The 144179-nt window shown below is 45.3% G+C and overlaps 1 protein-coding gene across 2 annotated transcripts; it reads left to right on the top strand.

Moving 5' to 3' along the window:
• Positions 1-8651: 8651 nt before the first annotated feature.
• BAZ1B (bromodomain adjacent to zinc finger domain 1B) lies at positions 8652-84439 on the top strand. Of its 2 annotated transcripts, XM_040338330.1 has the most exons (20): positions 8652-9190; positions 27086-27202; positions 31154-31298; positions 33284-33479; positions 34488-34609; positions 40356-40553; positions 41901-43397; positions 43470-43638; positions 44393-44531; positions 46653-46771; positions 47328-47439; positions 47647-47745; positions 50202-50379; positions 50457-50642; positions 68050-68197; positions 68335-68482; positions 68575-68693; positions 78973-79112; positions 81389-81492; positions 83147-84439. In XM_040338330.1, the coding sequence occupies exons 1-20, from the start codon at positions 9072-9074 to the stop codon at positions 83487-83489; spliced, it is 4398 nt and encodes a 1465-aa protein (XP_040194264.1). In that variant the 5' UTR covers positions 8652-9071; the 3' UTR covers positions 83490-84439. The 2 variants fall into 2 exon arrangements, with proteins under 2 accessions (XP_040194264.1, XP_040194262.1); XM_040338328.1 differs by having other exon boundaries at positions 41901-43638.
• The last annotated feature ends 59740 nt before the right edge of the window (positions 84440-144179 follow it).

Genomic DNA, 144179 nt, shown 5'->3' on the forward strand with positions numbered 1-144179 from the left:
GGGGACCGGTGGGAACTGCACAGAGTGACTCGCTCATGCGCAGTAGGGAACCGGGCAGTGAAGCTACCGCTCGGCTTCGGCTGCCGACATCACCGGCGACTTGGACAGGTAAGTGTTAATTTTTTAAAAGTCAGCAGCTGCTGTATTTGTAGCTGGTGGCTTTTAAAAAAAAAATAAAAAATCAGGTGAACCACCGCTTTAAAGGGGTTGTAAAGGTACAATTTTTGTTTCCCCTCAATAGCTTCCTTTACCTTAGTGCAGTCCTCCTTCACTTACCTCATCCTTTGATTTTGCTTTTAAATGTCCTTATTTCTTCTGAGAAATCCTCACTTCCTGTTCTTCTGTCTGTAACTCCACACAGTAATGCGAGGAACATCACTTGGTTGTGGAAGACTGTTTTGAACCAATCATGGTCTAAGATGACATTCAACTAAATGTTCTAAAACTATAAAAGTCACTCTTAGCCACAGCACTTCTGTGTTAATGATCTATGAGAAGTCACCACACACAGCTGCACTAAAATGGTTTCTACATTCTCTGAGTGCCCGTCTTTAAATGATCGTGATCCATAACTAGTCTGTCTGTTAAAGCGGAGTTCTGGTGACATTTTTTTTTTTTTTAAGTCAGCAGCTACAAATACTGCAGCTGCTGACTTTTAAAAGACGTCCAGGGCGCCCGCGATGTAGTCATTCAAAGCTGATCTGTCCCTTGCTTTTGGGTGCTGCCACCGCCATCTTCGGTAAGGGAATCAGGAAGTGAAGCCTTGCGGCTTCACTTCCTGGTTCCCTAATGCGCATGCACGAGTCACGCTGCACGATCTGAATGGTCCCTGCTGTCTTCTGGTCCCTGTGTGTCTCCCAGAAGACAGCGGGGGGAGGAGGGAGGCGCCAGACATGGCGTAGATATGCGCGTGTATATATATTCCCGGAAATGGGTATAGATGGGTATCTGCTCCCCCCTCCCTCCTGAAAGCTACCAAATGTGACACCAGAGGGGGGAGGATTTCGAAAAGCGCAAGTTGCCTTTTTGGGTGGAACTCCGCTTTAATGTACCGTGCCTCGCTTAAGCTGGCTTTAGATGGTTTGAATCTTAGCTGGTTCAGCAGGGACTAGTTGAGATTCTAACCATTCACGGGCAGGGTAATTGTACTCAAGTTGATCCATCAAACGACTTGGGTACAACCAGCATGTTGGATTTTTACATGTGACCAATAATCGCTGTGCTCTCCCACAATCTGCTCTCCTGCGCCCCCCACTTTATTTAATTTTTTTCCTTTGTTTTTTTTTCGTTTCACCAGGAAAAATAAAGATAACATTTCCCTAACAAGGACACATAAGTCAAATAAATCCTAATAGAACTAAGGGGCTGTCACAGGCTCTCAACAAGAGAGCCCATCTATGCTCACCCTTTTGCTTCATTCATAGAAGACATACTACAGCTTCTATGAATGAAACTTTATCTATGAATGAAGGGGTGGGGGGCAAATGATTGGTCAACCCCCTCCATTCATAGAGTATGGCTTTTATTAATTTATTTGATGAGAGCCTGTGGCAGCCCCTTAGTAGTATTAACCCCCGCCAAGGAAACATCCTACTGATTGTCGACTATATCCCTTGGCTTTAACATGACAAAATAGCTCTGTACCTAGGTGTATTTTAAAATGTTGCTAAGAGATGATAGTGATTCAGTTTATTGTTATTTTGGAAAATCTCTATGCAACAGGCCAATCTTTTAGGCTCCCTTCACACCTCAGCATACTGGTGTGTTGCATTAACGTGTACGTTGTGTCAGGCATTAACGTGTATTGCACCCTATTCATTTCGAATGGACTGGCAACACACCCCAACACAAGAAGCAACAAACCTGCAGCACATTTTAAATCTCCTGCAAAACAGGATACTGTTTCTGTGCTTTGGGATTCCATTTGGAATAAACAGCAGTGCAATGCATTTTGCAGTTACACAAATCTAAAGCCTCAAACACGAGAATATCAGACGAATGATCATCCATTTTTTCTTGCATGCTAGTCTCATATTACCCATTGAGTTGGGTAATAATGGCAACCATTATCAGCGCTTGGACACAGCGGCATCGCTGTAATTGGCGCTATATAAGTGTAAACATTATTATTATTGTTATTATTATTAAAAAACAAATAGGTTACTAAAGTTATGAAAATTCTCGTAAAACAGAATACAAGTTCTGAAGTGATGTAATGTATTCTTTCATTTCCAAGCATATGCAGTCTTGTTCACTCCTAATTTTTTTGTACAAATAACACGCTAATTACACGAAAATTGTTTGTTCTGTTATCTTATGAGAACATTTTTCGTGCTTGTTCCTTGGCGTGAAGGGGGCTTGGGAAAGAGAAACTAAGGTGTAAACACTTCTACCTGTTGGGTGAGCCGCATCATAAACATTAGTCAGTCTGAGTGCTACAAAAGAAATCGGATGTCTCCATGTCTGTTTCAATCGAGAAGATTCCCTGACTATATCTATTGAGCCCCCGGTTCACACTGATGCGAGAAACGCACAGCAATTGCTGCATTACCCACAATGCACTGCAGTCATGCGTTCTGCTGCGGGTGTTAACGACACCTCAAAAGCGGCTCGCAGAATGCAGTGCGTTTTGCCTGAAGCAGATTGCATGAGTATGAGCACCCATACGGTCCGGTTCCAATGCGGGGAAAAAAATAAAGCTGCCTGCATCTTATTCATGTGAATGTTGTGGGATTAGAGACATGCAAAATTAAAGAGTAACTAAACACTCTAAAACATTTCTTTAAAAAAAAAAAAAACCTGCAAGAGAAAGGCATAATGAGCTAGTATGCATAGCATACTAGTTCATTATGAACTACTTACCTGAGATCGAAGCCCCCGAAGTGACTCTCGTTCCTCTCCTCCGCCGCTGCCATAATACCCGAGTGACTTCCGGGTATCGCGGCTCTGGCGCTGTGATTGGCCGCAGCCGCGGTGACGTCACTCACGCGCATGCGTGTGGGAGCCGTCAGTGACTGCACAATCACCATCACTAACGGCACACACAGTGCGCCCGCACCGTTGTCTGCGGTGCGCATGCGCCGTAGACATTGGTGCAGTCTTTTCTGCAAATATCTCCTAAACCGTGTAGGTTTAGGAGATATTTGTTGCACCTACAGGTAAGCCTTAATCTAGGCTTATCTGTAGGTTAAAGTGGTCTTTAATGGGCTCAAATTGTACCACACAGGAATTCATTGTGATTCCTGTGAGAATCGCATGCGATGTGACAGTGGGGTTGATTTATTAAAACTGGAGAGTGCCAAAGCTGATGCAGCTGTGCATGGTAGCCATTCAGCGTCTAACTTCAGTTTGTTAAATTTGACAAAAAATAAATAAGTCTGGAAGCTGATTGGTTTCACTGCAGAGCTGCACCCGATTTTGCACACTCCAGTGTTAGTAAATTTCTCCCACCGTGAACCCGAGCTGAATCATTTCTATATCCTGGTAACCAATATCTGTGTCACAATCAAACCTTAAGCTTAACTGTAGCTAATTATAGCCATTTACCTAACAACTACTTGGGTGTGTCTTTCCAACAAGTGCAAAGTCACTGTCAGATAACAGGTTTGACATGCGGACAGCAGGAACAAACAATTGAATGGACATCACTGGATAGAATGCTTGTAAAACATGCATGTCTACAGAAAGTAAGGAAAGCGAAATGTAGCGGCAAGTAAAGCCTGTTATGCACTATACGTTTTTATTCATTTTTTTCCTTCAACCCAGCGGGCTGAACGAAAAGAAACAGATTGCTGTACTAACACAAGTGATATTAGTATAGGGATCTCCACTGCTGTGCTCTGTTGTATTGTGTTCTGAAAGGGGGACCACCACACCCCCACCCCACTTGGGACAAAAGTCGGCTGGTTCCTGGCAATCTGATTGTGTTCGGCCCATGTGTACCTGGCATAAGGCTGGCCAGGACGAGTCTTTTTTATTTTATTTTTTTGATCAGACACTGGGCTAATCAGAAAGAATAAAAACGAACACATTTCCCCATCCACACATGCAGCAGGTGGATGTAGCAATCCTCTCCACTGTGCCATTGTATTCTGACAGTGAGACTCCTCCACTGTCAGAATACACTGATCAGCAGCTGCAGCTAATTGGCTGCAAGTCGCTGATCGATACGTTTTGCAACAGTCCCATCTGACAAAAGTCAATCATTGGATTAACTTATGTTGAGCGGGAATAACCACAAGCGGATTGAATTCCGATCCATCTTTGGCAATGGTCTCCAAACTTCAGGCACAAAGAGCCGGCTCAGGAGCGAGCACACAGTGTAAAAGGCTTGCTATGGGGCACTCGGCAGGGGTGAGAGGCAGAGTGCGTTGGTGGGGGTCCCCAGAAGAGGTGGAGGACCCCAGAAGAGGTGGAGGGTTGCTCTGTGCAAAACAATTGGACACAGCAGATGAGTACAACATGTTTGTTATTTAAAAAAAAAGATATCCTTTAGATTTACTCTCCTGCGCAGAATCGTGTACCTGTACGTGATCCTGCACTTCCAGGTCTGAGGTGCACATCTGGAGCGGCGGTTCCTTCTTTCTAGTGCACACGCACCTAGCTGGCAACCCACTCTTGTTGTGATTGGACACAGCAAGAGCCAATCAGCAGGTCTGGCGGACTCGCCGATCGTTCAGGAGAGAAGCAGAGCAGTGGTCTGCCTATGTAAACAAGGCAGACTGCTGTTCTGTCAGGAGGGAAGGTAGCGATCCTGTGTTTCTGCAAAGCAATAACACGGATCTCTGCCTTCCCATAGTACAAGCACCTCATCCACAGTTAGTAAGCACCCCCTAGGCACACATGTAACCCTTTGATCGCCCCTGATGTTAACCCCCAGTGTCGGTACATATTTTTGGCACTAATCGGTGTCACTGGTTCCCCAAAAAAGTGTCACTTGGTGTCTGATTTATGTGTCGAAATCCCGCTATAAGTCGCTGATCGCCCCAATACTAGTAAAAAAAATACATAAAAATATCTCATAGGTTGTAGACGCTATAACTTTTGTGTATCCGAATACATATTGGGCAAAATTGATGAAGAAATTACAATTTTTGTTGGCTTTGTTTTACAGCAGAAAGTAAAAAATATTGTAGCAATACCCCTGGAGGAGCTGCTGGTTTGTTTTGGGTGGCACATTGCCTCTATTTTCTCGCCGTCTAGGGTATCAGATGAGAGTTGAGCAAAAGTTCAATGTCCACACTTTAGACTTCTTTTTTGATTTTTTTTTTTCTTTGATTTATTTGCTTGGTAAAGGAATAAAAGAAGTACCGTATTTATCGGCGTACACCGCGCACTTTTTTGCCCTGAAAATCAGGGCAAAATCGTGGGTGCGCGGTATACGCCGATACCGCTTTCCCGCGCAGAGTTTGAATACTGCTCCGACATATACCGAGCGCAGTACACTCGGGTATAGTCGGCCAGTCTCGGCTCCTTCCACGCTCACGTCTTGGACGTACAGGACGTCAGCGCGAGAGTTGCCGAGCCTGCCCGACAATACACGAGTGTACTGCGCTTTGTATATGTCGGTGCGGGAAACGAGCGGGGAGGACGCCACAGAAGGACGCCGGACCCGACGAAGAGGACACCCGAAACCGCAGAAGGACCCCGGACCCGACGAAGAGGACACCCGAAGCTGCAGAAGGACGCCGGACCCGACGAAGAGGACACCCGAAGCCGCAGACGGACGCCGGACCCGACGAGGCCGCCGATGGACGCCGCACAAGACACCAAAACTGTAAGTACAAAAAAAAAAATTTCCACAGGATTCGGGCAACTTTAGGGGTGCACGGTATACGCGGGAGCGCGTTATGCCGCGATAAATACGGTAGTTGAAGAGGTGGAAGGGTAACAGGTAATAGGTTCAGGTGCACAACTTCTGTCGGTAAAAACACGCCTGCTTTCAGCAACATAGCTTTCGTCGCCACTCTAGCCAGAGTACGTATTGCGCACCCGGATAGGCCTCTATCACTAGCCTAGCAGCTGGGATGGCGCACGGAAATTGGTAAAGTCTCTGCCACAGACCTTCCCACAAATGGAGGTATGTTCGGTCCAAAATTCTCTCAACACAGGATTCAGCACCAGGATCTCTCCCTATCAACTTCTTGTAAACTTAGAACTGACAGGCGACCATCATTCAGCCTTTCAGTAATAGTGCGTTCTTCGATGAAGTTCAAGGCCTCTCCTGAGATACCAGCCTTGTGCTCGGTGCTCTCCAAGATAGGTTCTTCATCGAGTGGCTTCCTCCCTCCAGGACGGACAGCACAGGACCACTCTGCAAACGTAGACACAGTCTGACTACCAGGCCTACTTAGTAGATCACAACCCCGGACCAACGTGGTCCCAGAGCCAGGAACACATGAACATGCACCCCCGGCCAGGGGGTGCCGTCACTGAGGGGGGTGGTGGGATGACAGACCAGCGATCGACGACCCCGGTCCAATGGTGTCTGTCTCTTAAATACTCCTCCCCAGCATGCACAGCGGGACGATCAACCCCCACTGATTGGCTGCCGAAGGGGAGCACCCAAATCACCTTGACCTGACTGCTGCCACCCTTGGCCTGGGGTGGTAACGGCACCCCAGACAACAATAGTGGTCACTCACAGTACAGCCATGGCTGGAACAGAGGCCCAAAATTTGGAAAAAACATACGGTCTGAGACTACCCTCTAAATTTAAAGCAGCGCTGGCTAGAAAGTAGCAGGCCGCTACAATATGGGCCAGATTCACGTATATGGGCGTTTTTTTGTGCGGGCGTAGCGTATCCTATTTACGCTACGCCTCCGCAACTTGGACAGGCAAGTGCAGAATTCACAAAGCACTTGCTCCGTAAGTTGCGGCGGCGTAGCGTAAATTGGCCGGCGTAAGCCCGCCTAATTCAAAATAGGCTGGTTGTATGTAAATGAATCGTGACCCCACGTAAATGACGCGCCTAACGAACGGCGCATGCACGCGCATGCTCAGTATCACGTTGAATTTACTCCATAAGATACGCCAGGCCCAATGCCTGTGACGTGAACGTAACCTACGCACAGCCCCATTCACGTACGACTTACGTAAACGACGTAAAAAGATACGCTTGCCGACGTCCATACTTTGCATTGGCTGCGCCTCATATAGCAGGGGTAACTTTATGCCGGACGTAAGCCTAACGTAAACGGCGTAGCGGGCACAAGTACGTTTGTGAATCGGCGTATCTAACCAATTTACATATTCGACGCGTAAATCTACGGAAGCGTCCAGCGTAAATATGCACCCAAGATACGACGGCGTACGAAGACTTACGTCAGTCGGCTGAAGCCAGATTTCAGGCGTATCTATGTTCAAGAATACCGCGCATAGATACGACGGCGCATCTTGTAACTTACGCGGCGTATCAATAGATACGCTGGCGTAACCTGTACGTGAATCTGGCCCTATATATATATATATATTTTTTTTTTTTTTAATTGTTTGTTTTTTAATGCAAAAAAATTAAAACTGCAGCGGTGATCATTAAATACCACCAAAGGAAAGCTCTAAATGTGGTGAAAAAAGGGACATCAATTTTATTTGGGTACAATGTCGCACAACCTCGCAATTGTCAGTTAAAATAGTGCCGTATTTGTTTAAAAAATGGCCTGGTCATGAAGGGGGTAAAACCATCTGGTGCAGAAGTGGTTAAAATGCACCAGTGTATGGCCAGACTGCATACAAAGAGGGAGGCAGGTGATCAATGCCCTCCGCTATATTATTTTCTAGGGACAGATAACCACGGATATGGGACATACAATCGGAATCTGAAATCTTTACCACCTGTCAGTACTTCATCATCAGTGCTGCCTATCAGTGCCCATCAATTCTACATATCAGGTGCCAACTTATCAGTGCCTGTCGGTGAAGGCGAAAACAACAATTTATGATGGGAGATTTTTATTTTTTAATTCAATTTTTTTAGCAAAAAAAACAAGAGGTGATCAAATACCACCAAAAGAAAGCTCTATTTGTGGGAACAAAATGATAACAATTTAGTTTGGGTACAGTGTAGCATGACAGCGCAATTGACATTCAAAGTATGACAGCTGAATATTGTCCTGGGCAGGAAGGGGAGAAAGTGTCCTGTATTGAAGTTGTTAATAAAGATTTCAGATTCCAATTGTAGAATTACTGGATCTGCATTGCATTGCTTGCCCCTGGTTATCTATCCCTAGAAATGAATATAGCAGAGGGTATTGACCACCTGCCTCCCTCTTTGTATGTAAGTCCGGCCATACACTGCTAGTATTGGCCCATGGCGCACTTCTGCTCTACTTATGAAAGGGAAAGAGACGAGCCAATGAGATTAGAGCAGCAGCCCGGCCGGCCCCGCCCCTCCTCCTACCAGTCTCAGAAGCCTGGCTGGCCCCGCCCCTCCCCCCTGCCAATCTCAGCAGGCTGTCATTGTTCCTGACACCGGGGCCCGTCTTCACTAATAGGCCGCTTTGGTGTGCGGGAAAGGCTTGGGAACGTCATCATGGTGGGTTTGGTTACCCCGGAAAAGAAATCAGAATTCAACAGATAAGAGCGGCAGAAGGTCCGTATCGCCTTCCTATTTGTTTATCGCAATAAAGTTCCTCCATTAAAAAAAAAAACGTCAATATTAGTGACATCTGCGACCCCGTTGCGCGCGCTACAACCAACCTTGCTAAAGAAGGGTAAAAAAAAAAGGAAAGGGGCGTGTTCACGGGAAGCAACAGCCAATCGGAACTGCGAACGGCAAAACCCGGCTTCTCTAAACACCAATAGCGGAGTTGGCTGGGACGACGGAAGGCGTGGCCGGGCGCTCGGCGTATTCATGGTTGTGTGCGGTACGGTGAGGAGGAGGAGGGAGCCGGCGGCGGAAGGGAATCTCCCGCCATTTTTCAATCCCTTCTTTTCTTGTGTGTGTACGGGGCCAGGGCGGGAAACCGGAGGGGGCTGTCCGTGGTAGGCACGCGTCTTCCTTTACAGCTACGTCATCGGCAGCTGCGGACGAGGGCCGTCGTTTTCTCTGTCCCTTCGAGCTGCGTTCGGGATGGCGCCGCTGCTGGGCCGCAAGCCTTTCTCGCTGGTCAAGCCGCTGAGCGATCCGCCCGCCGAGGGAGAGGACGTGTTCGTCATAGAGCACACCAAGGAGGCGTTCAAGAACCAAGAGTATCCTTACTGACCGCTATGGGGACTCCCGCATCACCGGTGGAGGGGGATGGGGGGTACCGATCACATCTAGCCGGCCTTGTCCTGTCATTGTTTTGGTGATCGCTGTGACGTCTTTATCCTTATAGGACAAGTCCTCATCATCCGCAGCAATTCGCCGATCTGTATTGTAAGTGTAAGTTTGTCTTGGGATCAGCCTCTTGCAGAGTTTGAGAGTTCCAGAACCATGCTGATAGGAGGAGGCGGCAGAGTGACAGGAGAGATCATCGGTCTGCTGCTGCTCTGTTTACTACTCGGCAAACATTTATTTTTATTTTGCGGCTTACAAATTCTTAGGTGTGATGCCTGCATTCATTTTCTTTTCACCTGGTGATCCAGCCAGTAAAGCAGGCCATACATGGGTCCAATACTGCGCCCTGTGAGATTGCACGTGATTTCAGGTATACAGATAGTATGGCTGGTATTGCATTTGGCCAAAACTTGCACTAGACTTTTTTTTTTGTTCTGCACCAGAATCGGATCTCAATGTCTGAACTGTCAGGTCACATTGTGAGCTGAAATGGGGGTGTCATTAACGACGTATTGACACTTGCGCAGATCGTATAAGACAGTGTGAACCGCTGTATGATGCGGGAACCCACAGTGGATCCGCAAGGTTCCCGCATCATACCCGGTACACACGTTCTGATTTTTCGACGACTGATTGCCTTTTTTTTTATGCTAATCTCATGTCGAATTTGATGAGTTTACTAAAGTCACAAAGTTCTCGTACGACAGAATAAAAATTTGGAAGTGATGTCACGTGTTGTAATGTATTTCTATTGCATTTTTGAACGACGGCTGTACTGATTAAACAAAACTTGTACGATCTAGCGTCGTAAGCAAAAAAATTCTGTGCATGTCCGATAGAATAAAATTGGACGAACTGTACTGATCGGCTCTGTACTAAAAATCAGATTATCGTGCGATCGATTGGAAAGCGCCATTTTTCGGATCATGTATGGAGCTTTAGTGGGCTGCAGCAACAGGCGATTTTTCATGTGCCCATCGAATTTGAGTAATCGGGCATGTTGGAAATATTTTGGGAAAATCAAGCTGCTAATCAATAGGAGAATCGTGTGAGAAATTATAATTTATAAAAAGTGCATGAGTTCTGACCTGGAAATTAAAGATTCCTATAGCAGCATGAGGTGGAATTGGCCAAATTGTGAAATGGATGGAAGCCTCTGATCACAAAGTGTACAATTTTGATTTTCGGTAAAGAAAGGAAAATGTGTTCGAAATTTGACCCCCATGTATGGCTGGATTCGCACTTTTGTCAATTGGATGCAGATTTTCTCCGCATCCAATTTGCAGGAGATTGTGACGGCTCTCTATGGAGCCGTTGCGAATTGCACAGGAGCCCTGTGTGTCATTTGGTCAGTTTCAGGTCTGAGTTCAGACAAAATTTTGGGCTGAACTCGCACCTGAAGCGGTGAGAGCGGACGCACCGGGCCCCCTGCTGGGAGCAGCGTTGGTGTGCACCCAGCCTAGAGTTACTGAACCCAGGAGCCTGCGTTCACTATAGCTGGGCTCCCACAGAACATGAAAATGCAATAGTTTTAGTAAACTGCTAAATACCTTTTCTCGTTCGCGGTCTTGTGACATCTTATCAGTGTCTGGGTAAAGCTTGGAAGAGTTTTCATTCTGATCTGTCCTATGAGGCTGCAGGATCACGGACCTTCTGTCTGGAGAGTGCTTATTGGCCCTGTGCTGATCACATGCACCCTCCCTAGAAAAAAAGAACCTCTAGCAATACTGAGCATGTGCAGAGTACTCCCATGGTTCTCCATCAGGAGATGGATTGGGGACAGTGGAAGAAGGGGATTATCACAGCCTTATTTCGCAATAGAGGATTAACCCCTTGCATTCCAGTGAGTATAACAAGCATACTTTACTGCATGTACAGACTGATTTTACTGCTGTGGGTTTAGTAACGGTTTTAGTCTGTTTTTAAATGGAGCAAGCTGTTCTGATGTAGCAGTTACAGGATAAGACAATTCTTTTACCACCGACAGGTGCTTCATCCCAAAAGGAAAAAATTGTTGGTGAAATGGATTATAAACTGAGCAGGAGGTTGGCGTCCGTCTGTAACTCTGCAAGTACTTCTAAGGCCCCTTTCACACGTGAGGACCGTATGTCCGCTTTTTCATCCATCTGTTTGCGGATGAAAGAGGGACATACATTGGTCCCTATGTGATTGCAGGTGTCAGCGGATGAACATCTGCTGACACCCGTAATCGTCCGCCTCCGCAAACATCCGATTTTGCAGACGGAAGAAGATCCTATTTTTTTTTTTTTCTTCCATCATCGGATGAACACGGACACACGGTCCGTGTTCATCCGCTCCCCCCCCCATAGGGGAGTGCGGTTGAGGGTTTTTTTTTTGCTGTGTCTCTTTAGCTGATAATTGCACGTTCATGTGACATTGTACCCAAACAAAATAAGTGTGTGTTGTGTGTTTTTTTTTTTTTTTTTCTCCTCCCCTAGAGCCAGTATTTGATCACCCCTGTGGTTTTTTTATTTTTTGCGCTATAAACAACATTTTTTACTATTTTTTGAGGGGAAAAAGCAATAAATATCCCATAAAATATACAAACAAATTTTATTTTAGACCAATTTATATTCTACATATTTTTGGTAAAAAAAAAATCTCAATCATATTGATTTGCGCAAAAGTTTATAGCGTCCACAAATTAGGGGATACATTTTATGGCATTTTTATTTATTTTATATTTTACTAGTATAAATGGTGTCTGTGTGTGTGTGTGTGTGTGTGTGTGGGGGTTTAATTTTTTTCCCAGGACTGCAACATTACGGCAGACAGATTGGACACTTTTGGGAACATTGACATTTAAACAGCGATACGAGCTATAAATAGCCACTGATTACTGTATTAATGTCATTGGCTGAGAAGGGGTTAACACTAGGTGGCGATCAAGGGATTAATTGTGATCCCAACTGGTGGTGGGACTATCTGGGTGAGCAGACCGATCGTTGTTCCTAAGCATTAGGATCATATCGCTCTCCTCACCCCTGACAGAACGGAGATTCAATGTATACAGACAGATCTCCGTTCTTTCCTTCTCTGGAGCAATGGCGAGTAGCCGGCGGCCACGAGCTCCTACATCATGCCGCGGGTGCCCTATACTACTCGTAGCGACCGCCGTACAGCCATGGTGTTTTGCAGAAGAGTGCCATCAATGGGCGGTTTGCATGCAGTTAAGATGCATTAATTTTAGTTTATTCAGCATAAAATGGAGCTTGGTTATGACGCTCATGAGGCTGTATATTCTGCAATATTTCCAAGAATAAGTCCTTATATTTTAAAGAGCACTTGTCATTTCAGATCCATCATGACGGCGCCAATTGGTTTTGCACTCCTGTGACCCGTGTGGCTCTTTTCTTTTTTTGTGAAGAGCAGTCTGAAGTCTGCTCCCTGATGATGTCGCTGTAATTGGTCGAGGCAGTGCGTCATTCTGACTTGAAGTCTGGATCCGCCAGCTGCCTGAACTGATGGCAGCAGCTCCCCGCCTCTCCACAGCTCAGCCCGCGCCATCAATCAATGATGGAGATGTGCAAGATGGAAGGTCCAGGGAGCGCAGTTTCTTAAAGAGAAAATACTCTTCTGCTCACGCACCCCATAGCCGCAGACCCTCTCGGCATTCAGCTAAAAGACCTCCCTCTTCGCATTGTGCGCCCGCCCAAAACCCTGCTGGGCCCGTGGATGGAAACCTCTTCCAAAAAAGGGGAATGTAGTAGAAAAAGCCAGGAAAAGGAGCAAAGAATCCCTAGGTACTATTAACATTTTTTTAATAAGGGGCTCAAGTCATGGCTTAACTTAATTTCAAGATCCGTTTCTCCTTCGTCAGGCGTGGTTCCATGAAAGCCCCAGCTTAGCCAACAGGCTGCAGATTGCTTTGTGAGAAGTCAATGGCGCAATGGAAGAACGATACTCTTCCTTATTTGAATTTTGGCGTTTAGGCATATAGCTGCAGTAAAAAAAAAAGGGGGGGGGGCGCTCACCTATGACCAATCCCATGAGTTTTATCCTCTAGCTGGCATAGTGGCACCTATTTTGTTTCCTCTCCATCGGTGGACATTTCTACCAATAAGGTAGCAGGGGATACGACACTGCCCGCAGAAAGGCAGCTTCATTCAGAAGTTCCTGGATCAAGATTGAGGTTGACCTCAAAAAGTGTGGTCAAGCAGATAATGATGCATGTATTCCGGCATCTACCGTGACTTTGTTTCCGATACGGCAAAGACGTGGTCTAATGATTTCAGCCCGGAAACAGGGCGTCGAGTCAGACAAAGTTGTCAACACCCTGAAGGAACTGAAATTGAATTCGGGCTTTATGCCTGATACAGTAAGTTATTCCGCACAGGCACTACTGCATGCAGTAACTACCAGGGAATGTTAAAAAAAAAAAAAAAAACAGGGGACTTCAAATTTGCCCTTCTAAACACGGGGAAACAGAAGGCTACATCTACAAGTTAGTCCTTTTAGCGTATCGCCCACCCAAAATGGTCCAGGAGAGGGCCCATCTACTGGGTGGTACCTATAGCGGGGCTTTCACTCTAGTCTGGGTGAGAATCCTAGGAAGTTCAATGGATCACTTCTATGATCGTCCGCAGCCACACCAGGGGATTCAAGCACAGCTCATCCTATGCCTTATTTCTACTCTCCAAAATCCAGAGGAGATACAAGAATTTCTTTTCTGATTTATTCAAGAATTGGGACAAAGTATCAACTGCTCCAGAATCAAAGGGTTTTGGTGGGTCTTGTTGCCCAATCCCTTAGAGTACCCTTTTAAAGTAATCAGGTAGCTGAATCGGGAGTTAAGTACGGTCGATTCTGGATCTAAGTCAATGCATATTCCTCAGGTTGCAACATTGCAAGATGTAATTCCTAAATACGGTAATCCTACCAGTTCGACCAGAGGATTAGGTGGTCTTTGTAGACCTCAAAAACACCTACCTACTCATCGTTTTCCTCCTCGTCCCCAAAAAAATTGGGGACCCTCATCCACAGCCTACCTTTCGGCACCTCGTCAGCGCCAGAACCTTTTCAAAGTGGCTAGTGACAATAGTGACTCTCTTCAGGAGAAGAGGTTACGTATCCTACGCTAACAAGGCGGTACACTATTCCCGCCTCATCACAATGAAGCATGCCAAACTTATCTATAGAAGGTGGTGTACACTTTAACTTTACGGTTGGTCAATAAACTACCGCCATAAAAAAAGGGGGGGGGAAGGGGGTCAGTTTTGCCAGCGCGGAAAAAGTTTTTTTCTCAGAACCTTGTTCAGTACCCTTGGGGTGACGTCTCCCTCTGTAGAGAAAATTCCTCTAATCATGGCCTAAATACGGTGACAAGCAGAATCAAGTCAGCAAACAATGTCCGAATCTCCTGGGGTTATTCTCCTCCTACATTTCAATAGTGCAGTGGGCACGTTGGCATCTCTGCATTTTTCAGCAGGAGACTTTCTATAAGAAAGAAAAGAAGTTCTTATCTCAGAAGTCTCTGATTATGATGAAAGACGAACCCTCGCAACCTGTGCAGTCACTACAAGCTTGGTTGCACCTTTTCTCTTTTTTTTTTTTTTTTTTATCTTGCGTCAGAACAAGATTGAGGTATCCACTTGAGGAAGTTGGTGGTTCCAGGACAAATTGCAGTTTAATACGCAGAGCGAAAATTTTCTAACATTCTGCAGTCAGGTGCAGCTTGCATACCAATGTCTAGGCTTTTTCTCTGAGAGGCGAATTAATCCCGCTACAATTGGTCAACAAACCAGCCTTAACCTGTATACAGAGCCAAGAAAAGGACACGCATAACGGATCATCATCCAAGGAGTTAACTCCGATAATACTCAGAGGCAGAAGGAGTTGTTCCAGCCTCAGAGCCTCTTATAGTCCAATTCTCCAGAATTACCCGTCGGATCACTCTTCAAGGAAATTTGCCAGTACCAGAAATTGGTCCTTATTACAAGTAGACCTTCCAATGGGTCTACCCCCAATGAGGTAGTCCTCAGAATTTCAATCCAAATATCAAGGCACCTCGCTTCGTCACAAGGTACTCCAGTCCAGCCATCGGCGGGGTTGGGTGCCCCTTGTCCAGCTGGGCACCATCACCTAAGAGTTAAGTATCCATCTGAACAGTAGGTCCTTATTGGTCAAGTAGGCCCCAGTTCTCTATACTGTTCAAATTGTCCCTTGGCAATCCTTTCAGCACGCATAAACGTAGGTCCTGGGAAGACCTCTTCCATCCACTTCCAGAGATCCTGGAGTTGGGCATCCGGAAGTTAGGCAAAGAAAAGCTAGTATAATTAGGTTGCTCCCATGGAGTCTTGCAAAGGTTACTTCAAGCCGATAAAACTTCCACCATTATTACCTAAGGCAGGTTTTTAAATTTGCTGGAACTAGCTCGGTTCTGGGCATCCCGGTTCGATTTAACTCGGGGACTTGGCTCCCTGGAGGTTCAGGCCTCAGCCTTTTTAGCCTTGCCAGTCATCAGATGGGTTTGAAATCCACTGGTAGAGCGTTTTTTTCTCTCAAACAGTTCTTGGCTTAAGATCTCCGAGTGAATCACTACGTCCGAAAAAGAGAATTTTTATTTTTGCCGTGGGTATTTGGTGCGGCTACAGCTCCACCGCTCGCATAAGCAAAAGATTGCTCTCTAGAAGACATTGCTTTCAAAGCAAATTCCTTTTTTTTTTTTTTTAGTCATCGCTGACTGAAGAGTCTCAGGTACCCAGAGCCTAAGGGAGATGGACTCCGGTATTAAATTCTTCCAAGCAGGGTGCTCCTCGGATAGATTTCAGTCGTTTGTGTCTAGAATTCCCTCTACAAACCACCTTGACCAGGAATGGGTGCTTTTAGGGAAAGATTCAGCATCCCCGAAATTACACAAGCTGGATATGTCAAGAACTCTAAGGAACTCGACGTGCCAAACACATCGAGTTCCTCGTCGAGTTCTGTGTTGAAGCCGCCGAGGATCTCGGCGGGCCAACTTTCCTCATTGAACAACGAGGAAATAGAGAACATGTTCTCTATTTGGCCCGACGAGTTTCTCGTCGGCTTCCTCGGTGAAAAGTGTACAGACGACCGAGTTTCTCGGCAGAATCCAGCTCCGATCGAGTTTCTGGCTGAATTCTGCCGAGAAACTCGGTCGTGTGTACGGGGCCTCAGACATTGCAGTAGTCTGACACAAGACTTATGAGATCATCAGGCTTCCTCTTGGATCCCTAAATGATCTAGAAATATATAAATGCGAAGGACAACTTTGGCAGGTTGGAACAGTTATCTCATTCGGTGGACACGTCAAGCTAGTGGTCCTCCGGTTCCAGAAATCAATGAGTATTCACTCTACACAGTGGCTTTTTCCTGGGTAACTGTAGCGCTTTTTTTCCCCAGAAACTGTCAGGCGACCAAATGGTCGTCTTTACCTCATTCATGACCTACTATGGTCTGATCCTGGTTGCACTTGCTTCCCACGACTTAAAAAAAAAAAGATAATATAAAAAATATAACTAGGAGAAGCAGAGGGGCTTCTTGAGCTGTCTGATCTATAGTCGAAAGTTAAAAATATATTTTGGCAGCTACCCTCCCTGTAAGCGAGTTAACCATATGTATGCTGACATGGCAGGCACCAGGAAAACGGAAAATTGAATACTTTTCCGTAATTTTCCTTTCCTGTGCCTGTCCATGGCAGCATACGCCCTCCCTTGCCACAATCCCTGAGCCCTGGTTCACACTGGGTACGATTTGGAACGATTTGAGATGCGATTTGACATGTCAAACCGCATCTCAAATCGGCGGCAATTGTCGGCAATGGCACTGTCCTAATCAGTGCGACACCACATCTGCGATTTCAAAAAGTAGTTCCTGTACTACTTTTTGCGATTTTACATTAAATTGCGGCCGAAATCGCTGCAAAATCGCAGCCGTAAAATCGCGCATTTTACCGCAATTTTGAATTCGCAGCAGTGTGAACCTAGGCTGAATGTTTGAGTCTAGTTACAAGAATGGTGTATGGGAGAGGCTGACACTCTTTTAAAGAGTTATAATTGGTCCTGTGGGTTGGTTGAGGGCGGGGTTACCAACCATATGTATGCTGCCATGGACAGGCACCAGGAAAGAAAAATTTAAGGAAAGGTAAGTATTTAATTTTCTGTTATTCTTGGGTCCATCTTCAGCACTCCTGGCCCCTCCCTGTTGAGTGCCCTCATAGCAAGCCACCTGCTGTGGGTGCACTCAAGCCACAGCTCCCTGTGTCCATTCAGACACTGAGCCACGCCCTAGCCCCATCCCCTTTCTCTACTCTGGCTGACTGACTTTAACTGCAGTGGAAACTTATGGCACTGCTGTCTCAGCCAACGAGGGGAGTCCCGGGCAGCTGAGGCACTCCTGCAACATTGCTGTATCAAGATGGGGTTTAGGTAAGTATTAGGGAGGTGGTGCTGTACACAATTTTTTTTATATATCTATCTCATCAAGATAAAAAAAAACTGCCTTTTTAACACAAGTATGTTTAAACTACAATCTGATATGCCTCTTAAAGGGACATCATTTTTAAACACGGTTGGGCATATGCTAAGTGGTTGTCTGTATAGCCCTGGCCTGCTTTTCTAGTCTATATGGGTTTAGTCTAGGGATGCACCGAAATTTCAGCGGCCGACGCAATTCACCTCCTGTGATGGACAGCACACTTATCCAATGGCGGGACATTGAATCAGTGTGGCGTGATCACAAGAGGCAGGACTGTGCAATTGTAATTCAGCTACGTGACATGCGGAGATCTCCGATCTGATGCAGGCTGCATCCACAGGCACTGGTGAGGCTGCATAATAGGCACAGGCAGCCTGCTGCATCTGATTAGAGCACCGGCAGGCTGCATTTGACTGGTAGGTTGCATCTGACAGGCACTGGTGAGACTGCATTGATCTCTTGTATCATGTGCAGTCTGTCTCTGTATCATGTCTGCTAGAGGTGCACCGAATGAAAATTTTGCTAATCCTATTAGCAATGTGTTTTTCAAGTAGGGTAAGTTTGCAGACATGATACAAGATGGTTAGAGGCTGCAGCGTTTTTCTTGAGCTTTTCTTGCTTAAAAATGGCCAACAATAAAATCATATGAATTTTATATTAAAAAGTTGAATATCATTTTTATATAAAAATATTTTAACTGTCCCTTTTAGGTTTTTGGCCTAGTGCATCCTTCATTTTTGATTTCGATACAAATTTCCATTCGGTGGACCCCTAGTTGAGTCATATTTTCAGGTTCATGGCATCAAGCTGCTTTTGAAGTGTTGCTCAAGACTGACAACAAAGCGGACACTTCCTGCCTATTGCCACACCGCACAAATAAGTTTAGGTTGGGAAGTGAGTCAGGATTTCATGCTAGTGGAATAACCATGATTTACATTTTCTATTGTGGTTCAGTTACCTATGTTTCCAAGTTATAAAAAAAAAAAACCTCTGAGGTGCTCCAATTCCTTCCTTGTGCATAAAAATAAACGTACGATGTATATTAAAAAAAATCATAAATCCAATGTACCCCTTATATAAAGTACTGTGGCTAATGCATAAAAATTCGCTATCAAGAATAAAAAATGTGTGTGTGTATACACAAAATGCAATGTTTCATCAATTATGTAAATGTGCTAACGCATTGGAGTACCTCAGTGTGTGTTTTTTTTTTTTAAGAGGGATGGTACTGATTTTAATTATTGGTATTGGCGCAGATTTTTTTTATATAGTTCTATTTACAAGTTAATGTGACTGCTGTGTGAAACCTATTAAAGGGGGTATTAAAAGTGGCGCTAAAGGTTGGGGGGCGCGGGCAAGTCCAAGATGGCTCCAGAAGCAGATGTGTGTTAGTGAAGCTCCTGATTCTGCCTCTTATCCTGCCTGCCATCCTGGTGTGGGATTACCGTGACTTGGCTCCCTTCTCCTTTCCTGCTTCCCCGGCAATGACCAGAGGTAGAAGCAGCGGCGACTTAAAGACCTAGTATCAATGGCAGATGATGCAAAAATCCGCAACCGCCAAAAAAATCCTGTGGATCATTGGGTTGCCCGAGGGAGAGTAAGATTCTTGCCCTCATTGCCTTGCCGAATGTCTCCTGAAAAACCCTGCTACCCTGGGCCCAGTTCTCGCCCTACTTTTCGACTGAAAGGGCCCATCGCATGCCAGAAGCCTACAGGGAGTGCTGTCGCGCACGTTAATCTTTAAGCTCCTATACTTCAGTAATTGCGATGTGGTGTTCAGATGCTCACTACCAAGGTGAGCTATGGAACCAGAATGCTAAACTACTACGGCTTACTCTGTGGAAACTGACAACAGCAATCCTTTGACATTGGGCCAAACTGCAGGAGGAAGGCTTCAAGTACAGCATGCTCTTCCCCCGCCAAGCTGCGTGTCCAAAATGGTGGCCGTGTACACTTCTTCCTTGCCGAGGTAGGCAGCCACCTGGGTGGAATCGGTTTGCAAATAACCTGCAGGCCTAGGATATCTCCTGCTGCCTACCGGTTTGCCCACTGTGCACAGTTGTGCATGTTTATACCGTGCGCGAGGCCTTGGGGGTGCTGTGGCGCTCGGCGATGGCTGTTGGTCTACTTCATGTGTTCACTTTAAAGATGGGCTCTTCTATCACCCCAGAAATGTTTCCAGAAAATCAAGTATTTCTCACAGAAATGTATTGCAGTAACGCATGTTTTTCTATACACATGTTTTTTCCCTTTGTCTGTATTGGAACGAAACAAAAAAGGGGGGAAAAAAGCAAATTGGACGTAATTTCGCACAACTCCAAAAATGGGCTGGTCAAAATTCTTGGCACACTTTCAAAATTGTGGATAAATAAGATTGTTTCAAGCATGTGATGCTCCTTTAAACTCACCTGGGGCAAATAATTGTGGACAATGTAAAAATCACACCTGAAAGCAGATAAAAGGGAGAGAAGTTCCCTAAGTCTTTGCATTGTGTGTGCCACACTAAGCATGGACAACATAAAGAGAAGAGAACTGTCTAAGAACTTCAGAACCAAAATTGTGGAAAAATATCAACAAGGTTAAAAGTCCATCTCCAGAGATCTAGATTTGCCTTTGTCCACAGTGCGCAACATTATCGAAGTTTGCAACCCATGGCATTGTAGCTAATCTCTCTGGACGTGGACAGAAGAGAAATTGATGAAAGGTTGCAACGCAGGATAATCCGGATGCTGGATAAGCAGCCCCAAAGAAATTCAAGCTGTCCTGCAGGCTCAGGGAGCATCGGAGTCAGCGCAAACTATCCGTCATTTAAAATGAAATGCTATGGCAGGAGACCCAGAAGGACCCCACTGCTGACAGACATAAAGCAAAACTACAGTTTGCTTAATGTACTTGAGTAAGCCAAAAGCCTTCTGGGAAAACGTCTTGTGAACAGATGAGACCAAGATGGAGCTTTTTGGTAATGCATTCTACGGTTTACCGAAAACGGAATGAGGCCTACAAAGAAAAGAACACAGTACCTACAGTGAAATTATGGTGGGGGTTCAGTGATGTTTTGGGTTTGTTTTGCTGCCTCTGGGTTCCTTGAATGTGTGCAAGGCATCATGAAATCTGAGGATTACTGAAGGATTTTGGGTCGCACTGTAGAGCAGTGTCAGAAAGCTGGGTTTGCGTCTGATATCTTGGGTCTTTCAGCATGACAATGACCACAAACCTATGTCAAAAAGCACCCAGATATGGATGGAAACAAAGCTCTGGAGAGTTCTAAAGTGGCCAGCAATTGGTCCAGATCTAAATCCCATTGAACACCCGTGAAGAGATCTTAAAATTGCTGTTAGGGGGGAAAAGGCGTCCTTCCAATAAGAGACCTGGAGCAGTTTGCAAAGGACGAGTGGGCCAAAATATCGGGTGAGAGGTATAAGAAGCTTATCGATGGTTATAGGAAGCGACTGATTTCAGTCCCCCACCCCCCAAAGGCTGTGCAACCAAATATTAAGTTAAGGGTGCCAGGAAATTTTGACCAGCCTATTTTTGGAGTTTTGTGAGACATTATGTCCAATTTGCTTTTTTGTTTTGTTCACTACACACAACTGAGAAATGCTTTATTGTCTTGATAAAAATCTGGGGTACCAACAATTTCGGCCATGAGAGAGAAAAATATATATATATATATATATATATATATATATATATATATATATATATATATATATATATATATATATATATATATATATATATATATAAATTTTTTCTCTCTATTTTGTGTGTCTACAGGTAGAACACAACTTCTGTAGTAGCAACATTTTTATTGTTTAATCCAGTGTGCATGAAGCCATAATTGTGTATTTGCATACATGATGACTTGGGGAGGGGGGAGTATTTGATCCCCCTACTGATTTTGTATGTTTGCCCACTGACAAATGATTAGTCTATAATTTTTAATGGTAGTCTTATTTTAACAATTAAAAGAAAATTCCAGAAAAAAAAAAAAACATTTCAAAAGTTGTACATTTTTGATTTGCATTTTACTGCGTGAAATAAGCATTTGATCTCTTAGCAAAACACGACTTTGTAGCAAAACCCTTGTTGGCAATCAGATGTCAGACATTTTTGTAGTTGGCCACCAGGTTTGCACGTGTCTCGGGAGGGATTTTGTCCCACTCTTTGCGGATCCTCTCCAAGTCATTAAACCGGAGTTCCACCCATTTAAAAGTCGGCGGCTACAAAGTGTAGCTGCTGACTTTTTTTAATAGACACTCGCCTGTCCCATGGTCCAGCGAGGAGGGGGTGCTGTGTAAGTTAGATTACAGTAAGTTACAGATTTTTCTTTAAAGGGGAACTTGCCCTTTAACCACTTCAATACCAGGCACTTGCACCCCCTTCCTGCCCAAGCCAATTGCGTGGACATGCTACACTGTACCAAAACAGAATTTTTATAATTGTGTTCCCTTTTGTGCTTTATTTGGTATTTGATCACCTCTGCACTAAATGGCAGATGCCTGAGCAAAGATTGTCATTTCCCTGGTGGTCCTAGTCGGGCATCCGAGCGGGGCTGCGTTGATAAAACAATCGGCACAGACCCGACCCCCTGTCGGAGCAGCTAAATCGGCTCTCCTCCACTCGTGCCTGACAGATGTGAGTGAGGAAAAGCCGATCAACGGCTCTTCCCCCTTTACATCGTGATCAGCCGTGATTGGACACGTAAAGACCATCGGCTGAAATAAGTGGATATACCGTATACAATTAAGAATTTCTCACCACACGGTGGTATAGATATAGAACTGAATTTATTTTTAGTACAAAGTGAACAGTGGGGTATGATTGATTATATAGAAATACAAATTCTGATGTACTTCTATATTCATGTAATATAAGTTGTGCATCATGATGGGAATTTAAATATTTAGTGTTTGCATCATGAGCATTGTTTAGGTTTTTTTTTCTCGGGTGGAATGATTTTCATTTTAGGTCGCTTTTTTATAGAAAAAAAAATTGTGTGTGTATATATCAGCCCTCAAAATTTTCACTCGCCTACTAGCATTTGGCGAGTGGATTTAAGCTGGGGGCGAGTGATGACAGGGCTGCATGACCAATCTCCCTCCAATCTGTGCCTACACTTAGAGTCCCAATGAGATTGGCGGCCGAAGAGGAAAGGTGCATGCTCGGAAAAAGTAGTCTGAGCCACGCACAGGCAGAGCAGTACACAGGTGCTCTCCTTACAATTCTCATTAAGCCATGGGACCTAACAGTATGACCTCTCTGAGCCTGGGCCCCGACCAATGTAGCTGGAGAGCAGAAAGTAATGAGTGAGGTGGAGGATTGCAAAAATTACCACTCCGGTGCAGCACTCACTGAAAGTTGCCTTGACATGAGAGCGGCAGTTTTCTTCTCCTTGTGCTCTATGTAAGTGTCCAACAGTTTAGCCTGAGCACTGTGAACAGACTGGTCTCCATGTGTGCGCTGTGCTATGGTGTCAATGGCTGTGCAGTTATGTGGATCTCAGCGCTGGATTGTACTCCCTCCCGCTGTGCTGCAGCTCCTCTCCTCTCTGCCAGCCTGAATAAAAGGGGGAAGTGGGCACATGCAAGCGTGGAGCCGCACACACAGGCTCCTGATGATGAGATGAATGGGAGAGAGAGGATGGATGGGAGTTGCAGAGGAGACAGCAAGAGAATGGGAAAGAGACCCAGTTCTAGTGCCCTGTCCCTCTGGTCTGCCCCCTGTGCCATTTTGTTAAAGTTGTTGTTGGTAATATTGAATTTTGTAACTTGATTCTGCATAAAACATTGTCATTCCATGAGATAATCTACGAGGGCGTGTTTACGGGTGCAATTAGGCGCAGGGCAGTGTATGAATTAGGTGGGGCAACTGGTGGCGAGTAACTCTTGAGGTCTGGCTAGTAGCTCAGGACTTGAAATTTTGAGCCCTGTATATATATTAGTGTCCAGTTTGGGAGATTATTTTCAGTGGTGCTCTCTCTGCTTAGTTTTGCACTCTACACATTTGTCTTCCTTTTGCATTAGAGATGGATTATAAGACTATTCTAGACAGGATAGGGTTAAGCAAAAAGGTGTGGTAGTAAGGTATAAGTGAAATTGCATGCCCCATCCCTAGACGAAGTCTTGTTACGAAACGCTGCATCAAAAGGTGTGCTCGAAGCGGGTACTACCTCTGATATTTTGAGAGCTTTCATGTCGAGCAGAGGTGCAATATTATGCAGAGGTGGAGAGACGCTTGATACATCTGTGGTACAGTTGCATCAGCACAGAAGTTGAATCGAATTAAAGCGGTAGTTCACCCTCCTTCACCCCATTATTCCATTACTTTCGGCATCGTAGCGCGAGCTACGGTATGCCGGTCTTAAATTTTTAAACCCCGTACTCACTGTGCTATTGTTGATTGAAGAATCCGACTCCCGCGGGGAATGGGCGTGCCTATGGAGAGGGAGGATGATTGACGGCCGGCTCTGGCACGTCACGCTCCCCGAAGACAGCCGGAGTAGGTCTCGGCTATTCACAGCGCCTGCGCACAGGCTATGCGCAGGCGCCGTGAATAGCCAAGCCTATTTCGGCTATTTCCGGAGAAGCGTGACGTGCCAGGGCCGGCCGTCAATCACCTTCTCTCACCAGAGGAACGCCCATTCCCCGGATTCTTCAATCAACGATACCGCAGTGAGTACGGGCATAAAAAATGTAAGACCGGCATACCGTAGCTCGCGCTACGATGCCGAATTTAATTGTCTAATAAAAAAAAACTTTTTTTTTTTTTTTTACAGGGCGAACCCCCGCTTTAAGCTTGTCGTATTAGTGCAGACTGTTGCATCATAAAATGTGTGCTGTGGGGCATGCCCACCATGAGGGTGAAATTGGGCCCTGCAGCATGTGCTGGTAATTGCCTCCATTTGTGGAGTTGTGGCAGCCCTCCTTAGTGTTCCCTCTGTGGTGGTTTAGAGCACGGGATGGCATTGGGACAGTGGTGTGTGTGTGTGTGTGTGTGTGTGTTGTTTTTTTTTTTTTGTTGATTTACAGGCTGTGGCAGTTTTTAAAAGGGATGAGCCAGTTGGCCATTTTGTGTCCTATTCTGGTATCCTACTTATAGTATTGCCTGTATGGCTCAACAGCCTCTACCTACTTTCTCATGGCTTTTTGCAGGCAGTGTGGTGGACGACAACAATGTTTCAGACCCCTTTTTTTGAGTCCGTCTTTCAACTAGCAGGTTTAATTAAAGAAAATGACTTGTGGCCAGCGTTTATCTTTATTTTAAATCCACAACATTTTAAAGCAGTTGTGTACCCTGCTTTTGTAACTTTGTTATCTACAGGTAAGATTGAGGCTGCAATGCATACTAGCAGATTATTCCATTGTCTGGCAGGTTTTTATTTTGTTTCTCCAGTTTTACTACTGCTTTACCCACTTGCCGACCAGCTACTGCAGTAAATCGACGTTGCCTTACATCGCTTCACATTGTGGCCACTAGGGGCGCTCGCAGCCGATGCGGGCATGATGACCGGGCACCCATGATGACTCGTGAAAGAGCGAGAACCGGGATCTGTGTGTAAACGCAGATTCCAGTTTCAGGGGAGAAATGAGTGATCGTGTTTTCATACAAGGTATTAACAGCAGCGATCTGTCGTCTCCCCTAGTAAGTCCCACCCCCTTCAGTTAGAACAGTTAACCCCTTCCCTGCCAGAATTTTTACAGTAATCGGTGCATTTTTATAGCACTGTTCGCTGTAAAATTAATGGTCCCAAAAATGTGTGTATGTAATATGTATGAGTACATATTGGCCTAAAGTGTGTGTGTGTGTGTGTGTGTGTGTGTGTAATTATATATATATATATATATATATATATATATATATATATTTTCAAAATTGTCTATTTTGCACTATATTAACTACTTGCCGACCGCCCACCGCCGTTATACGTCATCACTTTAGAGATGAATATCTCGGTAACGGTAGCAGCTGCTGCCACAATCGAGATATTCATCTCTTCTGTGGGCGGCCGTGTTAACGATAATGGCGGTCTCCGCGGCGAATCCGCCGCGAGATCGCCGTTATCGGTGGCGGGAGAGGGGCCCTCCCGCCGCTGTTCCGCGCCCTCCGCCGCTTACCGGAGCCGTCGGTAGCGGCGGAGGAGATCGCGACCATCCGGCAGCTGAGCGGGGACGAGACTGAAGGAAAAATCTCCTTCGCCCGTCCCCATAGCTCCGCTGGGCGGAAGTGACGTCAAAACGTCAGTCCCGCCCAGCGTCTTAAAGAAACATTTTTTTTTTTTTGTCATTTGAAAAAATGACATTTCCAAATTTTTTATTTTTTTTTTGCATTTAAGCCTAAATATGAGATCTGAGGTCTTTTTGACCCCAGATCCCATATTTAAGAGGACCTGTCATGCTTTTTTCTATTACAAGGGATGTTTACATTCCTTGTAATAGGAATAAAAGTGATAATTTTTTTTTTTTTTTTTTTTTCAGTGTTAAAAATTGTAAAATAAATAAAAATAAATGCGAAAAGCAAAAAAAAATTTTTTTAAAGCGCCCCGTCCCGACGAGCTCGCGCGTAGAAGCGAACGTATACGCGAGTAGCGCCGACATATGAAAACGGTATTCAAACCACACAAGTGAGGTATCGCCGCGATTGTTAGAGCGAGAGCATTAATTTTAGCCCTAGGCCTACTCTGTAACTCAAAAAATGCAACCTGTAGAATTTTTTAAACGTCGCCTATCAAGATTTTTAAGGGTAAAAGTTTGACGCCATGCCACGAGCGGGCGAAATTTTTAAGCGTGACATGTTGGGTATCATTTTACTCGGCGTAACATTATCTTTCACAATATATAAAAAAATTGGGCCAAATTTATTGTTTTATTTTTTCATTTAAAAAAGTGAATTTTTTCCAAAAAAAGTGCGCTTGTAAGACCGCTGCGCAAATACGGTGTGACAAAAAGTATTGCAATGACTTCCATTTTATTCTCTAGGGTGTTAGAAAAAAAAAAATATATAATGTTTGGGGGTTTTAAGTAATTTTCTAGCAAAAAAAAATGGTTTTGTCTCGTAAACACCGACTCTGAAAAACAGGCCCGGGGCTAAAGTGGTTAAAAAAAAACGCAAAGGTGATCAAATTCCACCAAATGAAAGCTCTATTTGGGGGGGGGGGGGAGAGAATGTGTAAATTTTGATTGGGTACAGCGTCGCACGACCGTGGAATTGTCGGTTAAAGCGACGCAGTGCTGAATCGCAAAAAGTGCTCTGGTCAGTAAGGGGGTAAATCCTTCTGGGGTTGAAGTGGTTAAGGTTGTCAATTTGCCACTCTTCCTGAACAATAATATGATAGTCTGTCAGAATTATCCTTAACCAGCTGTCTACAGAGAATATGAAGGGCGCTTGCAGCATTACGCAGAGCGGGTATGGACATGCAAAAGTACAGGAAGCAATCAGCTAACTCACAAGGAGGCGTGGGATGAAGAACAGGAAGTGGCAGAACTGTGAGTAGCTGTATGTTGGCCTAAATGTGTTTGGTTTTTTTTTTTTTTTTTTTTTTTAAAGATCTATTACAAAATGCAAGATTGGATCCAGTTTTCTGCACCCCATGATTTTTCTCAATGTTAACTTGTATTTTTCTTTGTCAACAATTATCTGGACATGAATGTTATCAAATTAGAGTTTTTTTGGGTGGGGTGGAGCGGAGCCTGATGGGGTATAGAGTTGTTCCTCATCAAGTCTGCTTTACTTTTGATCGACAGCACATGGAACTACTCTTGTTTCCCTAAATGGCTGTGCCCACCCAGTGACAAGTCATTTAGAGCATTGCTAGGTTTGGGTAATGACTTCCTGTATCACCAGCTCTTTTTTGAATCTAGGAGCCAGTTTTTTTTTTTTTTTTTGTTTTGTTTTTTATCGGCTTCCCGGCACCCAAAACTGTATGTCCTGGGCAATAGGAATTGCTTATGCCTAGTGTCAAATGGAAAGGCTTTTTAAAAAAAAATAAAAAAAAAATCGAGTACTTCTTTTATTTTATTTTTTATTTATTTTTTCGCATTGTCTTTTGAATTCACCTGAATCTGTACCTACTGATAGAGGGACCTGCATTGTATGCCAACAAGGGACTCAAGAATAAGTCCGCCTTTTAGATCTTTAATGCGTTGACAGGACAGAGTAATGTATTCAAATCTAGTTTACAAATGAGATCTGCCAGCACAGTACAGACATGGTTAGTTATGGTATACATTACTTCCCCCATGGCGGAGGTAAACTTTAAAAAAGAGATGAGGTATTTTTGAACTGCACATCTGGCAGTTTTTCATTTTAAGGCCCCATGCACACGAGATGCTGCTAAACTCGAGTTCAGAGGCATTTGGGCATTTTTTTTTCTACTGCCCCTGAACTCATTTAATGTTATCCTATGTGTCCATGCACACAATCAAGTTTTTTGGCGTTTTAAAGCAGTTGGGTTTAGGGCCGTTTTTTCAGACGCAAAATTTTGGGTTCAGACGCTAAACGCGGTACCGGCGTTTTGCCGCGATTTCGTTTATAGGCGTTTTTAAAGGTGACCTATCTTTTTACATTAGAAATCTCAAATAATGGCAAATTATGAAAAAACATAAAAAAAATGTAATTGCTTGCATTGTGGACAATCCACAACTTGTGGCAGGTGATGTGGCCATTGGACAATCCACATCTTGTGGCAGGTGACATGGCCAGGTGACGTGGCAAATGGATAATCCACAACTTGTGGTAGGTGACGTGGCCAGGTGATGTGGCAGGTGACGTGGCCAGTAGATAATCCACAACTTGTGGCAGGTGACATGGCAAGTGTACAATCCACTACTTGTGGTAGGTGATGTGAACAATCCACAACTTGTGGCAGGTGATGTGGCCAGGTGACATGGCCTGGTGATGTGGCAAGTGGACAATCCACAACTTGTGGCAAGTAACGTGCCAGGTGAACAATCCAACTTGTGGCAGGTGATGTGAACAGGTGACGTGGCCAGGTGATGTGGGAAGTGGACAATCCGCAACTTGTGGCAGGTGATGTGGCCAGGTAACATGGCAAGTAGACAATCTACAACTTGTGGCAGGTGTCGTGGTCAGGTGACGTGGCCAGTGGACAATCCACAACTTGTGGTAGGTGACGTGGACAGGCGATTTGGCAAGTGGACAATCCACAACTTGTGGCAGGTAACGTGGCCATGTGACGTGGCAGTGGACAATTCACAACTTGAGGCAGGTGATGTGGCAAGTGACACGCTAAATACACGTACACTGCTGCTCTCTCAGCTGCTACTCACTCTGGTCTCACAAAATGGCTGAAATGGTTAAATAATACTGTTTTTTGAGCTTAGGGCGGGTCTTATGTTTCTTAACCAAACGCTTATAAACGCAAACGCGGTAAAACGCTGCAAAATTCGCAGCAAAAACGGGCATTTTAAACGCGGGTTTTTGCGTTTGAAAACGTGTGTTTAGATGAGTTTGCATCTGCATCTCGTGTGCATGGGGGCCTAAGGATTCACTAGTGATTAGTAAATGATACAATCATGTACGGTAAAAGATTTTGCATTGGAGAAATTGGTCAATCTCAATACTGTGCAGTAGAAGAGTATATCTTGAGGGCCATCACCCTCACTATACTCGAAACCCCATCCTATGTACCCGTATCAACAGGATAATGGTGAATTGAAGATCTTTAAAAAGCTGATAAAACAGATGAAGGGCAACACACTTTTATATGTAAATGAGAATGTAACGGTGTTATCCCAATTTGGCTGCAGATTTGGAACTATACTCTAAATTAAGCCTTTAATGATCTTTAGCTTATTTTAATAAGTTATTTGATAACTCCCCCAGTAAATGAGAAAAGAAAAAGGGGGTTCCCCTGGGTGGACTTTTAAGGCACTAATAATATTTCAAAATATACAGGATATTGAGAGTAAAAGTTTTATTCACAATTGTACATATTCATCAAAAAGTGTTTAAATATTAAATTAAAATACAGAATTCCAAAGATTGTCACCATATAGGTAAATACAAGAACCTTCTTTACACCCGACGCGTTTCAGAATAACCTTCAGGGGTGTGTAGAGAAGGACAATTGGTTCATGTATTATAAAGGATGGTGAATATTTCATTGGATACGTTTTAAAAGAATTGAAAATATACAGCACGCTGGGTTCAAGCAATGGGGTTGCCAGTCAAAAAAGGTATCGGATGTACAATTAATGCAAGTTTTGGATGTTCATCCCGTTAGGGAGAAATTATTCCAAAGATCAAGATGCCGGTGGATCAGCCAGAAGGGATATACTGGGACTGGATTGGAGGTCCCTGATTATGAGATCCGCAGCAAACCTAATGTCCGCTGTCAAAGAGTACACTGAATTGACAGGAGAAACATCACGGCTTGCTAACCCAGCATTCTTTGCTCGCCCTTTTGGCTGCTGGGAGAGATGACGTATAGCTACATGATCTCGCCCAGCAGAGCTGACCTGCCGCCGCATAACTGCGTCGGCTGGTCGGCAAGCATTTAAAGATCTCAATTTGAATTAGTGTCGAACTACTTGGATACCTCTGCCATTTACATTAGAGGTCTGGTAGTTTCTCCACAATGGGTGTGTATGCATGCATCCTTTAAAAAAAAGAAAGTGCTTGAGCCACAAATGCCTGTCCTTTATGTGATTGTGCAGATGACTACCTTTCGTAAGGGGCTTGATGCATTTATTTGATCCTTCTCAGTAAATAAAATTGATCACCTACAGACCCTACATGGGGCCTTTCTGCCTTTTCTCCTCTCGGAATAGGATGAGCACCTTTTTGGGGGTTTAAACACACAATGTTGGCCCCGTCAGTTTAATAAATGTGTTTCACTGCATCTGCTAGTTAAAGCCCAACTCCAGCCCAAATGTTTTGTTGCAATTTATCTCTCCCTTGGCAAGATTTCTAAATATTTCATTGCCCGAATGGTGTTTGAAATCCTCCCTCCCAATATAAACTACATAAAAAAAAAAAAAAATTATCGGAACCTTTCACTAGTCCAAAACAGCTAGGTTTACATTGATGCTGCTCTACAAGCTGCATATTATGTGCCCATGCATTTGCATTGGGCTGCCATGCCACCTGTAATGCAAGGTAGAGGTCCCTGCAGCATTTTTAGAAATCGCAGCCTGCACTGGAAACAAAGTGCAGTGTGGTTCCCAGTGTGAGTTTGATTTTGTGTGTGTGTGTGTGTGTGTGTGTGTGTGTGTGTGTGTGTGTGTGTGTGTGTGTGTGTGCCTTTTTAGGATTAATGGCACCTGCACGTATACTGCACATTTTTCTGTGCAGGCGGCTGTAGGAACCACCCACATAGATGTGAACCTAGAACAGTATTTTTTTTGTTTGACCTTTTTTTAAAGTGTTTTAAATTCTGCTCATCTTGTTTATGGTGTAAATTTTCTTTGTAAAAGGCTGAAAGAAGAGTTTCCCATGTGGTATGAGAAGCCGGTCCTGGAGTCGGTTCATCATAACACTCTGTCTTTGGACAAGCTGGTTGACCAGTCCTGGATGGAGATAATGACAAAATACGCCGTTGATGAAGAGTGTGACGTTGAGGTATGTGACCTGCATGCACCACTAAATTGTATAAAGCCTTACAGCTACATGCAAGATGTTTTAATGGTAGTTGAGAGAGGAAAAAATTGAGCGCCTTGAATTTTTCCGTAGTGTCATGTTAGAGCATGTGTTTTATTGGTTTTATGTGATGGACCAACAGAAAGTAACACAATTGTGACGTGGAAGGAAAAATATCCTATCTTCCGTTCATGGACGGACACAGCAGCAATTGACCTTAGGGTATTATCCTCCCATTTAGGAGACTAGGCAGAAAAAACGGCATGTTAAGTATTGAACACTCCACACAGTACAGTACCTCCCAGGGGGCGGTTCCCCCGGGTACATCCCCCACACTCTGCTCTGCAGCCCCAGTTTTTTTTCTGCCTAGCAAGGAGAATGAAATGTCTCCTCTGGGCCTATGTGCTCTGAGGCTTTTTTTTGCAATTTTCTTGCTTTTTTTTTCTTTTTCTTTTTCCCCTGCATTTTTGGATCCTGAGATCTACAATCAACTACCGACTGGGTGACAGGCTGGATCCTCGATCCTTTTAGTCCCCCCCAAGTTCGGCCATCGAGCGTGTGTCGGTTTTTAGATACGCGCTGGGACGTCCACGACATGCCCCGTTGCTCCAGGGGTGGCCGGTGAGCTATATGCTCCAGGGCACACATATGACCGGGCTCCATGTCACAGTGTGCCGTGTGCTCCAGCCATGATGTAACTGCGCGGACGTTTGGTTCTGTCCGGGATGCCTCCAGCCGGTGATCACAGGATGGATAAGTAGCAGTCCCCTTGCTTTGGCAGGGTGGTGCGGCTGGTGCATTCCTGGGGAGGTCGATCTGGGGTCCGCCCTGCTTTCCTCTCTCCCTCCCCGCATTCTGGGTGGTCGGCCGTGAGGTGGGGGGTCCGCCTGGGGGGCTCCATCCTGTTGCTTGGGGCTGTGTCTGCTATCGGGGGGTGCTGTTTGGCTGCTGTGTGCGGGGGGGCCTGCCCGGGGGTCCCGGGTGTTTTTACTGTATGTGTGTCACTGTTTTTACTGTGCGATCGCGGCCACCATTTTGGCCTTTATTAGAGTTCGGCCATTTTCTTGTAGCCCACATGCTCTTTTTGCATGTCGGCGGCCATTTTGAAAGGGGTTTTTGCCTCTAGTGGCTAAAATGTCGCGAACGGCTCCAGCACACTTCCTGAGGGACAGCACGGAGCAGTGCTCTGGGGCAGACAGCAGCATACAGGCCTGGTCAGGTGGTGAGTCCTCTGTTCTCTGCTGCGGCCTGGAGGGGGGCCTGTGGGTCTTGCCTTGCACTCCAAGGGTGGCAAAATGGTGGGTCAACATGGCGTCCGAACCGAATGCTTCTCCCCCAGACATGCCAGAGTTAACCCTTAGTGCCCCTGTACCTGCGGCCTTTGTGGATGCTATGACGGCAGTCCTAGAGGAGTTTGTTGCCAGGATTGGAGCATAAAAATGTAAAATGATAAAGATTTTTTTTTTTTCTGAAATAACAAACATGCTATCTTATCAGTGCTTGCAATGGCCCCGAACCTAATTTTTCTGGGGTTCCCTGCCAGCGCCCTCAGTTACCCTTTCATGTCTGCCAACATGGCAAGCTGCTTGCTATGGGGGCAGATGTGCAAGCCTGATCCAGAGCAGGGCTAGGTGCACCTATTTACACAGTGCGGCTCGCCTCCGCCTCCTTGCTCCCTCCTTACTAAATTTGACTGACAGCAGCAGGAGCCAATGGCCCCCAACTTCTGTCGGTCCATGTGTGAATAGGGAGACAGAAGAAGACTGCACCTGGACACTGCACGTGTTTGTTTTTTTTCTCTATAGTGCAGGGACTAACTTTTATTATAGCATATAAAATTACAACATGTCATATTTAATGATATAAAAAATTACCTTTCCTTTTCAGACTCCAGAATTGTAACTTTGTGTAAAAGTCAATGAGATATGGAAACCTGGAGGTGTTCTGTAATTGAATTTCTATTTCAGGTTGGCCCGGAGAAATACTTGCGTGGTAAAATAGTCAAAATTCATCCTCTTGAACAAGATGAGACTGGAGCAGAAAAGAAGTCTGGGTCTTGTGATTCTCCATCCAGTGACAAGGAAAACGCCAGCCAAGTGGTAGAAGATGAACAGATGAAGGAAGAGACTACCCGCCTAGACAGCTTAAGTGCTCTAAGAGAAAGTAAGGATCCCCTTTTTTTTGCAATGTTCTATATCTATACAATGTGTACAGTAATACTTTACTGTTTGCATTCTAGGTATAAGCCATAGTTTCACCCTACTAAACATTTAACAAGACAAATATTGACTTTTAGATGGAGGCTTTCAATAAAGGATAACTGTATATGTCTACATCTGTTGCTCAACCATGAATGTGGTACCACATTTTCTCCAAACCTGTATCAGTTGGATTGGCATGTGTATAGACTGGTGTAAGACACAGGATCAGCTTGTCAGGCTCTAGCAAAATGGTTGCGGTCTAGACGCAGAACCTCTATTGCATGAATATGAGTAAAGGATGGCTTCAACTTATATTTTTCACCTGTAGAGGGCTCCTCATACGCTTCACCTCTTTCAGGGCCTAATCATAGAGGCCGCTCTATGATCCGTTATTTTAATTGCAGTTAAATGTTATCTCGCAGCAAATGCGCCACAGGGACCACTTTTATTTTGTAGACTATCGCCCACAGAACAAGAGGATACTGGGGTTATGTCGGCTAGCTGCTTACATGACTGTATTTAGCATTAAATTAATGATGTAAATGTACTGTGGGCGGTTGTCAAGTTGTTGGCCTAAACAAAAGTGGTTAAAGTAGAATTGTGTTCATAGAATCTGTGGTATTGCCCTTGCAGAGCCAGTATTTGAATGCAGATCATCGCAAAACTGTTTAGTCTCCTTCCTTGCAGTCCCCACCGCCACTGTTTAGCTGCTGGGATCAAAGGACGTGTGTGTGTGTTGAGTCACCAGAGTTGTAGCTTACACAGGGCTATGGATGGCGCTGTTTGATTCCTGCTGTTGAACAGGGGAGTAAGCATATGATGGTTGGCAGGGGGGGGGGGGGGTTTAAAGCGGATCTGTTGCTTTTTGAGTTGAATGAGGGTTGCACAGATTTGCTTTAATGTTCATGTTTTAGTATTGAATTGGAATAATCCAGAAAATTGACGCCTATATAAACTACATGTCTCTTAGGTGACAGAGCACGACGTTCACCCCGTAAACTACCTGCCAGTTTAAAAAAAGAAGAGAAAAAATGGGCTCCACCTAAATTTCTAGCACACAAATATGATGTTAAATTGCTAAATGAAGACAAGGTGAGACAGATGTTACCATTGCTTTCACTAAGTTTTTTTTTTTTTTGTTTTTTTTTTTGTTTTTGTTTCAGTAGCTTATGCTTTGAAAATGTTTGATAGTTTCCAAGATTGCACACCTTTTATGGATTTAATGATGGCCTTCAGGGGGGATTGTGTGTAGGGGTGTGTTGTCTGTGTTTTTTTTTTTTTTTGTGTGGAGAATGGATGTATCCCCTCTACTGAATGGGGATTTTTTTTTTTTTTTTGTACTTTCAGAATTCTTAAACTCGCTGTATTAGTAGTCATGGTGGAATCTTATGCAGCTTCCAAATTAGTTACCCACAGCCAAAGCTTCGGGCAACATACACAGACACTGCTGGGGAAGACGCAGGTCCAGCCTGCAAAGTCACTTTTGGTGCTGGATCCTGCGTTGTCTACTAGGCATGTATCGGGTTAGCCAGGGCTCGACAAAATCTAGGTGCCCGGTCGCAATTGTGACCCCGCGCCGCCAGTAATTGAGGCCGAGGCTTTGTGGGCTAGAAGGCTGCAAAGCCACGGCCTCAATTACCGGCCGTCGCGGCCCCGCCGCCACAGGATTCTGTCTCCGTGCGCCCTCCACGTGACCGCGACGGCCGGTAATTTAGGCCGCGGCTTTGCAGCCTTGTGAAGGCCCAAGCTTCCTTCTGTGACCTGGTGCCATCTGGTGGTGGCTGTTGGCATTACAAGTAAAACAGCAGTTCTAATGTGTGTGTGTGTGTGTGTGTTTTTTTTTTTTTTTCTGTTTTCACTGCCATCTCCTTTCCTCTAATTATAACCCCCAAACATAATAATTTTTTTTTAATATATATATATATATATATATATATATATATATATATATATATATATATATATATATATATAAATATTTTTTATATTGTGAAAGATGTTACGCCGAGTAAATTGATACCCAACATGTCACGCTTCAAAATTGCGTCCGCTCGTGGAATGCCAAAAAACTTTTACCCTTTAAAATCTCCATAGGCGACGTTTAAAAAAATTCTACAAGTTGCATGTTTTCAGTTAGAGGAGGTCTAGAGCTAGAATTATTGCTCTCGCTCTAACGATCGCAGCGATACCTCACATGTGTGGTTTGAATACCGTTTACATATGCGGGCGCTACTCACGTATGTGTTCGCTTCTGCGCGTAAGCTTGGCGGGACGGGGCGCGTTTTCTGGCTCCTAGATTCCAAGCAAATTTGTCAAACCCTGGGGTTAGCTGAAGGGTGCTATATATTTACTTTAATGTAACCCAGTCTCTGAAGACTCCCCTGCTGTGGGGCTATGCCTGTCCCCAGTAGACCAACCAGGGGTATTAAGGCTTAATCTCTACACTCTCCTGCATAGAACTAATCTACAAGGTTTTAATTAGTGCCCTGTGTGACTGCCCTGGTGGTATCTTCTCTTCTCCCCCCCCCCCCCCAATCATTGTGTAACCTTACTAAGGGTTGGCCCAGGCTGGTGTTGGGGTCATACCCCTGTCCTCCCTCTTGCCTGATTTGTGACATTTGGTAGTATGATTGCTCAAGGGTTAATTGCCACCACTTTAACACCTCCACAAACATCTTTGGGCAACTTCAGCAAACTGCGTATGAGACGTTATTTTGGGACTTGGCATGTTCAGATCCACATGTGTCCATGCCAGCTGCTTTTGTCTCACCCTGGGCAACTCTGATGTGAAGAAAGATCCAAAAGCGACAATCAGTGGAGATGGGAATATCTGCAGCGTATTTGTGTCTGGGGACTTGGAGAAACCTGCTGGTTTTAACTCGCTTCTTGCCTCCTAGAGTATTCTCTGCAGAGGACCCACCCACTCTTCATGGCAGAGCACAGGTGGAAGTTGTCAGGGGGGGGGGGGGGGGGTTCTACCACCATGCTGGCAGAGTGGCACTGACCCTCACTGGGGTTTCAACTGCTGAGTTTGCCAAATTGTCAACCCCTGATTCTGTACCTTCGGGTGTATCCATTGCCCCATCAGTAGTGCTGCACTCCTTGTACTTTAGCAGGGAGAGTTTTTCAGCTTCTGCCTGCCCTCATAGGACTGATTTTGAATCCTGTTTGATTCGTTGCCTGCAAGGATTGTACTACTCTCTAGAGTTGGTTTCTGACACTAAAGAACAAAGTCAAGTTAAGGGTCCAAAAAACTTGGTCTCAATGATGATGCCTATAAGGATACATGTGATTTTCAACTTATGAAAACTTTTAGTTTTCAAAGTCACAAAAATACAAATAAGACAATGCCCTTTACACCCAACAAGTATTAAAATTGGACAATGTTTTCTCGTGGCTACAAAAATTGTTAGGATTTCACTAATCCCTTTGTCATTGAGCCCAAATGGATCTTAACATCAATCGGCCCCAGTGAGGTTGCGAGACCACCTCTCCATATACCTCATCTATATTAAAGTGGCAGATATATATTGAAACATAGAGATCCACTCTTATTAATTAGTAATCCCCAACAGTAATGAGAGTCCAGCTTGTCCAAATAAACTGGATCAATGCTGCAAGAGGGTAATTATCACTTTAGTTTAAAAATGGTGCACCAAGTAGTATTGCGTAGCAGGAGGTCAATGGGGGGGGGGGGGGGGGGGGACTTTTTGCATAAGACAAATTTGTAGCTTATGAATTGCAGGGAACTTGGCAGGGCTAAGCAGTAAGGCCCTTTTCACACTGAGTTTTTCAGGTGGTTTAGCGCTAAAAATGGCGCCCAAATACCGCCTGAAACTGTGAGGCGATACGCTGGCGTGAGAGAAAAAAATCTCCTGCAAGCAGCATCTTTTGGAGCGGTGAGAGGATTGGTGTGTACCGCTCCTTCCCATTGAAAACACTGGGACACCGCAGTAATACGCCTCTGCAGAGGCCCATTGCGGGCGGCATTAAACCTTTTTAAGCCGCTAGCGGGGGTTAATACTGCACCGCTAGTGACCGAATTCCGTGGCAATTCCAACGGTATAGCGCCGCCGCTATACCACCACCGCACGTCCTGCCCCAGTGTGAAAGGGGCCTAACAGTGAGGCAATAGCCAGCAGATGTGACAACTCTTGTATTGCAAGATGCCAAGAGTTTGATTGTCTTGGCTCAGAGTTGCTCCTTGACATAAATTGCAAAACAGACATTGAAACAAAATGCAGCTTCTAGGTATTGCACATGCTGTATCCCAGGATAAGAAAGCTCACAGATGTACAGGGAGGGCAATGGCAGCACTAGTAGCGGTTCACACACAAGCACATAGCAGTGAGCAAGCGGAGAAGACGGGCTGTCACTTGGGCAGGGAAAATGAGCTTTATGGCATGAAGCAGATGGGCTTAATATCTCCATATGTCAACACCTCTGTCCACATAAAGTGATTGCCACACTGACTTCTCAGGTGGCTTATGGCCCCGCTATAGCAGCTATCGCCTCACTGTGGTATGTTAAGCTGCGAGGACAACACTTATTGAGTAAGCTGGCAGATTCTTTTGCAAAAAAATGTTGTAATGGTTTCTAATGCACCTATGCAGGGGTCTTTTATCTGGAAGGGGATAGTGGGGCTGGCAAGAAAATGAAGGGGGTTAAAGAGATCATTCTGCCATTTTATTACATAAAATCTGTAACCCTAATTCAGTAGTAGTCGATTCAGTTGACTCCAATGTATTCACAATTCCAAAACACTGTAGAGGTGTCCCATTTTGGCCTTCAAGTTCATCAATAAATAATCTGGAAATTCTGCATACAATTCTCCAGGTCGGTCATCGCTTCAATGCGATTTCCTTGCTTCTCTGAACATCAGATGCTTATATTGCCTGTCACCTTTTTTTTTTTTTTTTTTTTTTTTTTCCCTCTGCATCAACTTTTTTTTGTGCATTTTTTGCCCTAGGTCATCAACCTTTTTGAATTTGTAGCGCTTTTCTTTAGCCTCTCCAGCTGTGGCTTGCATCAGTCACCAGGGCAGGACCAGAAGTCAAGCAGCTCAGTGAAGTGGCACCTGATTTTTTGGGGGACAGAATGTCACATTCTGGCCTTGTCAGCTGTACTTATTCCAGGTTTGGAAAATTGACAGATGGACTTTCTCAGGCTCCAGCAACTGAACATGGGATTGTGATCGCTACACCTGAAGGTGTTCCAGGACATTGGTCCAATGGATACTGGAGCACTTCCTGGTGGATCAGTCTTTTGGTTTAGGATCTCTTCTGAATAAGGAGTTTTCCCTTTTTTACCTCGGGACATCGATCTTCTGTCCCGCTCAGAAACGCACTCGAGAGGTGGCGATTCATTCTTTGAATATTTGAGCTGCTATAATCTAGCTTTCTTGAGACCATCTGCTTGCATATCTGTGCTCCTGGAAGGATTTTGCAGGCTGCTACCCATGCCTCGTGTACCAAATTTCAAACTGGGACACTGTAAAATCGACATAAACAGAATGTAATGATTTCTAAATCCAGATTTTATTCACACTATACATAGAAAAACCAATCAAATTTTTTAAACTGAGAAAATGTATCATTTTTAAGAAAAGGTAATTTTTTTAAGTGGCTTTGTTTTATGTGAATTTTAGTGTCTTCACTTTGGGGCTGTACTAGATCATTGCTTTCTGGACCTTTTTATCAAGCTTTGCAGGTTTGTAAGGCTGTCACCAGGTCTTCGGTTCACACTTTTTTTTTTTTTTTTTTTTTTACTAAGCTTTACCAGGTGGATGTTCAGGCCTTGCTGCTTTTGTTCACAAAGGTCATTGCACTGCTATTTGATTGGAGTACTGAACCTCCTGATTTAAAAACAAAAAAGCTCTATTAAAAAAAAACTGACGTAAAAAGCAGTGAGAAACACCATTACAAAGTAAAGGTTGATTTCCATAAAGAAAACCTAGAATCATTCCAAATCGGTAATTTCCTGTAAAGAGCGAGCTAGTGAGAGAGCATGGCATATAATTATATATACAGATTTCAGTAGCACAATAGCATGCAGAGACAACGGTAGTACTGATTGGCGTATGATGGTGCAATGTATTTACCATTTTTGTAACTTTAATTTCAGTCTATGCATGTAGAGCTTTGTTCTAGCCATCTTTCCCAAGTCTTATGATACTTAGCCGGGCACCTTTGACTGTATGTATGATTTTCTTATATGGCGGCATAAGCTTAAAGTGGTTGTAAACCCTTACAACTCACTTTTTGCTACAGGTAAGCCTATGACTTTTAGCTGTAGCTGCCCTGGATATCGCCTAAACCTGAACGGTTTAGGAGATATGCCCTGTATTTGCATGTGCCAATATAATTGCACTGAAGCAATGGCATGTATGTGCTGTTGCTCTCAGTGAGTGTGCTGTTACCGGGGGATCGTACGTGGGAGTGATGTCGTCATGGCTCCAGCCAATCACAGCTGCGAAAGCGATACTCAGTTACTCCAGGACGACATGTCACCGGCCGGTGCTGTGTGCGGGCACCTGATCCCAGGTGAGTATTGCATAATAAGCTAGTATGCCTTTTTGTCTTGCAGGTCTTTGTTTGTTTTTTCTTTCTGCACATGATTGGGTGTTCAGAGAGAACAGAAATTGGCTTTTCACTTGACTGGATAATTCATGTGTATATTCACTCAATTTTGAGCAAAGATTTACCACTTTCGTAAACCTGACTGTGAAAGACCTTATTCTTGTCCTTCGACAAACTTCAGTTCTGTCAAACTGTTCTCATATAAAAGTGCTTAAAATTGCTAACCTACTTTTCTTTTCCTCCTTTTTTAATATATTCAGGTCATCAGCATGGTTCCTGTGGAAAGTCTGTATCGCTCAGAGCGCCCTCCCAATAAAGAGATACTTCGTTACTTTATTCGTCATAATTCTTTGCGGATAGGCACAGGGGAGAATGCACCATGGGTTGTTGAGGATGATTTGGTTAAGAAGTACTCCTTGCCCAGCAAGTTCAGTGACTTTTTACTGGATCCACATAAAGTAAGTTTTAATGACGTTTACTCTGGTTCAGAAGAGCAGCTCTACACTTTATTTTGGGTTAGGGTAGATGTGGTGTGCATACAGTATGTATGAATGACCTATGTGTAGTTAGTAAAACGGACTGAAATTAATTACTGGTCATTAAAAAATAGATGTACACCCTCCCCTCTTCTTCCTCTTCTTTTTTTTTTTTTTTTTTTTTTTTTTTTTTTTCGATTGAATCCTCTGAGAATCTGAATTTAGTGGTGGTTTGAATTTATTTGCACCACCACCTTCTGATCATAAACCAGGCTAATTTACATTCACTCTTCGGTGTCCGTTTTATGAAGCAGTGAAGAGCGGTGATCCCAAGGATCACCAGTGATCACAGCCCATAAACAGTTTATGAAACAGTGATAATCAGGGGGGAGAAGTGTTTGAATTTGTTCTCCCTCCGATTATCTCTTCACACAGTGAAGTCTCATAGACTGACACAGAAACGGCCAGTTTATGAAGCTGTGATCTGAGCTCTTCACTGGTGATCTGTGTCAGAATTCACACTCCCCGATTCACCATCTCGGAGCTGGTGAAGCGGGGAGTGAAGAGGAAATCCCAGGGGTTCTGAGGAGAAAGGAGGAAGATTTTTAACTTCCTTCTACCTCGTTCAGACCCCCCAACACTGTAACCATGTCCCCCTGTAATTTATATATATATATATATATATATATATATATATATATATATATATATATATATATATATATATATATAATGTGTGTGTGTGTGTGTATATATATATATATATATATGTATAAATGTATACATGTACATATATATAGTGTGTGTGTGTGTATATACATATTATGCTGGGGGACTTGTTATTTTAATTACATTAACCATGTGTCTTTCAGTGAACTGAGTGGTGATAATTTATCACTGCTCAATAAACTGACATCTCCGTATTTCTGTGAATTTCTGGTCCGTTCTCCACTGTTAGAAGCGTTGGAAGATCACTTCACTCCTCCAAGGGTGAAGCTATCTTCTCCGCTTCATAAACTGGCACACAGAGGAGAAAAATCTTCACCGTGAATGCCGGAGAAAGAAGCAGTGAATAGATTTCACAGCTTCATAAACGGACACCTTCATGACAGAATGACTCGCCATCAGTGAAATCAGGACTGGCAGGGCAGCTTCTGGTTTCAGCAGTGAGGTTAGGAACTGTTGCATACCATTTCTGGTCCTGTTGATTGTACACCATGTTTATGTATAAATCCCAATATAGTGCCTTACACATTGGGGCAATGTATTGTATAATTTAGTATCTCTTATGTGAGACCTGGTAAATATAACTATTATTTTTTTTATTAGTACATGACTTCAAATCCAACGCCACCAACAAAGAGGAAAAGTACAGGATCTACAGATCAGAAACCAAAAAAATCCAAGACTGATGGGGACAAATCTGTTCAAAAAGGCAAGAAATCACCCCTCAGCCCGAGTGTGTTTAGCCAGCTAAACCTCAAAAAAATTATGCAAGGTTCACCTTTGAAACTGAAAGACTTGGAAGGAAAATGCTCACCAGAGGATCTGCAAAAGTTAATGAAACTCATGAGTTCTAAACTTAATGCTAACAAGAAGGGTGCTTCAACAGGAAAAAAGAAAAGTGGAAAGTCTCAGGTAATCAATGGACAGAAAGTGTCTGGTAAAGTTCGCTCCCCTAAAAAGATACTGAAAAATTCAAAACTAAAGCAGATGACATTGCTGGATATGGCTAAGGCTTCCCCTAAAGCATCTCGACCTAGGAGTACCTCATCTACTCCCAAATCGGCTAGCAAGCCAAATAAAAGGCTTCCACCTGCTGCATTGCATTTGATTTCTTACTACCGTGAGAACAAGGACCGCGAAGACCGTAAGAGTCCTCTATCGGCTCTTATCTCTAAAGTGGCAAGGCTTCTTACTGATGATGAACGTAGTAGACTGCCTGATGAACTGAAAGACCTGGTACAAAAGCGTTATGAGCATTTGGAGGAGCGTAAGCGCTGGGCTATGATGACTCAAGCAGAGAAGGTGGAGCACATGAGGAAGAAGAGGGAGGTATTAAGAGAACGGCTTAAAGAAAAGGCTCGGGAACGAAAGCAGAAAGAGAAGCAGGAACGTTTAGAGAAGCAAAAGAGATTCGAGGACCAGGATGTGGCTGGCAAGAATTTGCCAACTTTCAAGTTGGTGGACACTCCAGAGGGGCTACCAAATGCTTTGTTTGGTGATGTAGCAATGGTTGTAGAGTTTCTCAGTTGTTACGCTGACCTGCTACTTCCAGATGGTCAGTACCCAGTAACTGCAGTTTCTCTTATGGAAGCCCTTGCTGCTGAAAAGGGTGGCTTTCTATACCTTAACAGAGTGCTTGTTGTGCTGCTACAAACCCTCTTACAGGATGAGATTGCAGAGGACTATGGTGAGCTTGGGATGAAGCTGTCAGAGATTCCACTCACAATGCATTCTGCTTCAGAGCTTGTTCGTTTGTGCCTCAGAAAATCTGATGCCCCTGGAGAAAGTGACAGTACGGAGAAGGGGGATGACGAAAGCGAGGGTTCTGCGGTTTTCCAGGATGACGAGGTGCAAGATGAATTTCTGGAGAAATTGGAAACGACAGAGTTTTTTGAATTGACTACTGAGGAAAAGCTTCACATCCTCACTGCTCTTTGTCACCGCATCCTTATGACTTACTCGGTACAGGACCATGTTGATGACAAGCAGCATGCATCAGGTGAGCTCTGGAAGGAGAGATTAGCCATGCTGAAAGAAGAAAATGATAAAAAGCGGGCAGCGAAACAAAAAAGGAAGGAACTGGAGGCCAAGGGTAAAGAGGAAGGAGTAGTTCCCAAGCAGCCCTCTAAGAAAGTTGAAAAAGGAAACAAAACCGATCCAGCACCAACAGAGGAAGGAGTAGTTCCCAAGCAGCCCTCTAAGAAAGTTGAAAAAGGAAACAAAACCGATCCAGCACCAACAGAGCAGGAACCTGAGGACATGATCAGTGCTGTGAAAAGTAGGAGGCTGCAGGCTATGCAAGCTAAAAGGGAAAAGGAGGAAAATGAAAAACTTACGAAAGGTAGGAATTTGGCTGCAGTATATAAAATTAAATTTTCTGAATTGTCTTAGGCCCCGTTCACACTGGGACGGGAGGCGCGGTGGCGGTATAGCACCGCTGAAAATAGCGGCGCTATACCGTCGGATTTGCCACAGGATTCGGCCGCTAGCGGTGCGGTATTAACCCCTGCTAGCGGCCGATAAAAAATTACCGCCCGCAATGCGCCTCTGCAGAGGCACATTGCGGGCGGTATTGCCGCGGTTTCCTATTGTTTTAAATGAGCGATATACACGCCGCTCCTCTCACCGCTCCAAAGATGCTGCTGGCAGATTTTGTTTTCTCTCCCGCCAGCGCATCGCCTCAGTGTGAAAGCCCTCGGGCTTTCACATTGAGTATGCAGTGCAGGAGTTTTTCAGGCGGTATAGCAGCGCTGTACCGCCTGAAAAACTCCTCAGTGTGGAAGGGGTCTTAATGTTTGTCATGAATATCAACACTTGAAGTTGAACATTATTCAGAAAATCAAGTCCTGCTAGATCACTTCTGGCTGGCCCCTTTTGCCAGGTATAGCTATGTAAAACATTAAACAGAAATGCCTTTAGTGTTTAAAATCCAGTAATACTGTCTCACCCTACTCTAATTTTAGGCACTGTCAAATCAGAGCCACTTGAGACTGATCTGCTAACAGCCTTAAGATTTACTGCTGCTCAGGTGCTCTCAACTTCAGCAATTGTATATTGTAGCACTAATCTTTTTTATTGCACGTTTTCAATTGCAGAAAGATTCCAAAAAGAGGCAGAGGAGGAGAGACTGCGCAAGCATAAAGCTTCTGCAGAGAAAGCTTTCCATGAAGGGATTGCAAAAGCAAAGCAAGTGCTGAGAAGATCGCCCATTGGCACAGACCGAAATCACAACAGGTACTTGGAAAGATTGTGTGGAAAGCTATTCAAAACAAGTTGTTTTTGTACAGTGCTGTATTTGCTGTCAGTGTGCCCACTACGAATATTCACCCTCTTTCTCTTGGTTAATGTTACTGGAACTATTGACATTTTGGTGATCCCCCTCACTTTGGTGACATTTTACTCCCACGTCTGTTCTCTAACAGGAAGTGATCAGAAATTTCTCCAATGGAACATGGACTGGCAAAATAAATCTTATCTATCAATAGTCCATTTTAAGCTTTGCCTAGCGATTCAATTTATTACTATGAGTCTGGAACAAGTGTGGATTCACCACCAGAATGAGCAACACATTAAGTCACTTTTAAAGCTGACCTACAGGCAACCACTAAAAACAAATGAAATGCATAATTGGGAGCTTCACCAAAAGGGTCGGCTTGGTTCTAAATTCCTGCCCTTATCTGGTATTTTCACGGTTTCAAGGGCACAGTGCTCTACTTGTACGTTAAGGGAGGTTGCACGTAAAATATTGAAGGCTTTTCTAAGGAATTGCTGAAGAACCTCTGGGTATATATCAAACCCATAAGGCCTCTGCCACTTTTGTCAGAAAAGTGTTCCAGCCTAATTTTAACCGCTGCTTCCAAAGTCCTCTTTGCTGGTTTTGGATAATGGCATCCAACATCCTCACGTGCTGTAGCCATGGTTCTCAGGGGTCTGGTGCGTCTTATGATTTCGGGTGCAAATTGGTTCCGAATTTTTGCCTGAATTCGTACCTGAATCTAAACCAAAGATGCACAGGATTTTTTTTTTTTTTTTCTGCCAACTGTGGCCGCCCCGGTACTGTGTGAACCGGCTTCATTGAGAGCTGCGGGATCATTCCCATTCCAGAGGGGAGAGAGGTTTCACCGTTCTGAAATGCAGTGGCAAAGTTTGTCTATCTCCAGTGAATAAATATGTTTCTCTGAATGCTGACGTTCCGACTGACGTAGTCTGTGGGAGGTCTGTCTCCAGCAGGTATATTTCCTGGCATCAGGGTTTACCTACATGTTCGGGTCTTTTCACCTCCCCAAAGATTTTTGTGGTTTTTGGTGAGGGCCACCACTTTCAGTATGTGGTTTGTCCTGTTCACAGCTGCCAGAATGTTCAACAAGGTCCCCTTGCCCTGCTGCATTGCTCATTGCAGGAGGACCACCCTGTAAGGGATCAGTCGGACAATGGCACAGCAGGTGCTGTACATAAATTTAGAGGGCACCAGAAATCGGGCTGCACAGGTGGAAATGGAACTCCTCCGCTCTTTGGGGGATTTTTGTTCCTGCGCTGTCCACATTCCAGTTGTGGAAAATTGGCAGGTAGATTTTCTTCCTTCTGATTTATTTGCCTCTCCACAGTTGCTACCAGGTCAGCTGTGCAGGATAGAGATGGGAACCAAACTGATTCTTGTGGCCCCAAATTTGCCAAGATCTTTTTTTTTTTTTTTTGGATGGAGCCACAAGGCTCTTCCCTCCTGAGCCTTTATTTCATTATTGCTTGCTCCAAACCGAGGATCACATGGTGTGAGTGGTTATACGAAGGGGTGTCTCGAGCTTTGATTGGCTTTGCCAATGTCCAATTACCTGACGGTGCAGCAATAAACCAGTCCATTTTTGGATAGAGGGGAGAGGGATTAGAACCGGTCAGTTTTTTATTTCTGTCTGTGCCCCAGTTAAGAGTTCTTCCTTCTTCCTTCTCTGTTTACCATTATCATTGAACCTGAAAGTAAAACCCAAAATTTGGGTTGTCCCCAGAAAAGGCAAAATCTTTCACTGGGGATTCCCGAGGAATTTCCTTAATTTGCAGTGTTTTCCTTTCACTTCCTGTATGGCTGTGACAGGAAGTAAAGGGAAATCTGCAGTAGGACACATATGGCGAAAAAATATACAACCCTTTGCGCTATCCAAAATAAGTTCTACGCCCTGTACTTCAAGAAAAGGATTTTACATGTAACAATCTTCCCCTCCCCCCTGTATGTGCCCACTCTTTCTTGCTCATGTGTTCTGTTTTATGCAATCCAATAAGCTGTCATGTTTTGTAAATCTAGGGTCCTAATATTTTGTGTATTACCGTTTGATTTTAACTTCGAAAAATGTTGCTTGTTACTAGGTATTGGCTGTTTTCTGATGGTGTTCCTGGACTGTTCATTGAGAAGGGCTGGGTACATGACTGTATAAATTACAGCTTCAGCCTTCCTAAGGAAGAGGATGAAGAAGAACCTGATGAGGGTAAGCAATTTCTCTTGTATATGGATGACACAGTATATATGCAATAATCTGATATCACTTGGCTTTTATCAGCAATTAACAAAGGTGATGTATATTCTGGTTTTGTTGCGATGCAAATGGTGGCAGTAGGATTCTGGTTCCTGCTGCTGTTTTTGAGCGGTTAACTGCTCTTTGTGCAGCCAGCGATTTACCCGCAGTGATTGCTGCTGGACACACTTTGTGAATCGCTGACTCTGAGAACAGCTACACATAGCGGTGGCTGCCGACAACCTGTCAAAGTGTACACAGCCACAGCTAGCCGCTCACCTATTAAACAGAAATGGGAGTTATGAGATACCTGTTGCTGCCATTCATACCATGGCAAAGAAGCTGTGTGGATATAGCCTAATATTGTCATGTTCTCTGTATGTTTTACAGCACTGCAGTATATAATTTGTTTTCATTTTATTAACTATTTTTATAGTTTAATCTGAGGTATGTATATCCACTGCAATTTTTATCTAACCTAGCGTGTGTGTTTTTTTTTTATTTTTATTTTTTGTGTGTGTATCTATAGGTAACATAGAGAGTGAAGATGCAGACAGCAGTGTTGGTGGCCCAGAGGATTCCATACAGAAAAAGGAGAAAGTGGTGGAGAGCACAGTGCCTAAACAAGGGCAGAATCTCTGGTGCGTGATATTCCTACCTTCTATGAACTTCGGTGTTTGGTTTCTATAATATACCATCTACTTACTATGGCTACTGGTTTACTTCTCCAAGAGTCTTTTGCTGCCCAAACTGCAAGGGTTTTAGATGCTCTTCTGTATCCAATGCACATGTGAACTCTGCCGTATATCTGATTTTAATAAGCTTTAAATATTCTTGATTTTATGTAGGTTCATATGTGATGCACAAAAGGAGTTGGATGAGCTTCTGGACTCGCTACATCCTCAGGGCTTTAGGGAGAACCAACTAAAGGAGAGACTACAGAAAAGGTTTGGTATCAAATGAAATACTTTGTGCTGACATTTTAATATAAAACTGAATAACCCATGAGTGCTAGGTGGATGGTCAAAGGTCCCTTTAAAGGAGAAGTTCATCAATGTAACATGCTACATGTTCAAACTCCTGCCTCTTCTCCTGCTCTCCCAGTGACCGTGGGATCTTCTCCCCGCACACAGTCAAATTTTAAAAATGGGCGCCCATGCAGGGCTCTGCCAACATGGCTGTCATCAATTTAGAGTACTGTGAGGGTGCTGCTAAATGCTCTAGTAGTCCATTGATTCCTCCTGCCATTTAGTAACTGCCCATATCGGCGGTACAGGCAGACGGTATGCCGAGTCTGCAGGATGCAGGCATTGCACGTGCATGTAAAAAAAAAGTACCCCCCCCTTCAAAAATGTGTATTTATGTGCCTATGATTAAAATCCTGTAATGCTGTCTCACCCTGCTCTGCACACTTGGTTGCTCTTTTTTGGCACTGTGCCAAAATTGTAATGGCTGATGTGCTGACAGCCTAAAGATTTACTGCTGTTCTGGGCTGTGGGCTTCAGCAAATTGGCAGCCTCCAGTAAGAAGGAAGAAACAATACTAAAGGCAGTTTACAGTATACACTAATTTTAGTAATGTATGTTCTTCGCTGAAGAACTATATCTTTATAGAGTTGTTAGAATTAATGTCCTGCTTTAATCTGTGCTTGTACAATGGTAAACCATTCCATTTACTTCAGCATAAAAGTGTATGTTCTCATTCAGCATGTGGATGAAGTCTCTGGGTAAAAAAAAAAAATGCCAAGCATTGGAGCCACTGCCCAATTACCCCACGCTCCTAATGTTGGGCCCACTTACAAAAAAAATTAACTACAGATAAGAAACCTACCCGAGCAGCACCCAATCAATGGCTTAATGGTTCAGCTAACAAGCGTATGTGTGCTGCTTTCACTCACAAATTTGGCTGGTTCTCCCCGATTTCAGCTCTGAACAGGGACTGAAGCCAGGGAAAACCAGACAGATCTGGCTTGTGTGTTTACAAACACACATGTGCTGTGATTGGACACTGCAATTTTAGCTGCGAGCCTGCTGACTAACTGCTGTGCCTGTAAACCCAAAGTTCAGTGCGACATACGGGTACGTCTCTGAGCCTGGGGGAGCCGCCAAACAGCAGTAAATGTACTGTTGACGGACAGCGAGCAGTTAAAAGGCCCACACACACATTTTTACATTGTTGCATTAAAGCTGCCTACTTTTTTTTTTTGCCATGTCAGACATGCACCATATTTTCGGACGCAGTACAACATAGTATGCTGTGTGTTACTGAGGTGTTGTGTATTCTGCGGGGCAGGAATGTTGGGTTGTAAATGAGTTTTACTACATTTTGGGACTTTTTTCTTTTATATTCAAGACTCAACATGCCTCTTGGCAAATACCTTGGGTGTCTCTCTTCCCAAAAGGGCCAATTGGATTTGTTCTATACTATCCTGGCATTTTAGGGCCTCTGAAAATGTGATGGGTATTTGGGAAATCCAATGTGTAGTTAACGCCCCTTGAAAGTCTGAAGCTGCTCATTCGATTTTGGGCCCCCTGTACATGGCTAGGCTTCCAAGAAATCTGTGGTATCCCCTTACTCAAAAGAAGTGGCAGAACGTGTGTAAAAACAAAAAAAACTTTCCATGGACTCAACATGCATCTGAACAAATTGCTTGGGGTGCTCACTTAAAAAAAAAAAGGGTTAATGTGGGTGGTGGTTATACTGTCCTGTCATGTTGGCGTCTCAAGAAATGTGATGGGCAGAAAGCTGGGGCTGCATAAGTTCCTAAATGTATGCAGAAATAGTTTTTATTGGAATTGTTTAATAAGGAAAAAAAAGCAAAACTTTTGGACTTTGCTTTTTTATTATATGAATAAAAAAAAGACACAACTGGATCAAACACCACCAAGAGCTTTGTGTGAAGAAAATTTATATAAATGCATCACTAGACCAAACTTGGTATGTTTTTTTTTTTTTTTTTTTTTTTTTTATAGCTAAATGGCTTCCTTTACCTTACTGCAGTCCTGGTTTCATGTCCTCATTGTTCGTTTTTGCTTTGATGTTGCTGTAATTCTTCTCTGTGCTGGACACTTCCTGGTTGTCTGTTTCCTGATCACCACAGTACTGGGAGATTCTAGTTTCGTTTTCCTAACCATCACTCTCTATGGCTCTGTCTAGCACAGAGGCATTAAATTGCATGCAAAAACTAAGCTAGCTGCAAAAACAAAAGTGAACCTGTAGGTACATGATTGATTTTTATCTATTTTTAAATCGTTTTTAAAAGGAATCGGTTAACTATTATGTCTCTATACCCTGTAAACAGTAATTTCAGCAAAAAAAAAAAATTTCCTTTAGTGACCCTTTAAGTATGACTCAATGTATTTACTCTGTGTACTGATTTAGTTAAACTGGCTTTTACATGCAGATATCAAGACATCTTGCATTCCATCCACCTCGCTCGCAAGCAGAACCTGGGTCTAAAGACATGTGATGGACACCAGGAGTTGCTGAATTTCTTGAGGAGCGATATTGTTGAGGTTGCCATGCGACTGCAGAAGGGAGGCTTGGGTTATCTGGATGATGCAACAGAATTTGAAGCCAGGGTAAGACGAGGATGGCATTGTCTTTAAATGGACACATCACCATTGTTGCAAATTTTTAACTTTTAGCATTTTGACAGGTTCGTTCCTTGGAGAATCTAAAAGATTTTGGCGAGTGTATTGTATTTCTCCAAGCTGCTGTCATTAAGAAGTTCCTACAAGGTTTTATGGCTCCAAAGCAGAAAAAGCGTAAACCTCAATCAGAGGAGGCAGCGGCCAAAGCTGAAGAGCAGGATGAGGAGAAGAAGATGGCAGAGGAAGCCAAGGTATGCTGGCATTTGATTTAGGAGGTACCTTTTTAAAGCAGTCTTGATTTGAAAGGTTCATTCTCTGGTGTGGTCTTCTTATTCATGCTTCATCACTTTGTGAGTCACTGACCTGGGAGAAGCATGTGCGTATGCTATGCCCTGACACCTGGAACACACATGCTTCTATGTCAGTGACTTTCCATCTAGTAAAGTAAGGGCATGCCCTGGAGAATTTGCCTGCATTAGAAGCGCACTTTGTTCTGTTTCTTCATCATGTGATCACTGTTGAAGTGGCGAATCTGGTTATAAATTGCCTGCTCTTCCCTTTCAGTAGGTACTTCATGACATGGACCATTCTACAATGTAGCCAGCACCATAGAACAGCATTTCACATAGAAAGGGCAAGAAATTCCATCCCCCTCCTCTTTATTTTTTTATTTTATTTTTGCACTTCTCAATATTCAGTGAGTAGAAAAGAATTGCTCCCCTTTTTAACCACTTCTCTACTTTGGGTGTTTTTCAGATTTGGCGTTTACAAGACTAAAACATTTTTTTTTGCTAGAAAATTACTTAAAACCCACAAACATTATATATTTTTTTTTTCTAATACCCTAGAGAATAAAATGGCGATCATTGCAATACTTTTTGTCACACCATATTTGCGCAGCGGTCCTACAAGCGCACTTTTTTTGGAAAAAAATCACTTTTTTGAATTAAAAAATAAGACAGCAATAAATTTGGCCCAATTTTTTTATATATTGTGAAAGATAATGTTACGCCGAGTAAAATGGTACCCAACATGTCACGCTTACAAATTGCGCCCGCTCGTGGCATGGCGTCAAACTTTTACCCTTAAAAATCTCGATAGGCGACGTTTAAAAAATTCTATAGGTTGCATTTTTTGAGTTAGAGTAGGCCTAGGGCTATAATTATTGCTCTCGCTCTAACGATCGCGGCGATACCTCACTTGTGTCGTTTGAACACAGTTTTCATATGCGGGCGCTACTCACTTATGCGTTCGCTTCTGCGCACGAGCTCGTCGGGACGGGGCGCTTTAAAAATTTTTTTTTTTTTTTTTTCTTATTTATTTTTATTTTATTTTTTACAGGGGAAAAAAAAAAAAAAAAATGATCACTTTTATTCCTATTACAAGGAATGTAAACATCCCTTGTAATAGAAAAAAGCATGACAGGTCCTCTTAAATATGAGATCTGGGGTCAAAAAGACCTCAGATCTTATATTTAGACTAAAATGACAAAAAAAAAAATGTTTCTTTAAGAGGCTGGGCGGGACTGACGTTTTGACGTCACTTCCGCCCAGCAGAGCTATGGGGACGGGCGAAGGAGATTTTTCCTTCAGTCTCGTCCCCGCTCAGCTCCCGAACGGTCGCGATCTCCTCCGCCGCTACCGACGGCTCCGGTAAGCGGCGGAGAGCGGCGGGAGGGGGGGGCCCCTCTCCCGCCACCGATAACGGCGATCTCGCGGCGCATCCGCCGCGGAGACCGCCGTTATCGTTACCAGAACCGCTGACAGTAAAGATAGATACCTCGGTTGTGGCAGCAGCTGCTGCCGTTACCGAGATATGTATCTTTAAAGTTAGGCCGTATATAGTCGTACAGCGGTCTGGAAGTGGTTAACATGACATTTTGTTGCATCGCAGCCTGAAATGAAGACCCAGGTTTTTGTATTTACTCAATGCAACTTGTAACATCCAAGTGAAATCTACAACACCATGTTAAATTTGTTTACGAAATTCAGAAACCAAATCACCTGAGTTAAAGAAAAAAAAAAAAAATGTGCACATCTTGCAATATTTGCCAACTCTTCTTTACAGAACTGCTTAAGTTCAGTAAAGTCATTCCAAGTCATTCCACAGCTTTGCAATGGGGTTAAAGTCTGGGCTCTGACCAGGCCATGCAAATAGTCCATTTTTTTTCTTCCAGCCACTGTGTGTTCATTTTTGCTGTGTGCGTTGGGTCATTGTCGTCCTGGAAGGTACACCTTCTTCCCATTGACCACTTTCTGGCAGAGGGCAGCAGATTTTCCTCAATTTGATATTTTGCCCTATCCATTGTTCTTCCATCATGACAAGTGCTCTAGTACCTGCTGCAGAGAAACGGCCTCATAACAGGATATTGCCACCTCCATGCTTTACTGGAGGAATGGTGTTATTTGGATGATGAGCCGTATTGCATTTCTGCCAGATATACCAAGGCCAAATATTATTTTTCTCTTTCGTTCATAGACGGACACAGCCTTCATTGACCTTAGGGTTATGCTTCTTCCTACCAGGAGATTTAGGCAGAATTCTACAGCACTTAAGGTGTTAAAAACTTTCCTTCCTGCTGCTCCTCCCAGGGGGCGTGGCTCCCCCAGGCATAACCCACACCCTGCTTTAGCAGCCTCAGTTTGTTTTCTGCCTAACGACAGGAGGTCAAGGCTATCTCTGGAGTTCCTGGACTCTGGAGTTTTTTTCTGGCGATTTTTCTCGCTTTTTTTATTATTTTGTTCCTGCATTTTTGAATCCTGCGATTCTTCTATCAACAGCCGACTGGGTGACAGGCTGGGTCCTCGACTCTTGTAGTCCCCCCATGTTCGGCCTTCGAGCGTGTGCCGGCCCTCAGCTCAGCTTTGGGACGTCCACGACAGGCCCCATTGCTCCAGGGGCGGCCGGGGAACTTTGGTTCTAGGGCACACATATGACCGGTCTCTATGGCTTTGTCACAGTGTGTCTGGCCGACAGCCATGCCGTTTACGGACGTTGGTTCTGTCTGGGATACCTCCAGCCGGGTAGTCGCAGGACAGGTAAGTAGTGGCCCCTTACTCAGGTAAGTGGTCTGGCTGGTGGTTTCCCTGGGGAGGTCGACTGAGGGTCCGCCCTGCTTTCCTCTCTCCCCTTCCTCTCCCTCCTTCCCCTGACTGGGTAGTGGCTGTGAAGGGGGGCCTCCTGGGTTTTCTTTGTTACCACCGGGGCCCGTGTGTTGTTAGGGGGACTGTGTTGTTACTCTGGGGGGTGCTGCTGTGTGCTGCTGTGTTCTATGTGGTAATTTTTACCTCAGACAGCGGCCGTCTTGGAAATCTCCTTGGTAACGCTGTGATTCTTTTCTGAGGTAACAGACAAAGCAGTCAGGGCTGCTGTGTTCTATGAGGTAATTTTTACCTCAGACAGCGGCCGTCTTGGAAATCTCCTTGGTAACGCTGTGATTCTTTTCTGAGGTAACAGACAAAGCAGTCAGGGCTGCTGTGTTCTATGAGGTAATTTTTACCTCAGACAGCGGCCGTCTTGGAAATCTCCTTGGTAACGATGTGATTCTTCCCTGAGATGACTCGGCACAGCCTCTGGTCAGTTTTAGTGCTGTTACAGTTTTAGTGCTGTGAATCTTCCATGAGGTGAATACACATCACAGTCAGCACATCAGAGCACACCTGAGGTTTTTCAGCTCCCTCTGCAGCTGGGTGGGGTGGTGAATACCGGGGGCCCCCATGCTCTGCAATAGCAGCAAGGAGGTGACCAGTGGTTTTTTTTTGTCCTGCCTTGCAGGGTGGGTGACTCAGCGCTGACACTATGGAACTCAAGCTATGCCTGAGTTAACCCTTACCGCCCCTCCCCCTGCCACATCTGTTATGTTGGCTGTCCTGGGTTTCTTGCCAGGTTTGAAGCAGCTAGTGCCCGGATGGGGGGTAAAAAAGCGCCCCCTCCCTGAAGCCTGCTTCTGGGGATGACACAGAATCGCTGTTTTTTTCTGGTTCTGTTATGTCAGAGGCTGCGGGTTTTAACCCTTATGGATAGTGAGGATGACTCTGCTGCAGTCAGTTGCTGGCAAGAATTTGTTGGAGCTCTTGTTTCTGCGGTGCGTGAGGCTCTAAAAATTGAGGATGTGGCGGAGACACCTCCATGTCAGTACCAGCACACTACCACGCATCGCTGAAGTGTTTCCTTGTGTTCCTTATTTGGACTATATGTTATACAAGGAATGGGATGCACCGCAAAAAGTTTGTCAAAAAACTTTGCAACCCGTTACCCCCTTGAGGGGGGCTTTAAAAAAAAAAAAAAAAAAAAGTAGGTCTCTCCTCCGCCAGTGGACCCCCTGTGTCCAGACTGCGCAAGGCCACCACATTGCCTGTGGAAGGGGCTCCTGCATTTCAGGATCCCGCTGATAGGAGAGTGGAGGCCGTGGCCCGCTCCCTATTCACGGTGGTGGGTTCGGCGGTGAGGCCGGCTCTGGCCGGGGCCCTGGCAGGCCCCGACTAAAAGGGCGAAGCTCCTGCTGCAGGAGCTGGAAGAAGGACCTCTAAGGTGGCCTTGGTGATCACCGTTAAGGGTGAACGGTCCTGTTGGGTCTTCCCTGACTGGCATCATTGAGGATGCCACAGGTGGTAAGCGCATGCTGTTCCCACGGTTTGGGAAGGGCTAGGGACCTCGCCCTGTGCAAGGACCCTCCTTGCCTACCTCCGAGCGTTTTTTTCGCTCGCCCTGTGCGGTGGGGGTAGGTCTACATGGTGCTTGAATCCCCGCTGCGGGGTAGCAGCGCACCGGATACCGCATGCCTAACAAGTCTGCGGACATACCTGCTTCCGCCTGAAGGTCTGCTCCCGCCCGTGTCTCGGGTGGGAGACTGGCTTCGCATTGCGAAGTGTTTTCCTTGGGGTACAAGATTGAGTTTCTCTCTTGTCTGCCAAACAGGTTTTTTCCCTCCGGCTTCTGGCCTCCTCCGGTTCGCCGGTTGACTCCGTCAGGGGCTGTCCAGGATCTTCTGGTCAGGGGAGTGATTGTGCCAGTTCCCTCGTTGGAACGGTCTCTGGGTTTTACTCCATTCTGTTTGTGTCCCCATGGAGGATGGGGCCCGGTCGATCCTGGGCCTCAAGTCCCTCGTTTTGTTTTGTCAGGTTTTTCTGGCATCCTTGGATGTCATGAACGTGTACCTGCATATCTTCAAACCACCAGAGATTCTGTGCTTTGCGGTCGGGGGGGACCATTTTCAATGGTGTCCTTCCCATTCGGCGGGTTTTCGCCAAGGTGCTCGTACCGATACTGGCCCGGCTGTGACAGCGGGGGTTTGTTATCATGGGATGTCTGGACGACATTCTCCTACGAGCTTCTTCGAGCTCTGCATTGGTGGAGCCGTGTCTATCACGTGTCAGGCTCTCCGAGTGTTCGGCTGGTTTCTGGATTGTCCTGAAATCAGGGTTGATTCCGTCTCAGGGATACCTGAGACTGGTCCTGGATTCCTCCGGGGCGGGAGTGTTTTTCTCCTAGCGGAAAAACTTCAGACTCTGCTATCTGCTGTGCAGCAGTTGCCGACCCAGAAGCGGTCATCTCTGCGATTCTGCAGGAAGGTTCTGGGTCAGTTGGTAGCCTCTTTCGAGGCGGTTCCGTATGCCCAATTCCACGCCAGGGTACTACGGAGGGAACTGCTGTCACGATGGGACTAGCTTCCGTCATCTCTGGATTACCAGATTCAGTTGAGTCATCTGATCATGTCTCCCCTGGTATGGTGGCTGGCGTTTCCGGTGCTTCGGGCCGGAAAGTCATTTTTCTGCAGGCCACTGGACAGTGGTCACGACGGATGCCAGCCTCTCCGGTTGGGGAGGGGCGCTTGGGGCACCCAGTCAGCCCAGGGGCACTGGACTCAGGTGGAGTCCTGCCTACTGATCAACGTTCTGGAGCTCCGAGCAATCAAGCTTTGCCTTACCAGGTGGTCCCTGGATCTACAGGGCCGACCGGTCAGGATCCTGTCCGATAACACCACGTCCGTGGCGTAGGTTGATCATCAGGGAGGCACACGGAGTTCTGTTGCAGCGACGGGGGTCGCGCGCATCCTTTCGGTGGGCCGAAGGGTCCGTTCCGGCTCTATCGGCCGGGTAAATTCCGGGAATACGGAATTGGCTAGCCGACTACCTAAGTCGCACTGCACTGGGCCAAGGAGAGTGGTCTCTCCACCCGCAGGTGTTTCGGGGTCTGTGCCGAAAGTGGGGCACTCCGGACGTGGACCTTCTAGCGTCCCGTCTCTATATCGGTAGGTGCCACGGTTCGTGGCCAGGTTTAAGGACCCGTGGGCGGACGCGTCAGGCGCGTTGGTGGCTCCTTGGGGTCGCTGTCGCCTACTTTACACCTTCCCTCCTCGGAAGCTTCTTCCTCGCCTGCTGCGCAGAGTAGAAGCTGTAGGGATTCTATCGGTCCTGATTGCCCCAGATTGGCCGCGTCGCTTCTGGTACGCGGACCAGGTGCGTCTGCTGGCAGACGCCCCCTAGCGTCTTCCCCTGGGAATTGATTTTCTGTTACAGGGTCCAATCTTCCACCCTGTTTCACAGCCACCGGCCTTAGCAGCGTGGCTGTTGAGAGCCAGGGGCTTAAGGACCGAGGCCTATTGGGCTCGGTGGTCTCTACCGTGCTGCCTGCACGGAGGTCTACCTTACGTAGGTTTTTTCCTCATACATGGAAGGCCTACTTCTCTGTGTGTGGGGAGATGAACTGGCACTCTCGTACATGCGTTGTGTACAGGATTCTGCTGTCTTTGCAGCAGGGAGTGGTTCAGGCTCTCGCCTTACGTACGGTTAGGAGCCAGATTTCTGCTCTGGCTGTTTTTTACTTGCAGCGACCCTTGGCATAGCACTCCTGGGTGCGTGCGTTGGGTCAGGGGGTCTGGCAGGTGGCCCCTCCGGTGCGCCCTCCATTACCCCCATGGGACTTAAATTTAGTCTTTTCAGTGCTTCGGGATGCTCCCTTTGAGGACATTCGGGAGGTTTTTTGTTTTATTGTCACAAAAGGTGATTTTATTTCTGGTAGCAATTACCTCGATCAGACGGGTGTCTGTCTGTTCTGGTGGCCTTGTCTTGCAAGGCTCCCTGCTTGGTCATCCGTAAGGATGAGGTGGTGCTGCGGCCGCAGCCGTTTTTCTCCCTAAGGTCGTTTCGGCTTTTCACTTGGATGTGGACATTGTTCTTCCATCCTTGTGTCCTCAGCCGAAGAACCCGAAGGAGGCCACTTTACATTCTTTGGATGTGGTTCGGGCCCTTCGAGTTTACTTGTCGGCGACAGCTCCGTTCCGGATGTCGGACTCGCTGTTCGTGTCTGTGTCCGGTCCCAGTAAGGGCCTGGCAGTTTCGTCGGCCACCATTTCCAGGTGGATCCGACGGATTGTGCTTCAGGCCTACGCCCTGAAGGGGAGGGCGCCTCCCTTTCGGGTCACGGCGCATTCGACCAGGGCGATCGGGGCCTCTTGGGCTTCCGACACCAAGCCTCTGTGTTACTGGTGTGTAAGGCTGCGACCTGGTCGTCGGTCCACGCTTTTTCAAAGTTTTATATGGTGGATGTGAGTGCATCTTCGGATGCCTCCATTGGCCGCAGGGTGTTACAGGCGGCAGTTTAAGGTTGGAGTTCCTCCGTTGAGTAACTCCGGTTTTTGTTTGGGGTGTAACCTGTTTTTGCTGTGTTATTTTTCCCACCCCTCGAATTTTTTTGACACTGCTTGGGGACGTCCCTAAGGTCAATGAAGGCTGTGTCCGTCTATGAACGAAAGAGAAAGGATTTTTGTACTCACCGTAAAATCCATTTCTCTGAGTTCATAGACGGACACAGCACCCACCCCTCCTTTGTTTGTACTGCTTGTTACGAACTGAGGCTGCTAAAGCAGGGTGTGGGTTATGCCTGGGGGAGCCACGCCCCCTGGGAGGAGCAGCATGAAGGAAAGTTTTTAACATCTTAAGTGCTGTAGAATTCTGCCTAAATCTCCTGGTAGGAAGAAGCATAACCCTAAGGTCAATGAAGGCTGTGTCCGTCTATGAACTCAGAGAAATGGATTTTACGGTGAGTACAAAAATCCTTTTTTCTCTTTCGTTCATAGACGGACACAGCCTTCATTGACCTTAGGGTTATGCTTCTTCCTACCAGGAGATTTAGGCAGAATTCTACAGCACTTAAGGTGTTAAAAACTTTCCTTCATGCCGCTCCTCCCAGGGGGCGTGGCTCCCCCAGGCATAACCCCCACTCTGCTCTAGCAGCTTCAGTTTGTTTCTGCCTAACCGTCAGGAGAGTCAGGCTCTCTCTGGAGTCCTGGACTCTGGAGTTTTTCTTGCAATTTTCTTGCGATTTTTCTCGCTTTTTATTATTTTGTTCCTGCATTTTTGAATCCTGCGATTCTTCTATCAACAGCCGACTGGGTGACAGGCTGGGTCCTCGACCCTTGTAGTCCCCCCAGGTTCGGCCTTCGAGCGTGTGCCGGCCCTCAGCTCAGCTTTGGGACGTCCACGACAGGCCCCATTGCTCCAGGGGCGGCCGGGGAACTTCGGTTCTAGGGCACACATATGACCGGTCTCTATGGCCTTGTCACAGTGTGTCTGGCCGACAGCCATGCCGTTTAGCGGACGTTGGTTCTGTCTGGGATACCTCCAGCCGGTAGTCGCAGGACAGGTAAGTAGTGACCCTTGCTCAGGTAAGTGGTCTGGCTGGAATTTTCCCTGGGGAGGTCGACTGAGGGTTCGCCCTGCTTTCCTCTCTCCCTTATTCCTCTCCTTCCTTCCTTTTTGGGTAGCGGCTGTGAGGGGGATTTTTCTGGGGTCTCTTTATTATCACCGGGGCCTGTGTGTTAGCTGGGGCTGTGTGTGTTCACTGCAGGGGGCTGTAGTGTTCTCTGCGGGACTTGTGTGCTGTTTTACTATGCTGCTGTGGCTGCTGGCTGTCTGTTAAAAAAAGAAAATTTGAAAAGTGCGCCACGGCCGCCATTTTGCCGTAGTCGCGCCTTGTATATCTCGGCGGCCATTTTCTTGTGGTCCTTGGCAGTTTTTTTGCATTACGGCGGCCATCTTTAATTTTCGTTTGGCCTCGTGTGGCCGTTTTAGCGCTCAGAGAGACCGTGAATCTCTCCGTGGGGACTGTCAGCAGCGCAGCCGGCTTCTCAGCACATCATCAGGCTCCTCTCAGCGCGATGCACCAGGCGGGGTGGTGAGTTCCCTGGGGGCCCTCATGCTCAGAATAGAGCTAGAACAGCCGGGAGGTGACCGTGGGTGGTTCTCTGCTTAGCAGTTTGGGTAACTCGGTGGTGGGATGCCCTGGAGCCTGTGCTAGGTACTATCCTCCCCACTAAGGCCTGAGTTAACCCTTGATGCCCCTCCCCCTGCCACTTCTGTTGAGGGAGTGTTATTTCTGAAGCAGCTAGTGCCTGGTTGGGGGGTAAAAAAGCGCCCCCTCCCTGAGCCTGCTTCGGGGGATGCCGCTGACATTATACTATGCCCGGCTATTGCGTCTGGTTCTGTGGTGTCAGTGGATGCGGGATATAAAAAACCCACGCGACCAAGGAATTTGTTGGAGCTCTTATTTTCTGCGGTTAGAGCTTATAGCTCAGTAACTAGACGGTTTGTGGTTTTGGCGGAGGTACCAGATGTACCGGTCCCTTTTGGGTTCCGCAAAAACGCAGCGCACTGCAACTGTGTTCCTTATTTGGACTTTTTATGTTACACCGCAGTGTGTGTATATATATATATATATATATATATATATATATATATATATATATATATATATATATATATATATATATATATATATATATATATATATATATATATATATATATATATTTTTTGCAGTCCCTGAATGCTTTGCGACCCCTTTGTAAGTAGGTGGGTCTCTCCTCCTGTGGACCCCCCGGTGTCCGGATGGAGCAAAGCCGCCACGTTGCCCGTGGAAGGGGCTCCTGCCTGTGGGTACCCCGCTGAGACCGGTCTTGACGCGGTCTCTGGTGTCACAGACTCTGACTAGAGGGCTGTAGCTCCTGCTGCAGGAGCTGGGGGCACAAGATGCTGCTGAGCCCTGTAAGGACCTAGCTGAACGTTTGGTTCGGGGTCTGTAGTTCGTCTGTGAGTCGGTCCTGGATGCGCTTCCCTTGCTTTCCAGGGCCTCCGCCTGTGTGGGGGTGTTTGCGCCGCCTCGTGTGGCTTACATGCTGGTCTTCGGACCGATCCTCAAAGGGTCCTTGGTGGACTCACCCCTTTAGGGGTGGGTGGCTTTTTGGGCCTCCCGGGTTGGCACCCCTAGGGATGCCACGGGTGGTAAGAGCACGCTGCTTCCTCTGCTAGGAAGGGCAAGGAGCCTCGCCGTCGGCGAGGGCCCTCCTCTCCCGAGCGGTTCGTGCGCCCAGCACGGTGGGTATTCTGCAGGGTGCTAAGGCCCCCGCTGCGGGGCTGTGACGCGCCTGGCACCACGTGCCTTATGGGCCTGCGGACGGTATTGCTTCCGCATGTAGGTCTGCCCCCGCCCGTGTCGGGTGGGGGGCTGGCTTTGTGATTTTGCGGCTCGGTTGAGGCCTCTTCTTTCCGACCGTTGGCTTTGCGAGGTTTTCTCGCGGTGCAAGATAGATTTTCTCTCTTGGCTGCCTAACAGATTTTTTCCTCCGTCCTCTGGCTTCCTCCGGTTCGCTGGTTGGTTCTGTCCAGGATCTTCTGATCAGGGGAGTGATGGTGCCAGTTCCCTCAATGGAACGGTCTCAGGGGTAATACGCCAATCTGTTGGTAATCCCCATGGTGGACGGGGTCCGTCCAATCCTGGGCCTCAGGGCCCTCGTTGTTTTTTTGTAAAGTACAAAATTTCAGGATGGGAATTTTTTTCTGGCGTCCTTGGATGTCATGAACGCATACCTGCATGTTCCCATATGCTCTAAGCACCAGAGATTCTGGGCTTTGCGGTCAGGGAGGACCTTTTTCTTTTTGTGGCCCTCCCGCTCGACTTGGTGTCGACACCACAGGTTTTTACCGGGGTGCTCGTCCCGATACTGGCCCGGCTGTGTCAGCGGGGGTTTATCGTGGGGTGTCTGGGCGACATTCTCCTACGAGCTTCTGAGAACTCTGCATTTGTGGAGCCGTGTCTATCATGTGTCAGACTCTCCAGGAAGTTTGGCTGGCTTCTGTTTTTGTCCAGAAGTCAGTGTTGGTCCCGTCTGGGACTGGAATTCCTGGGACTAGTCCTGGATTCCGCCGGGGCGGGAGTTTGTTCTCCTAACGGAAAAATTTAAGACTCGGCAATCTGCTGGGCAGCAGTTGTCGACCTAGTGGTGGTCATCTCTGCGATTCTGCTTGAGGGTTCTGGATCTGACGGTGGCCTCTTTCGAGGCGGTTCCGTATGCCCAATTCCACGCCAGGGTGCTACTGGAGGACCTGTTGTCACGTGGGGACTAGCTTCCGTCATCTCTGGATTACCAGGTTCGGATGAGTCATCTAGTCCCTGGTGTGGTGGCTGATGTTTTCCGGTGCTTCGGGCCGGGAAGTCGTTTCGGCCAAGCCACTGGACAGTGGTCGCGACGGATGCCAGCCTCTCCGGTTGTGGGAGGGGTTTTTGGGGCACCCAGTCAGCCCTGGGGTGCTGGACTCAGGTGGCGACCCACCTACCAATCATTGTTCTGAATTACCTGGTGGTCCCTGGATCTACAGGGCCGACCATTCGGGACCCTGTCCGTCAACGCTGTGGCGTACGTCGACCATCAGGGAGGCACACAGAGCTCTGTTGCAGCGACGAGGGTCGCGCACATACTTTGGTGGGCCGAAGGGTCCGTTCCGGCTCTATTGGCCGTGTACATTCCGGGAGTACGGAATTGGCAAGCCGACTCCTAAGTCGGATTGTGCTTGACCACGGAGAGTGGTCTCTCCACCCGTAGGGGTTTTTCAGTATATGTGCCGAAAGTGGGGCACTCCAGGCGTGGTCCTTCTAGTGTCCCGCCTCAACCGGAAGGTGCCATGTTTTTGGCCAGGGCACGGGTCCCGTGGGCTGACGCGTCAGGCGCGTTGGTGGCTCCTTGGGGTCGCTATCGCCTGCTTTACACCTTCCCTCCTCGGTAGCTTCTTCCTCACCTGCTGCGCAGAGTGGAAGCCGAGGGTATTATCAATCCGGATTGCCCCAGATTGGCCGCGTCGCTCCTGGTACGCGGACCTGGTGCGTCTGGTGGCTGACGCCCCCTAGCATTTTCCCCTGGGGGTTGATCTTCTGTTACAGGGTCCGATCTTCCACCCTGTTTTTACAGCCACTGGCTTAGCGACGTGGCTGTTGAGAGCCTGGGGCTGAAGGCCCGAGGCCTATTGGGCTCGGTGGTCTCGACCGTGCTGCCGGCACGGTAGTCTACCTCACGTAGGATTTACATCATACGTGGAGGGCCTGCATCTCTGGTGAGGAGATGAAATGGCACCCTGGTACGTACGTGCGTGCGTGCGTGCGTGCGTACGTACGTACGTGCGTGCGTGCGTGCGTGCGTACGTACGTGCGTGCGTGGTATCCAGGATTCTGCTGTTTTTTACAGCAGGGAGTGGATCAGGCTCTCGCCTTACGTACAGTTGGAAATCAGTTTTCTGCTCTGGCTGTTATTTTCAATGAGCCTTGGCGTCGCACTCCTTGGTGCGTACGTCTGTTCTGGGGGTCTGGCATATGGCCCCTCCACTACCCCCATGGGACTTGTATTTAATCCTTTTGGTTCTTCTGGATGCTCCCTTTGTGGACATTCGGGAGGTTTTTTGTTGACTGTCACGAGACGGGAGCAGGTTTAGCTCAAGTGCTAGAGTACCTGCCCTTCAGGCATTTGACTCTGGGTTCTAGCCCAGGAAGGTCTGCGTTGTCACGTGGCCTTGGCTCGTCGTGGGAATTTCCACTGTGATTTTTTTCTGGTAGCAATTACCTCGATCAGACTAGTGTTTGTCTGAGCTGGAGGCCTTGTCTTGCATGGCTCCCTGCTTGGTCATCCATAAGGATGAGGTGGTGCTGCGGCGCAGCCGTCTTTTCTCCCCAAGGTGGTTTCGGCTTTTCACGTTGGTGTGGACATTGTTCTTCCATCCTTATGTCCTTGGCCGAAATGGAGGGAGGTGGCCACTTTTACATCCTCTGGATGTGATTCGGGCCCTACGTATGTACTTATCTGCTACGATTCCATTCCGGAAGTCGGTCTCACTGTTCGTGTCGCTGGCTGGTTCTACCAGGGGGCCTGGTAGTCTCGTCGGCCACCTTTTTCCGGGGTGGATCCGACGGATTGTGCTTCAGGCCTATGCCCTGAAGGGGCAGGCGCCTCCCTTTTGGGTTACGGCGCATTCGACCAGGGCGATCGGGGCCTCTTGGGCTTTCTGGCATCATGCCTGTGTTACAGAGGTGTATGGCAGCGACCTGGTCGTCGTTCCACACTTTTTCTAAGTCTTAAAGGTGGATGTGAGTGCATCTTCTGATGCCTCCTTCAGCCGCAGGGTGTTACAGGCGGCAGTTTACGGTTGGAGTTCCTCCGTTGAGTGACTCCGGTTTTGTTTGGGGTGTAACCTGTTTTTGCTGTGTTATTTTCCCACCCCTCGAATTTTTTTGACACTGCTTGGGGACGTCCCTAAGGTCAATGAAGGCTGTGTCCGTCTATGAACGAAAGAGAAAAAAGGATTTTTGTACTCACCGTAAAATCCATTTCTCTGAGTTCATAGACGGACACAGCACCCACCCCTCCTTGGTTTGTACTGCTTGTTACGAACTGAAGCTGCTAGAGCAGAGTGGGGGTTATGCCTGGGGGAGCCACGCCCCCTGGGAGGAGCGGCATGAAGGAAAGTTTTTAACACCTTAAGTGCTGTAGAATTCTGCCTAAATCTCCTGGTAGGAAGAAGCATAACCCTAAGGTCAATGAAGGCTGTGTCCGTCTATGAACTCAGAGAAATGGATTTTACGGTGAGTACAAAAATCCTTTTATCATCTGGCCAGAACAACTTTTTCCATGTGGCCTCATTTTCAGCCTCCGTTCACACGAGCGACTAGTCATGTGATTTGACATGTAAAATTGCTTGACAAGTTGCACTCTATTGTCGGCGCTGTTCAAATTGGTGCGACATTGACTTTGCAGTGCCACTTCAATTTGAAGAAGTAGTCGCTGCACTACTTTTGCTGGTTTCGGGTGCAACGTGCATACACCTGTGCATGAAGCCGCAAAGATGTATTCCAAGTTGCATGTTTTCAAAACTGCATTAAATGTGAACAAGGGCTCAAGATGCGTTTTGGCAAAGCTCGAACGGTATGTGATCTTTCTTGAGTGGCTTTTCTCACCTTGCCTTTCAGGGCTCCTCCTTTTGAGAGAGCACAGTTCCACCCTTCGCAAGGAAGCACTGCCATGACAATGCCTTTTTAAATGCCGCTTCTTCCACCATGTCACCAGTCTTGGTGTTTCCTCCGCCATGGTGAAAGCACTTGTGGGGGCTGCACTTTCTTCAGAGGATGTTCTTAGGGTGAGGGGTTTGCGGTGCCTCCAGGGATCTTCTGTGACCAGCCCAGCGCACGGGAAGGGAGTGGTCTGGTGTCACCTATTTTGGCTCATTAAAGTGATGGCCACCCAGGGGGGAACCTGTCTGTGTGCTTGGGGACCGTGGGAATGCATGCCGAGAGCCCAGAGCTCTCGCCATGCCAGAACCAAGTCCTGGAAGGCAGGTGACGTCATACCTGATGGGCGTAACTTCAGTGTGGGAATGCTTCTAGTGGGAGGAGGCAACAACAAGCCAATTTGTATGGAACAGTCAGTCGGGATAGCCATCTAGATTTTTCCTGGACAGATTTTATATAACCTCTCCCAAAGGATCAAGAGCCCTGGCCTTGACATCCCTTTTAAGGGAACTGATTCAACGGGAGGTTATCATTCTCGTCCCCAGGGAGCAGGAGGGGGGGGGGGAGGCTTCTATTCCCACATATTTTTAGTCAACAAACTTTCAGGAAAATGTTGTTCCTAAATTGGAAGGTCTTAAACGGATCCATCAAGTAGAGATTTTGTATGGACACCATCTTTTTTTTTTATTTTTATTTTTTTGAGGAGTTTGTGAATTCCCAATTGTTTCATGGCGTTGATCAACTTGAGAGACGTACACATCCCAATTGCAAGCTCGTCTCCAAAAATTTCTGCAGCTAGCCATCAATCTGGGAAACAAAATAAGGAATCTACAGTTCAGGGCTCTCTGGCTCCCCCCCTCCCGTCAGACCACAACAGCTCAGCGAGGGACATCGCTGTACTAAAAAAAAAAAAAAAAAAATATCCCTTTAAACCATGTGCTGGACACTTTAGGAATGCATTCAATACAGTCTAGATAGAATGGTTGTTTGTGTGCTGTATAGATTTTTTTTTTTTTATTATTTTATTCTGTGCTCCCTCTGCTGTTTTGAGGCATTGTGTATGTTGCATAGCAACAGCTCTTGTCTGTGTAATATGGAATGTCACACTAGTTTGTGCCCACTAGCATTGTATATTGTAAAATGTTTCTGTACTATCTTGCATTTCTTAACTGAGAATTTATTTTGTAGTTTGTCAAGTTGTTTAAATGTCAAACGTACTGTGCAGTGTTATACCCCTACAATAAATATTGCTGCTCTTGAATGCTGTGATGTGGTGCCAGCCCACTGCTGGCAGGTTTTCCATTATATTTTCCGGATGCCTTTTTGTCTTTTATCTCTGCACAGCTTAAATTGTGTATGGTCCTTTTTCAAGGCCTTTGATTATGCTCCAGACATTTGGCTAATTCTGACATCTCTCATTTTACAAAATGCAAGTAGCATTTGTTAATGTTTGGATGGGAGTTCCCCTTTTATGGCCATCGTTTGGGCATTCTTTATTGGCAGGAATATTTAGACTTGTGGCACTAAATTGAATTTCCACATGGTGGCAGCAGAGTATCAGTAAATGTTGATGGTTGCCACTTGACAGTCACTCAGTTTAGGGGTTCTCCCCTCTTCCTTTTTTTTTGCCCTTAACTTTTGTCTTTTAGAAGCTAATTTGTTAAATATATCTCATGAAAGATGAATTTTAATTTAAAATGACACCTATAAAACATTAAACCGCATAAGAACAAGCAATGCTGAAAGCAAAAAATGATTTAAAGTTGATGTTTAAACGCATTGTTTCAAGAGTAGCCATTTAATCAGCTAGAAGTGATTTGCTTCCATTTTACAGGAAAGGTTTAATCACTGGGACAATGGTTTTCTCTCTTGTATCTGTTATTTTAGTACAATGTCCATGTTCATTTTCTTTCTATGGTTGAACTTGACTGAATGTGACAGGATAAGTCTCTGCCTATATTTTGCAAGCATTTCACTTTTCATTGTGTGTTGTGTTTTTTTTTTTCTATGTTTTTTTTATATTAACTGCTTCCCATCTGCACTATAGCCTAATGATGGCTACAGCGTGGACTTTAATTGCCGAGAAGCTGTGGTGACACATTCCCATGCATGAGCTGCCTGTGCATCCCCGTGTGGGGCAGCGCGCTCTGGTATCAGTCAATGAGACTCGGCTGATCATGTGGTGTACACAAGATAATCAGTGCTCATCAATGAAGGAGGAAAAACTGTTTGAAAAATGTTATGACAAACTATAAAACCGTTTTTCTTTTGGGGTGGGGTTATTTTAGCAAAAATGTAATTGGGTGCAGTGTTGCATGGCTGTGCTATGGTCATTCAAAGTGACAGTGAGGAAAATTGGTCTGGGCAGGAAGGGGGTTTAAGTGCCCGGTAAACAAGTGGTTAAAACTATTACATTTTATTGTGAAGAATATTAAACAGCCCTTGACCTAATTGCTGTATAGTATTCTAAAAAATAGTTTTGTTCACTTCATATTTTCATGGACAGCCTGCTCCAATTTATTTTTGAGTTGGAACGGTGAATTAAAATGGAGAATATATAAAAAAAAGTAAACCCTTATGGGTTTTGCTTTCTTTTTTTTCCTCCCTGCAAAGTAAAAGCATAATTTATTAAACAGGAGTTGTATAGCGCCAATAGTTTGCGCAGCGCTTAACAAAATGAAGGCACATATAACTGTTGCATTACAATTTGGTACAAGAGGAATCAGAGGGCCTTGCTTGAGCTTACAATCTAGGAGGGAGGGTCAATTGATACAAAAGGTAATGGCTGTGGGAGATGAGCTTATGGAAGTAAAATGGTGTATTGGGGCTAGTATGCTGCATCGCGTGCCTGCAAACCAAGCTGCTGGTGGCCGCATCCATCTTCACCTCTTCCTTTCGGGCCCGTGGACTCCAGCTCTGTGAATGGCCCAAGAGTCGTGACATCACTACTGCGCATGCCCGTCACAGCACAGGCCCTTTAGAAATGGCTCGTGCCCTTCAGTGCACATGCACCAATGACGTTGCTGCTAGTGTAAATGGTAAATATCTCCTAAACTGTGCCTCTTCTGCGTACTGTGTTGCAAAATATTTATTTTTTATTTTTTGCAATTGGATAAACTATACATAGCACTTTTTTGTATCTGTGTTCATTAAAGTGTTACCATAGATGAAAGGGAACATTTTTTATTTTGGAATTTGTCTAATTTTCACTACAATTATATTTGCTCTTCAATGTGACACTAAAAATCCTTACCAAAATAGTTTAGTTTTTATAAAATGGTTGATGTGTGGTTCCTTTACTTATCCGGACTACTTTTTTCTCCTCCCTTGCAGATTGCCTCAGCAGTAGAAAAATGGAAGACTGCCATCGGAGAGGCCCAAACATTGTCTCGTATGCATGTGCTTTTGGGTATGCTAGATGCTTGCATTAAGTGGGATATGTCGTCAGAAAATGCCCGTTGCAAAGTATGTCGCAAGAAAGGTATGCATTAAAAAATTTAGCTTTTAATTTGATCTTTTCAAGTGGTAACATTTTGGCAACTATTTTTTGACTCTGCCAATGTATGTTTTATTGCAATAAGTTTGACTTTTTTTTTTTTTTTTTTTTATATATAACAGGTGAAGATGACAAGCTGATCCTCTGTGATGAGTGTAACAAGGCATTCCATCTGTTCTGTCTGCGGCCAGTACTCTTAAACATACCAGATGGTGAATGGATGTGTCCGGCTTGTCAGCCAGCAACTCTTAGGCGCAGTTCACGGGGCAGGTAAGAATATAGAAGCTTAACTTATTACAAATAAATCTGTGAACGTGTTTATTTGAACTAAACATTCTAAAAATCTGTTTTGTTTTTTAAAGGAATTATGCTGAAGAATCCAGCCATGATGATGAAGAGGAGGAGGAAGAGGAAGAAGATGATGATGATGAAAATGACGATGAGTCAGGAAGTGACAATGAGTATGGAGGAAGGATCAAATGTAAGTATTTTAACACAAACTTTGCAATTTGTGAAAGCTCATTTTAATTTTAGTGTTTCAGTGTCTAAGTGTGCAGGACATGTTTTGTTCTGTTAGTATAAAGAGAAAAGTCAGTGCTACTACCCATACATACACCACATAGATGATCCACAGTCACTGACTGAGTAGAATGAGGGAAAGCTGATCCGCACTCCAGTCGTTGCTCTTTAAAAAAAAATCTTTGTTTTTATTTGACAAGCCACAGTGAACAAACACAAATGAGAACAGTTGACGCATTTCAGCCTACAAGGCCTTAGTCATAACCCCATGTTCTGTTACCTGTACTGTATGCTGGGATGTCTTTCATGAGCAGCTAACCTGGTTCTGTACAAAATTTGGCAGATGCCCTCCAGGTTTGAAAGTTTTTTTTGTGTGTGTGCGCCTCAGGTGCGTGTGTGATGCAGAGGTTGCTAATCGACATCCTGGAACTTTGGCTAATTTGATTAGCTCTCCTACACCAGTCTGTCAGCATTTTAGGGCCTTCCCATCAAAGCAGTCGGACAATGCTGTGGTATGCATCAACTTTCAAGGATGGGCAAGAAATCGCACTGTTGAACAAGCGGACCCCATCTTATCGTGGACGGAACTTCCCTCCCTCTCTACTGTGCCCATTCTCAGTGTGAAAAATTGGCACACAGACTTGCTCTGCCTTCAGCAGCTGAACTTAAGACTCTGCCCTTCACCTAGAGGTTCTTGCAGAGATTTGTGATGGGGTACAAGATGTGGATCTTGTGTCCATATTGCATTTGCTTACTTTGAGAACATGCCCACGTCCTGGGGGATAGTGGGAGTCTGACTGTAATCCCCACCCTCCTTGAGGCTAGAAAGTTAACCTCCAGGAAAGTGTACCTTTAGTATGTGGAAGGCTCACAAGTTTTTAATCTTGACTGTATGTAAATTCTCTGCTTTTTAATGTCTCAATTTTTCAAACAACTAACATCCTAATAGAGCCATCTTTGTCCAGGGCCACAAAATGTGCTATCCCTTCAGCTCCTATGTCTCCCACCAAAGTAGGATCCTGATATGCATACCGTAGGAGAGGCAGACAGAGTGAGAAGGATATAGAGGCAGTGTTGTAGGAGGCTGAGGATTTTTCTCCCTCACTTTTACTTCTGAATTGGGAGATTAACACAACATGCTTGCCAATGTGGATAAACTGTTGCCATGCGAAAAAGCCTTGGCATTGTACTTTTTGATTGTCTGTCATGCTCCTTTGGGTACAGAGACCAGCAAAAACTAGATTTGTTTTGGATGTAGGAGAATTCTGGAATTCACCCAATATGGAAGCAATTAAAGCCCTATGCAGTTGGGCATGAATGCCCCAAATGCAGGTCTTTGTTCTGGCCTTTTTGTCCCTGAATACATAAGGCCCTAAATCGGGGGTCTCAAACTCAAATTACCTGAGGGCCACAAGACAAGTTTACATATGCCATGGGGGGCCGCATGCAAACTTTCAAACTTCAAAAACAACAGTACTGGTGTCAGCGAACACATTAACCCCCAGCACTGGTGTCAGCGAGCGCATTATTACCACCAGCACTGGTGTAAGTCAGGGTTTGACAAATTTGCTTGGAATCTAGGAGCCAGCTAAAAAAGTTAGGAGCCAGAAAACGCACCCCGTCCCGACGAGCTTGCGCGCAGAAGCGAACACATACGTGAGCAGCGCCCGCATATGTAAACGGTGTTCAAACCACACGTGAGGTATCGCTGCGATTGGTAGAGTGAGAGCAATAATTCTAGCCCAGACCTCCTCTGTAACTCAAAACATGCAACCTGTAGATTTTTTTAAACGTCGCCTATGGAGATTTTAAAGGGTAAAAAAGTTTGTCGGCATTCCACAAGCGGACACAATTTTGAAGCGTGACATGTTGGGTATGAATTTACTCGGCGTAACATTATCTTTCATCATATTAAAAAAAATGGGGATAACTTTTCTGTTGTCTTCATTTTTAATTAAAAAAAGTGTAATTTCTCTTTCGTTCATAGACGGACACAGCCTTCATTGACCTTAGGGTTATGCTTCTTCCTACCAGGAGATTTAGGCAGAATTCTACAGCACTTAAGGTGTTAAAAACTTTCCTTCATGCTGCTCCTCCCAGGGATAACCCACACCCTGCTTTAGCAGCCTCAGTTTGTTTTCTGCCTAACGACAGGAGGTCAAGGCTATCTCTGGAGTTCCTGGACTCTGGAGGTTTTTTCTGGCGATTTTTCTCGCTTTTTTTATTATTTTGTTCCTGCATTTTTGAATCCTGCGATTCTTCTATCAACAGCCGACTGGGTGACAGGCTGGGTCCTCGACTCTTGTAGTCCCCCCATGTTCGGCCTTCGAGCGTGTGCCGGCCCTCAGCTCAGCTTTGGGACGTCCACGACAGGCCCCATTGCTCCAGGGGCGGCCGGGGAACTTTGGTTCTAGGGCACACATATGACCGGTCTCTATGGCCTTGTCACAGTGTGTCTGGCCGACAGCCATGCCGTTTACGGACGTTGGTTCTGTCTGGGATACCTCCAGCCGGGTAGTCGCAGGACAGGTAAGTAGTGGCCCCTTACTCAGGTAAGTGGTCTGGCTGGTGGTTTCCCTGGGGAGGTCGACTGAGGGTCCGCCCTGCTTTCCTCTCTCCCCTTCCTCTCCCTCCTTCCCCTGACTGGGTAGTGGCTGTGAAGGGGGGCCTCCTGGGTTTTCTTTGTTACCACCGGGGCCCGTGTGTTGTTAGGGGGACTGTGTTGTTACTCTGGGGGGTGCTGCTGTGTGCTGCTGTGTTCTATGAGGTAATTTTTACCTCAGACAGCGGCCGTCTTGGAAATCTCCTTGGTAACGCTGTGATTCTTTTCTGAGGTAACAGACAAAGCAGTCAGGGCTGCTGTGTTCTATGAGGTAATTTTTACCTCAGACAGCGGCCGTCTTGGAAATCTCCTTGGTAACGCTGTGATTCTTTTCTGAGGTAACAGACAAAGCAGTCAGGGCTGCTGTGTTCTATGAGGTAATTTTTACCTCAGACAGCGGCCGTCTTGGAAATCTCCTTGGTAACGCTGTGATTCTTTTCTGAGGTAACAAAGCAGTCAGTGCTGCTGTGTTCTATGAGGTAATTTTTACCTCAGACAGCGGCCGTCTTGGAAATCTCCTTGGTAACGATGTGATTCTTCCCTGAGATGACTCGGCACAGCCTCTGGTCAGTTTTAGTGCTGTTACAGTTTTAGTGCTGTGAATCTTCCATGAGGTGAATACACATCACAGTCAGCACATCAGAGCACACCTGAGGTTTTTCAGCTCCCTCTGCAGCTGGGTGGGGTGGTGAATACCGGGGGCCCCCATGCTCTGCAATAGCAGCAAGGAGGTGACCAGTGGGTTTTTTTTGTCCTGCCTTGCAGGGTGGGTGACTCAGCGCTGACACTATGGAACTCAAGCTATGCCTGAGTTAACCCTTAATGCCCCTCCCCCTGCCACATCTGTTATGTTGGCTGTCCTGGGTTTCTTGCCAGTTTTGAAGCAGCTGGTGCCCGGATGGGGGGTAAAAAAGCGCCCCCTCCCTGAAGCCTGCTTCTGGGGATGACACAGAATCGCTGTTTTTTTCTGGTTCTGTTATGTCAGAGGCTGCGGGTTTTAACCCTTATGGATAGTGAGGATGACTTTGCTGCAGTCAGTTGCTGGCAAGAATTTGTTGGAGCTCTTGTTTCTGCGGTGCGTGAGGCTCTAAAAATTGAGGATGTGGCGGAGACACCTCCGTGTCAGTACCAGCAGACTACCACGCATCGCTGAAGTGTTTCCTTGTGTTCCTTATTTGGACTATATGTTATACAAGGAATGGGATGCACCGCAAAAAGTTTGTCAAAAAAACTTTGCAACCCGTTACCCCCTTGAGGGGGGCTTTTTAAAAAAAAAAAAAAAGTAGGTCTCTCCTCCGCCAGTGGACCCCCCTGTGTCCAGACTGCGCAAGGCCACCACATTGCCTGTGGAAGGGGCTCCTGCATTTCAGGATCCCGCTGATAGGAGAGTGGAGGCCGTGGCCCGCTCCCTATTCACGGTGGTGGGTTCGGCGGTGAGGCCGGCTCTGGCCGGGGCCCTGGCAGGCCCCGACTAAAAGGGCGAAGCTCCTGCTGCAGGAGCTGGAAGAAGGACCTCTAAGGTGGCCTTGGTGATCACCGTTAAGGGTGAACGGTCCTTTTGGGTCTTCCCTGACTGGCATCATTGAGGATGCCACAGGTGGTAAGCGCATGCTGTTCCCACGGTTTGGGAAGGGCTAGGGACCTCGCCCTGTGCAAGGACCCTCCTTGCCTACCTCCGAGCGTTTTTTCGCTCGCCCTGTGCGGTGGGGGTAGGTCTACATGGTGCTTGAATCCCCGCTGCGGGGTAGCAGCGCACCGGATACCGCATGCCTAACAAGTCTGCGGACATACCTGCTTCCGCCTGAAGGTCTGCTCCCGCCCGTGTCTCGGGTGGGAGACTGGCTTCGCATTGCGAAGTGTTTTCCTTGGGGTACAAGATTGAGTTTCTCTCTTGTCAAACAGGTTTTTTCCCTCCGGCTTCTGGCCTCCTCCGGTTCGCCGGTTGACTCCGTCAGGGGCTGTCCAGGATCTTCTGGTCAGGGGAGTGATTGTGCCAGTTCCCTCGTTGGAACGGTCTCGGGGTTTTACTCCATTCTGTTTGTGTCCCCATGGAGGATGGGGCCCGGTCGATCCTGGGCCTCAAGTCCCTCGTTTTGTTTTGTCAGGTTTTTCTGGCATCCTTGGATGTCATGAACGTGTACCTGCATATCCTCAAACCACCAGAGATTCTGTGCTTTGCGGTCGGGGGGGACCATTTTCAATGGTGTCCTTCCCATTCGGCGGGTTTTCGCCAAGGTGCTCGTACCGATACTGGCCCGGCTGTGACAGCGGGGGTTTGTTATCATGGGATGTCTGGACGACATTCTCCTACGAGCTTCTTCGAGCTCTGCATTGGTGGAGCCGTGTCTATCACGTGTCAGGCTCTCCGAGTGTTCGGCTGGTTTCTGGATTGTCCTGAAATCAGGGTTGATTCCGTCTCAGGGATACCTGAGACTGGTCCTGGATTCCTCCGGGGCGGGAGTGTTTTTCTCCTAGCGGAAAAACTTCAGACTCTGCTATCTGCTGTGCAGCAGTTGCCGACCCAGAAGCGGTCATCTCTGCGATTCTGCAGGAAGGTTCTGGGTCAGTTGGTAGCCTCTTTCGAGGCGGTTCCGTATGCCCAATTCCACGCCAGGGTACTACGGAGGGAACTGCTGTCACGATGGGACTAGCTTCCGTCATCTCTGGATTACCAGATTCAGTTGAGTCATCTGATCATGTCTCCCCTGGTATGGTGGCTGGCGTTTCCGGTGCTTCGGGCCGGAAAGTCATTTTTCTGCAGGCCACTGGACAGTGGTCACGACGGATGCCAGCCTCTCCGGTTGGGGAGGGGCGCTTGGGGCACCCAGTCAGCCCAGGGGCACTGGACTCAGGAGTCCTGCCTACTGATCAACGTTCTGGAGCTCCGAGCAATCAAGTTTTGCCTTACCAGGTGGTCCCTGGATCTACAGGGCCGACCGGTCAGGATCCTGTCCGATAACACCACGTCCGTGGCGTAGGTTGATCATCAGGGAGGCACACGGAGTTCTGTTGCAGCGACGGGGGTCGCGCGCATCCTTTCGGTGGGCCGAAGGGTCCGTTCCGGCTCTATCGGCCGGGTACATTCCGGGAATACGGAATTGGCTAGCCGACTACCTAAGTCGCACTGCACTGGGCCAAGGAGAGTGGTCTCTCCACCCGCAGGTGTTTCGGGGTCTGTGCCGAAAGTGGGGCACTCCGGACGTGGACCTTCTAGCGTCCCGTCTCTATCGGTAGGTGCCACGGTTCGTGGCCAGGTTTAAGGACCCGTGGGCGGACGCGTCAGGCGCGTTGGTGGCTCCTTGGGGTCGCTGTCGCCTACTTTACACCTTCCCTCCTCGGAAGCTTCTTCCTCGCCTGCTGCGCAGAGTAGAAGCTGTAGGGATTCTATCGGTCCTGATTGCCCCAGATTGGCCGCGTCGCTTCTGGTACGCGGACCAGGTGCGTCTGCTGGCAGACGCCCCCTAGCGTCTTCCCCTGGGAATTGATTTTCTGTTACAGGGTCCAATCTTCCACCCTGTTTCACAGCCACCGGCCTTAGCGGCGTGGCTGTTGAGAGCCAGGGGCTTAAGGACCGAGGCCTATTGGGCTCGGTGGTCTCTACCGTGCTGCCTGCACGGAGGTCTACCTCACGTAGGTTTTTTCCTCATACATGGAAGGCCTACTTCTCTGTGTGTGGGGAGATGAACTGGCACTCTCGTACATGCGTTGTGTACAGGATTCTGCTGTCTTTGCAGCAGGGAGTGGTTCAGGCTCTCGCCTTACGTACGGTTAGGAGCCAGATTTCTGCTCTGGCTGTTTTTTACTTGCAGCGACCCTTGGCATAGCACTCCTGGGTGCGTGCGTTGGGTCAGGGGGTCTGGCAGGTGGCCCCTCCGGTGCGCCCTCCATTACCCCCATGGGACTTGAATTTAGTCCTTTCAGTGCTTCGGGATGCTCCCTTTGAGGACATTCGGGAGGTTTTTTGTTTTATTGTCACAAAAGGTGATTTTATTTCTGGTAGCAATTACCTCGATCAGACGGGTGTCTGTCTGTTCTGGTGGCCTTGTCTTGCAAGGCTCCCTGCTTGGTCATCCGTAAGGATGAGGTGGTGCTGCGGCCGCAGCCGTTTTTCTCCCTAAGGTCGTTTCGGCTTTTCACTTGGATGTGGACATTGTTCTTCCATCCTTGTGTCCTCAGCCGAAGAACCCTAAGGAGGCCACTTTACATTCTTTGGATGTGGTTCGGGCCCTTCGAGTTTACTTGTCGGCGACAGCTCCGTTCCGGATGTCGGACTCGCTGTTCGTGTCTGTGTCCGGTCCCAGTAAGGGCCTGGCAGTTTCGTCGGCCACCATTTCCAGGTGGATCCGACGGATTGTGCTTCAGGCCTATGCCCTGAAGGGCGGGCGCCCCCCTTTCGGGTCATGGCGCATTCGACCAGGGCGATCGGGGCCTCTTGGGCTTTCCGACACCAAGCCTCTGTGTTACTGGTGTGTAAGGCTGCGACCTGGTCGTCGGTCCACGCTTTTTCAAAGTTTTATATGGTGGATGTGAGTGCATCTTCGGATGCCTCCATTGGCCGCAGGGTGTTACAGGCGGCAGTTTAAGGTTGGAGTTCCTCCGTTGAGTAACTCCGGTTTTTGTTTGGGGTGTAACCTGTTTTTGCTGTGTTATTTTTCCCACCCCTCGAATTTTTTTGACACTGCTTGGGGACGTCCCTAAGGTCAATGAAGGCTGTGTCCGTCTATGAACGAAAGAGAAAAAAGGATTTTTGTACTCACCGTAAAATCCATTTCTCTGAGTTCATAGACGGACACAGCACCCACCCCTCCTTTGTTTGTACTGCTTGTTACGAACTGAGGCTGCTAAAGCAGGGTGTGGGTTATGCCTGGGGGAGCCACGCCCCCTGGGAGGAGCAGCATGAAGGAAAGTTTTTAACACCTTAAGTGCTGTAGAATTCTGCCTAAATCTCCTGGTAGGAAGAAGCATAACCCTAAGGTCAATGAAGGCTGTGTCCGTCTATGAACTCAGAGAAATGGATTTTACGGTGAGTACAAAAATCCTTTTTTTTTCCCAAAAAAGTGCGCTTGTAAGACTGCTGCGCAAATACGGCGTAACAGAAAGTATTGCAACGATCGCTATTTTATTCTCTAGGGTGTTAGGATAAAAAATTATATATAATGTTTGGGGGTTCTAATTAGAGGGAAGAAGATGGCAGTGAAAATAGTGTAAAATTACATTAGAATTGCTGTTTAACTTGTAATGCTTAACTTGTAATGCTTAACTTGTAATACCAACGGCCACCACCAGATGGCGCCAGCTCACATCTGGTGGTAATAACTTGCAATACCAACAGCTCACCACCAGATGGCGCCAGCTCAAAAAAAAAAATGTTTTTTTTTTTGCTCTCCTCACTTCCACCCTGCCTGGGGGCCATTTATAACTGGTCCGCGGGCCGCAAATGGCCCGCGGGCCGGCACTTTGAGACCACTGCCCTAAATGCAGGTACCACTTGCTACAGTGGCAGCCGGCCATTACAAGGAAGTGTCCTTTTTAAAAGCCAATTGTAGATTGGGGCGCTTTGGGTTAATGTGCTAGATTTCACAGTTGAGGCTGCTTTTACAGTGGTGGAGAATGCGAATTGCCACAGGTAACACTATATTCTGTGCGATCTGTCCAAAAACTAACACCGCTTCCTGCAGTTGGGTGCTCGAAAAGACATGTTGGTTGGGACTTTAGCCACCATTCTGACAGATTCCCTCTTATAGGGCGGTCTAAATTTAGAGAAACGTATTAATGGTCATAGTTTTGAGTTACTTTTTATAGCCAATATTTATATTCCGATTTTTAAATGGTGGCTTTGGCAGTATGCCATGATGGCTTTGTATTGGGCTACTTGGATAATTTTTTCAGGCCTGAATTTTGTTTTCTTTATAGCCATTGGTTTTGTTTAGGGCTGCTACTAACGATTATTTTCATAATCGATTGGTTGGCCGATTATGGTTTCGATTGGATAATGGCCTTAAAAAAAAAAAAAAAAAATTGAATTTTAAATTTTTTTTTTTTTTTGGCCCAATTTGTTGGGCAGATTACAAAACACAAATTGCCGCAAAAACACATTGCATGCTTTTCTACAGCTTCTCCATTGAAGTATATTGAAACAAAATAGCACGGTTTTGCGTTAAGTCCTTGCCCTTTCCAAATACGCAGCAGCCGGAAAAAAAATGGATGTGAACGTGTCCCATAGGAAAACATGTAAATGGCCTGTAGTGTGTTTCTGCAAAAAGCACCAAAAAACAGAAGTGTGACCCAGGCCTGAGATGTTTAGTAACATAATGGGGTTAAAAAAAAGTACAAAGAGCAAATCGCTACTGTAAGGGGTTCATTTTTTTTTACTGTGGGACATTGAAAGTAATATTTACAGTAGCCATTTGCTTTTTTGTACTATAAAGGGCTAATTTTTTTTTTTTTTTAACCCCATTATGTTACTGACCGATTATGCAAATTGTAATCGATTAATTTCATAATCGATTAGTTGTCGATTAATCGATTAGTTGTTTCGGCCCTAGTTTGGTTATCAATTTGGAGTGTCAAGTAGCATATTGTGTGTTTGAAATGAATGCACAGTTGCTTTATAAATGGTTTTAATCTATTACTTGGAAGACTTTTCTTCTGAGGCCAACCCCATCAACTAGCTTGATACAGGTAGCCTGGTGTGTACAAATCTTTGTGTGTATATATATTTATTTATTTTATTTATTTTGCTTTTCTGGGCTTGCAGTAATATTTTTTAATATGGTGAAGGGGTTAACGCACGCAATAAGCCTTGCAATCCACTGGGACTTCAGAGAATGGGGGATTGTTGGCCCTAGCACACAAACTGCTTACACGACATGCTGTCGGCCACAGTTTCATTTACAAGGAACACGTTTGTGTGTGAGTGTGGGACATAAAGATGAAAGCACAGGGATCCAACAGGATCATCGTTTCAGGGCCAGTGACAGCCGCCTCTTTGGAGTGTGCAGTTACAGAGAGGCAACAGGCATTAAAGTTCAGTGTTTAGCCTATATAGTAGTAACTCGACACGTGTTTGCCTCTCACCTCGTGTTGGTAAAGTTCCTACTGATTAACTTGGCAACTGTGAGGTCCTGCTGTGTGGCCCTCCGCTCATCTCTCACCGACGGCAGCTGTATCTCGGCCATTAAGTCAGCGAGGGGATGAAGTAGAGAACAAATGTGTGTGGGGTTTTTTTTTTTTTTCCTGCAGTTGTCCACTAGCGTCCTAATTTTATGGAAGCTTTGTACCTCCCCTTTAACTACAATGAATGTGTGTCCTTGAGGTTTACATTGCACAAGCTTAAGAAAAAACCTCCAGTAAGTGGTTAGGGTAATGCATTTGGATTTTTTTTTTTTTTATTCTTAATGGAGTGGTGTGTACAAGTGTTATGGGGCAGTGATGGTAGATACTTGTGAGCATGGTCACCTTGTTGGTCTTCACTGTAACTTATAAACTCTCAACATCTGTGTACTGTAATAGAGGGACTCATCACACATAAAACATCCCCTAACATGTTCTAAATTTGCCTTTTCTGTTCATCCTCGGCTTTTCTCTAAATCCGAATTGTACCAAAATATTTACTGGGTATTTTTTTTTTTTTTTTTAGTGCGTTCTTACAAAGCAGCTAAAAAAAAGGCGGGCAAAGTTCGGACAGGTACACGTGGGCGCCCACCAACCAAGAATCAATCCTCGCGATCGTCCAGACAGCAAGCACCGCCAGAAAATGAAGCGGATGTGGAGGAGGTGGTAAGTAACTTCCATTTCAGTTGGTGTGCATAGAGGTGCAAGCACTTTAGCCCATTTAAAAGCTGTTCTTTTAAACGGGATTTTCAGCAAGTAATTGAATCCAAACCCTGTTACTACTTATAAAATAAGGAAGAGAAGGGTGCAGGAGGGTGACTAGAAACTGTACAAACTTATTCCAATATCATAAAGGGGAATTTGGTCTCTAAAACACATTGCATTCCTCCTAGTTACACAGCACATTTCTGGAAACCTCCCTAGCAGCCATTGTAGGCACTGCTCTCCATTATATCTGTCGGCTTCACAGTGCACCAGGAGTTGCTCACACAGCTACACTGCTGAGGGTGTTCACAGGCTCTCCCAGCTCTTACACTGCAGATGATCACTTACTGGAAGTTCATTTTAACAGATGCGAGTCTGCATATGTTTTAGAATTGAATACATGTGTACAGTTCTAATCACTATTGTGCCCTTCTTATCCCTTTTTTGAGCTTTCAAAATCTGATCTCGAGGAGCAGCAAGAGGGTGACTTCATTTATTTATGGACTTTAATTGTTTGACTGTGTGCAAATGCCTAGGACCAAGTTCATGTTTTAAGGATCTTTTCCATGGACTAAATGAACTAGACTGGGTGCACTGCTTTTTCTGCTTGCACCTTTACAGCTTCATGTTTTTAGCTTGAAACTCTTCATCATTTAACCACTTCAATACAGGGCACTTTCACCCCCTTCCTGTCCAGGCCAATTTTCTGTGTGGACATGCAACACTGTACCCAAACTAATTTATTATCATTCCCCCCCCCCCCCCCCCCACACACACACACAAATAGAGCTTTCTTTTGGTGTTTGAGAACCACTGGAGTTTTTATTTTTTGCGCTACAAAAAGACCAAAAATTTAGAAAAATAAAATTCTTTGTTTTTCTGTTACAAAGCTTAGTAAATGAGTGTTTCTCCTTCACTGATGAGGCACTTATATGCAGCACTGGTGGGCATACCTGATGGTCTGAAGTGGGCATCCTCTATGGATATTCACTAATGCGCTGATTCGTCAAAGACCCCCGTCAGGAGAGCAGCTGATCGGCTGTCGGTACGAATAGCAGAAAAGCCGATAAACGTCACTTTCTGGTTACCATGTGATGAGTTGTGATTGGACACAGCTCATCACATGGTAAAGAGCCTATGCCATATCCAAAATAAATAGTTTTGCTTACACAGTAGTTCCATTTTAATACTTGGCGTTAAAATGTTATGATTTTTATTACAAAAAATGGAAGTCCTGCCTTTTTATCTTGGGACTGTCGCCTGATTTTGACTGATGGACATTTCCATTAGGTTACCAGTAAAGACCTTGGTTCAGCGGCAACTTTGTCCAGGGCCCACCACTTTTTCTCCTTCGATCCAATTTGCAAGTAGAAATGTTCTTCATTGGGTCCAATAGATGAGAGAAAGGGGTGTGTGTGTGTGTGTGTGTGTGTGTGTGTGTGTGTTAGACTAGAGATAGATGGGTATAGGTGTGTTCTGAGTTGCTGATTCCCAAAGTAGTAAAGCCAAGGATATGGTTGACAGTCGCAGGCATTTAATCTTCATAAATCGGCAATTGCAGCTCCCATATATGCCTTTCCTGATGTTTTCCTTTTTAAGGTTTTATATCCATTAATTTGGTCCTAATCGACAGGAGTACTTCCAGTAGCCTTGATGCTGTCATTGACTAGAACTGTTAGAGCCATTTTGGTGATGTCACAGTCCAACTAATGTCTTACTGTTATGGATGCAAATGTGTTGGATGCTACCCCTCCCCCCCCTCCTTCCCCCCCCTTTCCACCCTTCCCCTCCCCCATTCCTTCCCTGTCTATGTCTGACCCCTTCCTCGTTTCCCCTCTTCCCTGGTTCCTCCATTGCATGAGGATCTACTACTCGAAGGCCTGTTCTATATGTTTTATCTTGTGGGGGGGGGCGTCCCTCCTGATGGGAAGCGCCCAGGTGGCGAGGGTAGGGTGGTTCATTATGGAGTTGGTTTATATTGTGCCTTGTTTATGTTGCTCACCATTCACCCTGCTGCGCCTCCGAGTATGGGCGTGCCCCCGGGGAGGGGGGCTTGCTACTATGTTCAGTTTGATTGCCCGAGATGAGATCCCAATTGATGTGCAATGTGATTGCTACGCTTTCTGTTATTCATCTAATGGGCCATGTTGGCCGAATGCATATGTGTCTGTTTGTCTTTTGCAAAACCTTTTTGAAAAATAAAGATTATATAAAAAAATTTGGTCCTAATCTTCCAGATACGTCGGAGTAAGCCAGCTTCTCGGCGCCAGAACCAAGAGCTCCAAAAGTGTGAAGAGATTTTATGTAAACTCATAAAGTACCGTTTCAGCTGGCCATTCAGGTGAGTGTACAAAACTGTAACTTGGTCTTAAGGGGGAGGCTCAGTATATTGGAGTTGAATAAGACTTGGCGTTCCTAAACCCTCAACAGTAAAATCGGTCTGTATATGCAGTAAAGCATGCTTGTTATACTCGCTGTGGAACCTAAGGGGTTAATCCTGTGCTTTGGATAAAAAGGCTATGCACAGATCATCCCTTTCTTCCACGGTCTTGCATCCTCATAGGGCAGTCAGAAAACTCCTTAAATCTTTAGCCAGTGCTTTGATGGACACTTGATAGAAGTCACAAGACTGCTCTAACTGCTGCAATGGTATTTATCAGTTTATATTTACTAAAATTCCATTTTCATGTACTGTGGGAGACCAAATATAGTGAATGCAGGATCCTGGGTTTAGTAACACTTTAAAGCGATACTGAAAAGTTTCATTTACAATTTTTTAATAAACCTCTAGTACCCTTTCCTTCTATATACAGTGGTCACATGACCCAGCTCTTCTCCAGCCTGTCTGCGGGGAAACCCAACCTAGAAGGTGCTTCTAGTCCTCTGCTGCTGGTCGCATGTTCAAAAAAAAGTTGGAATACAGAATTTCCATAACTGTTTTAACCACTTTAATACCGGGAACTTATACACACTTCTGACCAGTTTTCAGCACCATCACATTTTGAATGACAATTGCGTGGTCATGCAACACTGTACCCCGTTAAGTAAAAATAATTGCACGGAAGGGGAGAGAAACACGGTGGGATACACGGCGGCATAAATGGAGGGAGGGAGGGAGACAGACTGCAGCAAAACGGAGGGGGGCTGGAGGAGGACACGGGACAGTCAGCGGTGATCGTGTGTGGGGGAGTTACAAGCACCGATCACTGCTGATTTTAAAGCAGCTGAAAGCCGCGCGGGGTGTAGAGAGAAGCGGAGAAATTAATTTTAAATCTATACATCGGTGCTTGCAACTTCCCCCACGCACTGATCACCGCCGACAGTACAAGTATCGGGAGCATTTGCCCAAGTACTCTGGCAAATGCTTGGTATCGGTCCCGATACTAGTATCGGTATCGGGACAACCCTAGTTAATGATTTAGGAATCTAGTGCCACTTATTTATTGAAAGCAGCTCAGACTTCATACTTTTTTTTTTTTTTTTTTTTTTTGGGGCAATTGTGAACTTTTATGTATCCTTTTTATACAAGGGTAGGGTGGAATCCATTAGACCTCTACTGCGTCCCCATTGTGTTTTTGGCTGGTTAGTGGGCAGGACTAAGGGAGGGAGTGGGCTGTCATTTACCACCTGTGTGTATACACCCATTTGTAATGGGTAGGAAATGCTCAGAATGGAAACTCTCTGAACTGAACTGAGCATGTGCAGAGCTGCCAACACTCCTCTGCAAAATCCCTAGCTGAATTGGGGACATGAATTATTGGAATTATAAAACAGCAGGATCAACCAGGTTTTTGCAGAATACAGAAAACATCTCGTATGAACAGAATAATACAGCATTTGATAGTTTTATGATTTGAGTTTAGTGACGCTGAAGGGCATATGTGGACTTTTTATCTAGGTGTTTTTATAGTAGACTAAAGATCATTAAAAACGCTTGCACACATTAACTCGCCTATAAAAATCTGCATTGTCTTAATGTTTTTGTTGCTTTTCAGGGAGCCGGTCAATACAGATGAGGATGAAAACTATTTGAAAGTGATAACAACCCCTATGGACTTCCAGACCATGCAAAGCAAGTGTTCCTGTGGCAGCTATCAGACAGTTGAGGAGTTCGTAATTGACCTGAAGCTTGTATTTGGAAATGCTGAGCTATACCACGAGTCAGAATCCCAGCAATTATCCTGTTTAGAGAAAACGGAGCAGTGTGCACGGGACCTCCTCATTAAACACCTTCCAGGACACGTGTACCAGAGAAGACATCGTAAGCGTCAGGCTCCTGAACCGGAACCGGAAAGCAATGGCAGGGGACGTAAACGAAAGAAATTAGCGAATGAATAAAAAGGAGGATGGGAGACAGGGGTTTGAGAGAGGTCATGGGGACAGAACTGGAAGTTTACCCTTATGTTAGAGACCAAACATGCTTTATCAGGATTATATCAATGTTGACTGAGAGGTCCCTTAAATATTTGGACGTGTGGCTGTTTTTTTTTTTTTTTTTCTTTTTTTTTTTCCCCCCCTTCCCAATTCCGTGTTTTTTTATTTTTATTTTCCCCCCACATTGGATGTGTGCTGCAGCCAAGAGTACATTGGTTAGTGTAGTATTTATTAAATTAGCGTGATTCTACTACACAACTGCTGCCCAATGATTTAGTGGTGGTAATGCTGCGCACACTCCTGTCAAGGCACTTAATGGTGTTCAGCCAGGGAAGGACTTAAAGTGACATTCAGTGTTGTGGACTCTACAAGAAGTGACCTCTGAAACTTCTGCACCACTGGCAGAGTTTATAAAGTCCACTCTCCAGGACTTAAGAAGAATTATGTTTTAAGGGATGTCAGAAATCCTGCACCCTATTGTGTTTAGAAGATATATTTCAACTGCTCCTTTAAATGTGCCCCAAATGCATAAACACAACAGGGAGGTACCTCTGAAGCTGGAATAAAACCTTAAAAAGAAGAAAAAAAAACCTCACCAGCACCTCCAACTTTGCCTGCCTCTATACAAATGCTACCAGCAAGGACTGACAGAATGGAAGATGACCTATGATCCCTTCCCTCAAAGAAGGATTTTCCTTTTTATTTTTAAAATCTTCCTCTCTGCCGACACAGGTATCCAACCGTCACTTTTTTTGTGCATTTTTTTGTACTGACTTTTTCCCTTTTTCTAGGTATTAAATGTTTGCTTGTGATCTTGTATAAAGGGAGACTTTGTCTGGGTTTGGCACATGTACAGTACAATTTATATGAAACAAGTGTTTGCCTTTATTATTATTAAAACAGAAGGAACCACACACGTTTAATGTTGCTGATTTTCTTGTTTTTGCGCTATCAGATATGCCGATTGTTCGTTTTAAAAAAAACGCTTCAATAGTCATAGATGACAACTCCCAATGTCGCACTGCTGGGCAGCAAAAGAGGTTGTCACTGTGAAGCCAAAAATAAAGCACTCTTAGGCTCCATTCACACCTCCGCGACAACGGTGTACGTGGCGTATTTTGCCGCGAGTGTGGAACTTTTTTTATTTTTTTTTTTCAAATTCTTCCCATTGCTGTCAATGGGAGAACGCCAATGTCGCCTGAAAAAAAGGGTCCGGGACTTTTTTTCAGGCGACAGGCGTACGGCGTCTATGAGATGTGAACCATCTCTATAGACAGCAATGGGATTTCCCCCCTCTAGCGGCACAAGCGTCCGGTGTCGGGCGTTTTGTCGCATAGATGTGATTGGAGCCTAAGAAAGTAAAAAGCTCCCTGGACATAGGCACCTTGTCAGCTGTTTTAAGCTGGATACACACTATACAATTTTCTGTAGATTTGTTTTATTTATTTTTTTCCCCTTCAGAGTTTTGATTTGTGTGCAATCAGACAGGCCCTTACACTACATGGTTTTGGTAAATCTAAAGGAAATTGCACAACAAAAGTTTTATAGTGTGTATGGGGTCTATCAGTGCTTTCTGAGAGCCAGCACCATTATTTGCTGATTTTTATTTTTTTTGCTAGAAGAGTGAAAAGTGGTCTGAGTGGTGGAATTGCTGCTGGATCACCTTTAAAAGTAACCCTGGTGGTTCTCGAGTTTACCTGGATGATCTGTAGCCCTGAGAGTTTATCTGGCGGTTGCGGCAGCTGGTAAGAGATGAGTGGAGAAAAGATGATTTCCGCTCATCTCTATGGTCTAGAACAGGGATATGCAGACCTCCAGTAGTTGCAAAACAAGTCCCATCCTGCCTCTGGGTATCATGCTTGTGACCATCAATCTTGCTATGCCTCATGTGACTTGTAGTTCTGCAACCACTGGAGGTCTGCTATTTGCATATCCTTGGTCAAGGAGGACTGGAGCAACATAATGTCCCTTCCGTTTCTGGACCATTTTAAACAAGGCATTTTTTATGAAATGCTTTAACATCGTAGAGGGGAGATTAGGGACCCTATTGACACCAGATCTCTCCGTAAAGAGCGGTTGCTGCTTATTTCTATCACAATGTATGTTTGCATTCCTTGTGATTAATTTTTATTTTTTAAGGGAAAGTGTAAATCCTTTTTTTAAACTGCTCCTGTGCTCGCATGCAGTTCTGAACACATATGTAGGTTGCGCCCACATTGAAACAGTGTTTGAATGTGACACGTGTGGTATCGATGCGAGTATCGGAGCAAAAGCAATCATTCTAGCACTAGACATCCTCTAATGCTAAACTGGTAACCTGTAGAAAAGTGTTGCCTATGGAGATGACTTACCATAGTTTGCGGCTATTCCACAACCATTTGCAGTTTTAACGCATGACTGGGTATCTACTTGGCGTAACAGCTTTCATATTTTACAAAAAAGGTTATCTATTGTGCTTTTATTTTTTGTAATACATTAACCACTTGCCCACTGGGCACTTACACACTTTTTTTGATTTATTTTTATTTTTATTAAAAGTCAGCAGCTACAAAAAGTATAACTGCTGACTTTTGATAAACAGACACTCACCTGTCTCCCGGTCCAGTGATGCGGCCGTCCGGAGCCGCGCTTCTCTCTCCCAGTTCCGTCATAGCAACTGTGGGCACCTGGCAGTGACTGCTTTTGGCTTCACGTCCAGTCTCACACTGCACATGTGCAAGGCGCGCTCTGCTAGTGACCAGGCAATCTTCTGGGACCTGTGAAGTGCCCCAGAAGATTGCAGTCTAGGGGACTCCTCTTCCCTCTTTGCAAAGGGCAGGAAGTCTCACTCTAAACTAGGTCCCCCCCCCCCCCCCCCCCCCCCCACAAAATTAGATTCGGCGAAGAGTTCTTAAAGTGCAAGTTTTACTTTTGGGTGGAACTCTACTTTAAACCCCCTTCCTAACCAGGCCAGCTTTCAGCGCTGTCGCACTTTGAATGACAATTACTCAGTCATGCAACACTGTCCCCATATGATTTTTTTATTTTTTCGAACAAATATAGCTTTCTTTTGGTGGTATTTAATCACCACTGGGTTATGTTTTTCACTAAAATAAAATTTTGCAAATTAGTAGATTTTCTTCCAAAAATGTTGGCAAATTTATACTGCTACATAACTTTTGGTATGAATAACCCAAAACTGTGTATATTTGGTCTTTGTGAAAGCTGGTCTACAAGCTATGGTGCTAATCATAGTACATCAGGTGTGATCAGTTTTCAGACAGCCTATGCCGTTTCATGACATGAACAAGCCAGGAAAGTACAAATAACACACGCTACCCTTTATGGAAAGTCCAATGTATTTAGTAAGAGGCACGATGAGTTTTTTTGTGTTTTTGTGGGGGTTTTTTTTCTGATGAAATTGTTATTTCTTACAGGTTATTTCTCACATGGCATATGCATACTTGCAACTACACCCCAAAACACATTCTACTACTCCTGAGTATGGAGATGCAACATGTGTGAGACTTTTACACAGCCTGACCATCCAGATATAGGTTGTCAGGAAATGTGTGTAATTTATGTCCCTAGAACACTTTTAAAGGCTCTAGATGAGCACCAGGACACTGGAAATGCCCACAAAATTACCAATTTTGGAAAGCAAATGCCCTAACATAGATATATATATTCTGAGGCATGAGTCTTTTGAACATATGATTTTGTTCCACAAGTTTTTGAAAAATGTGGAATGAAACGCACTGAGGAGCATCCACTGATAGGGTGGCACTGCTGGGGGACTTGCAATACATAAAAAATTCAAGCGGCCTCACACTGCAGCTTCTCCCCCCTCTGCTTGCGCGATCGATGTGAGCGGAGGAGAGAACCGGAAACTAAGCTGGGTCGTTGACAGTGATCTCACCATCATTGGATGGTGTGATGTGGTAAAGGGCAGCTGGGATTGGCCCTTTACCCCAATCTGTGACTTGCTAGGTCCCGAGAACCCAAGCAAGCACGGACACTTGTGTGTGTGCCCCAGGGAATGTGATTTTTGGTAAAATGTCGTACGCCCTCCCGGGAATTCAGACCGTGCTGTAGCCATCAATCGGCTATGGCCTGGTCGGTAAGTGGTTAAGGTGTGTTTTTTAAAAACTGCTGCTGTCACATACAATTTACCATTTTATTCTCTAGGCTAGGGTCTCTGCTAAAAAAAAAAAAAAAAAATCATCAAAATTCGATGGGGAAGAAAAATCTCATGCTCGATCTCTATGCTGATATGGACTGAGTAATATGTTATGAAAGAAAGGATGACTATCGTTTGATGTAAATAAAAATTGTAAACCTATGGAGAGCAGACGCCTCAGAAATCAAAGTGAAAAAGATGCAGCAGGCTAGTCCATTCTGCTGTAATTTCATTGCAGTGACTCAAATGGTAAAGGCCCCATGTGCGTGTATGCATGCTGGACAACCGAGGAACCCAGGCCCCACTGCACCAGTGTAGGGTCTAACAATGGGTCCAAGGATTTCATCTCTATACCTGATGGCAGTCAGGGTGTCATTGCCTAGCTTGTAGAGGTCAGTGCGTCCCTCCGATATGCCTCCCCAGATTATCACTGACCCATCACCAAAACTGGTGATGCTGAATGATGTTACAGGCAGCATAACCTTCGCCACAGCTTCTCCAGATCCTTTCATGTCTGTCACATGCTCAAGGTGAACTTGCATATCTGTGACAAGCACAGGGTGCCGGTAGTGGAACTGACAATTTTGCTGTTCAATGGCAAATGCCAATTGAGCTCCATGGTGCTGGGCAGTGAGCATTGGGCCCTTGGTCTACCCTCAGTCTTTTTCTGATTGTTTGGTCAGACATTCACACCAGTGGCCTGCTGGAAGTCGTTTTGTAGGGCTCTGGCAGTGCTCATCCTGTTCCTCATTGCACAAAGGAGCAGATACTAGTCCTGATGGGTTAAGGACCTTCTACAGCCCTGTGTACCTTACGGCTAAGGTATGTACCGTATTTATCTGGGTATAGCGCACACCACGCACCCAGTTCTAGGAGGGAAATTTCCTGGAAAAAAAATAATTACTTACAGTTTAAATGTCCCTCTTCGGTGTCTTGCCCAGCATCCATCGGTGGCCTTGTCCGGTCCGGTGTCCGTCTTCGGCCTTCGTGGTCTTCTCCCGCGCTGTCTCCGAGCGCCGCCGCCGACATACCGAGCGCAGTACACTCAGCTAGGCTCGGCCTCTCTCGCAGGGCGTGACCGCGAGCCGAACCTGGCCGAGTGTACTGCACTCGGTATAGGTCGGCGCTCAGACGGGATCGACATATAACGCGCAACCACGATTTCCCCGTTTTTAAGGGGGGAAAAAAGTGCGCGTTATACGCCGATAAATACGGTATGCATTTGCCATTATGGACGACTTGAACTGCCTGTGCACCCTCTATAGCACAGGTGTCACACAAGGCCCGTGGGCCGAATTCAGGCCATTTCATGTAGCCCTTGCACCTCTCGCACCTCTCCTGCATCTGCAGGAGAGCTCCAGATCCTTACTTTCTGCTTTCAAGCAATGCATCCAGCTTCTTCCCAGCAGCAGCATAAGGGAACGTGGGTGCACTGTGATGTAAGGGAGAGTGGGGGACTCAACTTCTGATGGAGTGGCTCTTGACATCTAATGTAAGTGGGAGGGCATGGGCTAGACATTAATCTTATATGTACAACCAGCCCTTTTGAGGACAATCATAATGCTGATGCGGCCCACGATTAAATTGAGTTTGACACCCCTGCTCTATAAGGTCCAGGTATCGCCTGACCCTAGCCAAATGCAAAACTAATGAAAAATGGGTCAGAAAAGATGAGAAGGCAAAGTCGGTGGCCTCCACCTCTAAAACAAATCCTGAATTTGTCCCTGCCGCGTACTCTGTGACCATGCCTGTGGTAAACAAAGCATTTCACTGTTCTGCCTAGTGACATGACAGGGATCTACTGCTCACTGTGATCGCTGTCATGTCAGTGGTAGCCCATCCCCCCCCCCCCACTTACTCCCTAGGACACACTTAACCCCTTAATCACCCCCCTACTGTTTAACCCCTTCCCTGTCAGTGTCATTTACACAGTCATCGGTGCATTTTTATAGCCCTGATTGCTGTATAAATAACAATGGTTCCAAAATGGTGTCAAAGGTGTCCGATTTGTCTGCCATAATGTCGGTCCCGATAAAAAGTGCAGATCGCCACCATTACTAGTAAAAAAAAAAAAAACGAAAAATGCCCTAAAACGACTCTATTTTATAGACGCTATAACTTTTGCGAAAACCAAACACTATACGCTTATAGGGGGTTTCTTTTTTTACCAAAAATATGTAGAAGAATACACATTGGCCTAAACTGAGGAAAAAAAAAATTATATATATAATTTTTTTTTTGGGGGGGGGGGGGGTGGATATTATAGCAAAAAGTAAAAAATATAGCTTTTTGTTTCAGAATTGTTGCTCTTTTCTCTTTCGTTCATAGACGGACACAGCCTTCATTGACCTTAGGGTTATGCTTCTTCCTACCAGGAGATTTAGGCAGAATTCTACAGCACTTAAGGTGTTAAAAACTTTCCTTCATGCCGCTCCTCCCAGGGGGCGTGGCTCCCCCAGGCATAACCCACACCCTGCTTTAGCAGCCTCAGTTTGTTTTCTGCCTAACGACAGGAGGTCAAGGCTCTCTCTGGAGTTCCTGGACTCTGGAGTTTTTTTTCTGGCGATTTTTCTCGCTTTTTTATTTTGTTCCTGCATTTTGAATCCTGCGATTCTTCTATCAACAGCCGACTGGGTGACAGGCTGGGTCCTCGACCCTTGTAGTCCCCCCATGTTCGGCCTTCGAGCGTGTGCCGGCCCTCAGCTCAGCTTTGGGACGTCCACGACAGGCCCCATTGCTCCAGGGGCGGCCGGGGAACTTCGGTTCTAGGGCACACATATGACCGGTCTCTATGGCTTTGTCGCAGTGTGTCTGGCCGACAGCCATGCCGTTTACGGACATTGGTTCTGTCTGGGATACCTCCAGCCGGGTAGTCGCAGGACAGGTAAGTAGTGGCCCCTTACTCAGGTAAGTGGTCTGGCTGGTGGTTTCCCTGGGGAGGTCGACTGCGGGTCCGCCCTGCTTTCCTCTCTCCCCTTCCTCTCCCTCCTTCCCCTGACTGGGTAGTGGCTGTGAAGGGGGGCCTCCTGGGTTTTCTTTGTTACCACCGGAGCCCGTGTGTTAGGGGGACTGTGTTGTTACTCTGGGGTGTGCTGCTGTGTTCTATGAGGTAATTTTTACCTCAGACAGCGGCCATCTTGGAAATCTCCTTGGTAACGCTGTGATTCTTTTCTGAGGTGACAAAGCACAGCCAGTGCTGCTGTGTTCTATGAGGTAATTTTTACCAGACAAAGCACAGCCAGTGCTGCTGTGTTCTATGAGGTAATTTTTACCTCAGACAGCGGCCGTCTTGGAAATCTCCTTGGTAACGATGTGATTCTTTTCTAAATGTGACAGACAAAGCACAGCCAGTGCTGCTGTGTTCTATGAGGTAATTTTTACCTCAGACAGCGGCCGTCTTGGAAATCTCCTTGGTAACGATGTGATTCTTTTCTAAATGTGACAGACAAAGCACAGCCAGTGCTGCTGTGTTCTATGAGGTAATTTTTACCTCAGATGGTGGCCATCTTGGAAATCTCCTTGGTAACGATGTGATTCTTCCCTGAGATGACTCATCACAGCCTCTGGTCTCTTTTACCAGTTTTTAGTGCTGTGAAACGCTGTGAATCTTCCATGAGGTGAAGACACATTATAACAAGCACATCAGAGCACACCTGAGGTTTTTCAGCTCCCTCTGCAGCTGGGTGGGGTGGTGAATACCGGGGGCCCCCATACTCTGCAATAGCAGCAAGGAGGTGACCAGTGGGTTTTTTTTGTCCTGCCTTGCAGGGTGGGTGACTCAGCGCTGACACTATGGAACTCAAGCTATGCCTGAGTTAACCCTTAATGCCCCTTCCCCTGCCACATCTGTTATGTTGGCTGTACTGGGTTTCTTGCCAGTTTTGAAGCAGCTGGTGCCCGGATGGGGGTAAAAAAGCGCCCCCTCCCTGAGCCTGCTTCTGGGGATGACACAGAATCGCTGTTTTTTTCTGGTTCTGTTATGTCAGAGGCTGCGGGTTTAACCCTTATGGATAGTGAGGATGACTCTGCTGCAGTCAGTTGCTGGCAAGAATTTGTTGGAGCTCTTGTTTCTGCGGTGCGTGAGACTCTAAAAATTGAGGATGTGGCGGAGACACTTCCGTGTCAGTACCAGCAGACTACCACGCACCGCTGAAGTGTTTCATTGTGTTCCTTATTTGGACAATATGTTATACAAGGAATTGGGATGCACCACAAAAAGTTTGTCAAAAAACTTTGCAACCTGTTACCCCCTTGAGGGGGGCTTTAAAAAAAAAAGTAGGTCTCTCCTCCTCCAGTAGACCCAGACTGCGCATGTCCACCACGTTGCCTGTGGAAGGGGCTCCTGCATTTCAGGATCCCGCTGATAGGAGAGTGGAGGCCGTGGCCCGCTCCCTATTCACGGTGGTGGGTTCGGCGGTGAGGCCGGCTCTGGCCGGGGCCCTGGTCAGGCCCCGATTTAAAGGGCGAAGCTCCTGCTGCAGGAGCTGGAAGAAGGACCTCTAAGGTGGCCTTGGTGATGGCCGTTGAATGGTCCTTTTGGGTCTTCCCTGACTGGCATCATTGAGGATGCCACGGGTGGTAAGCGCATGCTGTTCCCACAGTCTGGGAATGGCTAGGGACCTCGCCCTGTACAAGGACCCTCCTTGCCTACCTCCGAGCGTTTTTTCGCTCGCCCTGTGCGGTGGGGGTAGGTCTACATGGTGCTTGAATCCCCGCTGCGGGGTAGCAGCGCACCTGATACCGCATGCCTAACAAGTCTGCGGACATACCTGCTTCCGCCTGAAGGTCTGCTCCCGCCCGTGTCTCGGGTGGGAGACTGGCTTCGCATTGCGAAGTGTTTTCCTTGGGGTACAAGATTGAGTTTCTCTCTTGTCTGCCAAACAGGTTTTTTCCCTCCGGCTTCTGGCCTCCTCCGGTTCGCCGGTTGACTCCGTCGGGGGCTGTCCAGGATCTTCTGGTCTGAGTGATTGTGCCAGTTCCCTCGTTGGAACGGTCTCTGGGTTTTACTCCATTCTGTTTGTGTCCCCACGGAGGATGGGGCCCGGTCGATCCTGGGCCTCAAGTCCCTCGTTTTGTTTTGTCACGGTGGTGTCGATTCGCTTGGTAATAGCGGCACTTCATCAGGGGGATTTTCTGGCATCCACCGGAGATTCTGTGCTTTGCGGTCGGGGGGGGGGGGGGGGGGGGCATTTTCAATGGTGTCCTTCCCATTCGGCGGGTTTTCGCCAAGGTGCTCATCCCGATACTGGCCCGGCTGTGACAGCGGGGGTTTGTTATCATGGGATGTCTGGACGACATTCTCCTACGAGCTTCTTCGAGCTCTGCATTGGTAGAGCCGTGCCTATCACGTGTCAGGCTCTCCGAGTGTTCGGCTGGTTTCTGGATTGTCCTGAAATCAGGGTTGATTCCGTCTCAGGGATACCTGGGACTGGTCCTGGATTCCTCCGGGGCGGGAGTGTTTTTCTCCTAGCGGAAAAACTTCAGACTCTGCTATCTGCTGTGCAGCAGTTGCCGACCCAGAAGCGGTCATCTCTGCGATTCTGCAGGAAGGTTCTGGGTCAGTTGGTAGCCTCTTTCGAGGCGGTTCCGTATGCCCAATTCCACGCCAGGGTACTACGGAGGGAACTGCTGTCATGATGGGACTAGCTTCCGTCATCTCTGGATTACCAGATTCAGTTTAGTCATCTGATCATGTCTCCCCTGGTGTGGTGGCTGGCGTTTCCGGTGCTTCGGGCCGGAAAGTCTTTTTTCTGCAGGCCACTGGACAGTGGTCACGACGGATGCCAGCCTCTCCGGTTGGGGAGGGGCGCTTGGGGCACCCAGTCAGCCCAGGGGCACTGGACTCAGGTGGAGTCCTGCTTACTGATCAACGTTCTGGAGCTCCGAGCAATCAAGCTTTGCCTTGCCAGGTGGTCCCTGGATCTACAGGCCTGACCGGTCAGGATCCTGTCCGATAACACCACGTCCGTGGCGTAGGTTGATCATCAGGGAGGCACACGGAGTTCTGTTGCAGCGACGGGGGTCGCGCGCATCCTTTCGGTGGGCCAAAGGGTCCGTTCCGGCTCTATCGGCTGGGTACATTCCGGGAATACGGAATTGGCTAGCCGACTACCTAAGTCGCACTGCACTGGGCCAAGGAGAGTGGTCTCTCCACCCGCAGGTGTTTCGGGGTCTGTGCCGAAAGTGGGGCACTCTGGACGTGGACCTTCTAGCGTCCTGTCTCTATCGGTAGGTGCCACGGTTCGTGGCCAGGTTTAAGGACCAGTGGGCGGACGCGTCAGGCGCTCCTTGGGGTCGCTGTCGCCTACTTTACACCTTCCCTCCTCGGAAGCTTCTTCCTCGCCTGCTGCGCAGAGTAGAAGCTGTAGGGATTCTATCGGTCCTGATTGCCCCAGATTGGCAGCGTTGCTTCTGGTACGCGGACCAGGTGCGTCTGCTGGCAGACGCCCCCTAGCGTCTTCCCCTGGGAATTGATTTTCTGTTACAGGGTCCGATCTTCCACCCTGTTTCACAGCCACCGGCCTTAGCGGCGTGGCTGTTGAGAGCCAGGGGCTTAAGGACCGAGGCCTATTGGGCTTGGTGGTCTCTACCGTGCTGCCTGCACGGAAGTCTACCTCACGTAGGTTTTTTCCCCTCATACATGGAAGGCCTACTTCTCTGTGTGTGGGGAGATGAACTGGCACTCTCGTACATGCGTTGTGTTCAGGATTCTGCTGTCTTTGCAGCAGGGAGTGGTTCAGGCTCTCGCCTTGCGTACGGTTAGGAGCCAGATTCTGCTCTGGCTGTTTTTACTTGCAGCGACCCTTGGCATCGCACTCCTCGGTGCGTGCGTTGGGTCAGGGGGTCTGGCAGGTGGCCCCTCCGGTGCGCCCTCCATTACCCCCATGGGACTTGAATTTAGTCCTTTCAGTGCTTCAGGATGCTCCCTTTGAGGACATTCGGGAGGTTTTTTGTTTATTGTCACAAAAGGTGATTTTATTTCTGGTAGCAATTACCTCGATCAGACGGGTGTCTGTCTGTTCTGGCGGCCTTGTCTTGCAAGGCTCCCTGCTTGGTCATCCGTAAGGATGAGGTGGTGCTGCGGCCGCAGCCGTTTTTTCTCCCTAAGGTCGTTTCGGCTTTTCACTTGGATGTGGACATTGTTCTTCCATCCTTATGTCCTCAGCCGAAGAACCCGAAGGAGGCCTCTTTACATTCTCTGGATGTGGTTCGGGCACTTCGAGTTTACTTGTCGGCGACAGCTCCGTTCCGGAAGTCGGACTCGCTATTCGTGTCTGTGTCCGGTCCCAGTAAGGGCCTGGCAGTCTCGTCGGCCACCATTTCCAGGTGGATCCGACAGGTTGTGCTTCAGGCCTATGCCCTGAAGGGCGGGCGCCCCCCTTTCGGGTCATGGCGCATTCGACCAGGGCGATCGGAGCCTCTTGGGCTTTCCGACACCAAGCCTCTGTGTTACAGGTGTGTAAGGCTGCGACCTGGTCATCGGTCCACGCTTTTTCAAAGTTTTATATGGTGGATGTGAGTGCATCTTCTGATGCCTCCTTCGACCGCAGGGTGTTACAGGCGGCAGTTTAAGGTTGGAGTTCCTCCGTTGAGTAACTCCGGTTTTTGTTTGGGGTGTAACCTGTTTTTGCTGTGTTATTTTCCCACCCCTCGAATTTTTTGACACTGCTTGGGAACGTCCCTAAGGTCAATGAAGGCTGTGTCCGTCTATGAACGAAAGAGAAAAAGGATTTTTGTACTCACCGTAAAATCCATTTCTCTGAGTTCATAGACGGACACAGCACCCACCCCTCCTTTGTTTGTACTGCTTGTTACGAACTGAGGCTGCTAAAGCAGGGTGTGGGTTATGCCTGGGGGAGCCACGTCCCCTGGGAGGAGCGGCATGAAGGAAAGTTTTTAACACCTTAAGTGCTGTAGAATTCTGCCTAAATCTCCTGGTAGGAAGAAGCATAACCCTAAGGTCAATGAAGGCTGTGTCCGTCTATGAACTCAGAGAAATGGATTTTACGGTGAGTACAAAAATCCTTTTTTTCTGTTCATAGCGCAAAAAAAACAAACAGAGGTGATCAAATACCACCAAAAGAAAGCCCTATTTGTGGGCAAAAAAGATGTCCATTTAGTTTAAGTACAACATTGCACGACTGCACAATTGTTGGCTAAAGCGACACCGAAAATGCCAAATCGCAAAAAATTGCTCTGGTCAGGAAGGGGTTAAATTCTTCCGGCACTGAAGTGGTACTCCTCTTTTGAAGACATTTAATAACCACAAAAAGGGAGTAGAACTAACACTACAGGGAAGGGCACACCTATGGCGTCAATAGTTCCTGATGAACCTAGTTGTAGCTCCAGTGTTGTAACCCCTGAAAGACCAGAGGTTTCTGGGCAATCTAAACCGCTGTGCCTTTCTGGTATTGTGCCTGCAGTCAACACTGCTGCTTCACCCTTTATCACTGGATGAACTGTCCTCAGCCCTAGCCGGGTTAGAGCACAGGATTGCTGGCATGATTGTCTCCATCCTGCTGGGTGGCAAAGAAGTGTGACAGATCCTCCTCCTAGAGCAGAAATGGATTGAGGATGGGGAAGAGCTAAAAAGCTCAGGATTCAGTGGAGTTCCCGGCAGATGAGTCTGCTTCCGAGCAATCTGTTTAAAAGGAGATAGTTGATGTCTGCCTCTGTCGCAGAGGCTTTCATCCTGATTAACTGATCTGGTTCGTTCTGCCCCCCAGGGACCTCTTGGGATCCCTGAGGCCTTTTCAGGCTGCACAGGCTTCCCCCCCTACACCCCCTGCTGGAACAGGTGGTTTATGCTGATTGAGAATATTCAGACAGGATTTTTGTTCCTCTCAAGAGGTCTTCCCTTTTATTTCCCATGGATCAAAGGTTCATTAAGAATTGGAGCATGCCAGCCGTAGATGCAGCAGTCTCTTCCTTAATAAAAAACTTAACTTATCCAGTGGATAATGCACGGGGCTTGAAAGACCCTGTTGACAAGAAATTGGATTCATTATTAAAAGCTTCCTTTTGTTTGACCAGTTCAGCTATTCAGCCAGCTGTTGCAGCCAAAAAGAGACGTATTGTTTGGGGCACTACATCATTTAGTGCATCGTGGAGTGATTGTACAGGTTCCTGTATCCGAAGGAGCGAACCTGTTTTTCGGTTAAAAACCGAATGGGGTCACAGGGCCCATTTTTGGACTAAAGATCCCTGTACCAGTATCTATTAATTCAGTCCTTTTTGGATAGTTTGTCCGCTCAGTTGTAGCCTTGTTCCATTGATATATAATATTTTAACGTACCCATCTTTCAGCCTCATTAGAGGTTCCTGCGATTTGCAGTAGAGGAACGTAATTTTTCGTTTGTGGCTCTACCCTTTGGGCTTGCTACAGCTCCCCGGGTGTTTACAAAGGTCCTAGCATCAGTACTGGGTCTTTTAAGGGACCAAGGGATCTTGGTGCTCAGGGATCTGGATGACCTCCTGCTCAGAGATCACTCACTACAGACTCTAGAACAGAGCATAACATTTACAGTGCAGTATTTGGAAAGCTTAGGCTGGATCATAAATACTGAAAGGTCAAACTGAGACCAGCTCAAAGTCTAAAGTATTTAGGTCTGATCCTAGATACAGTCCAAGCAAGAGTATTCTTGCCACCTGCAGAATCAGGTGTGTAAGATAAGGGGCAACAGATAACCCTCCATTCGGCTCTGTATGAGTCTTCTAGTAATGATGGTATCCTCCTTCGAGTCAATGCCCTTTGCCCAGCTGCATTCCAGGTCTCTACAACAAGACATATTGGCTTGGAACAGAAGATGACAAGCCCTGGAATATCCAATGTTCTTGTCTCCTCTGGCCCACTTAAGCCTAAATTGGTGGTTGCAGGATCAGAACCTGCGAAAGGGAAGATCCTTCCTTCCCTGTAACCTGGAGAGTACTGACTACAGATGCCAGTCTCTCAGGCTGGGAAGCAACCGTAGAAGGGCTCACAGCTCAGGGGAAATGGTCAAGGACAGAACAGACCCTGCCCATCAACTCCCCGGAATTAGGGGCCGTACAACTGGCCCTACGGTCCTGGATGGTGGAGTTTCAGGGCTGCCCTATCAGGGTTCAGTCTGACAATGCCACTGCAGTGGCCTATATAAGCCACCAAGGTGGTACCAGGAGTTGTTTAGCTCTGAAGAAGTGAACTACATACTAGACTGGGCAGAGGACTTGTGCCGATTTTATCCCGGGAGAGCAGATGTTCTGGTAGTTCCATGGAGCAATACTCCCTGATTTATGCTTTCCCTCCAGCCCTTTTCTTTCCACATTTGTTGCGCAGGATTTGGAGAGGGAGTTCCAGTCATTCTGGTGGCACCAGCCTGGCCCAGAAGGTCTGAGACTGACAATAAACGGGCCATGGACACGTCCACGGCTCCCCAATCTACTGTCTCAAAATCCTATATTCCACCCCAATTTACAGTCTTTAAATTTGACGGCATGGCTATTGAAGGACTGTGGCATCTCAGGACCAGTGGTGTCTACCCTAGTGAATGCTGCGCCTACTACGCAAACTCACTCCTTTTATTCCCAAAGAAGACATAGCGGCCGTGGTGGGAGCAATTGTAAACTCCAGATTGGATTATGCAAACGCCCTTTACCTCGGACTCCCAAATCGCCAGTCTGCAAGTCGTTCAAAATACGGCCGCCAGACTAGTGACTGGGAAAAAAAACCTGGGAATCAATCTCACCTTCACTGAGATCCCTTCATTGGTTGCCAGTTAAAGACAGAATTGTTTTTAAAGCACTCTGTCTAGATGTATCCATGGGATTGCACCCCATTATCTATGCGAAAAAATAAAAGCTCACAACTCCAATCGCGTTCTGCGATCCACCAACCAAAATCTGCTCCAAATACCAAAAGCCAATTACAAGTCCAAAGGAGAAAGAAGATTCGCAGTCCAGGGTCCCAGACTATGGAACGCTTTACCAACCAGCATTCGGTTGGAGGAAAATCACTTCGCGTTCAGGAGAAAGATCAAAACTCATCTCTTTTGATATCAAAGGAGACAGGAACAACAAGCGCCCAGAGGCGATTTGGTTTGCATGTGCCGCGCTATATATAAGTTTTTTTTTCATTCATTCAGTCATTCAATGCTAGAAAAGCTGTCAGTAGGAAGATCTATCATAAGGTCTGGAAGACTTGTATTGCTTGGTGTGAAGCCAAAAAACGGCATCCTCAGAAATACGTGATTGGGAGAGTTCTTTCTTTTCTACAGTCAGCTGTAGAAAACAAATTGGCTTTGAGTACAATCAGAGGTCAAGTTCCGGCTATATCAGTATTCTTCCAAAGGCATTTAGCCTCCCATTCCCTGTTCCGAACCTTTATGCTGGGGGAAACTCGATTGCTTCCCCCTCTATTAGGTCACCTATGTGTCTTTGGGACTTGAACTTGATACTGTCTGTGTTACAGAAACAACCATTTGAACCTATTAAGGAAATCCCATTCAACTTGCTGTCACGCAAGCTAGCCTTCCTGATGGCTGTCACCTCGGCTAGGAGGGTGTCAGAGTTGGAGGCCCTTTCATGCAGGGAACCATACTTGATCCTTTACCACGACAGTCATGTTATGACCTGTTCCATCCTTTTTGCCAAAAGTGGCGTTGGCCTTTCATTTAAATCAGGACATTATTTTGCCTTCTTTTTTTCTCAGCCTCATTCGGTAGAAGGGAGACCACTGCAGTCTTTGGACGTTATCCGGGCAGTCAAAGTTTATTTGTCTGCAGATCTAGACAAATAAACTTTTCAACAAGAGAAGAGATCCGAGGATCAGACTTTTTTTTTTCCTTTTTTTTTCTTTTTTTTGTTTTACCAAAAGGACCCAAGAAGGGGTCCGTCAATTCGTTATTTAGGCCTACGGTCTGAAACTTAAAGCTCTTCCCTTTAGAGTGAGGGCTCATTCTACCAGGGGTGTAGGAACCTCCTGGGCTTTTTGCCATCAGGTATCTGACTCAGATTTGTAAGGCTGCCATCTGGTCTTCGGTGCATACGGTCACAAAATTTAATCAAGTGGATGTTCGCGCAGCTGAGGATTCGGCTTTTGGTCGCAGTGTACTGCTGGCTGCCATATAAGTTCTAATGGCTATTGTTTGGCAGGGTGTCTTCCTCCCCTCAAGGCTATTGCTCTGGGCCGTCCCAGTAAGTAATGAATATTAGCCTAAAGCCTGCCCTAAATGATGCAGACACTGAAGGGAATGATAGAAACATTGAGACTGTATAGGAGGTAAATGCAAAAGTTGTTTCCTCCCCTCAACTTTCCACTCTGTACACAGCATACCCCCTGCACTCTGTATGTAGTGCAGTCCTGAACCCCTGCACTTAGTATGCAGTGCATCCCTGAACTATGCACTATATAGGAGAACCCCCCCCCCCCCCCCCCAAAAAAAAAAGCATTCTGCACATAACACACTCCTGGTATTTATTGCTGCTCTAAGATTTTCCCACTGCAATTTGGCCACTCACCCCTCACAGATTTCTGGAACAGTGCAGAATCTAGTGGCTAAAAGCCTGGACAGCTGAAGCTGCTTTCAAAAAGTTCTTATTCCATGAAGACATCCATTTGGAGAGGCACTTGACTGATTCCTTAAATATATCACAGGAGGTAAGGCTTTACTCCCCCAGCAGAGGAACCCTAAAATTCCTTCCTAAGGAGCTTCTTTCTACCTAAAAATGCAGAGCACCTAACCACACTACTCAGGCTTCAACTTAAAAAGCAAGGTTCAGCCCCTCCTTTTGGAGCAAGGTTTGGGCCACAAAGACCAGCAGTGTTCCCCAAAGCCTATTTTTCAACTGAATGGTTCCCTCAGTAAGAGTGGGGGAATGTCTTACACTCTGTCTGGGTCTCAGACATTTGAGGCCTGTGGGCTCAATTGGTGGTTTTAAAGGGGTACAAAACAGTTAAAACTCTACCCTTCACTGCTTTCTTCTCTCAAATCAACCAGGGACTGTCAGATTTGAATTGATTAAATTTACTGAGTCATTGTGGCATTTAAGCTTAGCCCTAACAATAGTGATGACTTCCCTATCACTGGAAAGTGATAGAAGATTCCAGTCTTTCAGGCTGAGGAGTGTTGCAGTACCTCATGGTCCATGGAACATGATCACCTATGGAAGCCAAGCTCATCAATGTCCTGGAGCTCAGAGCAGTTCAGATGGCTCTACAACTTTGAACCCTCTTTTTGCAAGGACATGCGCAAATGCAAAGGCATGTCCCTTCAAAAGAAGCTGGACATTTGGCCGGCTTCTGTTGAAGGACATTCGACCGGCTTCTGCCGAACAGGCTGCCATGCACACGGGCCAAATGTTGGCTTGTTTCTGTTGAACTGGCCGATACGTCACAATATTTGACCTGTGTGTATCAGGCTTAACTCTGAGTATGTGAGCAGTTTGGGTCCCACAACTACCTGCCATCCAGTCTTTCTTGGTTAGGGATTTCTCACATGCCAAACTATATTCACCGGAATCTGAGGTTTTGATTTAACCAAATCAGTTGTCTGCCTTGAGAATGTAGACTTCTAAAAACATGAGGTGGAACTCGTATCAGGAGGATGCTAAAGAAGAAAAATATTACATCCGGTCCATGCCAGCATAAGAGCTTACAATATACCTAAATTAGTAGGATAGATGGCTGCATAGAACAAATCATAGCTGTTTACATGAATGCCAAGATATCTGTGTTTGTAGGAAGCCCATTTGAACTCAAAGTTCTGTTGAAGTAGGGATACCATAGGGCACGGGTAGGCAGCCTTTGAGAGGAGGAGATCTACCTGGAAAACATGGAGGAGATCAAAAATCACTGGGATGCGGCGCCCTTCTTTTTAAAGAAATTAATTAGCAAGCCCCCAATAATAAAGGCGGCATGAAGAAAACGTTGAAAAATGTTTAGGAATCATGCATATAGATGTCTTCAAGGACTATGGACCAAAGGAGCCATATTTTCTAATTACATTGAAGACCTCCAGCAGAAGAAGTTAGGCAGTCAGATAATTTCTTATAGTAAGATGCAGCAAAAGCCATCCAGTTCAGGTTTCATGTTTGTGTTAAGGGTAGGGGTGCAACGGATCGTCACCAATCCGTGATCCGAACGGGCCACCCCATTCGGATCGGCACACCACGCGATCCGCGGAGCGCTCCGAGGCCTCGGCCATAGGAAAGTCCCCGGCTTCGGCCTAGCTCCGGAGCGGCAGCCATCTTGCTCCACCCCAGTGGAGACAGCATGACACTCCTCAGCGCGCCGACTACACAGACCCGGGAACTGCAGACATGTGGAGACAGCATCCCCGAGATCTGCACCTGCCGGTAGGAGACACCATCACCCGGGGAGCATGGCTGTTTGTGCTGAGCGGAGGAGGGGGACACCCAGTGACACTGGGTGTCCCCCCCTCTTCTGGTGTCACTGGGTGTCCCCCTCTTCTGGTGTCACTGGGTGTCTCCAGAAGAGGGGGACACCCAGTGACACCAGAAGAGGGGGGGGGACACCCAGTGACACCAGAAGAGGGGGGGACCCCCAGTGACACCAGAGGAGGGGGGACCCCAAGTGACACCAGCAGAGTGGGGGGGACCCCAAGTGACACCAGCAGAGTGGGGGGACCCCAGCAGAGAGGAGGGGGGGGACCCCCAGTGACACCGGAGGGGAGGGGGACAACAGTGATACTAGAGTAATTATAGTGATTAGGGGCAAGCGGACATCTTGTTACACCCAACAGAGTTTTAGATTCAGTTATTTTCAACACAAAATGGAGCTTATGTGCTTAAATACAGTATATGTACATGTTTGCTAATGTGACAGAACACCTCTGATTTTCAAACATGTAAGGTTTGCTGCGGCTTTTAAAATGTAACATGTAATTAGTCTGTCAGATTTACATATACTGGGCCAGATTCACGTAGAATCGCCCTACGCTGCGGCGGCGTAACGTATTACATTTACGTTACACCGCCGCAAGTTTTCAGCGTAAGTGCTTGATTCACAAAGCACTTGCCTGTAAACTTGTGGCGGCGTATCGTAAATCCGCCCGGCGCAAGCCCGCCTAATTCAAATGGGGCGGGGACCATTTAAATTAGGCGCGTTCCCGCGCCAAACATACTGCGCATGCTCCGTCCCTAAAATGTCCCGACGTGCATTGCGCTAAATGACGTCGCAAGGACGTCATTGGTTTCGACGTTAACGTAAATGGCGTCCAGCGCCATTCACGGACGACTTACGCAAACGACGTGAAATTTTACATTTCGAATCGGGAACGACGGCCATACTTAACATTGGCTAGACCACCTAGAGGGCAGGTTTAGTTTTACGCCGCGTATCTCTACGGAAACAACGTAAATTTACAGCGACGGGTAAAGCGTACGTTCGTGAATCGGCGTAACTAGTCATTTGCATATTCTACGCCGACCGCAATGGAATCGCCACCTAACGGCCGGCCTAGAATTGCAGCCTAAGATCCGACGGTGTAAGTCACTTACACCTGTCGGATCTTAGGGCTATCTATGCGTAACCTGATTCTATGAATCAGGCGCATAGATACGACAATCGTATCTCAGAGATACGACGGCGTATCAGGAGATACGCCGTCGTATCTCTTTTATGAATCTGGCCCACTGTATTTAAGCACATAAGCTCCATTTTGTGTTGAAAATAACTCCTTTGGGTGTAACAAGATTAGTCTTTTTTTTTTTTTTTGCTGATCCGATCCGTGACTCCTGATCCGAGGATCGATCCGATCCGTGAGTTTTTTGATCCGTTGCACCCCTAGTTAAGGGCGTTAATGACCTGTTGGATCTCAAGGAACATGATGAGATTATTTGATTTTTTTTTATTAAATTACAAAGTGACCTGCAGCAATTTTAAAGTATTTGCAGTAAAATTATGGTGACCATAAATATTAACTGTCCCCTAATGCTTATTTATCTTGCAGCAGAATTTATGGTTTTCTCAGTTGTGTTGAAATGTCTGTGGTGAAGGAAATAATAAAAATGTTATCTTGTATCTGTGGGTAACTTCACTCTGCTGACCAAAGGCAGTGAAAGCTCTCTGCCTTAGTTTTATATGATAATTTGATAACTGCATAGCTTGAGAAAAACTGAAACTTCACAGAGAATAACTGTCCCGTAAAGTGCTATTTTTTGATGAATTTAAATAGTTTAAAAAAGCGCTTTTTTAATTTGATATGATAGTGTTGACGTCTTTGACCACGTCATAGCACATTTATGGCTGTTTCTCCAATATTTGTTAAATGGTTTGATATAATGCTGCATTTAAAATCATCTATTTTATCTTCCCTATGTGCTATTTGCTTTGTATACATTGTTCAGGATTACTTCAAAGTCTTTACCATTGTAAGCTGTCTTTTGAAGTGAATCCTATTTGAAGATGGAACAATTTTCTTTTTTATGCCTAGGACATTCAGGCATATTTAAAGTTAAGTCTGTGGCTGCTGTGTAAACAACTCCTGAAATAGAACTGGGCTTAATGGGAATCATGACATGCTACAATGTCCCATAAATTGCCATTGTCTTGCTCCCTTCTGTAATTAAATGTTCTGATCATGCCATTACAGCAGCACAGTAAAAAAAATTCTATCAGTGGCAGAACCAAGTAAAACTGGTCCCTTGGCAAAAATTAAATCGACACCAAGCCCCTTCAAGCATGAAAGAGATTGTGGGGCAAAATATTGAAAAACTAGATTATTATATTGATAAAAATATAGGTTGCGCTAACTGCAATTTGTCAGCACAAAATTTAGGCAAAAATAACATTACCAATTGGTGCACATGAATGTGTGAAAACACAAAAATGAATGTAATAGTCCAGTGAACTGAACAGTGTGGTATTACATAAAACTAATCGGTATTGTGTAAACCAAATAACTCCAGAAGAAATACAAATCAATAAAATGGAGTTTGTGTAAAGTTGATGAAATAAAGTTGAGACTTAAAACACCCGTGTGAAAACAGTCTCTAATCCCTTCCTCCATATGCTGTGATTCCTTCACAATGAAAGTTGCTTGATAAGATCCATAAGAAAAATTGGACAGTATTTTGCCCCCATCCATTTTCCCTTCTATCCTGAAAAGTGCGCTTGTCCCTGCCTAACCCCCCCCCCCCCATAACAGGATATTACCACCTCCATGTTTTACTGTGGGAATTTTTTTTTTTTTTTTTTATATGGTGAGCTTTTTTGGATTTCTGCCAGACATATTGTTTGGTGTTGAGGCCAAATAATTAAATTTCAGTCTAATCTGACAATCACACCTTTCCACGTGGCTTCAGAATCTTCAAGTTGCGATTTAGTAAAGCTTGTGTGTCTTTATCCCCAAAGATCTTTTGACAATGCCTTGCCACCCATAGTTGATTGTTTGCTTCAGTTGCACTACCGGGACGGAAATGCTCCAGGAAAGCTCTTTTCATGCTGAGCTAATCAAAATGACCACAGATGATCCCAGCTGAAAGTAAAAACTGCCTTTGTGTGCCATCTATTTTTTTATGACATGTTGGTGTTATATCTTTCACTTAGATGTTATATGTTGCAATGAGTAAATACAGCTGGATAAAACAAAAATGGTATCTGTGTTAATTTCAGGCTGCAAAGCAAAAAAATTTGATTATTTTAAAGGGGGGGATTTTCTTTACCCACTATAATAGAGCATAATTCTGGTTCTACGGGTCTGCTGGTCTGGTTCCAGTTCAGGTAATAATGATGATAAATGAGGCAATTCCACGTTGCCACTGCAAACATTGTGCCAAGTCTAGCTTTGTTCTGAGAAGATTAATTATCCTTTTTTTTTATAGGTCAGGTAAAAGCTGTTTGCCCAAGCTGAGTAGAGCACGGTACATAGAAGTGGTACAGATTAGAGATGTTTAGCTCCACCAAATGTGAAGTTTATTTACTGGTTTTATTACTTAAAAAGTTGGAAGTTTTTACACTATACAATCTAGCATGTGTTGGCCGGGTAGCCAGAACTATAATTGTAGTGTCGGGAACTACAGCACTTACCGTATATACTCGAGTATAAGCCAAGTTTTTCAGCCCTTTTTTTAGGACTAAAAACACCCCCTTGGCTTATACTAGAGTCAGTGTACCTGAATTCTTGGCAGGCGTCCATTTTTTTCGACGTCGCAGCTTCCTCCTGGCGTTTCGTTCCATTTGACACTGTGTTCCACCTATCACTGAGGTCCTCTCATCCTCGGACAGTTTCCCAGCAGATACTGTGTTCAGTGTTCCGCCAATCACGGGCATCGTCTTGTCCGAGGATGAAAGAATGTCTGTGATTGGCGGAACACTAAACACAGTGTATGCTGGGAAACTGAGTCCGAGGATGAGAGGACCTCCTCCGTAATAGGTGGAACACAGTGTCAAATATCTATCGTGGAACGGAACGCCAGGAGGAAGCCGCGACTTTTAAAAAATTAACGCCTGTCAAGAATTCAGGTACTTGGGCACAGTGAGACTGCAATGGGCACAGTGAGGTGTGGCACAGTGAGACTGCTATGGGCACAGTGAGGTGTGGCACAGTGAGACTGCAATGAGCACAGTGAGGTATGGCACAGTGAGACAGCAATGGGAACAGGGAGGTTCCAAATGGGCACAGTGAGGCGTGCAAATTGGCATTGTTGACGCTCTTTTCCGCTTACAGTAGCTGCTGCATTCTCACCCTAGGCTTATACTTGAGTCAATACGTTTTCCCAGTTTTTTTGTGGTAAAATTTGGTCTTCGGCTCGGCTTATATTCGAGTATATATGGGTATTTATCCACCAAAAATAAAAATCCCGCTCTGCTTGTACTTTCTTGTTGTTTACATCAAGAAATGTAAGAGTAATGATTGCAAAATATATTGTGATTTTTTTTCCCCTGCATGGCCAGGTGGAATGTAATTTTTCTTTGACTATAATTACATTTACAGACATCTGTCCATGGTGATCGCATTTTTGTGCTCACTGTGCTTATACACAAAGATCTCCTCAACTGTTATGTGCTGGATGGGCAGCTTAGATCAGGAACAAAAGAACAGTCTACTTGTGTTTATAATAAGTGTTCGTCTTTGTCCACTTGAACTGTCAGAAGTTATGCGATATGAATACTGTCTCCTGCATGTCTCGCAGCTCAGCTGATTTCTCTTTAGGTGTTAATATGATACCACTAGAGAAAGATGGGCCATGAAGTTCACACAGCCTCTTGCAGAACCACTTCTAATCACAGCTATAGTGACAAGAGAGCTCCATCTGCCCAAACTGCACATAGGCCCTCTTAATGGAAACTGATCCGATTCCCAGAACAATTGGTGCCTCTGTTGAGCATATCTCACAATAATGGAAGATAAAGGGGCACCGTGCAGTATCTCTCTGTCTTTATGCTTCATGGCTTCTGCTAATATTACCCATGTCCGCTAGAGGCTGATATGGGTATTCTGTAGAAGAAAAAGAATGAAGACTTCAATTCAATCACCTAGAAAAATAAGAAACAGGAAGCGGGTACAGATAAGAAACACTCATCATTTTGTCATTTCAGTTTGTGTGGTGGTCTGTTTAAAAAAAATAGTAAAATTCAGCAATATAGTGGTGTTATTATATACTTCTCTTTCAGCCAAGCCTAAGCATTGTTCAGCATTTGAGAATTCAGGTGAAACTGATATTTTAGTCTCAGTGTTTAGTCAGATTAAGCCAAAAGACATTTTAAAGTACACCTGTCTCCAGAACAAGCATCACAGACAAAATAAAGATGTGTATAAAACATCCAGAGCCATCATCTTTCATTTGTTTTTTTGTAACATTACCAGAAGCTGCAGTAATTACCGTATTTATCGCGGTATAACGCGCTCCCGCGTATACCGCGCACCCCTAAAGTGGCCCCCAATCCTGTGGAAAAAAAGTTTTTTTGTTTTTTTTGTACTTACAGTTTTGGTGTCTTACGCGGCGTCCATCGGCGGCCTCGTCGGGTCCGGCGTCCTTCTGCGGCTTCGGGTGTCCTCTTCGGCGGGTCCGGCGTCCGTCTTCGGCGGGTCGGGTGTCCTCTTCGGCGGGTCCGGCGTCCTTCTGCGGCGTCCTCACGTCCTCCCCGCTCATTTCCCGCTCCGAGTTTGAATACTGCGCCGACATATACCGAGCGCAGTACACTCGTGTATCGTCGGGCAGGCTCGGCAACTGTCGCGCTGACGTCCTGTACGCTCAGGACGTCAGTGCGAGAGGCGCCGAGACTGCCCGAAGATACACGAGTGTACTGCGCTCGGTATATGCCGGCGCAGTATTCAAACTCGTGGCGGGAAAGCGGGTATCGGCGTATATCGCGCACCCACGATTTTGCCCTGATTTTCAGGGAAAAATAGTGCGCGGTATACGCCGATAAATACGGTAACCCCAGATTTTTAAAGTATATGTAAACCCTCACCTTGTAAAACAACCCATTCAGTTTAAAATAAAAATGAAAGGCGAAACATTTGTGTACTGTATATAAATAAAAAAAAACAACAACTTTTAAATATTTTTTTTTCTTTTTTAGAAGTGATCACATACCTTCTGTTCTCAGCTTCATAAGGAGCTTAGAGAGCTAAGGGAGGAGAAAAAGCATCACTCTGGTCTTCCCAGTTAATAGCTGTATGTGTGGGCATGTCGGCAGAAGTCTGACCATTGGAGAGTTCCCAGCACAACAAAAAAACTGACGATACTGTGCTTTCATGCCTGGTATGGTCAGTTTGAAATAGGAAAACAGAAAGAGTACCGGGTATTTCACACAAAAGGAATGTTTTTCAAAGTTTTTGTTATAAAACTTTGTAAATAAATGTTCTTCATAAATGTAGACTAAAATTTATTCTGCTACATTTCCCTGAAAAAAAAAAAATAGGTGTGTAATATTTAGTCTGTTTGAAAGTCTACAAGCTATGGTATCTATATTTGAAAATTGATCAATCCTGATGTACTGACTGCCTATATAATTTCTTGAGGTCCTAAAATCCTAAGACAGTACACATATCCCCCAAATGACCCATTTTTGGAAAGTAGACAATCCAAAGTATTTAGTAAGCTGCATGGTGAGTTTTGCGACATTGTAATTTTTTTGTCACTTTGTTTTGGAAAATAGTTATTTCTTACACACAGCATTGGCATACTAACAATTACACCCAAAACAAATTCTGCTACTCCTCCTAAGTATGGGGATACCACATGTGTGAGACTTTTTCACAGCCTAGACGCATTGAGGGGCCCAAAATCTAAGAAGTACCTTTGAGCTTTCAAGGAGCATAAATTGCGCATCTAATTTCCTGACTACTTATCAAAATTCTTGAATGCCTGTGCCAGGACAGGAGAAACACCCACAAAATGACCACATTTTAGAAAACAAACACCCCAAAGAATTTTTTTAATTTCACAATTAATAAGATTTTTCTAACACAACTTTGGCATACTTAAAATTATACCATAAAACACATTCTGCAACTACTTCTGAATATGGCAATACTACGCGTGAGACTTTTTTTTACACCCTACCCACATAGGGAGACCCGAAATCCAAGGAGCACCTTCAGGCTTTCTAAGCACATAAATTACACATCTAATTTCCTGACTACCTATCACATTTTTGAAGGCCCTGGAACATCAGGACAGTGTCAACACCAACAAAATGACCACATTTTGGAAAGTATACACCCCAAGGTATCTTTTAAGAGGCATGGTGTGTCTTAAGAAGACTTATTTTTTTGTCATAAGTTTTTGGAAAATGCAGAATGAATTTTTTTTTTTACAAAGTTGTCAGTTAATAAGATATGTCTAACACCAGTATAGGCATACTGAGAATTACACTTCAAAACACATTTTGCTACTCCTCCTGAGTATCGGGATACCAAGTGTGAGACTTTTTCACAGCCTAGCCACATAGAGGGGCCCAAAATCCAAGGGCTGCCTTCATATTTTCCAGGGGCATAGGTTACCTGACTACCTATCACAAAGGGTAAACAAAAAAGTTCTATGGTTCCAGAAATGCAGTTGTCTGAAGGGGGTGGTTAGGACTAGTGATTCAAAGGAACGTAGACAGTGGAACGTGCAGGTGGGTCAGTTACGGTGGCAGGCAGAGGTTTGGTCAGTAAACAGGCAAAGGATTGGTCCAAAGAGCAGACAGAAACTTGGTCAATAAATAGGACAGGGTCAGTACAAGGGCAAGGCAGAGGCAACACATGTTGCGTGAAACTCACACTTCAATATAGTAACAGTCTGGAGGAAAAAAATCTTCTACAGTTTCCTCCAACACTGCTTCGAAGCCCTCTTCAGTGTCCTCTAGAACCAGTATATCAGAGTCTGACTTCAGTTGACAAATGGGACCTGGAGGACAGGCAGGGCACTTTTAAGTTCTGGATACAGATGACTGAAGGAATTGTGGCATAGTCGCAGGAAATTCTACTTTTGTCAAGTAGACCGCTTTCTGCGTTCCTAAAATAGCAATAGTATCTGATGCTGGGACTGATGTTAAGACTCTAAGGTTCTTACTCTAATGAGGCTGAATGTTGTGCGGGCCTTAGGCAGAGTAAATGTTCACCTGTTGTTTAAAGTTGGCTCTTTTCACCTGGTCTCTGCCATAGCTACAAGTGAGAGTATTCCCCTGTGGGGTATTAATGGAGTAGAGTTTGGGAAATAGGGTAACCAGGTCCGGCGGAAGTACATAATAACCCAGGTGTAAACTATTCTGCAACTAATCATCCTGGTGAAAGTACAACGTGATGTAACACTTGGTCAACCACCTGAGACTGAGCTCTGAATGGTTGAATTTTACCACCAAGTTTGAAAAGTTTACACCGTGAAGTAAATATATTCCAAAAAGTATTCCATTTACACAGTATCAATCAGAGATACAGGGACCCTGTCTTACCTGTTCATGGCTTTGATTTTTTTTTATTAAAGTCCAGGTTTTACTCATCAAAGTGGATATATCCTCGTAGGGGTCTTCAAGGTGAGCACCCCACACATGATCCAGTGCCCAAAGCAACATTACAGGCTGCCCCCCACAGCATGGGGTCTGGGTGTGAATCTCAAGATTTTACCAAGGTTGCACCAATCCAGATATACTGCTTCTGTAAAGGAATTAAAAAACAATGAGGTTAATTGAAGAAGTCTTAAGAAAATAAAAATAAAATAATCTAGTGAAATTGAGTTCTTCAGGAACAAGAAGCGATCCATCACCTACAGATGCTAGCAAAAAGATGAGGACTCACAGAGTGGGTAGGGTTATAAGGGAGGAACCTCAGGGTGGGGGGTTGTCATCAAAAGCTTGCCAGTATCTAATCACCTGTAGATATGAGCTTATAAGACATGGTCTATTAACCACTTAAGACCCGGACCTTTAGGCAGCTAAAGGATCTGGCCAGTTTTTGCGATTCGGCACTGCGTCGCTTTAACTGACAATTGCGCGGTCGTGCGACGTGGCTCCCAAACAAAATTGGCGTCCTTTTTTTCCCACAAATAGAGCTTTCTTTTGGTGGTATTTGATTACCTCTGCGGTTTTTATTTGTTGCGCTATAAACAAAAATAGAGCGACAATTTTTAAAAAAATTCAATATTTCTTACTTTTTGCTATAATAAATACCCCCCAAAAATATATTAAAAAAAATATTTTTTCCTAAGTTTAGGCTGATATGTATTCTTCTACGTATTTTTGGTAAAAAAAAATCGCAATTAACGTATCGATTGGTTTGCGCAAAATTTATAGCGTTTAAAAAATAGGGGATAGTTTTATTGCATTTTTTTTTTTTTTTCACTACTAATGGCGGCGATCAGCGATTTTTTTCGTGACTGCGACATTATGGCGGACACTTCAGACAATTTTGACACATTTTTGGGACCATTGTCATTTTCACAGTAAAAAATGCATTAAAAAATGCATTGTTTACTGTGAAAACGACAATTGCGTCACGGTCACAGAGCTTCGGACCGTTACGACCCCTTTAAGCTAGTGCATTGTTGGTTCACTTACCTTTTCCTTTGATTTCCCTTCTAAATTTTTTTTTTCTTTGTTTGAATTTTTTACTTCCTGTTCCTCCTCAGTAAGCTGTTCTGGCTGACTAACCCCCGGCCAGAACAGCTCGGATGATGGGGACAAGCTTACTGAGGAGAAAAAGGAAGTTAGAAATTCAGACAAAGGAAAAAAAAACATTTAGAAGGGAGATCGAAGGAAAAGGTAAGTGAACCAACAATGCACTAGCTTAAAGGAACCTATTTAGAAAATAATAAACTAACCTTTACAACCCCTTTAAGATAGGCAAATGTGTGCGAATCCTATCAAAGCTCCTCTGTTAATGTTTGTTTGCTTATGCATTTTTTTCACGCAATAAACATGTGGTTGAGCAAGAGAACTCTGTGATTTTATAATTGTGGATATTTGCTATACGTCTCAGGACCAGGCATGGTCTGAAACCTGAAATTTTCTGGGCTTTGGGGTATGTAGGGCTTTGTTACAGCAAATAATTTTTTGTTTGATTAACCACTTAACGACCGCCGCACGACGATATACTTCGGCAGAATGGCACGGCTGGGCAGATCGACGTACCGGCACGTCGTTTACATCTACCCAGCCGTGGGTCGCGGGCGCGTGCCCGCGACCCAGTCCGAGGCTCCGGGACCACGAGACCTGCGGACCCGATCGCCGCTGGGGTCCCGCAATCGGTCCCCGGAACTGAAGAACGGGGAGAGCCGCGTGTAAACACGGCTTCCCCGTGCTTCACTGTGGCGGCTGCATCGATCGTGTCATCCCCTTTATAGGGAGACACAATCGATGACGTCACTCCTACAGCCACACCCCCCTACAGTTGTAAACACACACTAGGTGAAACATAACCCCTTCAGCGCCCCCTGTGGTTAACACCCAAACTGCAACTGTCATTTTCACAATAAACAATTCAATTTAAATGCATTTTTTGCTGTGAAAATGACAATGGTCCCAAAAATGTGTCAAAATTGTCCGAAGTGTCCGCCATAATGTCGCAGTCACGGAAATAAATCGCCACCATTAGTAGTAAAAAAAAAAAAATGTATAAAAATGCAATAAAACTATCCCCTATTTTGTAAACACTATAAATTTTGCGCAAACCAACCCATAAACGCTTATTGCGATTTTTTTTACCAAAAATAGGTAGAAGAATACGTATCGGCCTAAACTGAGGGGGAAAAAACGTTTTTTTTATATATTTTTGGGGGATATTTATTATAGCAAAAAGTAAAAAATATAGAATTTTTTTCAAAACTGTCGCTCTATTTTTGTTTATAGCGCAAAAAATAAAAACCGCAGAGGTGATCAAATACCACCAAAAGAAAACTCTATTTGTGGGAAAAAAAGGACGCCAATTTTGTTTGGGAGCCACATCGCACGACCGCGCAATTGTCTGTTAAAGCGACGCAGTGCCGAATCGCAAAACCTGGCCTGGGCATTTGGCTGCCTAAAGGTCCGGGGCTTAAGTGGTTAACAGGTGTGGAGGTTGGTGTGTCCATTTATGGCATACCAGCCATTTCCAGCTCATTACAAAAACAATGGAAGTTACAGTGTTTAACTTGTTCAGAAGCACCTGCAGAAGCTGCCAGGTACGACAATCTAACAAATCCAGGCAAGGCTTTGTGCCACATTTTAGACAAATAAATCCGCACATGCACAAAATCACATTGGCATCCACGTTTATATGGGATAGGGCACATAAAAAACATAGATGGGGCTATAACTCCCCACTAATCCCTCTATATGACACAAATTTTTTTGTACCAGGGAAAATGGACCTGTTTGGTAATTGGATTAAAAAACCAGATGCACAATTAAAAGACATATTAATAGATGGCAAAATTCTTACCTACCAGGAACTAAGTAAAAAAAAAGATTTGTTTGAGTTGAACAGGTGGCGATACTTGCAGTTGACGCATTTTGTGGATTCCCTCCCCTCCCCCCTGAGATCAGATAGACACTTGCTTCCTTTGGAGCGCCTGTGTTTAGCCCCAGGGGGAAGGGGCGCGATTTCCGCAATTTATAAAACATTGATGGGATTGAAAGACCCCGGCCTCCCTCCTTATATTAATAAATGGGAAGAGGAATTGGGAACGGGTAAAACCGAGATAGAGGTCAGGAAAATATTAGAAAGGACCCATACGACCTCATTTAATTGTGCACTGATCGAAATGAATTTTAAGTGTTTAGCACGATGGTATATAACCCCGGCCATAGCACACCGTTATCAAGACGACACCTCCAAAAATTGCTGGAGGGGCTGTCTTGAAGTGGGAACTATGTCACATATATGGTGGACCTGCCCAAAAATTAAAATATACTGGAATAATGTATTATTGGTAATTGAGGAGATAACCGGAATTAAAATACCTCCTGATCCATGGATCTGCTTGTTCCATGGGACAGAAATGTCAACTAAACAGTACATGAGAACTTTACTTCCTCACGTACTAGATGCAGCAAAGAGTCTGATTCCCAAACAATGGAAGGACCCTATGAGCCCGACAGAGAAGAGTTGGTTTTGCAGAATCAATGATATATATTATGCTGAACAGCTCAGGTATATGGGAGAGGAAGGAGAAGGCGGATTTAAACGAAAATGGCAGGACTGGGCCAACTTTAAACTTGCACCAAGGTATATTGACAGGATGATATGATGATTTGATATAGTGTAGGAAGATTATTGGGCAAAGAGTGATTCAATAAGAGACTGATTTCCGGAGATAGGGGAGGGTGGGAAGGAGGGGATAAGGGTTGGGGGTGGCTTGAGGGTGGGACGAGGGTTTGTTCGGCTAGGGGAAACTAATGTATCTATCTATGTATTTAAGTATTTTTTCCTTTCTCTTCTTTTGTATATTAACTGATATATATTTAAAAAAAAAAAAAAAAAAAAAAAAAAAAAGGGGAAGAAAATGAAATGAATAGATAAATAAATTTTCCAACCATGATGCGAACTAAGGAGACTGCGAAATGAACGCAAATTGATTGAATATCCTGATAGTTCTCTGAGGCGGAAAAAAAAAAAAAAAAAAAAAAGGCTTTGTGCTTCTGTCAAAAACCACTGGTGCATTAAGCATCAGCAGCGGCAGTTCAGTTATTTATGTTTGTGGAATTTAAATTGGAAATCATTGCAGCTTTAGGTATGCTGATCAGGCTGCTAGATTAAACTGCGCACGTTTTATTCAGTCATGGGCTTTGCATTTGGACCTTGGGCCATGGTGTAGAGCAAACTTTTTTATTTTTTTTACCCCAGAGGAAGACTTGAAGCTATTTTTAGGTCTCAGGAAACCAATGCTAACAATTATTATATCTGAAACCCAAGGTCCATTAGTGTAATCAAGTAGTATAAAGTTTTAAAGAAAACAAAAAAGAATGTGGCGAAGATAGAGTATTTTTTTAACCCCCGCCCGGACAACAAAATAATTTTTAACAATTATCATGAAATAGAAATCATATTAATAATGAAAATGGGCATAAAATAAAGACAATTAAAATTGTAGTGTTCCCCTACATTAGTGACCAGTAGAGAAATGCTCCCCCTCATCCCACATTGGTGGTCATTGGAGAAGTGCTTCTTTAAATTAGGGATTCGTGAGAAGGCATTGCTTTGCTGGTCAGTCCATTGCTAGATACTCAGAGTAAAATTGACCCATTGAATAGGATGCGATTGGAAAATCCTGTCCTTAGCGGTGTAAGTGGCCAGTCAATCTTGCACTGCTCAGGGAACCCCCGATCAACCTGTGGAGGAACAGTAGGGCTACAGAGAACCCTTGTAAAGACAGGCTGATTTTCAGTTTGTGGCTTGGCCCCATGTTTAGGCTCTCCTTTTACCTTATCTTTGTAGCATGGTTCTTCCTCCTGCCTTCATCTCTCATCATCCCATTCTTTTTCAGGAATTACTTCTAATGCCCTGTACACATGATCGGAATTTCCGTCGGGATAAACTCAGATGGATTTTTCTGACAGAATTCCGTTCAAGCTGTCTTGCATACACACTGTCACACCAAATTTCGAACTTCCAAAACGCGGTGAAGTACAACACTACGACGAGCCGAAAAAAATTAAGTTCAATGCTTCCGAGCACGTGTCGACTTGATTCTGAGCATGCGTTTTTTTTTTTCTCCATCGGAGTTCCATACAGACGAATGGAATTTCCGATTTTTTTCATCTGAAAAAAAGAGAACATGTTCTCTTTCTAAGTCCGTCGGAATGTCCGATGGAAAAACTGAGATGGGGCACACAAGCGGTCGGAATATCAAATGAAAAAATTCCGTCTGACTTTTTCCATCCGAAATTCTGATTGTGTGTACAAGGCATAAGAAGGACGACAGCAGGAGCCAAGCCACCAAATGGAATAGGTACATATGGGAAGGAGGATAATAATTGTGTGATTTAGTAGCTATTTAGCTTTCTGCCTCCTCTGGACAACCATGGAGGGTTGCCAACCTCCTGCAACTTTCTTTTATTAAATGCATCTTAGGCAAAAAAGTTATATTTTGCTAGCTATCATCTGCAAGGCTCCAATTACATTAGCTCATCTCCAAAGTCACACGATTTCCAGTGCAACTTTGGAGAGCGACTTTTGGTGCAACATTGATCTGACTTTACATTCTCTGGACCAAAGTTGCATCAAAAGTCAAAACCAAAGTAGTGCAGGTGCCTATTCAATATCGCACCGATTTGAATGGGGGCCACTGGAAATAATGGGCTGCGACTTTGATGCCCCCCCAATGTCTGTATCTGGCCCTTAACAGAGCACATTTTTTTTACTGAAAACCAGAAAAATGCCAAAACTCCCATTAGAAACAAAGACAATCATTATTTAAAAACAGTATAAACTCAATATAAAAACACTGACAATACCCATAACAAGTAATTTGCCTGGTTTACACTTAAAAAGTGTGACAAAAAAAATTCCACCACACAGGGATACAGTTAAAAAAAAAGTTCTATTTTGCATGCAACGGAAAGCAGTGGGCATGATCAGTTTACATCTAAGGTGGGTACCCACTATAAGAAAATCTGTTTTCCTCAATGTTTCACAGCAAGTCGGAACTGAGGACGGAAATAATGTCCAAAAAGACAAAGGCTTTTTTTGTTGTTTATTGTTTTTTGATCATGTGTAGTCTTTCGCATTACATTTTTCTCATATGAAAACCGTACGAAAATAGTACACATTAAACGGAAATCATTCATTCTGTTGACGATCACGTACAAGAACAATTTTGGAGTTTGTCCCTTTGGAAATTTTTATTTTGAAAGTCTGAATCAGATTTTGAAACATGTGTACACACTATATGAAAATGTCTGTAGCATTACCCCCGGAGGAGCTGCTGGTTTGTTTTGGGTGGCATGTTACCTCATGGCTCCTCCGCCGTCTAAGAGTGTGTGATGAATGCAGTAGAAACGGAATGTCCACGACAGGTGTCTTTTCTGTGCTCTTTATTACCCAGCCGGGTAAAAACAGTAAACTTGTGGTGAAAGGTAGAGTTGAAAGGAGAAGGAGAACAGCAGATTCAGGCGTAGCAATAGGGAAACAGTCCTGCTCCCACGTGTAACACTTCTTGCGACACTCCTGCCTCAGTGGACTTAGTGTACCTGGACAGGCCTCTCTCACTGACCTGGCAGCCAGAGTATCACTCGAACTTTTAGGGAAAAGTCTCTGCCACAGACCCTCCTGGAATGGACTTCAACCTTTAGGGACAAGTCTCTGCCACAGACCCTCCTGCAATGAACTCAGGGAGAAACCTCTGCCACAGGCCCTCCCCGCGATTGTGATTACGGAGATGATCCTCCTCAATAGAATTGCGCCTGGATCTCCTTCAGATCATTTTCAGGTACCGACCGACAGGTGACCAGCCTCTCAGTGTCCAGCTACCTTGATAACCTGTGGTTTGGCGAGACCCTATTGGATCGCCAGCCTCTCATTGGCTCTCCTCAGATGGACTCCCCACCGAACAGCTATCTCGCTTGGGATCTTCAGGATTGGGAACCCAGTCGACTACTGGGCTCCCTGCCACAGCTCAAATGTTCCGGACCAACATGGTCCCGGAACCAGGAATACCACGTGGCACGCGCACCCCGGCCTGGAAGGCCATTACGCCGGGGTGCCGTGATGCAGTCACCCTAAAGGTGGGTACCGCACTCGAAGAAGAACCAGACCAATGGCGTCTGTCCTATAAATACCCTCCCCCAGCATGCACAGCGAGGAAACTCCCTCCTGATTGGCTGCTAGAGAAGAGCACCCAAACCTCGACTCCACTGCTGCCACCTATTGTCATGGGGTGGGAACAGCACCCCAGAAGCAACAGAATGAGCACACAGCACAGCCAAGCTGAGACAGAGACCTAACACTCTGATCCCCCTCTAAATTCAACTAGCACCGGTACTTTGAAGTAACCAGGCGCTACATGTCTATGAAAGTATATACAAAAATCCTATTTTCTCATAGTGTGTACCCAGCTTTACAGTGGTAGTGGCTTAAAAGAGGATGATTAAACAGAACCACCCCCTGACTGCCTACCTCTGAATAAACATTGCGGCTGGTCAGGTGGATACACATTGCCATGACCTCAATGCTCAGCTTCACAGTGCAGAATTTTTACCTCAAAATGTCAGGATTCACAGGAAGCACCACCTCTCATATTTGCCTATTGAGGTCTATGGTACTGCACTGCAACCACAAATCACAACTTGGCATGTGGTTGTTACACAATATTTCAATGTAAAATTCCAATTTGGCTAGAAAAATACTGCTGCCTCCTGAATGCCTGCAAACTAGCTGCCTCTGAAACAGGGGCGTTGCTAGGTGCCAAAAAGACCAGGGGCTTCAGCCCGAAGCCAAGTTGGCACCGGGGGGGGGGGGGGGGTTCGGGCGCGGTCGGTGGAGTGGCGCGGGGTGACCTACCTGACACACATACCCTGTTCTATGTGTGTGTGTGTATGTGCACACACACTGACACCTACATACACTGACCTGTCCTGCATACACTGACCTGTCCTGCATACACTGACCTGTCCTGCATACACTAACCTGTCCTGCATACACTGACCTGTCACCTGTCCTACATACACTACATACACTGACCTGTCCTACATACACTGACCTGTCCTACATACAGTGACCTGACCCACTAACCTGTCCTACATACACTGACCTGTCCTACATACACTGACCTGACCCACTGACCTGTCCTACATACACTGACCTGACCCACTGACCTGTCCTACATACACTGACATGTCCTGCATACACTGACCTGTCCTGCATACGCTGACCTGTCCTACATACACTGACCTGTCCTACATACACTGACCTGAGCCACTGACCTGTCCTACATACACTGACCTGAGCCACTGACCTGTCCTACATACACTGACCTGAGCCACTGACCTGTCCTACATACACTGACCTGAGCCACTGATCTGTCCTACATACACTGACCTGAGCCACTGACCTGTCCTACATACACTGACCTGAGCCACTGACCTGTCCTACATACACTGACCTGAGCCACTGACCTGTCCTACAAACACTGACCTGACCCACTGACCTGTCCTACATACACTGACCTGACCCACTGACCTGTCCTACATACACTGACCTGACCCACTGACCTGTCCTACATACACTGACCTGACCCATTGACCTGACCTGTCCTACATACACTGACCTGTCCTGCATACACTGACCTGTCCTGCATACACTGACCTGACCCACTGACCTGACCTGACCCAGGGTTGTGCATATTATTTAGTGCTATACCTACTACAGGAGATGGCCAGAGACTGCAGATGTGATAAAAGAGATGGCAGACAGACTACAGGAGATGGTCAGTGACTACAGAAATTATACAAAAAAATGTCCAGAGATGACAGACATGATAAAAAAAAGATGGCTAGAGATGACAGACAGGCTACAGGAGATGGTCAGAGACTGCAGGCATAATACAATAGATGGCCAGAGATGATAGACATACTATAGGAGATGGTCAGAGACTGCAGACATAATATAGGAGATGGTCAGAGACTGCAGTCATATTACAAGAGATGATCAGACATTGCAGTCATAATACAAGAGATGGTCAGAGACTGCAGTCATACTATAGGAGATAGTCAGAGACTGCAGACATACTACAGGAGATGGTCAGAAACTGCAGTCATACCACAGGAGATGGTCAGAGACTGCAATCATAGCTATCAAAATTTCAAACATTGTTTCCAGGAACACTTTATCTGGCCATACATGGTTCTTTTTATGTGTTAATTTGAGGTGGATGGGGGAATCCTCTCTGCTGTGCTATTGTATTCTGACAGCAGGGAGGCTCCCCTGCTGTCAGAATACACAGATCAGAGCTGCACCCCACAGCACTGATAGAGCGACTTTTACCCAACAGGGCGGTTGAACTTAAGTTGATCGGTACATCGACTTCGGTTCAAATACAGTGGCCACACATAGATCTAAATTCAGCTAGTTTCTGCTGAACTGGCCGAATTTAATCCATGTATGCCTAGCTTTAGATGAGAAACCAAAGAAACTCATCAGAAACTCAAAGAAGCCTGAAACTCTACATACCATACTTAGGGCTACCATTTGAAATCACAGGGCCTCGTAAAGCTAACCTGACAGGCAAACCCACCCCCTCAGGAAATATCAAAACAATATTTTCACCAATACAGTTATACACTATACAATTATTAGCGAACACAAACATAACATAACTTACAAAATTCCTGCAAAATTTAAAAGCTAAAACTGTATTGAGTTAATAAAGTTCTGTATGTAAACAAGGTCTTGGGGCTCATTCCATGGCCTGTATGCTGTGAATCTGCGTTTTGTGGCTATTGCTGTGTGCAAGCAGCCTAGGTTACGCTATGGGGATGCAGCAGCTGTATGAACACAGTCACAGGTCTTATTTTGACAGGTGTGCAAATGCAGGTGTATGGCCCCTGAACATTGACAGTGTGCATTTGGGGCCACTGACCCACAGCTGCATACTTATCAAATTAGGACCTGCGACTGAGTTGATGTAGCCGCTGCAACCCCATAGAGTAACAGACGGAAACAAATCGCTCATTCACACTGTATCGGCCAGAGAACCTATGTTCTTAACCCTTAGTTTTTGAAACTTTTTTTTAACAATTGAAAAAACGTTTTTTTTTTTACAATTTCTCATCAATGGACACAAAAGCGATCATTATCTGTGTCTATTCAGAAAAGGAAGGGCCCCTTCCCCCGCTCTCAGTCCTGACAGCTGACACATCCCCCTGTGTACCAACAGTCCAGTGGAAAAGGAAAGCTGGCAGCTCTTGCGGGGGAACCTGGGCACACAGGGGGGCAATCACAGGAACTATGCACTGTGCGTCTCTCCATGCAGCAGCTGAATGCCGACAGGAGGGAGAAGAGGACAAAACGTCTTTCAGCTGTTGCAGGGAGAGCAGCACAGTGCATCACTTTACTTGCCCCCCCTCACCCTGATCCCCCTTTCTATCTGGGCCCCCCAGTGGTCCCCCCCTATTGGAAGGCACCTTCCATCAGCACTGTATATTCTCATTTCCTAAGCTCATCCCATTTCAAAATCACAAGCTTAAAAATTGCAATCAAATTAAGGAATCCTCAACAGTCTCTTCATTACTCTATAGGTGGGCCTGATTATACTTGTTAAGCTACACATAGTACAGTTTTCTCCCCTTGCAGTAAAAAGTTTGATATAGTAAGTGGAGAGGATCCTGTTAAATTATTGACCTGTATATTAGATCATAATAATGTACAGATCAATCATTTAAGATGAGAGCACATCTGATTGTTACGCAAAGTTGCTAAACGAAGTGTGAATTGGAGACACAGATAACATTGATAACACATATTTATATACTTTTATATACTTTTTTTGCACTATTTTAGCACTTTTCAAAAACATTGGTTTGTGAAAGGTTTGGATATATGGTAATTTAAATATAGATATGTAGCACTACCCCCGGAGGAGCTGCTGGTTGTTTTGGGTGGCACATTTACCTCAAGGCTCCCCCGAATTCCTAGGGATGAATGATGCGTATTGCATTTGGTAGAAGTAAAGGAATGTCCGCAACAGGTGCTCTTTGCTGTGCTCTTTATTACCCAGCCGGGTAAAAACAATAAAACTTGTGGTGAGAAAAGTAAAGTTGAAGAAGAAAGGAGAATAGCAAATTCAGGCGTGATGATAGGGAAACAGTCCTGCTTCCAAGCGTAACACTTCTCTGCGCCACTCCTGCCTGGTTAGCGTACCCGGACAGGCCTCTCTCACTGACCTGGCAGCCGGAGTATCACTCGAACATTTGTAGGATAAAGTCCCTGCCACAGACCCTCCTTAGTGAACTTGAACTTGAGGAAAAAGTCTCTGCCACAGACCCTCCTTGGTGATCTTCAGAGAGACACCTCTGCCAGAGGTCCTCTCTGATTTGTAGTTACGGAGGAATTCCTCCTTAGCTGAATTGAGCCTGGATCTCCTTCAACTTGTCGCCCAGGTACCGCCTGACAGGTGATCAATCCTTCAGTGTCCGGTTACCTTGATCCCCGGTGGTTTGTCGAGGCCCTTTTGGACCGCCAGCCTCTCAATGGCGCTCCTCAGACAGACTCCCCACCAAACAGCAATACAGCTTGGGATCCTCAAAGGTGGGAACCCAGTCGCTCACAGGGTCCCCGTCGCTGTTCAGATGCTCCGGGCCATCGTGGTCCTGGAACCAGGAACACCACGTGGCACGTACGCCCCGGCCAGGTAGGCCATAACGATGGGGCGCCGTGATGTGGTCACCCTAAAGGTGGATGCCATACTTCGAAGAAGAAGACCCAGAACCAATGGCGTCTGCCCCATAAATACCCCTCCCCAGTATGCACAGCGAGGTCAAACCCTCCTGATTGGCTGCTGGGAAAGAGCATCCAAACCTTGACTCCACTGCTGCCACCTACAGCACCGGTGTTGGAAGAACACCCCAGCACAGCAGAATAAACCCACAGCACAGCCAAGCTGAGACAGAGACCCTGTTTAACACATAACAATTAGGATCAGAGTTTAACTACACTCTGATCTCCCTCTAAATTTAACTAGCACGGTACTGTAAAGTAACCAGGCGCTACAGATATTTACAGTGGCGGTGCGTCCATAGTGGGTGCAGGAGCACCGCCCCTCTCTCCTGCACGCACCCGTCACTCAGCAATTGATATATTCATGCATTGCATGAATATATCTATTGTCGCTGCTGCTGCCCACTATTCAGGTGTCCGGCCCCCTGTTGAGCGCCAGCCATCTGAATAACAGGTGGGTGTGTTTTGGAAGTGCCTGATTAGAGCCATCGCCTGTGGGCTCTAATCGGCTTCCAAATGGTTAAACAGAGGGCGCGCGGCTGTGCGCTCCCTGTTTAAACCATGCTGTGAGTAGGGAATTGCTTCCCTAACACTGACCCGCCAATCAGGTGCATCGGGTCTGGTTACCGGTCACCTGATTGGCTGAAGCGACATCTAGGATGGGAGAAGACATTGAGGGAATGTGGAGGAGGACAGCGCTGACCCGAGGAAGGTAAGTGCCGGGCTGGGGACAAACTGGCGGCATTTGGGGACAAAATGGCAGCATTTAGGGACAAACTGGCTGTATTTGGGGACAGACTGGCTGTATTTGGGGACAGACTGGCTGCATTTGTGGACAAACTGGCTGCATTGGGGGGGAACTGGCTGTATTTGGGGGGGAAACTGGCTGTATTTGGGGAAAAACTGGCTGCATTTAAGGGGGCAAACTAGCGGCGTTTAATAGGCACAGTGGCTAAGTTTAATGGACACAGTGGCGGCAATTGATTTTTTTTTTCAGTTTGTTTGCGCCCCCAAAAATGTTGGCGCACCAGCCGCCATATGTATATGTAGCGCCATGCTCCCATTGAGTAGGCGCTATATGTTAAATCTTAGTTGCCTGAGCTGTAGTTTAGCTCAGAATGATTATGCTAAATTGTTGGTTCTGTTTCAGTTCAGCTGGGTTGCACAATTTTCCCCTTGACGGTGGGTGTCGCTGTTACCACAGGTCAAGGTTGGAAAGGCAGCAGGCTGGATGCACTGGGTATCTCTTTCCCAGAAGCAGCTCAGGGGGCGTGGTCAACTCGCTGTGCATTCTGGGGAGGGGTACTTAAGGGACAGATGCCGTTTTGGCGGGGTTCGTTTTCCGATCCTGACCTGATGGCCCTCCTGGCCTCAGGGATGTGTGAGCTGTTTCGTAGCCTCTTGGCCGGCTGGTCCGAGGCCTCGCAACTGAGAGTAGGCCCAGCAGTTTCTGGGGTACTTAGAGTAGGCCTAACTGGTGGTTGCTGAAATCCAGTGTGGAGCTGAGTTAATCCTCTGGATCTAAGTTGTACCCGTGATCCGCAAAGCAAAGGTACCAGAGTCTTTCCTCATCCCTCTACCACCTCTGTTGGAGAACTTTGTTTAATAAAAACCTTGAAAGAGACTTTGTTTTTGGTGCAGACATTCTTGTGGACAACTCTTCAAGGAGAACCCCTGTAATGAGCGTATGGAACAGTAAGGTAACGGCAGGCCCAAATCTAAACCAGTAGCTCCTTCGGGGGTAGTGCTACATATATATATATATATATATATATATATATATATATATATATATATATATATATATATATATATATATATATATATATATATATATGTGGGTTGAGAGGCCACATTTGATGCCTCGTTCCTTCTTTCATGGGTAATAGAGCCTCTGTTATTTCATGTTTACTGGCCCACTTAAAAATAGACTTAGATTCAGATATTGAGTGAATTAGGCTATGTATTGTATAGACAGTCTGGCTAGCTAGTAGACAAGAAATATAATCCCAGTGTCTTACTGCATTTTAACACTACCAGAGCTAATGACACGACAGTAATACGCATGCATTGTATGCTGGTAACTGGAGCCCTTCCATAAAGATACAGCCATTGTCCCCAGCTTATTCATCGACACATCATCAAGCTGGAGACCTTGCTCCTACATTACCAGAACTATCTAGCAATAATATTTATATTGAGATGAGCAGAGGATGACGTACGTTCCTTATAACGGTCCTTCGTTAATATTTTCAGGCAATTTGTTAGCACTCTCACGTTTCGGCTGGTTTGGCACTGCACTAGCAGAATTTTATGAATAAACTGTGACGTGGGAGACAGAAGCAAGTCCCAGTGACCCCGCTAGTCATCCCTGAGAAGATTTGTCAGACAATCAGCAGCCGTTCTGTGCACAGAGCCATGGACTTCTATATAAGTGGAGTCCTCTTTAAGAGGAAGCTGCTCAAGTCTAAATTGATATTGTGTATGTGTCCAAAAAGCACACCAGTAACTCATGGGAGAGGAATGTGTGCAACTAGGGAGGCTGCAAGCTGCATTAGGCAGCCGGGATTACAAACATACACAATACAGATAAAAGAGGAACAGAATTCCAATAAAATATCAGCTTCATACATTCTAGGTATAAAAAAATTGTATATTCTATTTCTGACAATTAATACATTACAAAGCAATACATATATTTAAATAAACAATAAATCAGTAAAAAATAAAGATGAAATCCAGACACATATCAAAGACACAAAGCAATGCAGCTCAGTATTCATATGTATTCATTTACAAATATATATATTTTTTTAAATATGCAAATAGACTTGATATCCACCTTTCACAGTCCCTGTACAGCAGGGCCTCGTACACACGGACGGACTGTCCGATGAAAACGGTCCGCCGGACCGTTTTCATCGGACATGTCCGCTCAGAGATTTCTGTCTGATGGTTGTACACACCATCAAACAGAAGTCGGCGCGGACACGATACGCGGTGACTTGGCCGCGCCGACAATGACGCGGCGACGTGCGCGGCCCTGGAAGGTCAATGCTTCCACGCATGCGTCGAATCACTTCAGCGCATGCGAGGGCTTTCGGCCGAGCGGACATGTCCGGTGAGTCTGTACAGACGACCGAACATGTCCGACGGACAGGCTTCCAGCGGACATGTTTCTTAGCATGCTAAGTAACATTTGTCCGCTGGAAACCTGTCCGATCCACCGGAAAATTGTCCGGTCGGACGTACAGACGACCGAACATGTCCGCTGAAACAGACATGTTTCAGCAGACATGTTCGGTCGTGTGTACGGGGCCCAGGGCTTGGGCATGGAGAGGGAGAAGCAACACAAGGAGGTTGATTTACTAAAGGAAAATATACTGGGCCATATTCTCAAAGAATTACGCCGGTGTATCAGCAGATACGCCAACGTAAGTCTGAATCTAAGGCCGTCGTATGTTTAAGTGTATTCTCAAACTGAGATACACTTAAACATGCCTAAGATACGACGGCCAGCGCCGTTGTATCTTAGGCTGCAATATCTACGCTGACCGCTAGGTGGCGTTTCCATTGCGGTGAGCGTAGAATATGCAAATGACTAGTTACGCGGATTCACGAACGTACGCTTGCCCGTCGTAGTGATTTTACGTAGTTTCCGTAAGAGATACGCGGCGTAAAGATAAACATGCCCCCTAGGTGGCGTACTCAATGTTAAGTATGGCCGTCGTTCCCGCGTCTCAATTTTAAAATTTTACGTCGTTTGCGTAAGTCGTCCGTGAATGGCGCTGGACGCCATTTACGCTAACATCAAAACAAATGACGTCCGTGCGACGTCATTTAGCGCAATGCACGTCGGGTAATTTACCCGACGGAGCATGCGCAGTACAATCGGCGCGGGAGCGCGCCTAATTTAAATGATCCACGCCCCCTACCAGGATCATTTGAATTAGGAGGGCTTGCGCTGGTGGACTTTACGCGACGCCGCCGCAAGTTTACAGGTAAGTGGTTTGTGAATCAGCCACTTGCCCGTAAAACTTGCGGCGGAGTAACGTAAAGGAGATACGTTACGCCGCCGGAGATCTACGAGAATCTGGCCCACTGTGCATTAAAGGCGTACTGCAAGTGCAGTTGCTCTAGATCTAAGGGGAAGCCCTGAATTGAGGGGAAACTGCTGATTTCTATCATCCAATCATGTGCAAGCAAAAATTCATTTTTTTTATTTTCCTTGCATGTTCCCCTCAGAACTAGAGCAACTGCACTTGCAGTGCACAGACTACAGTGGAACCTTGGTTTACGAGTAACGCGGTTAACAAGCATCTTGAATAACGAGCAACTTTTTAAAAGCCGGATGGAGCCGATCGGAAATACGCTACGTGCGGTATTGCATGCCATAGAAGTCAATGCGGAACAAATTATCTTTGTTTCCATTGACTTCTATGGGGAAACTTACTTTGATATGTGAGTGTTTTGGATTACAGTCATTCTCCTGGAACCGATTATGCTCGTAATCCAAGGTTCCACTGTATTTGCCTTCAGTAAATCAACACCAAGGTGTCAATCAGAGACAGAGGGATGAGATTATCTGTTTACTCCTTTTGCTTTCACTATCCAATCACAAGCTGGAGGGGACATGTACCGTAATTGTTACTGTACTGAAGAAAAACAAAATCTTGTATCCTGCCTTGCCAGACAGGGTTGTGCTATGTTACAAAGCTGTGCAAATATTAGGACTGGAGGTTCACCCAAAAAATCTATTTTTAACAATAGTGTGAACCCGGGCCTCAATTATTTTTTTTTGTTTATTGGATTGCACGGAAAAGTAATAAAGTCCCAGGCCATTGTGACATTTCCACTAATCTAGCCCTATGCATACATTACGTAGGGTTGCCACCCAGTGCCGGCCCAAGACATTGTGCTGCCTGGGACCAAGAATGAAATGCTGCCCCTCCCCCCCCCAAAAAAAATCACGTCATGGCTCTATACTAGGGGTGCAACGGATCAAAAAACTCACGGTTCGGATCGTTCCTTGGATCAGGAGTCACGGATCGGATCATTTTTATAATAATATAATTATAATAAAAATTATTCAATAATGTAATCAACTCAAAATCACTGAAATTTGCTCAGTTGCAGAATTGTCGCTGTCATTACTTTTATTTTTTTATGACGAATTTTCCCACAAATCGCTATCGCACAATTCTGCAAGTGATTATAATTTATTATCGCTGTTTTCTAGCTGCTCTAAAACCATTTTTGACATAAAGGGACACTTTTGGTTGCTATGGACAATCTACAGTTTGCAGGCAGAAAGAACAGTTTTTATTATATAAAAGTACATGTAGGGCACTGGGCAGACCACTAGGGACAAGGGGTGTGTGTATTTTTTACATACAGTACTGTAATCTATAAGATTACAGTATACTGTATGTAATGTGTTTGTTTACTTTTTTGAATTTGGCGCCGTTCTCCGCCCAGTGCATCGTAACGTCGCAGGGAACGGAGATCGGCGGCACACGGGGACACTGTGAATCGAGCGAGGACCCGCTCGCTCACACAGCGGGGGTGCATCGCAGGATCCAGGGACAAGGTAAGTAACTTGTCTGTGGATGCTGCGAAAGGTAAGCCGCGCCGCTGCACGCTCTGCACATCTACCCAGAGCGTGACTCGGGGATATCGATCCTAGTATATAAAAACAACCCCGAGTCACGCTCGGGATACCGCTAAGGGGGTTAAAGATCTCTGCCTGCCCTGTACTCACGGCAGGGACAAGGGAGATGCAGGTGCACTGTGTGATGGTAAGCTGCACTGTGATCTCCATCTCTGTCCAGGTGGATATATGCTGACCAATGATCTCCATGCAAGTGACAGAGAGGCAGAGCCGCCTACACTGTCAGGAGGCACTAGAGCCAGTCTGGGTATGTGAGATTTAATGAAGCTTTTGAGGTCAGGGGGATATAAATGAGGGATGTGAAGGGAGATGTGTGCAGGGGTCAGGGCCAAGGAAGGGTGGAAGTGGTATTTGGACATCCTGTGAAAGTGAGCTGATCCTTGCAAACTGTGCATGGCACCACCCTAAACCCTACACTCTGTATGTAGCACACTCCTCAATCATGCACCCTGTATGTAGCACGGTCCTCAATACTGCACTCTGTATGTAGCACACTAATGTATAAATAGTTGATAGAATTAAATATATTCATTAGTACTTTCAATAAAATCGATTTTACAAAAGGAAAACATTCCATAAAGAAAAGACTAATTAACACAAAGAGCACAGTACAAGGGAAATGCAGGAGGGAACAGTACAGGGGGGGGGGTCAGGAGGGCACAATACTGGGATCAGGAGGGCGCAATATAGGTTCTTGAATGCTTCCCTGGACATGACATGATCGTGTGTCCGCGGAATAAGACAGCAGTTTCCTTGGCTGTGAATTGTAGGAGGGTTTAGTTCCACTTGAAGAAAACAGATAAGGACATTTAAGCTGGCCATACATGGTTAGCTTTAAACTTCAGGCAGGACACATAAATGTATTTTTTCACCCTTTCCTTTTTTTTCCTCTCTTGGTTAAGTTAAGTTGGTGCTTGAGTGCATTACTTATTGTTTTCTTTGACAAAATTGTACCTGCTAATTCCATGTCTTTCTGAAGCTCTCCACAACTGGTTCTTGGCTTTTGGACAATTCTGATAATTCTTTTCATTCCTCTGTCAGAAATCTTGCAAGGAGCACCTGGTCGTGGATGGTTTATGGTGAAATTATGTTCTTTCCACTTCCGAATTATGGCCCCAACAGTGCTCACTGGAACATTCAATAGTTTAGAAATCCTTCTGTAACCAAGTATGCTTTGCAACAATAAGGTTGCAAAGGTCTTGGGAGAGCCCTTTGCTTTTACCCATTATGAGATTTTTTTTGGGTGACATCTTGGTAATGAGACACCTAATAGGCCATCAGTTGAGACTGAACCAGCTGATATTAATTTGCACTGACAAGGGGTAGGATTGCTTTCTAATTACTGATTTCAGCTGGTGTTTTGGCTTTCCATATGTTTTTTTGCGCCTCCCTTTCTTCATGTGTTCAATACTTTTTCCCTGTGTCATTCCATTTTATTACACATAACTTAATTTCTGAACTTATTTGTTTTGGTTTCTTTGTATGTATGGATTGCATGGGTTGCTACCAACATGTGAAACGTTCATGTCAATAGCATCTTTAGAAATATATTTACCTAGAAAATGGTGACATGTTCAATACTTATTTTACACACTGTATGTACATTTATAATTACAAACTACATATAGATGCATAGATTTTAAAACAGTGTGTGATTAACCACTTACGCCCCGGACCATTATGCAGCTAAAGGACCAGGCCCCTTTTTGCGATTCGGCACTGCGTTGCTTTAACTGACAATTGCGTAGTCATGGCTCCCAAACAAAATTGACGTCCTTTTTTCCTACAAATAGAGCTTTCTTTTGGTGGTATTTGATCAGCTCTGCGGTTTTTATTTTTTGCTCTATAAACAAAAAAAGAGCGACAATTTTGAAAAAAATTCAATATTTTCTCACTAGTGAATCAGTGAGAGATTCACTAGGAAGCACGGTGAGAGGTTTGTTTACACTTACCTCTCCCAGTTTTTCAGCTCTGTGACTGCAAACCCTTTGCGGTGATGTCAGCTCTGTGACCCGATCGCGGGACACTAGCGGCGATTGGGTCCGCGGGTCCCGCAAGGGGGGATCACGGAGCTCAGGACCGGGTCATCCATATGCCCAGCCGTGGCATTTTTCCAACGTATTAACTGGTTAAGCTGATCTATTTTACCACTACATCTAGAACGGAAAAAAAATGAAAAGACTATATATATTCCCTTTGATCTGGACTGACTGTACAGTGAATCTAGAGAAGAAAATAAAATAGAATTTGTATTTGTTATAGTTGTTGGGCCAAGGGGCGTCAATACTTGCCAACATTCCTATACATTCCTAAAGGAGATCTTGAGATTAAAAAGAAAAGCTACTTCAATATTATGCCCTTTTTGGGCTTATCCTTGTCCCAGTGGTGTCTCAAATCCATAACAGTTATTGTGAAATGAACCACTGTCCACAAATATGGGGCAACGTTTTATGCAAAGAGAAGGGATTTGGCTGTAATTTTGCTTGGCGTCAGTGACTTTGTTCCTAAAACCTGTGGTAATAACCATACTCCCAGGTCCAAGGGGGATTTCATATATGATTCCAGGTTACTTGCTAGTTTACGTCAATAACAAAGTTGCCTAAGAAACAGCATGTTTAGTTTATCCTTTTAGTAGTATAAATGGATTGTTAGAAATATTACAAATACATAAGAAAAAATTCGACAGCGGAAATGTGACCAAGTGTTTACAAAACACAGTGATGTACTCACCAACTGTCTGCATAACTATATACTCAAAAAAAGAATGTATTAGTAAGAACTACATGTGACAGAATTAGGCAATTACTACTTAAAGCGGTGGTTCACCCTTAGAGAGAACTTTATAGCCTTAGATTCCTGCTCGTTTTGTCTAGGGGAATCGGCTATTTGTTTTAAAATATGAGCAGTACTTACCCGTTTACGAGATGCATCCCCTCCGTCGCTTCCGGGTATGGGCTGCGGGAATGGGTGTTCCTTCTTGATTGACAGTCTTCCGAGAGGCTTCCGACGGTCGCATCCATCGCGTCACGATTTTCCGAAAGAAGCCGAACGTCGGTGCGCAGGCGCAGTATAGAGCCGCACCGACGTTCGGCTTCTTTCGGCTACGAGTGACGCGATGGATGCGACCGTCTGAAGCCTCTCGGAAGACTGTCAATCAAGAAGGAACGCCCGCTCCCGAAGACCCATACCCGGAAGCGACGGAAGAAGATGCATCTCGAAAACGGTAAGTACTGCTCATATTTTAAAACAAATAGCCGATTCCCCTAGACCAAACGAGCAGGAATCTAAGGGGAATTTTTTTTTTTTTTAATAAATGGGTGAACTCCCGCTTTAAATAAACTTGATTTTTAACCCCATCTACAAACACACTAGTACACTGGCGTGATAACCGCAGTGCTGCATCGCATTATTCACTTTTATTAAACAAACTTTATTAAAATTGAACAAAGTGACACTTCATTATGTTCTACTGGCTGCGAGGCAGTGGATTGGATCTTGAATAAACAATAAAGTACTAATGCGCAACCAACGTGTTCAACAATAGTTATTAATAACAAAGTGCTAAGGGTGCTAAAGTAAAAAGTGTAAACAGCAGCCAACTTCTGTAGTGTTTCCAACACCCATAAAATTGTGTAAAATATTGAAGTAGCGCCAATTTCTCTATAAATATGTGCTAAAAAGCATATACTAATATATTAAAAATACAACAAATCTACTGAATATATATTAAATAGTGTAGCACAACATGTATTCCAACAGATGATCACAGTCCATGTGAATAAAGTGTATAATAAATAGCATACAAGTCCATGTGTAAAGTGCATGTGAAATAGAATCCACGGAAGACTCTGATGATCCAAAGAATCAGTCGTTAACACAACGGGACAGTTGCAAATATAAACAAGATGGGGAGAGGGGGAGAGGGATGGGTAAGGGAGTCCCAATCTGCAGATGTAAGTAGGTAACACAGAAATAATCCTTGTGTCCTCCCCTGATAGTACCAGCCTCTCACCTCATTGATGGACCCCAATGGGTCTAATCATGCATCAAGCAGAGGGTATCCAGTAGACGGTGATTCCTCTTTTCCTTGGTGAATCCTGGACAAAGGACCACTGTAGTTATCTCTCTAGTCTTCCAAACGATTTCCTAGAAAGTACAGCCTCCAGCTCCACACATTTTAGAAATGAGAAAGAAGATTGATCTCCATGGTGTAGTAGTTTAAAAAATATATGATTCCATTTATTTAAAAAGTATTAGATGACAATAAAATGGCAAACAGGTAAAACAGTGTCAAAAATGCGGGGACCTCCGGTCACGGCCGTAACCGGAAGTGACGTCACTAAGCTCCTACTCCCGTTTTTTAGGGGTTGGGCTTGGCCCCTTAGTTCCAGTGAAGGCAACTCTTAGGCCGCGTACACACCATCGGTCCAAACCGATGAAAACGGACCGAAGTTCAGTTTCATCAGTCCAAACCGACCGTGTGTATGGCCCATCGGTCTTTTGTCCTTCGGACAAAAATTAGAGAACTTGCTTTAAAATCGAACCGATGGACCGCTAACCGATAGGTCCAAACCGATGGTTAGTACACAAAAGTATCGGTTCAAAGACCGCGCTTGCTCAGAATCAAGTCGACGCATGCTTGGAAGCATTGAACTTTGTTTTTTTCAGCACGTTGTGTGTTTTACTTCACCGCGTTCTGACCCGATCGGTTTTTGAACTGATGGGGTGTACGCACATCAGACCATCGGGCCGCTTCAGCGGTGAACCAATGAAAACGGTCCGTCAGACCATTCTCATCGGATGGATCGACCGTGTGTACGCGGCCTTACGGCGTCGGCATACCAAGACATTTTGGACAATTTCATGCTCCCAACTTTGTGGGAACAGTTTGGGGGATGGCCCCTTCCTGTTCCAACATGACTGCGCACCAGTGCACAAATCAAGGTCCATAAGGACATTGATGAGCGGTGGAGGAACTTGACTGGCCTGACCTCAACCCGATAGAACACCTTTGGGCTGAATTAGAGCAGAGACTGTGAGCCAGGCCTTCTCATCCATATCAGTGCCTGACCTCACAAATGCACTTCTTGAAGAATGCTCAAACATTCCCATAATGTTTTAGAACTTTAGGGCCAGATCCACAAAGAGCCGCCGTAACTTAAATATTCTGATTTAAGTTACACTGGCGCAAAATTTTTACCTAAGTGCCCGATCCACAAAGCACTTACCTAGAAATTTTCGGCTGTGTAACTTAAATCCGTCCGGCGCAAGGCGTTCCTATTTTCATGGGGCGAGTCCCATTTAAATTAGGCGCGCTCCCGCGTCGGACGTACTGCGCATGCTCACGACGTCATTTTCCCGACGTGCATAGCGCGGTTTTACGTTACGCCGAGTTTTGTGAATCGCGCCGGGTAAAAAAAGTTGCGTCCGGAAAAAAAAAAAGATACGGCGAAAAAAAAAAAAAAAAAAAAAAAAAAATAACAGCGTCGCGGGTACGAAGGGTCTACTTTTACAAGGTGTAAACAGTTTACACTTTGTAAAAGCAGCCCTAATTTTACACATGCAACTTAATACTTAAAAGCTTCGTGGATCTCCGTAAGTGCTAATTTGCATACCCGAAGCGGCATTTCGACGAGAAATGCCCCCAGCGGCGGATGCGGTACTGCATCCTAAGATCCGACAGTGTAAGTCCCTTACACATGTCGGATCTTCTGCCTATCTTTTGGAAACTTATTCTGTGGATCAGTTCCAAAGATAGAAACAGGGATACGACGGCGTATCCCTTTTGAGGATCTGGCCCTTAGGCTTTAGAACCAATTTAAATGCTACATCTGCAGAACAGCTTGTTCTGTTGAAAAACAATAGACTTACTGCCTGAATCACCAGATCATAAAAGAAAGAAACAGACAAGTGGGTGACTAAAGCGCTAGCCAACAGTGAAAATTAAAAGTGACCAGTGAAAAACAAAATGCTGTTCAAATCTAAAATGTGCTAACAACAAATAAAGGTCTGAATAAAGAATGATGAGCGCAAACTGAAAATCTAAAAGTGAATATAAAGACAGTCCATAGGGGACTGATAACAATCAATAAAGATATGCAGTGAATTCAAAATTAGTGAAATAACCAAAAACTGATAATAAATCCAAAAATAAAAGTCCAAATATATAAATCAAAGTTTGGATTTATCAATCTAGTGTGCCAGTGATAAACAAAACTTCTGCACTTCGGGCATCAATGTGGACAATCTTGATAACTCTTTGCTTAGCCTGGGCTCACAGTGCGCTTACCTCCAGACACTAGGTCATGCGTGTCAACGAAATCCTCCCAAAACTGGAACAGAATCCAAACAGTGGGTAACACGTGTTGCACGGAATCTTCCCAGTGCTGAGATAGAATCGAGGGGCGTTCTCTGTATCCAATACCAGTATAGGTCCAGGCGCAGCGAAGTCGACTCCACAGGATAGCCACAAGGTGTATCAGGAGCAAATGTAGAAATAAAAAGCTCTCATGGTGAAGTATGCAAGCACTTTAAAATTTAATAAAGGTAAAAATGTGCTTACATTGAAAAAACGAATAAAACGAATAAAACGCCAAACAGCGGCACTTCCGGTGGACGGTCAGGGTGTCACGTCACTTCCGGTCACATCTAACCTCACTGCATATCTTTATTGATTGTTATCAGTCCCCTATGGACTGTCTTTATATTCACTTTTAGATTTTCAGTTTGCGCTCATCATTCTTTATTCATAAAAGAAAGAAAGCCTAAAAAAGAAAACGAATATAGCAATCCTATCTAATAATTGGTAAACTGCAATCTAATACAAATACATATTTGCTTTTGGGTTTAATACCACTTTAAGTGATTCTATTTAGCAATAATACGTGAGCAGTAAAAACATTTCTGAAGGTACTAAATTCTTTATCCTTTTATATAAAAGACATGGCAGTCCATATTTCTCACTCTCTAATATAGTAGTAAGAAGGTAGGGCCAGGAAGCAGGTGGTACTGCTGCCTGTATGTCTGTCCGTAGGTGTCAGATGGCTTCTAGAGGAGTTGGGATGCAGCCATGTGATTTTTTTTCTCCGGGTAGTTCCTGGTACTCAGACCTGCTCACACCCCACATTGTTCTGAGGAGGCTTACCATCTGTGACCTGTCTGTGCAAAGACAGCAAAGCAGCTTGTGTCTAAACCTGCACCATTAACTCTAACATTGCTGATGGCAGGCTGGTACGATTCCCCACAGTTCAAAGCACATATCACGAGTATGAGCAAGATACAGATTTATACTTTATTGGCATCACGCCAAAGAATATACACTATATTACCAAAAGTTTTGGGACTCCTGCCTTTACATGCACATGAACTTTAATGGCATCCCAGTCTTATGCCGCGTACACACGACTGTTTTTTGGGGTTCTAAAAAATTACATTTTTAATGGTCTAGAAAAAATTTTTTTTTTCAACCCGATCATTAAAACGGCCTTGCCTACACACAATTGTGATAAAAAATGCTCTAGCAAAGCGTGGTGACGTACAACACGTACAACGGCACTATAAAGGGGAAGTTCCATTCGGATGGCGCCACCCTTGGGGCTGCTTTTGCTGATTTCATGTTAGTAAAAGACGATTTGTGCTTTTCAGTCTGTTACAGCGTGATGAATGTGCTTACTCCATTACGAATGGTAGTTTTACCAGAACGAGTGCTCCCGCCTCATAACTTGCTTCTGAGCATGCACGTTTTTTTCACATCGTTAAAGCCCACACACAACCATTTTTTACAACGTTAAAAACGACAACGTTAAAAACGACGTGAAAAATTAGAGCATGGTCGAAATTTTTAATGCCCATTTTTTAGATCGTGAAAAATGTCCTGGAGCCCACACACGATCGTTTTTACTGACATTAGCAAAAAAAAAAAATTTTTTAGAACCCAAAAAACGGTCGTGTGTATGCGTCATCAGTCTATAGGGTTTAATATTGAGTTGGCCCACCGTTTGCAGCTATAACAGCTATTCTTGGAAGGCTGTCCACAAGGCTTAGGAGTGTGTTCATGAGAATGTTTGACCATTCTTCCAGAAACACTTTTGTGAGGTCAGGCATTGATGTGGACAAGAAGGCCTGGCCCGCAGTTTCCACTCTAATTCACCCCAAATGTGTTCACTTGGGTTGAGGTCACCACTCTGTGCAGGCCAGTGAAGTTCCCCCCCCCCCCCCCAAACTTGCTCATCCATGTCTTTATAGACCTTGCTTTGTTCACTGGACAAAATCATTTGGTGGAGGGGAGATTATGGTGTGGTGTTTGATTTTTCAGGGGTTGAGCTTGTTCCCTTAGTTCTAGTGAAGGGAACTCTTAAGGCGTCAGCATACTAAGACATTTTGGACAATTTCATGCTTCCAACTTTGTGGGAACAGTTTGGGAATGGCCCCTTCCTGTTCCAACATGACTGCGCACCAGTGCACAAAGCAAGGTCCACGGAGACATGGATGAGCACGTTTCGGGTACAGGTACTTGACTGGCCCGCACAGAGCCCTGTCCTCAACCCAATTGAACACCTTTGGGATGAATTAGAGTGGAAACTGTGAGCCAGGCCTTCTTGTCCACATCAGTGCCTGACCTCACAAATGCGCCTCTGGAAGAACGGTCAAACATTCCCATAGACACACTCCTAAACCTTGTGGACAGCCTTCCCAGAAGAGTTGAAGCTGTTATAGCTGCAAAAGGTGGGCCAACTCAATATTGAACCCTACGGACTAAGACTGGGATGGCATTAAAGTTCATGTGCGTGTTAAGGCAGGCGTCCCAATACTTTTGGTAATATAGTATATTTGTCACACTATTATACATAACAGTCTCAGATGTCTGAGCAATATATATTTATATATATATTGTAAGATTGGGGTTATTAGACTCCAGCGATAGATACGTTTTCCAGTGAGTACGCCAATCCAGAACCGAGTTTTTAAGGGCCCACTCACTTTTATTTAAAAGCATCAAAGTTCACAAACACAATAGCAGCCCTCGCAGGGGGTTCCACCATTCCTGTAACTTGCAAAACGCAACAGTTTAGCCTCCTGGCTTTTACACACTTGCCATCCGGCTGTTTCAGGCCTTTAGCTTAGGCCCAAGTTCTGCTCCTCAGAACTACCCGTTTCCCAATGGTAAACACACACCTAGCTTCTTCTGTCAGCGTCTTGCTGCGTAATTTCTGTTCCTCAGAACAAAACAGTTTCCTGGAGCCAAGCTCAAACCTCGCTTTCTCCAGTCTCTGACTTCTCTCAGAGAGGTTGGGAGTCACCTGACTCCCAGCACAGACCTCCTGTCTGTGGGGTGGGGCCCTGAGCCATGTCAGATCAGAACTATACAGCTGAACACACAGCTGTGCAATTAGTGTGTCCTTTCCTCCAGAATTTGGCGTAAACCAGCAATTTCTCACACAGCACAGAGTCCCACCCTCACAATATATATATGCACTGTATATACTACTTTTTATATTATATTATGATGATTTCATAACAATAAAATGATTTCACAAAAGCTGATGAGAGTATTGGTCGCCAACATTCACAATGGGAAGTGTTCAAAATTTCCAAACTTGATCTATAATGTCACTGTTAAAATACCTATAATTGCTAAAGGGGCTTCTGATCATTGTTGCCACAGTGAATATTGCCATGGTGAGTTTTGCCTAAACAGCAGCAAGGCTGAAAGATGCAATCGTTTTGGCTTATTTGGAAAGATGTTTCAATTGTTTTTTTTAGCTGCTACTATTGTTATTATGGAGCCTCTGATGAGAGTAGTAGTAGATTGTAAGCTCTAATGAGCAGGGCCCTCTGATCCCCTCCTGTATTGAATTGTATTGTGACTGTACTGTCTTCCCTGATGTTGTAAAGCGCTGTGCAAACTGTTGGCGCTATATAAATCCTGTATAATAATAATAATAATAAACATTGCATTTGGCAGTAGACTACTACTTTTCATTAAGGGCCTGTGTGGATGGGCTTTGGGCTTGTGTCACTTGCAACAGTTTGAGGTGCTTCTAAGATCATTCAGAAGTCATTGATGAGTGCATTTGACTTCAAGTGAACTTGTTGCTTTGCCCTGTATACGCAAAGCACAGGTCCACATTAGGGGTAGGGGTGACTTAGGCAATTGGCAAAGAATCTCCATCGGATCATAATAAAGGTACTGTATAACAGGGGCGGACTGACCATTGAGTCACTCGGGCACTGCCCGAGGGCCCCATGCCACTAGGGGGCCCCATCCGGGTTGCCAGGCTCAGTAAAACCAACGACAGTATGTATAAATCTTTTATTTTTTTAGATCTGTCCCTGATATGTCCGAAACTGACATGCTTTTAATGTGAATATCCCAAGATTTTAGCTGCCCGCCTCTGAACTACCTCCTGGCGTGGTGGCCATCTGTAAGCCAGAGGGGCCCCATACTCTTCTATTGCCCGGGGGCCCCATGAGTTGTCAGTCCGCCCCTGCTGTATAAGTAAAAAAACAAAATATGCCAAAATATATGGTCCATGCTCCCACTACCTGATGCTCTGTGTGGTATTTCCACTACCTTCTTATAGGTAAGATGGATATGCTGCCTTTATCCTGACCCTGCTGTTGATGTAGCACTCTGCTTAGATAATGGCAGTAACCAGAGTGGTCTCCTGTGCAGTAGGCAAAGCACAGATTCATTTTATGTGTAGAATGTATATTAAGGATTAACAAATGCATTTTTACTAGAACAGAATAGAAATTTTAGTTAGGTGATTCGAGCAGCAATACTTATAAGCTACAGCTTTTTTCCAAATTGCTCTTTGTTTTACTTACAGTGAACAATGTATATGTCACCTATTACTGGGCACACTTGGAGCAGGATGGGAATGTGTGAAGCACTCCTGCTTCTCATAAAATAATGACACTGTATCGTTTCAACTAACTCTGAAATCCCTGGATGATTAAGAGTGGGCGATAAAGAAAACAAGAGGAGGTCACATTTTTGAGATAATTAGTTGGCTGACATGAGTGAGTGCACCGAGAGAATGTCCAGCTACTCTGAGCTTCCAGATATAGGGTGTAAATATACATATGGTGCCCCTGTAAAGGCAATGCATCCTTTATATTATGTTTGTTGACCTTCATTCATTCTGTGCTGTCTTTAGAAGAAGACTAATGGGTTATGTCAAGTCTATCATTCAACATTAAGTATCGCACTAATGATGGTTATTTTTGAGGTGGTAACTGTTCTGCCTTCTATGTAGAGGAGGAATTCTGCATTTCTTACTATTGAGTTTATTCAATGTTCCATACAGTTTTATCTGCAAATTACTGTTTTTTTGTAAGAGGTTTAGTGAATGTTATGCAGGTAGATCATTTTTAATGGCTCCAGGACCTTCTAGATTGGTTGGCTGTATACAGACTTATCCTTTGTTGCCAGCAATGATAAAAAAAGAATGATGAGCGCAAACTGAAAATCTAAAAGTGAATATAAAGACAGTCCATAGGGGACTGATAACAATCAATAAAGATATGCAGTGAATTCAAAATTAGTGAAATAACCCAAAACTGATAATAAATTCAAAAATAAAAGTCCAAATATATAAATCAAAGTTTGGATAAATCAATCTAGTGTGCCAGTGATAAACAAAACTTCTGCACTTCGGGCATCAATGTGGACAATCTTGATAACTCTTTGCTTAGCCTGGGCTCACAGTGCGCTTACCTCCAGACACTAGGTCATGCGTGTCAACGAAATCCTCCCAAAACTGGAACAGAATCCAAACAGTGGGTAACACGTGTTGCACGGAATCTTCCCAGTGCTGAGATAGAATCGAGGGGCGTTCTCTGTATCCAATACCAGTATAGGTCCAGGCGCAGCGAAGTCGACTCCACAGGATAGCCACAAGGTGTATCAGGAGCAAATGTAGAAATAAAAAGCTCTCATGGTGAAGTATGCAAGCACTTTAAAATTTAATAAAGGTAAAAATGTGCTTACATTGAAAAAACGAATAAAACGCCAAACAGCGGCACTTCCGGTGGACGGTCAGGGTGTCACGTCACTTCCGGTCACATCTAACCTTATGCATTACGTCACGACACGTGACTTCATCGGTACGTGTCGTGACGTAATGCATAAGGTTAGATGTGACCGGAAGTGGCGTGACACCCTGACCGTCCACCGGAAGTGCCGCTGTTTGGCGTTTTATTCGTTTTTTCAATGTAAGCACATTTTTACCTTTATTAAATTTTAAAGTGCTTGCATACTTCACCATGAGAGCTTTTTATTTCTACATTTGCTCCTGATACACCTTGTGGCTATCCTGTGGAGTCGACTTCGCTGCGCCTGGACCTATACTGGTATTGGATACAGAGAACGCCCCTCGATTCTATCTCAGCACTGGGAAGATTCCGTGCAACACGTGTTACCCACTGTTTGGATTCTGTTCCAGTTTTGGGAGGATTTCGTTGACACGCATGACCTAGTGTCTGGAGGTAAGCGCACTGTGAGCCCAGGCTAAGCAAAGAGTTATCAAGATTGTCCACATTGATGCCCGAAGTGCAGAAGTTTTGTTTTTTACTGGCACACTAGATTGATTTATCCAAACTTTGATTTATATATTTGGACTTTTATTTTTGAATTTATTATCAGTTTTGGGTTATTTCACTAATTTTGAATTCACTGCATATCTTTATTGATTGTTATCAGTCCCCTATGGACTGTCTTTATATTCACTTTTAGATTTTCAGTTTGCGCTCATCATTCTTTATTCAGACCTTTATTTGTTGTTAGCACATTTTAGATTTGAGCAGCATTTTGTTTTTCACTGGTCACTTTTAATTTTCACTGTTGGCTAGCGCTTTAGTCACCCACTTGTCTAATGATAAAAAAAGAAGTCAATCACAAGCCCTGTACACACGGCCGGGAATCCCGTCAGGAAAAAAACTTTGGTTTTCCAGACAGGATTCTTGGCAAGCTAGGCTTGCCAAGCCGCGCATACAGACGGCCATTCAAAAGACCGCCGTTCTTTTGAATGGCAAGAACGCGGTGACGTCATCGACTATGACGAGCCGGCGCTCGTCACATTTGATGCCATTGCCGCCATCTTGCTACACCCTACACTATGCCTTGTATGCTACCGCGCATGCTTCGAAGGCTTATCGAGCATGTTTACCTTCGGACAGGTAAGCATACAGACAACGGTTTTCTTGGCAGGAAACACTCTGCCAGGAATCCTGACGAGAAAATAGAGAGCCAGGTTCTCTATTTTCCCGTCGGGATTCCCAGCTGTTTTCCTGATGGGAAAAATGCTAGGGAGCATACACACGGCCGGGATTCCCGGCCAAATGCTCTCCTGGCAGTTTTCCTGACGTGTGTACGAGGCTTCAGTGTAATATTAAGGTGTCCATATGTTTAGGGTTGTGTTTATTATAGTAGCACACATGGAACCAAGCTTAGGTAGAGAGGGCAGCATCAAGCCTCAACAATTTGTTAATTATCTTGTTCCCTCATCTGTCTACCACTGGATATTTGGTGTCAACTTCAGTAAAAGAACAAGGAGAAAAAGTATAGAGGACGTTGAGAGAATTCAGCGATCTCTTTATAGTTCAGAGAACATTAAACTGTTTTCTGTTTATTTTGTATTTTTTTTTCATAACCCAAGTTGTGCAGGTGAAATTGTTTTAGGGTGACAATACAGAAGAACAACTGTGTGCAAGGACAGAGCAATGTCACCTTAAAATGAGAAAGACCTGTGCAGTGTGCAAGGACTTTCATGTCAGGAGCAACAGTTATTTTCATTAAACCAGCACATTTAATGATATTGAATACATATTTGAAATTACTTTAACATAAAAACACTTTTTGGGTCTACATCTACATAAATGTATTTACTGAGATGAGCATGAATGAAAACATGCAACTGATGTAAATGTTCTGTGTGCATGAAACAACACTGAGGTAAGCTTGATGATATCACCTTTTAATAGCCTTAGTGATATGCCCAAAAGGGGTTATAGGTAAGTAGCCCCCGCCTATGTATATACCGTATTGCTATTGTTATCTCTATATGAGACTGGTAGCACTACTCTGGTCAACTGTATTGTTATTGATCATTTGTCAAATTACAGATTTTTCTCCTGACGAAGCGACATTAGACTGTACAACTAGTTGAGATGCTATTCGTGACCAACTATCCCACTGTGATCCTCCCCTTTTAGGGACCATTATAATGGTGATATACATGGGTTGTCACCATGCTTTTAATTTGTATCTGATTATGTGTTATTTTTTATTGATTTTGTATTAATAAAACTTTATATATTTTTCTATATATGTGCTAATTTATCTTAGTTTAACTTGTACCGAAATAGTCCAATTGTCCTTGTTCTTTTGGGAGGTTTGGTTTGGGAACAAACGTCCGATCTCTATATCTCAAAATTTCTGGATGATGGTACTATTGTCTATATTTTTTCTACCACTATTATGGTTATAGAAGCTATATCTATTTATTCATACTGTTAAATACCTAAATTAAATCAATAAAATAACGTGTGCTGTAAATATTTTGAGCACAGAAAATTCACATGACCCATGCAGCAATGCCTTTAGAGATTCAATTTAATCATTCTCAATCCTAAAAAAAAGTGCAGTAATGAAAAACCACAGTCTGTAAGGTGGTGGTCACTGATGTGATACATCTGCTCTTGGAGCATACTTAGAGGTTCTGTTAAGAATCATGGACTTCAATGAGATCCATTTGAAAAAGCTTTCAGCTTGGATGTGATGGATGCTACCCGAGTGTAAGCGTGTAAGAGAAACCCAGGTAACAAGCATGCATTGGCGCGCAGGTGTGGACATTCCAAGATATGCTCAAGAAAAGATATGTACTGGCGCATGCATGAGCAGGTGCACGCGCGAGCCAACGCGCGTGCACATGTGCACACATTGCCGCCAGCTTCGCCTGAACCTTCCCTTTGACCTCCGTCTGCCTACTTTTGACCCTGGCTTGTGCTTGACTCCACTTCTGCCTGATGTTCCTGTGCCTCGCTGCCTGACTGTGTACCAAACCTGGCCTGTGTCCCATCCTTGCCTCTGCCTCATGTCTCGGTACCTACTCTGTCTGGCTGTTGATGACCCCCTGGCTCACGTCCCGGCTACGCTTACACCTGCTGATTCAACGACACAAAGCTCCTGTTCTCAGTACCTGCCCAGTGCTCTTCAGCCACCTGATTCCTGCCAAAACCCAGCCAGAGCCACCTGCTACATCGGTCCTCGTGCCACTCTGTGTCCTTCATTTCCTGTCATCACTACCAGGGGTGTTTTCACAGGAGGTTCAAGAGAAGCCCTTTCTACAGCTCGATCTCCACCAGGTACGTGACAGTACCACTTAGCCAGATGCCGGAGATCGAGGGAGAAGCTTCACCTCTGGGGTCGCTATGCCAGCAACTTGCCTTTCTCACCCAGGCGGTCAGCACCTTGCAAGAAAGCTACCTGCAGCTGGAACATTGCATCCAATCCACAGTTTCGAACTCTGTAACCTACATACCTACTATTGCACCTGGCTGCTTCACATCTGAACAAACAGCCTCTGTATTCACAGGAGTGATGCCACCACCAGAGCCCCGAGTTCCTGCACCTGAGCGATTTACAGGCGATCAACACAAGTTCCATGCATTCAAGAACTATATTTTGTGAACTTTATTTTGCCCTGCAGCCGAGAAAATTCTCACTAAAGACCACCATGGTGGGTTTCACCATATTCCTGCTTCTTGGAGAATCACAATCATGGGCCCATCAGCTCCTGAAACAGAACAGTGCAACCCTGCACTCTCTTGCCTCCTTCTTTGAAACAATGTCCCAGCTCTTCAACGACCCCCAGCATACAGCTACTGCAGAGTTAGCCCTCTATACCCTACAACAGGGTCATCGACCCGCTGAGGACTATGCTGCAGAATTCTGCCTGTGGGCCCTGATACGGGTTGGAATGAAG

The sequence above is a fragment of the Rana temporaria genome, chromosome 2 (assembly GCF_905171775.1).
Source record: "Rana temporaria chromosome 2, aRanTem1.1, whole genome shotgun sequence".
NCBI classification, from domain to species: Eukaryota; Metazoa; Chordata; class Amphibia; order Anura; family Ranidae; genus Rana; species Rana temporaria.

What these genes read in the sequence shown, in the direction of transcription:
- BAZ1B (XM_040338328.1), top strand. Translation starts at nt 9,072, where the DNA reads ATGGCGCCGCTGCTGGGCCGCAAGCCTTTCTCGCTGGTCAAGCCGCTG. An exon ending in ATGAAGAGTGTGACGTTGAG is followed by an intron (nt 31,299 to 33,283) that starts GTATGTGACCTG and finishes TTTCTATTTCAG; the next exon opens with GTTGGCCCGGAGAAATACTT. An exon ending in TGAAGAAGAACCTGATGAGG is followed by an intron (nt 46,772 to 47,327) that starts GTAAGCAATTTC and finishes GTGTATCTATAG; the next exon opens with GTAACATAGAGAGTGAAGAT.